Here is a 128171-nt window from a genome sequence, read left to right as displayed (position 1 = left end):
TGAAATGCTGACTGAGTAAATTCTAGGAGACTGTTTTTATTAGGGTTTTCTAGCGGTGTTAAATGCAAGAATGACTGATCACTTCATGCCAGACTGCTTCAGTTTATTTGGTGAAGCTACACTCAGCTGTGCCAAATCTAGAAATATCACAAGGGCATGTGTGTGTGTTTATGGAACTCTGCGTCATTAATACTCAAAGAACAGGTGTAGTGACAATGGGAGGTTTGTTATTAAAATAACCTAGAGGAAAAGGAAGACAGATAATGAAGAAGCAAAGTGAGCAGAAAAAAAGTCTAAACTGATAAGTGATAGTGATAAGCCGCGTTTCCACCGCAGGAACTTTACCCAGGAACTAGGGACTTTGGCCTGGTACTTGGTGTGTTTCCACCGCAGGAACAGGAACTAAATAAAGTTCCCGGGTAAAAAAATTCCCCTCAGAAGTCCCTGCTGGCGAGGTGGTACTTTTCAAAGTTCCGGTACTTTCGGGGGCGGGACTTGGCGCTAAACATTCTGATTGGTGATAGTCCCACGCAGCATTGGTTGAGTTCAACCACCATTTATTCGGATCAACATTTTCAAAATATTACTGTTATTGTGGTCATGAAATGTAATTTTAAAAGTATTTCAGGCGAGAATGTAGTTGTTTAAAACTCAAATCTGTGGTTTATTTATAAAGACAGCGCCTATTTAGAAATGTGTTTTCGCCGATCTCGGATCACAGTGAGCTTCCACTCGATCCAGCGGGAGCCATCAGTGATCAATCTACCCGACGAGAAGCAGCCTCCACCTCGGATAGACCTTCTGATATGTGCCGCTGGCTCTGATGTGTCTTTAAGTGGTTAAACATAAAATATAATTCAGCCTGGTCTGAAAGTCTGTTGGTGGAGATTGATAAGCCTTGGTAAAGTGTATTGAGGAGGTCAGTGTTTAGAGGACAGAATAACCACAAGGCATGTGAAATCCAATTTTGTAGTGCTTCCGTGCCCCTTTGAAACTAGAGTCAATCTACTGCAGTCACTGATTTGCAGTATCTTGCCGCGTTTCCACCGAAATTACCCGGAACATTTGTACCAGGAACTTTTTTTCCCAGGAACTTTTTTCCCCCCAGACCTGTTGCTTTTCTGCGTTTCCACCGTGGTATGAAGTACCGGGTAGATTAGGCAAATAGACTGGGTGACGTAGGTGTGCGCAGCGTTTCTCAATACAAAGTACTGCTGATAAAAAAAAATAATAAAATAAAAGTACGCTGATTTTGGACGTGCATCACCGGTAGTTAGTTCTGACTTCCTGCATATCGTCTTGGGAGTGTGATGTCCGCGACGACGGAAGTCCGGTTTAATCTATAAACAGCAGCGTACTTGATAACTTCAGTCTGCTGCGTCATGGCTACTGCAATTTTCCTTACTGTATAACAATAAAACGAAATATGATATCAAATACCACTGCCTCCTTTCGTTTTCATTTAAGCATAATAACAGCTGCAGAAATGTACTTAGTTCAGGGAAATGTGTATAGCAGCCATTACAATGGAAACAAAATATTATGTATAGACTTGCCTTTTTATTTTCATTTTAACATATAGATAAATTGAATACAGACCAAAGAAAACCTGTTAGATTTACCCCGCACTAGAATTATATGTTATGTTTAACCACTAAAGACAACATCAGAGCCAGCGGCACATTATCAGAAGGTCTAGCCCAGGAGAGGCTGCTCTCTGCGGATACATGAGGAACTGAGCTCCCGCTGATCGAGTGGAGCTCACCGTCTACGAGATCGGCGAAACACATTTTTTTAAATAGGCACTGTCTTTATAATAAACCATAGATTTGATATTTTAAACAACTACTTCTCGCATGAAAATACTTTTAAAATTACATTTTCCATGACACAATAACAGTAATATTTGAAAATGATCTGAAATAAATGGTGGTTTGAACCTCAACCAATGCTGCGTGAACTCAGATCGCTTTGGCCTACTGCAATTTTCCCCTCAGTATATTTACAATAACACGAAATAGGATATAAAATACCACTGCCTTCTTTCATTTTCATTTAAACATAATAACAGCTGCAGAAAATGTACTTAGTTCAGGGATATGTGTAACGTTATATACAGCCATTACAATGAAACGAAATATTATATAGACTTGCCTTTTTTTATTTTCATTTTAACATATAGATAAATTGAATACAGACCAAAGAAAACCTGTTAGATTACCCCGCAGCTGAATTATATTTTAATGTTTAACCACTAAAGAACATCAGAGCCAGCGGCACATATCAGAAGGTCTATCCGAGGTGAGGCTGCTTCTCGCGGTTAGATGATCACTGAGCTCCCGCTGATCGAGTGGAGCTCACCGTCTACGAGATCGGCGAAACACATTTTTAAATAGGCACTGTCTTTATAAATAAACCATAGATTTTGAGTTTTAAACAACTACTTCTCGCATGAAAATACTTTTAAAATTACATTTCATGACACAATAACAGTAATATTTGAAAATGATCTGAATAAATGGTGGTTGAACTCAACCAATGCTGCGTGAACTCAGATCGCTTTGGCTTACTGCAATTTTCCCCTCAGTATATTTACAATAACACGAAATAGGATATAAAATACCACTGCCTTCTTTCATTTTCATTTAAACATAATAACAGCTGCAGAAATGTACTTAGTTCAGGGATATGTGTAACGTTATATACAGCCATTACAATGAAACGAAATAATTATTAGACTTGCCTTTTTATTTTCATTTTAAACATATAGATAAATTGAATACAGACCAAAGAAAACCTGTTAGATTACCCCCGCAGCCTGAATTATATTTTATGTTTAACCACTAAAGACACATCAGAGCCAGCGGCACATATCAGAAGGTCTATCCGAGGTGAGGCTGCTTCTCGTCGGTTAGATGATCACTGAGCTCCCGCTGATCGAGTGGAGCTCACCATCTACGAGATCGGCGAAACACATTTTTTAATAGGCGCTGTCTTTATAAATAAAACAACAGATTTGAGTTTCAAACAACTACATTCTCGCCTGAAATACTTTTAAAATTACATTTCATGACACAATAACAGTAATATTTTGAAAATGTTGATCCGAATAAATGGTGGTTGAACTCAACCAATGCTGCGTGAACTCAACCAATCAGAATGTTTAGCGCCAAAGTCCCGCCCCCGAAAGTTCCGGAACTTTAAAAAAGTACCACCTCGCCAGCAGGGACTTTCTGGGGGGCATTTTTTTACCCGGAACTTTTATTTAGTTCCTGGTTCCTGCGGTGGAAACACACCAAGTACCGGACCAAGTCCCTAGTTCCTGGGTAAAGTTCCTGCGGTGGAAACGCGGCTTCTGTAATGTGTGGGGTGACTGGATGTATTTGAATGTGAGAGGATCTTCCTCAGTGGGTCTTATATTGTCTAGACTTAAATTAAAAAAGCTTTTTAAAGTCACTTAGATACATGGAGTGTAATGTCATATTTTAAGTTTGTGTGCAACAATATTTCACTTTTTGCACTATTTTTTTCACTGTTGTCCCATTTCACTGACACTGCTGCCTCTTATATCTTCTTTTTTACTGCAGCATTTTGTTGTCTATTATAGAAAAATCAGTGTCAGAATTTATTTGTTTTCCAATGAAATTCCAATATTATTTGTTTTATTTCTTGAGGCTATTTTTCCTAACGATGTAAAACAAAGGGTGTCCATATATTGTCACAAAGTTCAGAACTTACATGAAATTCTTAGCCTGAAACAACTGACTTTTGTATAAATTACATCAATACTTTATTCAAAACTACCTGTGATCAGTGCACAAGATGCCATAACACAATAAAGGCTATACTTTATAGACTGGAGTAATGGTTTGTTGAAAATTCAGCTTTGCCATGGCAGGAATATATTACATTTTAGAATATATTCAAATAAAAAACTGTTAATTGTAATAATATTTGTATTTTTGATCAAATAAATGCAGCTTTGTTGAGCATAAGCGGAAGAAGAAAAAAATCTTACAGACGCCTTTTGAAAAGTAGTGTATTAAAAACAGTCAACTTTGTGACTGCAGAAGGTCACTGTTATGTTGTCATTGTCATTAAACCCATAAATAGCCACATAAAGATATTTAATATTTGATTACATAGAACATTTTGTCATTTGTTTGCCCTCACATTTTGAATATCTGATACTTTGTAGTCATTCCAGTGGTATTTCTGTATTGAGACCTTGTTCATTTGTGACCATGCAAGAAAGCTGTGATAATATACAGCTTTTTGAATGAGAAATATTTATATGTGTGTCTCTGAATGTCAGTCTCGGCATCCGACACGACTTTATCCGAGTGGTGTCCATTCATACTGAATGCAACGCGAGACCGTCAGTGATGGCTGTGAGCCAGTAAAAACCACTCTCAGATCATCTGACAGCCTGTGCTTACTAGACTACTGTGCTTTGGCACACACACACACACACGCATCTTTAACTCGCTTGTTTACATAAATACTGTGATTAACTGCTTCTCACTGTTGCTTGTTCCTGCACAGAGGCAGTTGTACAGGAAACTAGCACTCTAATCTAAGCCAAGGGTCTCGAAATAGGTGTGAACCTATTTGCAGTATCTCACACTTTAAGATAAAGACAACTTTGGATTAACATACAACAGCTATAAAATATTATTTGGCTTCAGCTATTATTAATCCTCCAGATAGAGTCACAGGAAATAAGAAGAGCAGGGAATCAGCTGTGTTTGTTACTTAGCAACACAGCAGATAATGAACTTCCCTTTGAAATCTGTCTAATCTGTGGTGCTTAATTACTGCATTAATGCCTCCTATAAACATCACCCTTCTCTTCGCTCTTTCATGTAGTGCATGACACTAGTGACAATATGAGGTAGATGTCTGACACTACAGCCTTAGTAGTATTTTTATTAGAGATGCACCAATCGACTGGCTAGGGACCGGAATTAGCTGGTTTTCTGCACGATCGGCCCAGACCAGACCGGTGACCGGACAGTCTGTCTTCCGTTTTGAGCCGGGATTGATAATGTATTTGTGTCGTAACAGATGCAGCAGAGTGAATGTGTGAGAAAGACTTGTTCAGGAAACAAAACAAATGAGCGCAACAGCACTCGCAGAAACTTATAGATGCAGACAACAGTAGGGGAATCTATGGGTATCTCATGATTAGAACACGATTCGATTACGATGCATCGATGCATCACAATGTTGTCATACAAGTCTGAGGAGGACAGCAATACCTAGTTCAACCACTCTGTGTCAATCCTACATACAGCACCTTTAAGTTAAGTTGTCTAAATGTGTCTAAATGTGAAATTTTCGTCCAATCAAAATGTTTGGTCCGAGCAGACTTCCCTACCTACCTGTCAACATGTATTTGCGACAACTCGGTTCGCGCAGACATGATACGTCATCAGCATGTTCATGCACACTATGCAGACAGATGGAGAATGCCAGGCAAACATCAACAACCTGACCTTCCTTCCTGGTATTGTAGTACGGTTACTAACTGTACTATAAACCTTTCTCACCGGTTAATAACACATGATGCATTGTAGTAATGTTGTCTCTGGTCGTCTGGTCTGTGCGTGTTCATGTGTTCAGGACGTGTGGCTTTGGGCGGTGATTTGCAAGGAAGGGTGGGACATACGCTTTCAGTGCTATCAGGCTAAAGTTAGCATTTTCCAAGATCTCCTATTGCACCTTTAATGTACATTACTGTCAATACTGTCTGGAGATTGTAGATATTCATCTTGCAGACCATGATCATTGACCTCTGACATTTTTACAGGGAGTGGTGCTGTACCGAGTGCGATGGAAGAACTATTCTTCGGACGATGACACCTGGGAGCCTGAGGCACACTTGGACGACTGCAGGGAGGTGCTGCTTGCCTACAAGAAGGCCCTGGCTGAGATAAAGCCAAAGAAGGAAACTGGCATGGTGAGATTGTTTAGATGTGTGTTCACATGACAGTTTTTCTAAGAGCTTGTACAGACAATGCAACATCTGGTTTACTTGATTTAGTCTTTGTGAATATTGATTGTGCTCCATTGTGCCTAGAAGCTGCCCATGAAGAGTGATCTGTTCGATGCCGATTCTGAGAGCGACAGTGATAAAGAAAAACACAAAGAATCACCTATAAAGAAGAAAAAGAAGAAGAAAAAGAAGAAAGTGGAGGAATCAGATGATGAGATGCCTGTGAAGGAAAAGAAGAAGAAAAAGAAGGAAAAATGGTGGGAAGATAAGCCTCGGCCTGCCCCTGAGTCTGATGAGGAGGAGGTGGAGAGCAGGGATCCTTCCCCTGAACCTCCTAAAAAAGACACAAAGAAGAGGCTCATCGAATCTGATGAGGAGGATGCCCCAGTTACTCCTAAGAAACAAAAGAAACTTGACAAACATAAAGATAGAGGAAAGCAGAGGAAAGAGAGTGGAGAGGATGGCAAGAAAAAGAAAGTCAAGTCAAGAAAAGAGATCGATACTTCGGATGAAGAGGATGAGAAGAGCGACGTGCCCTCTGAGTCCCACACGGATGATACGACGAACACAGAAACAAATGATTCCTTTAAAACCACAACAGCAAAAACCACCGACAAATCTGTGAGGGGTGAGAGTGGAGGTGATCTCAAGCAGGCCAAGCAGAAAAAGGCCAAGTCTGACCTGAAGCTGCAAGGTTTCAAAGACCTGATTCAAGAGAAGAAGCCTAAAAAAGTAGAGGTTTCAACAGCTACGTCTAAAGAAAGTGGTGCAAGCAAGCACAAGAGCTTTACTAGTAGCAAGAGCACTAGCAAGTCTTCTCGCAGCGAGGAGGAGCCCGACTCCAGTGACACGGGGGCAGCTACGTCCATACCCAAGTCGAAGGTTAAAAGCAAAGGGCAGGAAGCAGCCCCATCTTCTCAGAAGCTCTCGTCTGCATTTTCCTCCTCCTCATCCTCCACAACATCAACAGCCCCATCAAGCCCAAAGAGGAGGAGCCGAAAGAAGAAGCTGGTGAGAAGGGAGGTGCCTCTAACTTGTTTGAGAAGTTCCTGTTGAACTGTGAAGCAAAAGATCGGGTACCAAGGAGACAAGCGGACCAGAACAAGAATGCAACTCCGAAGGTACAGGTCTAAAACTCTGATGTAACCCATTCTCTTCCTTTCCTTTTTTGCTGTTTTTGCAACTAGTACCAGATTAGTATTATGCTAATTCAAAGAAAAAAAAGTGAACGAAGTCTCTTATTCTCACCAAGTGTAATTTGACCAAAATACAGCGAAAAGTGTATAATTTTTTGTGTGAATCATTGTTACAGTTTAGTATTCTCACCTGTTTTCTATTTGAATATATTTTTTATGTATTTTATTCCATTCGTTGAATTTTCAACAGTTAACCAGTCTTCAGTGTCACATGCTCCTTCAGAAAAGACATTCTAATATGGTTTGATGCTCATTTCTTATCAATATTGAACACAGTTGTGCTCCTTAATATTTTTTTGTGGAAATAATTTTTCCTTCAATCTTTGTATTTACTGTCATTTTTGATCAATTTAATGTGTCCTCATTAAATAAGTTGTAATTTCTTTATATGTATTTCTGTAACCAATTAAGTGATTGTTTAAGAATTTAAAAAACTCTTACAGACATTTTTTGTGTTTGTGATTTGACTATTTCCCACTTGTTTTACAGGGTGCAGGGAAAAATGACAAGAAATCAAAATCGTCAAAGCAGTCTCCTGCACGGAGACCTGATTCAGACAAGACTGAGAAGGCAAAAGATGGTAAAATTAATTAGAAGCTCAATTAAAGTTTGAATGGTCTTGTGTTTTATTGTTTGATTAACCACTACATCCTTCTCCTACCAGTGCCTCGACCTGGTCAGAGTCCCGTCTCTATGGAGATCGATGAGAAACAGGAGAAGGGAGCGTCTGAGATGGAGAAAAGTGATAAATCAGATGAACCGCCCCCCAAGTCTAAGGAGGAATTACAACGAGAGCAGAGAGAGGAAGAGCAAAGGAAAAGGAAAGAAAAGTTGGAAGAAGAGGAGAGAAAGAGGAAAGAAAGGATTGAAGAAGAGGAGAGAAAGAAGAAAGAGAGAATAGAGGAAGCCCAACGGGAGAGAAAAGCACGCATGGAGGAGGCACAGAGGCTTGCAGAGGAGGCCCGGCAAGAGCGGCTGGAAAGAAAGTCCATGACTGAGCCAATAGCGTCTCCTGACTCAACAGAAGACTCCAGATGGAAGGACAAGAAGAGGAGAAAGAGGGATGACAGTGAATCACGGGTCTTCAGCACCTGCGATGACAATCAGGACTCCCAGGAGACCATGGAGCGCTCAGACAAAATTCCTGGTTTGTATTTGGCAAAAAGAGATTCAACTTTTGAAAACATGTCTTGAGACACCTTCATTCTGTTCCATTTGCACTAGTGATAAACGGTTAATTGATAAACAGTGATTATCGATTATTTTAGTGAGATGATCAAACTGAAAGGGTTGCGATTTAATTAAATATGCGCAGTGTTTTAGAGTGAAGGGTGGCATTGTGTTCTTTTACACGTGAGCAGCTCATGATCTGGTGTTTTCAGTGTCTCAGAGTAACTCTGTTTGAACCCATCTCTGCATCTGCTCTAGGTTCAGGGGTTGTTGACGGCACGCATTTCAAAACACGACAAGCTCCAACCCTCTTTACATACTTCTAATGAAACGTGCTTATCAAAATTTGAAAAGAAAACTTCAAATTAAAGCTTGATGGTTAAACATGGTTTAACATTTAATTATATTTTATTTTGTATTTGTAATATTGTAATATTTGTAATGTATGTAATATTTAAATTTACATTATTTAATACTTAAATACTCTTAAGATATTACAATAATAATTTCTCTTATGTTTTTTATGTATTTATTAAAAATACTAATATTTAATATGATCTCCATTTTTGGCCAATTTTCTAGCCTACAAACAAGCACAGCAAACTAGTTTTTTAATAACTATATTTTTAAGAAAAATTGCTAAAAATGAATTTTTTGCCCCGAATCAGTAGCTATTTTCGAATAGAAGAACACATCCTATTTGATCAAATGGCATTTTTCTATTAAATATGTATAATAGGCTATGCATGTAGTAGCTGATATAGTGGGGATGCTAACCACAGTGTTTCTGTGAGACAGACAGGGGACCACCATCTCTTAATCTTGGGGTGGAGCTCAAGCTGGACTGGATGACACTGGAGGACTTTCAGAAACACTTGAATGGAGAGGATGAGAATCTCTCTCCGCTGGCCTTAACTCCCGGTGAGTGATAACAGCACAGAAAAACAACAACACAAATCCCTCCTGAATGGCATATTTCAGGCCCATCTTTCATTTATTGTAAAATTTCAGTTTTCAGTTGATTTTAAGTTTTCTTCATCATTTTCCTCTCCTCTTCTCACTTGCTCTGCTTACCATGTAACTTTCAGCTGAGCTGCGCGAAGCAGTGAAGAATGGGAATTACCTGGCGGTAAAACGTGCACTTAGTTCCAAAGAGGACTACAATCTGGACCAGGAGGTATGTTACTTAATTCCTTTTCGCTCTTCCTCTCTTTTTTTTTTTTCGTCTCTGCCTGTCTTGAACCTTTATTAATCATCCATCAGAGACCTGGGTCATGCTGCTGCTTTTCATCAATCATGGGTTAACTATTACTGAGTCAGTGGTTTCAGTCAAACATACTTGTCTATTGTACCTGAGAAAGTTATCTGTTAATATTTGATAAAACATTTAATATAATGTAATTAAATATTTGTATTGAATCCATAAAGAAACTTTTTTTTTTATCAGGATGGTGTAATTAGAGCATCTACTAGCAGAGACTAACTGTACCTTCTGCAGAGCAGCCATACCTTGATCCCATGTTTTATTGCTATTTGGGAGGGTGCCATGTGTACATCTTTGAATGTTTTGTTTGTGCTGCCACCTGCAGGACTCCAGTGGCATGTCTTTAACACTGCTGGCTGCTGCAGGCGGTCAGGATGACGTCCTCAGGCTGCTCATTAAGAAAGGAGTGAAGGTCAATGCTAGACAGAAGAATGGCACCACTGCCCTGATGCACGCTGCTGAAAAGGTGCAGAACAGCACTGCTCTGTTCAGGAACCCTTTTGATGACTGTTTTCACTCCAATCACTAATACCAGAGAGTATTCGTATATTTCTTTAATTACTCCTTGTTCTCTTTGGTGCAGAACTTCTTGACAACAGTGGCCATTCTTCTAGAGGCGGGAGCATCCGTGAATGCCCAAACTGTGGCAGGAGAAACAGCTCTCATGAAGGTGAGAAGGGTGTTATATTGACCTGTACATTAGATCTCTACAAACAGAAACTGGTTTGCTAATGACCCTATGATTGATACTCTATCATTCAGATGTGTGGGTTCATTAGCATAATGTTACAAATGTTTTTGAAAGAAAAACCAACAACTTTTAAGCTCATCAAACTGGATTTCATCGAAAATACAGTAAAAATAGTAATAATATGAAATATTATTACAATTAAAAAATACTTTTAATTGTATCTTATTCCTGTGATGCAAAGCTGAATTTTCAGCAGTCATTACTCCAGTCTTCAGTGTCACATGATCCTTCAGAAGTCATTATAATATGCTGATTTGCTGCTCGAGAAACATTTATCAATGTTGAAAGCAGATTTGTCGCCTAATATTTTTTTGAAAACTGTGATGCTTTTTTTCAGGTTTCTTTGATAAATAGAATAAAAAAAAAATAGCATTTATTGAAGTTGAATATTTTTTGTAACATTATAAATGTAATTGCAGTGGTTCACTCTAGGCCTCTGGGCTCCGCTCACTCAAGGCCGTGGTGTGTGACCCTGTTTCGTTGAAAAAGTGAAACTACTTTGTTTGGCCTTCCAAAAGATGACACGACTAGAAATCATGTTTATATCACATTTATAATGGGTATTATGTTTATGTCTCGTCGCTCCGACTGGACGGGATTACAATATATTAATGCGTGTAACATTACTCTCACACGCTTGAGGTAATATATATATTTTAGTATATATTAAGTTAAGTTATGATTACGTTATTCTCTAGCTATCAGACAGTTTGCACTTTTAGGTTATAACATTTAATATGTACTGAGTTCTGATTGTTGAATTATTCTCTCTAAGGCTTGTAAGAGGGGTAATGCAGATGTGGTTCGCCTCCTGTTGGAATATGGAGCTGACTGCAACATCTTGTCTAAACACAAGAACACTGCCTTGCACAATGCCAAACTTAGCAACAATTTGATGGTGTATGATCTCATCAAAGACCATATGCAAACGTGAGTGTTTCAATGCTGAGTTATTCAAACACCTCCACATATATTTAAAGATATAGAACACGGGCAGGATAAAAAGTCTCACTATTAAAATAAAGGGCATATGTGAAATGCATCTTGTAGGTTATCAACTGTGGCGGAGGAGACAATCAGAGCTTATTTTGAAACGCGACTGGCCCTGCTGGAACCTGTATTCCCTTTGGCTTGCCACAGATTGTGTGAGGGACCAGATTTTTCACTGGAATTCAACTACAAACCCCCTCAACACACACCCGCAGAAGGTGAAATACTGGCTTCAAATTCTTCTGTTCTCAATCACTGGAGTTTTGTTTTTCGAATTAGTGTGCCATTATTGTGCTTTCTGTCTCAGGATCTGGCATCCTGCTTTTTATCTTCCATGCAAACTTCCTTACTGAGATCACAGCTAGACTCTGCGGGCCCTGTAGTGTCCATGCTGTGGTCCTGAATGATAAGTTTCAGCTGCCCATCTTCTTGGTAAGACACTGATGTCACAATCGGTCCTTATTCAGATTGTCTCTTTGCTTTGTTGAATGTCTGCGGTCTCTCACACTCTGTGTGCTGCTGCCCCTGCAGGACAGCCATTTCATATACTCTTTCAGTCCTGTTCAGGGAACCAACAAACTGTTCATCCGTCTGGCAGAGTCGCCTACAGCAAAGGTACCTAGAACTGGAGCACATTATTATTTATGTGAGATGGTTTAAATACTGCTGTATAAATGCTTGAACATGCACCAAAATAGGGTGTGCCATGTGTGCCATTGAAATGTCAGAAATGTTTACAAATCATATATCGCGATATGTATTAATATTGAATAATTGTTTAGCCCTACACAAAAGCAAGTGTGAATAATTGAGATATGGCTCTATAAAATAAGAGCTACTTGTCGCTAACTGGAATGTTAAAGTGAGCATAAAATGAACATTCTAGTTTTTAAATGCATATTATTGATCGTTTTGTGAACATTTAATCCTTGTATGTTTCTTTTTTGACCTGGAAATTGTTTATAAAAATATCGCAACTTGACCTTTAAGTGAAATAAGAATAAAGAAGCTAATTGCATTCAGATGTACCTCCATCCAAACAACAACTGACAGATAGAACCTGCCCTTCATTTTTTCCCTCAGTTGTACGTCAGTATGGAAGGAAATATCTTATGCTACTTCAATTAAAATGTTCAGTTTTATTTTTTTGCCTCAAAGTCATGAAAATATCTTATTTGTTAGAGAATCGTTGTGTGTGGTTCTTTTTAATGATCCATTCTGAATGATTATTTAATTTGATTGTTAAACATCCTTAATTAATTCAGACTGGAAAGGTCATGAAAAAGTGGAAACTAAGCTAAGCAAGCCTTATGGTAATTAAAATGTAGTAATTAGGATGTGTGTTTCACTTTTTCCACAGGTTAAATTGCTAATTTGTGCATACAGAGTCCAACTACAGTGATGCCACAGTGCTCCCCTCCAGGTCAAAGGTCACTGCAGAAGCTCGGCCTCCCCAAGAACTGAGACTTTTACAGTTTTACACTTGACACATGCTGAGCAGGAGAGAGTTTAGAAATGGTTATGTTTTACTTGGGGAAGAACTGTAGTACTGACAGCTCAGTAACAACAGTCAAAACTCAAATACGGTTGGTTAAGTGTTTATTGAGTTTTCGGAAGTCAGATTTTTGATAGCAACTGCATCACACATGAAGGTCAGCAAATGTGACAAACTGGATTTGTATCTGAAAGTCATTTTGTAAATCTTGTTTGTAAAGTGTTCCTTTTATTTTTTTTTCTCTCTTTTAAATAGAATAATTTATCACTCCAAATACACCTACTGTTTTGTTTTATGTTCCGTTCTGACCATACACTTATCTGATGTGCTTCGGTCTTCATTGCTTGTGCAGAGTGAGTGATGGAACAAAACTGGACCCAAATGTGACTTTGAACTCCTGCGTGTGTACTTTAAAATACAAGTTTTCATATTTTGTTTCCTGAGAATGCGATGATTTTTCAAAAGGCATGAACTATTGGCATGAATCCTAAATTTGACAAAATGAAGCCATTATAGTTGAAGAAATGTTTGAATGTATACATTTGGGTTGTGAGCTATTGTAAGGGCTAATTTGTTTTTGCATTGAGAGGAGGAAGATTTAAGTCATCCAAGTAGGAGTGATCAGTAGAACGAGTTCTTTTAATACTGACTAGTAGAGAATGTGACCCTTTTCATGTATGTTCCAATGTTTTGTAAGGCAGGTTGTACATCAGCTCAGTTCAATTTCTTATTAGAGTGTAGTTATGTAACTGTTCAACATGCAGCACATGAGCTCAGGTCATCTTCTGGTAGTGATCGTACAGATTACATGTGTAGTTTTCACAAGAATTATGTAAAGTTATTAATGACTGAACTAGGAGTCAGATCCGGAATGTACAGCTGGGCTCATCTTGAAAGAGCTTTGAAGCACAGTGACGTTCTTTTATTCTGTTGCCTACCTCTCTTTGTCCCGTCATTGTTTTATTTGTAAGTGAGAGAAAGACTGCTCATTGCTTCACGTCCTCTTCTGACTACAGTAAATAAACTGTACATATATTTCCATAACAATCAATATTTTGTCTTCTCTCCTATTTACTAAAGCAACAATAAATAAACATTTATTCTCTTAATTGGTGCAGCACTAGAGACTTCCATTCCACTAATTTAATTCATACACACATTCAGTGTAGCAAAGGAGACTGTTTCAGATGAGTGCATATTAGAATGTGATCAGATGGGAAAGATGGCTCATTGTCAACATGCTAGAGATGGATGTGCTAGAACTGTCTTCAGGAGGGGAGTCCAATCCTGCTCGTGGGTGGCCAAATGTGTATCTCCAACCAGCTCCAACACACTTGCCTGGAAGTTTCTAGTAAGTCTTAAACCTTGAATAGCTGCTTCAGGTTTGTTTAATTGTGTTTGGAGCTGAACTCTGCAGGACGGTGTTTGGAGACCCCTGGTATTCAGTATGCTTTAAAGCAGGTGTCTCCAGACTCAGTCCTGGAGGGTTTAGCTCCAACTTTGCTGCGTCCAAAAGCACTAAAAGGCAGTCTTCGGAGGCAGCATTCCAAGACAGTAAGGCATCAAGGCACATCCGAATCCAAATTCTATTTTACTTCCCATCTCCGGGGGTACCTTCTTCTGATCGAATTTTAAAGACAGCATAGATGTATGTTTTACTGACTTTGATATCCCACAATCCTGTGTGTTCCATTCTGTGATTGTTGAGCTAAAGATGGCATCTGAAAGTTGCGTTTGGTGGTCAGTTTGTGTGTAAATGTATATTTCTGACTTTTTGCACTTTTGATGTTCTTTCTAGCGAGAAATCAATATTATAGTAATTCAATATTTGTTTAGTTATCACCAAAACTTGATCTATTTTGTTGTAGATTATTAAACCATTACACTGCCTCAGAAGTCTGTTTGAAATCACTTTCACGAAGTGCCTTCATGAAAAATGCTGCCTGCAAAGACATTGCCTCATAAGACAGCAAGTCAGCTGCCTAGGCTTTCGGATGCAGCCCTTGTTTCTAGTATGTCTAGCAAGACCATAATTCATTTCTTACGGTGTGTTTACTTGGGGGTTGGAGATAAACTCTGCAGGACAGGACACCCCTGCTATAAGGGCAGCAGCAAAAAGACAATCTGGATTTTTGACATTTTCCAGTTCACTGGATGTCTTCAACCTAGTAAACACTGGATTACGACTGAAAATGGCCATGTTCAAAAGTTTATATAGGGAAATATAACAAACTTTTCTGAAAACACTAAGACACGCTGGGTTATTCTGATTAACCATATAATTCTGATAAATATGTACATGTTTCATATCCGGCACATGCATCACAATTTGTACACTTTCAATTCAAGTTTATTTGTATAGCGCTTTTTACAAAACAAATCGTTACAAAGCAACTTTACAGAAAATTATGTTTCTACAATATTTAGTAGTAGCTAGTAGTTTGTGCACATTTGACAGGATTTTAGAAAAAATAATAATAATAATACAAGACGTAGTCAGCTAGACGATGAACTATCAATATTATTAATTAAGTTATTATATGATGCAGTCACACATTTAGCAATAATTGTTAGTTCTGTTTGTTGATTCAGGGTTAGCATCATCTGAGCTAACACCTTAACATTAATACACCTTAACATTATTTTTGCTGTAGCCACATTGGTAGATTTCCCTTGGTCTAGAAGAAGCAGACTTGAAAGTGGGTCTTAAAAGAAGCTAAAAAGGGCACAGTTTTTCAACAGAATGGATAAAATGGTGCAGAGTGGATTCACCTAACTACTGATATCTTCAATAAAATAAAATACGTTGGACAAAATCAAATATGTTTATGTTGTATCTGTCATAAAGTTTTGAAATATAATTAATGTTAAACTCCCTATATCACCTCAAACTAAAACAGTGTTTTTTTTTGTTTTTTTTTAAGTCTGCACGAAAGATCTAATGGTCTTACCTAATGTTAATTTTAATACACACATAGTTTAATGTCGACTCTTAAACACGGTATTAGTACGGTAATAGTATTTCTGACCAATACTACTAATAATGAGTCTCAAAACGTGATTTCACGATTCACGATGACAAACCGGCTCACATCTTTCTTCGAGCCCATCTGTCAGCAGGGGTTCAGATAAAAAATCGGCAGCTGGCAGCAGGAAGTGGCTGCCATTGACAGCCGGAAGGCAGTAACTGACAGCCGGGAGGCAGTAACTGGCAGCCGGATGGTAGGCGGGACCTGCCATTCGGTGGGAGCCAATCAGTATCGACCAACGTGGGCGCAACCAATCAGATATAACTGCACCCAAACGCTTCAGTAATGGTTGCGATTGATCAAACGGTAAGTTCAGAAATTGGTCATCGGAGTAATTAATGTTTTTTTGCGTTGTAAGTTTGATTTTAATTGTTATCTTGGTGAACGACTTGGTAGACTTGGTGCCTACTTTGGTTTAATTGTTCAATGAAATCTAATTAGTGGTAGCAACGTTGTTTGTGTACCTTGTTAGGGGCCTACCATTAACTTCAAATTACGTTTGACGTACCATTAAATATTAACGTTTGTTAGCGTGTTAACAGTCTATTGAATAATATAAAAGAATGTTGTTTGACTGGAATGATGGAAGATAAATTTGCAACACTAACCATATATTTTTGCATGTTAAGTCTTTCAGGAGATTGTGTGATATACAATAACTTAAGAGTTTTTAAAAGAAGTGGGTTTTTTTTTTTTTTTGCACTATTGAGGTGTGTTTTCTCTAATACTATGCATGTGCAGAACTGTTCTGTGTACCAGTTGAAGTTGTAAGCATGTGAATGCAAAACAATTTTTTTCTTTTCTTTTTTTTTATTATCTATACAAAATATAATGGACCGGTTCATAATTCCTTATAACTTTTAGGTCTAGTTTCACAGACAAGGGCTTGGATTAAGCCAGGATTAGGCTGTAGTTAAATTTAGAACATTGAAATAGCTTTTGTAAACATGCATTTAGAAAAAAAGAAAAAAAAAACATTACTGATGTGCATCTTGAGACAAAACCATGGCACTGACACCTTTTTTTTTTTTTTTTTTTGTAATACCCAATAGTTGCCAGATGCTGTCCTGTTGGAAATTCTTCTTTACGTGATCCTGGAGGAGGGGTGATGCTACATTACTTAGTCCGTCTTTGGTTTGTTCCTAATTCAGAAGTCTGTTGTACTGTATACAGACTCCTTTTCGAAAGAGGGCACAATCCAGCTGGCTTGACTGAGTATCTTCTTTTACATATTTGATTAGAGGTTTAAAAAGGTGCCATAACATTACATTTCTCAGTTGCCATGTCTGAATGTTTATCTTTGTAATAATGCTGTTTTCATGCTCCTCATCTCAATATACAGGTGGAACAAAATGGAGAACAAGTCTAAGCCATGTCAGGAATTCAACAAAATGTACACCCTGCAGACACTGCGACGAGGTTTACATCAACTGCTTACCAGGTGTGCAAATTATGCATGAAAATGTAATCACTGCTCTGTACATGATGACAAGATGCAATGGGAATAATCATTAATATGGCTGTGCATGCATGTCTACTGTTAATAAAGCAATTTAGGTATTAAAGTCACCATTTTCTTATGAATAATAAAATGCAGCAGCTAGAGTTCTTCCTAGAATCAGGAAGTATGACCGGATTAGCCCAGTTCTGTAAACCCTGTACTGGCTCCCTATCAAACATCGTATAGATATTAACATCTTCAATTATATTAATCTGTTTCTTTCTTATTCGAAGGTCACTACAGTCACCCGGATCGAGTACGTATTCAGACCAGATGGTGGATCGCACCTAGAAAGGACCTCTACAGCCCTGAAAGACAGCGGAGACCAGGACAACTAGAGCCCCAGATACAGATCCCCTGTAAAGACCTTGTTTTTTCTCCATTTTGTCACCGGTGGAGTTTTGGTTCCTTGTCGCCTCTGGCTTGCTTCGTTGTGGTCACTTCATTTACAGTGATATCATTGACATGATTGCAAATAATTCCACAGATACTATTTAAACTGAACCGAGCTGAAGGATGACTTCACTGAATTCAATGATAAACTGCCTTTTAAACTGACTACAAACTGAGTTTACTACTGTCCTTCTGCATTATTGACTGACACACTATTTTCCTATTAAATACTGTAAAGTTGCTTTGCTTTGATCTGTATTATTAAAAGCACTATATAAATAAACGATGCTTGACTTGACCATGTTGCAAGAGGAAAATGAGGTAAGATGCACATCCACCCTGGGTTTTACAGTGATTGGTGCAAGATGCTGGAGAAGTAACTCCGTATACCTCATCAGTTCTGATCTAAGAGTCTTGAAAATACCTCCGGATTGTTGTTAGTGATTCTGATTGATATTTTAGTCTGCTTGTTTACTGAATATATTTTCTACGGTTTACATTGTAAAGCACTGACTTTGACAACTTACTAACCCAGTTACAAATTTAACAGCTAATTTATACTATATATATATATATATATAGTTGTTTCTTGAAATACTACAAATATAACCGCAAATTATGATTTTAAATAAAGGTCTCTGAGACTTCTCTCTTTTCAGTAATTTGTGTATATAGCCTATAATAAATAAACAACATACACCCAGTAAGTGCCACTCTCGTATATAAATATAAATGGTTTTATTTCACACAAACAATGATACATGCATGCATAAACATTCGGCTGGAAATTAACGTTTAGCAAAATGATCTTATTTCTTTGTTTATATTTTATCAATATTTTAAATCTAATAATATACAATACTGACCTTTATACTTATTTAAAAAAGTATTAAACATAATCCTAAATGTATATAATTATTTATTTGTCTTGTTGCCGCCGGCAGCATCCTCCAATTTCCGGGTATTAGCGACAGCTGCCATCTGGTTTTATTGGCAGCCTCTTCCTGCTGCCAGTGACAGCCACTTCCTGCTGACAGCTGCCGATTTTTCGCTGAACCCCCTCTCCCATCTGTGCCAACTTGTGTTGGACAAGAGACAAATTATTTTTGAGTAGGGCTTTAAGGACACTTGTTTTATTAAGCAGCTGAATAGTTTGTTTTTGTATGTTATGTTTCGTAAAAGGATTTCTTGCAGAAAGGATACCTGAAATGTATATTTGGCTCTTGCGCAATGCATTTCCGTCCCCATGTTTTCGTGCTGTAGTGTTACCGCACTCACTGCTTTGGTGTGTATAAATACAGTTAACTAAATTCAGTTGCATTTAGCAATTTTGATTTTCGCTCTGTATTGCTGGATACTACGATTTTTTTTTTTCGTATAACACAATTTACATATCCGTTATTTGTCAAAGCGTTAATTTATATTCCATTAGGATAAAATAGAATTTTCTTTCACCAAAACAACCTTAAAATATAATTTACAAATCTTGCATTTCTTAGATTATCAAATAATATAAAACATCATCAAGATATGTAAATTTGTGTCATCCTGTTCCTGTTAATAAGGTAAAATAATAATAATAATAACAACAACAATAAAAAACTTCTAAATGCTTGATTGGTTAATGTTCAAATGTTTTTCGCGTGCATGAGTCGATTCTTTTTAATGATTCAACTGAACACAAACCGGATATGAATGATTCGGTCAGATCTGTTCTCGAGTCAACAACTCACTCGTTAAACCGAGAACCGTGTCTATTGTACATTTCGAGGGAATTGAGGATTTGACCGATAAACCGTAAGTTGTTTTAATAGCAAGAAATAAAACGTACTTAAAAAGCCGTTCAAATGTGTTGTAAATGAACATTATTTAGCATACAAACGACAACATTTCAGGAACTGAATCGTAGCTATAATTTACGTAACTTGGACACGTGAAATCAGAATAAAAATACTTTTAACATTCAAAAACGTAACAGAAGCATAAGGTGCCTTATGAAACGTTTTGTCACGCTGGGCGTTTATGGACCACGTAGTGTCATGGCGTAAAAAGAATCACCGAATCGTGTTTTTGAACCGACACTTTGATCGGAACTGTTCGAAAGAAACGGTTCCTCTAAATGAGTCGGATTTCCCATAACCAGCGCGCGCACGGTCCCGTGTGAGTAGCGCGAAGAGCTCGTTTCTCCTCCCACGAGCCTGGAACGTCTGTACGTTTTCACGCATGCGCGGCAGGATTAATGTCAAGGCACAAAAGTGGCGCTCTATCGTATCCAGCTCTACTCCGGTAAGAATATATCTGGCGTTTTGATGCTGAACTGCGCGTAATTGGACAAAGTTTTCACAACTATGTCCGCGGCGGAGCTCAAGCTGAGGAAACCATCTGGGTCACCTGTGTTTGTACGAGAGGGTAATTTAACGTGCAATTTTACCCCGCCTGAGATTTCCCCCCTCCGCCGTGGCAGGGTGCTGTTGCCTATGCTCTCTTGCATTGTTTCGCTCGCTCTCTAATGGCGGACATGAGGCAGTGCTACCCGCTGACTGAAGGGGGCAAGTGTTTTACCAATTAGTAAATATCGCTTGTTTTTGATGCTGAATACTAAATGTGCTTTTAGCCTATAGTTAAATGGACAAGCTTAGAATATGCAGTGAAACATTTGTGGCTAGTCACCTATAGGCGTTATAGTTGATGTTTCTTAACAGTATAGCGCCCCAGCAGGGCACCACGTGTATTGCCTTTTGATTACCAGGGGTAAACGCTCTTGAGTAACTTCAATTAAACCTTCACTCAAGAGTAACACCAGCAAGAAAACTCGGTTCTCGTAGAAATCTTAAAGGGAGTCATAAATATAAGCAAAAACAGACGTATTTTCTGTATTAATGTGATAAAAGTGTTTTCTATGGCTGTGATCGCAAGATTCGCAATTGGTCGCAGTGTTCTATTTGTGTTGTTACTCACAAAATGCGTGCCCTTACGCATCTATTCGAATACGTGAAATTCAAATGTATTTTCCCTCCAATTTTCTCGCGGGGATTATTTGCCGATAACTACTTCTGACAATTTTTTTTTTCATTAAAATAACAATGGCGCAGTCTCGAAGGCTCTCCTCCCTCCAGTTCGCCGCTAATCCAATGGCTGCATGCGCCGGAGAGGCCAGGGGTGGGTGCACAAGCGGCACATGGGCCGGGGGTTTTGCGTGAAAAGAGACGGTTGGGGTAGATTGAGAGGCTCCTCCCGCTTGGGGGTCTCGCCTAGCAAGTTTGCGGCCCTGTTTGCCTTTGAGTTTCCTGAATATAATGAAAGCCTATGAAGCTTAGCGTGTTGACGTCGTCAGACGGTTGCCTTGACAGCGCACGGATCGCGGTAGGACGATTGTGTTTGGATACGGAGGGTCTGGAGTCAAGGGCACGGCCTAGGGGTGAATGGTAGGAATAGCCCCCCAAATGACTTGATTATGTTGATAATTTACACAATTAGTGCAAAAGAAGTGCAGCTTTATGGGGCCATGCAACTGCGATGCGTTTTAGTGGGGACCTTTGGAAAACAGTTGCGTTGTTGCTCAGAATGCAGACTTGGCACGGGCATGGCGCATATGCATGTGATTATATCTCGTCTGAGAGGTGGATCAGTAACACTTTCCTCTCTCCAGCATCACGATCATGACATCAGCCTGTGGGGAAAGCCCAGAGATTCAAAATGCTAACTTGTTTGTCACATCTATTTGAGCAGTGTTTTTGTATGTGCTGCTTGGCATTGCCTCTATAAGGAGTCTGTGCCGGCATTGCATCAACATTAGGATCTCAGCTGAAATGAGGCATTCAGTGACGAAGCCTGAGAATTTAGGGAGATACACTCCAAGCTCTGCATTGCAGTCAGATGTATTAAAGTTCAACCAAAAGTCTTTACAATGGATGGATTATCATAGCACATACATATTTCCAAATGCAAAATTGTAGCACATTGATTTTTGTGTTCTACTGTGCATTATGGAGACTAAACTGTTGCAATCTACATTTGTCATCACTTTCTTCAGAGAGACTGAAAGATTCGATGCCAATATGTTTATTTTTTTTTTTTTTTTATTGTACTTTAAAAGAAATGTTGATTGACATGTTGATTTTCATTTTTATCTGACAACAAAGATGGTCAAATGGTGTTTGTTGAGCTCTATGTGGAAAGCCTAAGCAGGACATGTGAGTTACTGTTCATTTACTGGCCTGTGAGTAATTTGGGTTGCTTAGTGATGATCATTTTATGATTATGATCATGGACACTTGGCTCAATAGGTAATTTGAAGTTTTAAAAAACATTAATACTATTAATAATGATAATAATGTGATAGTTCAAAATATTGTTCCATCTTGCATTTCAGAATTTAAAGTTCCAAATAATTTTTACTTTATTGTTTTTCCATAATTTGAAGTTCTTAAATCATTTATAATAATTTGCTATTCCAAATTGTTCACTTTCTAGCTTTTTGGAATTAAAAACTCCAAATCTACAGTTTCAAATAATTTTCACTTTATTGCATATATGAATTTGAAGTTCCACATTGTTTTCACATTCTTAAATTTAGAATTTAAACTTCACCACTTATTTTAGACATCCTTTGTTGTAATTTAATCTTGTTATAATAAAATGAGACTGACTTGTTCAATTTTGGCAGTCTGTAGCCGGATTGGTCATATTTTGTTTGATCTTTACGAAATAAAGGGATTATTAATCAGCAAGCCAATTTTTTTTTCTATTCATCATTCATGGCTCTTTTTTTGCTTCCTCGGCTAATTGTTGAACTCATTGTGTTTGTGACAACAGGTGGTTACCCAAGCAATGGATGGAGATTTGGAAGCCAGGGCAGATGTTGAGGAGGCAGGTACAGTCACTGGGGAGGAGGAGGAGGGGGAAGGACATATGGAAACCACACCCAGAACAGAGCAGACTCCATCTGCAGAAGAGCCACAGACAGTACCAGACCTGCCCAAGGCCTCAGAAGACAATGATGATGATGTAGTATTGGTGGAAGAGCCTCCTGCTCACTCTCAGGGCAGAGTCCAGCCCCCCAGTCCCACACCTGCAGAGACCCTCACTGCTGCCAAAGACTGTGCGGAGTCATCTACCACAGCAACCGCTTCCTCAAAGGCGCCCAGTCCTCCTGCCTCTGCAGCTACGGCCAAAAGCCAGAGCGAGCCAATTGTTATCGACGACGAGGAGGATTCGGAGCTCAAGGTTGCTGCTTCTTCCTCATTGCTGCCCCCAGAGGCCAAGAATGTCCTGAGCAGCACGGAGCCTGACTCTGAAATCAAAATCTCTAGCGTTACCACGCTGGGAACAGACTCTTCGGGGGTTGCCATGGCAACTTCAACACCTATGCCACTGGTGTTGTGTGCTCAAGAGGATATAAACCTCATGATCACGAACGTGACATCGCTGAAAGGCGAGGGCGGTCCAGCGGCCGCCGGGTTGGATGGTTTGGAGGGAGCTGAGAATGGTCTGCAGATCAGCAGTTCATTCAGCCTGAACCCAGAGGCCCAGCAGAACCAGGGTACAGCCAGCAGACCTTCACCCACTTTCAACCCGGGACGCATCGGTGCTGCAAGCCAGCCTGTGCAGAATGGAGAAACAGGGACACACCAAAGATCTGGTAATTCATCCTCATGTATCTGCTTTGTCATCCTTTACACAAAATACATGTACTGTGGCCCTATGAAATGTTATATTTTTTCCCCAAATTAATTTTTTTTTTGTTTAAATTTTTCTGCATTAATTTTTTTTTTAATGGTTTAATTAGATTTTATTAATCAAAAAACATGTCTAATTAATTAAAATCATGAAACTTACTATATTAAACAACAATTGATTAAAAGTTCAAGTAAAAATGAAGTTGTTTAAAATCACTGTGTTACATAAGCAGTGACTGATCTTTTCTTTCGTATTGTGTAAACCGTGTTACTGTATTTTGAATAAGGAAAAATATGGGACAGGTACTTGGTCCTATACATCAGTTGTTGATTGGTTTTTGAGATGGGTGTTGCACTTAAAAATGGATGCAGATGAGCACAAGCTTGTAGGCAAGCTCCTTTATACATGATCAGAAGAGAAGTGTATTTTCAAAGGTCCAGTTATGACATTTTGATTAAACAATTAGGTCAGAAAAAAAGAAATGAAACTTATACTGATGAATTTATAGATGAAATCTGTAATATGCATTTAGAAAATAAATCCATTCATGTGCTTATTTTACAGTAGTGTATGGTTGTATTTTTAGTTACCAAGATTCACAAACCAGAAGGTTTTGTGGTGGTCTTGTCATAACATGAGATTTAAATCCTTTTTTGCTTCTTTAGATTCATGGATCTCCCAGTCGGCCTCTTTTCCCCGTAACCAGAAGCAGCCTGGAGTGGATTCGCCATCTCATGCAGCTCCTCTTCCCAAACCACCCTGCCAGTCGTCCTCAGGATCCCAGCAGCCGCAACGCACCATGAAAGTCACATGCGCCAACTGTAAGAAGCCTTTGAAGAAAGGCCAGACTGCGTACCAGCGCAAGGGCTCGTCCCACCTGTTCTGTTCGACAACCTGCCTGTCTGCCTTCTCCCACAAGCCAGCTCCCAAGAAGAGCTGTACTATGTGCAAGAAGTACGACTTTTAAAATGAGTTTGAGAAAGTGCCAACTTAACCACTCTTGTTTGTACAAACTCAGTTTGATGTTTTTTTCTCTCTCTCTCTCATTCTCTTTTGTCTTTAATTTTTCTCCCAATCAGAGACATTACCAATATGAAAGGTGGCACCATAGTGGCCCAGGTGGACTCCAGTGAATCATTTCAGGAGTTCTGTAGCACAGGCTGCTTGGCAGCTTATGAAAACAAACAGAATCCTCAAAAGAACCAGCTCAAAACAAAGTGCACCGTCTGTGGAAAGCTCACTGAGGTCAGGCGATTTACATTCTGCTATACTTTTGATTTTATTTGAATATCTCATACAGTCATATTACCCAGCTGCAAACTATATGCCGTGTCTCCACCGAAATTACCCAGAACACCTGTACCAGGGACTTTTTTTCCCCGGGAACTATTTTCCCCCAGACCTGTTGCTTTCTGCATTTCCACCGCAGTCTAAAGTACCATGAAGATTAATCAACTAGTCTGGTGACGTAGGTCTGTGCGCGTTTCTAAATACAAAGTACACAAATTTCAACTTGCATCCTCGATAGTTCAAACTTTCCGCATTCGACTCGGGAGTGTGATGTGCGCGACAATGCAAATCTGGTAATTCTGCAAACATCAAGGTACTTGATAACATCAGTCAGCTCGCCTTGGCTACACCAATTTTCCTCAATGTACTTTTTACAAAAAAAATGAAATCAGGTATCAAATACCACTGCTTCCTTTCATTTTCATAATACAACTGCCTCCTTTCATTTTCATTTAAACAAAATAATAGTTGCAGAAATTTACTTATTTCAGGGAAATGTGTATATATACAGCATATAGATATATTTAACATAAAGATAAATTGAATCAGACCAAAGATTACCTGTTGGATTGACCCCCAAAAAATATATATTTTATGTTTAACCACTAAAGAGACATCAGAGCCAGCTGCACACATCAGAAGGTCTAGCAGAGGTGAGGCTGGTTCTCGGCGGATACATGAGGACTGAGCTCACGTCTCCGAAATCAGCGAAACACAACTTTATAAATAAACCACAGATTTGAGTTTTAAACAACTACATTACAACTACACCTGAAATACTTTTAAAACTAAATTTCATGACACAATAACAATAATATTTCATGCATGTTTAGCGCCCAAGTCCTGCCCCCGAAAGCTCCGGACCTTTGAAATTGTACTACCTCACAAACAGGGACCTTCTGAGGGGCAATTGTTTTTATCCGGAACTTTATTTAGTTCCTGGCTCCTGCGGTGGAAACACACAGAGTATCAGGCCAAAGTCCCTAGTTCCTGGGTAAAGTTCCTTCGGTGAAAACACGGCTTATGTCTGCAAAGTATTTCCCTTGATTTTGTCAAACATTTGTTTGACTTACAGATATCTTCTATAAGAAATATTGTTTAGCTTATAAGATGTTAAGCAGATTGCCAATTCAGAAATCCAGGGGCCTGTACCATGAAGCTGGCTAGCCAGGTATGTTTTAGTTTAGTTTGCACCAATCCTGGGTTTTAGGTACCATGAAAGTGGCTTGGATTTTAGTGGTGTTGGAGATCTCAAACTGAAATTCGACCAATCAGCTTAAAGCAAAGTGACACATCATTGACACAATAAAGCCACTCCCTCAGTTTCTCTTACTCCAAATTAAACCACTCTACATAATAAAACATTTTTAAAGATAGAATTGTTTGATTTTCAGAGGTGATTCTTTTTTTATCATTATTTGATGTGATTTATATATTTGTTATACCCTTAATCCATTACACAAGATAGATTAGTTTAATGGTAATTATTAAGCTTTTATTTTTAATTAATATAAACATAGATAATATGAAACATACGTAATTAAGTTTTAAAATCAATAGCCTTAAACATGACTACATATGAGTTTAGATTAAGTGTTTTATACCTATAAATATGATCAACTCTATAAACTAACTTCACCACTTTAACTTGCACTTATATGGCAAGATGTTTTCTTTAAGTTTCCCTCTTAAATGGAAAGATCATGTAAATGTGTTTAAATTCTTCATCTTGTTCAATCTTTAAATTTTTGGTAGTGAATCTCTCACAAGAAGTAAATCACAATTTCAAGGCATGTATATTGGCTGTTCATTACTGATGTTATACTTTCATTGACCGAGAAAGTTTATGTACCAACAAAGCCAAATTGGACTGGTTTGGTTTTGTCAACTCAACTGATCCTGTAACCCTGAGTTTGTTGAGCCACCATCATGGTACAGGCCCTAGGACTGCATTTTTGTTTAATATGCACAGACAAACATTTAGACACAGGTACAGAATGCTTGATTCATAACAAAGGTCAGAAGAACTTTTAATTGCACTGAGAAGAACATCTCTATCTATCTATCTATCTATCTATCTATCTATCTATCTATCTATCTATCTATAATGTGTGTGTGTGTGTGTATATATTTATTCTACTTTTAAATGTTGGGTCAGTAATATTATTTTTAAAGAAATTACAGTAAATTGATGGTAAGACAGGTAAATGTTTAATATTTAAAACATTTTTGTTTAACTTTCTTAAAATCCAACAACTGTTTTTAACATTGATGATAATAATAAATGTTTTTTGAGCTCCATATCTGCAATATTAGAGTAATTTCTGAAAGATCTTGTCACCTAAAGACTGGCATAATGATTCAGAAAATTCACTGGAATAAACATTTTTAAATGTATGGAAACCTTAAATTTGGGTTGCTCTCTTGTACAGTATGTGTACTTGCATGAACGTACAATGTACCTACCCAAGAAAGCACTGGATTATACTGTATATAATATAACTGCATGGGACTGTAAAATAGAGTGCTATCACAATTTCTATGCTAAATATACAAAATATTTTTGATCAAGTAAATGCAGCCTTAGTCAAGATCAAAATACTTCTTTGAAAAAACAAAGATCTACTGACCCCAAGCTTTCAAAGAGTAGTGTATGAATCATATTTCAAAACTGTTTGAATGTATTTATTTAGTGTCTAAATGAAGTAATGAAGTTGGCAGTGAATGAACATTTGTCTGTTTCCTAAATGTTACAGATTATTGTAAACAATCCATCTGCATGTTTTTTTTTATTTAATTTATTGTTTTGACCCTGTAATGTCATGACTGGACCTCCGTTTGAAAATGACAGATCATTATAATAACTTAAACCACGCTCTTACAATCATCTGAAATGCCCACATCTCCAAAAAACAACCGAGTGTTTGTGCACCCCTTTATTTTTGTATAATAGTAATGGTAATATGCCTGTACACTGTAATTTACAAATCCTACTAGGAAAGCTTTTATCATTAATAATTAATCTTGTTAAATGTAGTGGTTGTCTGATATTGTTTTTTTTTGACTGCCTATATCTTGGAAAGCAGGAGGTTGTGATAGCTGATATAATTATTTGTATTATTTTATATTTAAGAAATTTGAAATTATTTGACAATGGATTAAAAAATAAATGTGAAAAATAAACATACTTTAGATGACAACGTATTTTTCACAAATACATAAATATTTAATACAAGTATAATTAAAAAGAAAGTAAACATTGTAACCAACAGGGCACTCAGTATTTTGGGAAGTTTGTGTGCATTGGGAATCATATTTTTCAAATAAAGCCAGGGTAACTCTCATTTTACATACAGAGCACAGTGAAAATGACATGAATATTACAGTGGGCAGATGCATAAAGGGTAGCATAATTTTAATTCACGAGTTTAAAGTTTAAAACGTTCAATTCACATGGACCGAATCTCACGCAGAGAATACGTGATCATGCTGGATAAAAATGCACACTTCACAAGATCACACAGCTGGATTCGATTAAGTTTGCTGAGTTTGTAAAATTAAATATTCATTAGCAAAGATTTGTTTAAATTATATAAATGCTTATTTGCTGACGACAAACAACAAAGTATTATAATGTTTGCCTTTCCATTACTAATAATATAAAGGCAATCATTATAATACTTTTTGTATACATTAACTCCTTTGTTTAACCATTCTATCTGATTATTGGACTTCTATCTGTATTAGACAGAACTGTTAACTACGACAGTAAACGAGAGGGTGTGAGCACTGTGTGCGCTCAGGTGCTGCCTTTCTCAGTGCCGTCAAAATAAAGGTCTGGTACCACATTGGCCAAGTGGAAAAACTTATCGGCTCATGCCGATATTTGAAAAAGCCAAATATTGACCGATATATTGGCCTTGCCGATATGTGTTGACCGCTAGTTACATGGTGTTCGTCTAGTAGGCCTAACATAAGAGCTGCACCGGTGATGGCTGAATGGCAGACATTGTGAACTGGGTAATGATAGTGAATTAATGAATTCTATGGTGAAGGCTCACTTAAATATTTTTTATTGGAACATTAAATGACTGTGACATGATAGTGCTGGATTATTATAAAGTCAGCTAGGTTGTGTATGCTGCAAATGATGCAATCTGCTTTATCCTGATGGTATTATGTAGATAAATTTGTTGTTTATATTGCGTTAGAGCTTGTTCGCCTAAACAAGTTTTGATCACAGTAGAGCACTGGACTCTTGCATTTGGATATGCTTCCATTAAGGAAGGAAGCTCAGAATCAGTGCACATTCAGTGCATCTGTAATACGAGTTCATTGTGCCTGGATGAAAAACCCAAGTACTGTCATTTTCACCCACTTTTCATCGGTGTCCATTGTTGAATATCATTTTTAAACACTATAAAGCCTCCAGCCTTGTAGCCACGGATACTGCCATCATTGACTGTATTTATGGTGTATCCATGCTGATCACCTTGGTGAACACAGCAGTGAACAATACACCAATTTAGTAGTCAATGTGTTGATTTTATAATGTTATGCAAATCTATTACTTGAATACAATGCATTTTTTTATTTATCTTCTAAGATATTTTTTTTTAATGTATCTTTTTGTATCTTCTCCAGATTCGACATGAGGTGAGCTTTAAGAATGTGACCCACAAGATCTGCAGTGACGCGTGCTTTAATCGTTACCGTATGGCTAACGGGCTCATCATGAACTGCTGCGAACAGTGTGGGAACTACCTGCCTAGTCGTGCAACAGCAAACCACTTTTTACTCATCGATGGTCAGCAGAAACGCTTTTGCTGTCAAAATTGCATCAGGGACTATAAACAGGTCAGTGTTTGTGTTTAGTTCACATCTCACAGTGCTGTCAGTTAGCACGCTTTAGTAGTAAAAATCCAATTGCTACAATAACTCTATATATATATAATTTTTTTTTTTTTTTTTTTTTACTCAATACTGTAGTATTAATATTTATAGCAATCCGAATGTCTTCACTTTGTACTCAAATGCACGTTGTAAGTGAGCTAAACTCAGAGCAGAGATGCGTTTGTGTGGAGCAGCTCTGGGACGCTGGCTCATGAGCTGCACACATGTAAATGAACACAGTGGAGCGATTCACTCTGGAAAACGCAGCATCTTTTTAAATTAAATCCCAGGCTTTGTGACTTGATTATTTCACTAAGCCATTTTACCATTTCGATTTTATTTTGATCAATCGTACAGATCTAGTTTTGATGATGTGTTTTAGTGATTACTCTAAATTATTATTATAATTATTATTATTTTTTTTTTTTTTTACCACAGACTCATGGGAAGATAGTGCAGTGTAGTGGCTGTAAGGTGATGTGCAGATCATTTGATGCCACTCAGTGTATTGGGTCAAATGGAGCCATGGAGTCTTACTGCACCACAGCCTGTATGACAAAGAGCAAATTTGCAGCTGCTGCACAGAGTGAGTAGATAATCACAACCCAGAGCTAATGCTGTCACTCTCACTTCATGGGTGCCATACGGCCTTCTTTTGTGTTCTCCTAATGCCTACATTTGATGTGGTTTCATAACATGTTGAATATGCAAAATGTTGTCCTTATTTGTTGTGCAGTATGTATAGTGTACATAATGTCGATATTAGATCATTTCGCAGGGAATTTGATTCCTGCTTTAAGACTTGTACCTATTACAAACTCTGAGTCAGAGATTTGAGGTCAGGAGAACGGAGTATCTGTTATAAATGTCAGCTCATGTTTGATCTTATTTGTCTTTGTAGATTCTGAGCCCTCATGCCACTTCTGTAAGAGAAATGCATTACCTCAGTACCAGGCAACTCTACCTGAAGGGAAGGTTTTGAGTTTCTGCAGTTCACAGTGTGTCACCAAGTTCCAGGTACTTCAGTTGCCTTTATTTCTGTAGGACCTTGAGTAGAAGAACACAAGCTAGTAAATGCATTATTAAATCTGGGGAATGTCTAAGTACAAAATGGTAATGTTCTGCTGGTGGCTTTATTATCCAAATGTCCCCTGCAGAATGCCACAATCCAAACATCAGCCAATGGGCAACTTCCTGCTTCAGCTTCTGAGAACATCCAGCTGAAATGTAACTACTGTCGTGGTGCCTTCAACCTGAAGCCAGAGATTCTGGAGTGGGAGGTGAGATCTCACACATACATTTCAACTAGCCCATTTAGTTTTTTTAGATGTCAACCTTTAAATGAGTATTTCCCTCCAAATTAATTCAATATCACTTTACAGATCATACAACAACATGGGATCACCATAAAAGCGCAAAAAAAGCATAAAAGACTTGAAAGATTTGGATGCAGAGGACACAAATGTCCTATCTAAGCACTATTAAAGTAGTCCAAGTAAATGTAATTGATGTTGATAGATATTATGGTGTAATTAATTTTTGGACAAACTGTTCTTTTAAAGGATTTGAGTAGCCTAAGATTGAAGTGTGATTATATCTGATCCCTGCAGGATAAGGTGTATCAGTTCTGCAGTAAGACCTGTTGTGAGGACTACAAGAAGCTCCACTGCATAGTGACGCTCTGCGAATACTGCCAGGAAGAGAAGACTCTGCATGAGACTGTGAAGTTTTCGGGTGTGAAAAAACCTTTTTGTAGTGAAGGTCATTATTCTGTTCTGAATTTCTGTCAGAGTTTAACAGTACATTGTCCTGTGATTAAATCTACTGCTGTTCACATCATGACATGTTGTGATTTTATCTTTTGGGTATGACGGACAATATTCTAGTGAATTTGGTATATTAAACTTTACTACATTCATCCATCATGACAGGAGTGATATTTCAGGCAGTGTTTTTCTCGCTCTGCAGGTTGTAAGTTACTGTTCAAGCAGGATTTCGCCAGGCGTCTGGGCCTGAAGTGTGTCACTTGCAACCACTGCACCCAGATGTGTAAGAAATCTCTCACCAAACAAATAGACGGAGTCAGCAGGGACTTCTGCAGTGAGATGTGTGCTAAAAAGTTTCACGACTGGTACTACAAGGTACATTTATGTTCTTTTGAATATGTTCTTATACATTATGGTCTTTAGCAGAGATCCTGTTTATTTTTATTTATTTTTTTTTTTTTACTATTTCTTGTTATATTATTGGATCTAATCATCTGTGCTGCAGTACTTTGTAATCCCTGCATTTCCATGTCCACTAGGCGGCGCGCTGCGACTGCTGTAAGGTACAGGGGAACCTGACGGAGTCTGTGCAGTGGCGTGCAGAGATGAAGCATTTCTGTGACCAGCAGTGTCTTTTGCGCTTCTACTGCCAACAGAATGAGCCCAACATGGCCACGCAGAAAGGCCCAGAAAACACAGCTTTAGGTACAGTTTAAAACCCGCTGCAGATGTGCGTATCTGAATCATGCTGTCATGTTTACAATGAAATCCTTTGGTCCATTTACAGGGATTGGAGGAGCAACCCAAGCATCTAAGATGGTGAGGGTGCTGTCAGTTCTGACTGAATCATTGTTAAACACAAGAAGCTACAAATTGGCATGATGCGTAGTCGTTTAGATTAACTCTAGTCTGTTCTTATTGTGACTGTTGCAGTTGTTTACTCAGGGGCCTGTATCGTATGCTGGGGGAGGGATCCTGAAGGATGTGAAAAATAAAGCTGTGCTCTGTAAGCCCCTCACTATGACCAAGGCCACCTACTGCAAACCCCACATGCAGAGCAAACTACTGCAGACAGGTGAGCACCTTCTGCTCTGTGACAGTAAAACTGCACAAACTTTTTCTGGAGAAGATGGAGGTTTATGTGCTTCTGTCTTTGCTAATCTTCCTCAGATGAGGCAGGTGTGGAGGGCTCAGGAAAGGAGTACGTACCTGTTCCAGTCCCTGTTCCCGTTTACATCCCAGTTCCCATGAACCTCTATGCTCAGGCCACGCCCACTCCTATTGCAATACCTGTACCGGTAAGAGCTCGCTCACAGAATCAAAGTGTCACATTGTTTGTGATGGCAATATTTTTAGATTTATGTACATGTAGTTTCAGTAAGGTTTCTCTTTCAGTTGAAAACTACAATTCATATTCAGTCAATTCATGAAAATGGTTCATTATTAATTCATGTTTTTCTTTTTATTAGTTTAAATTTATTATAAATAAGTTTAATTATAACTTGTATTGCATTTTGTCTCTTTTTATACATTCATATTAATTTAATTGATGTGTTTTATTATTCTAATTATATATTTATTCTATTTTACTCAAACATGAGAATGAAAATACATAATGGCTACATGCCTTACCTCACAGAAATGACCTTCATTGCCTCAGTGTTTTGGTATTTTCAGGTGCCTGTGCCAGTGTTTCTACCAACCACGCTGCAGAACGCTGAGCAGATTTTGAAGACCATCAGTGAGCTCAAAGCCAAAGTCCCCTCTGACCCTCTGGAAGCTGATCTAATAGCGATGGCTGAAGTGATCGGTCAAGATGAGAAACCCAAATGCTCAAGTAAGAACATGTTAGGAGCTGTCTACCTCTGACAGACTGAAGATGGACTCTACTTGTGTTTGTAACATCACTGCCTTCATCTCAGCAATTACCTACTGTTGGTTGTCATTTCCCAGCTTTGTGACACTCTCTAGTGTCAGTTTTACCCTTCTACTCTCAGAAGCCTGTCGTTCCCCTCCATTCACACTGCAACATTTTGAAATGATACAACATTTGTAAATCCCAAAACCTCCTCTCTTTTTTTTAGATATCAAATGTGAAAAGAACAGTGGAGAAGTGAAGATGGAAAGTGTAAAACATGAAAATGGCAGTGGCAGCTCAGAAGAGGAGGAGGAAGAAGACAAGTATGAACCAGATTTGGATCTGGAGAAGGACCTGCCTCTTGGTACATTGACGCTAAAAGAACTCGCATTTTATTGCAAGAGATTAATGATCTTTTTATAATATTTTGCCTTTTGCAATCTTGACAATGCCTACGTTAGATAGTATAAGTATATTTCTCTGTTAAACTCTCTAAATATATAATCACTGTTTCCAAACATACATAGTAAAGAAGTGTTGCCGTGTGTGTTTCAGCATCAGAGCCCATCCTGGTTGAGAGTCTGGATACAGACACACTTTTCTCATTGCCTCCAGTCCTGTCTGAGGAGAAAGAGAAGACGCCTCGGCCCAGAACCAGGAGGAGGGTAATGAACACATCTACCCCATATCACTGCATCCAATGCTGTCCTGTGATTAGAAAACCATTTGCTGTTCACATGCTGATGTGTCATGATTGTTGAGGTTCTATATGAGGCTTGTGGCGTCACAGAGGGTGATTGTTAACAATGACTTGTGTGTATGCTGATGTTTCTGATTTACTGTTGCTGCAGGGCCAGAAGAGACGGGCAGTAGAGGAAGACTCTTCATCCTCATTATCCTCGTCACCAACCTCAGCTGCAGACAGCTCTTTCTCCTTGAGCACCAGATACGGCTTAAATGCTTGGAGGAGATGGGCCACATCTGAAGCCTCACCGTCCAGCCAGTCCAAAGGAAAGGAGAGGAAACAAGGTATCAATGATCTTAGAGTTAATTCAGTTTGATTTGTAAATTGTAATACCAGATGGACCCAGAGCTATTTTCAAGCTTGGATGGTTTGTTGAGAGACTTTTGTTTGGTTTGATTGTGCTCAATGATTATAACTTCACTGCTGTTCACATTCTGAAACAGTTTTGTTGATCTCTTTTGAGTTATGAGGGCACTTTTTTCCTTCTAAATTGAACAACAGACTTGTGTTGCAACAAATTGTATTATTTGGGATACACCCCTTGAGATGCATTATCTTGTTTGTCCTATAAGGGGGTCCTTTATCATGATTGTGTAAACAAGCGTTTAAAAAATCCTCAAGATAATCTTAAGTGTTTCTGTATGCTGTACTGGTGATGTTGTTTAAGGTGTTTTTTTTGTGTATGTTTGTTTCTGTTAAACAGTTAGTCTCCTGTCCCTGAGCCCAGCCGAGCTGAATCAGTCTTTATCTCACTTTGTCAAAGAAGTGCGTCGGCCCAATGGGGAGCGCTATACTCCAGACAGTCTCCTTTACCTCTGTCTCGGCATCCAGAAGGTGAAACTGTCTACAGCTTTTATTTACATGATTGTTGTCCATTAAAACTTTAAATGAGGATCCTTCGAGAGCAGATCCTCTTGATAAATGTATGGAGTAAACATTGAAATGTTGCACTTTTTAGTAAACCCCTGCATTTAAAATAAATGAATGCTTTGCTTATAAAAATCTAATATAAATCCGTAAATAGTCATATATGCAGGCTTTTCTCCAGAGTAGGGCTATACAATTTTTGTTGAAATAATACATTTAAAAATAAAACGCTAAAATCTACAATCTATCATTTTAAATTCTAAACTACTACTAAAACTAAAATAAATTTAAGAATTACAACATTACAGTGTACAGTATGAACATTTACATTAATTTTAAGGATTGCTCAAATTTAATTTATTAAATTAGTGATTTTAAAGACACAATTTTAGAAGTATTAGATGATAAAGAATGTAAATGTAAAAATAAGTGTGAGCACCAAACCAGATTTCCAGGTGCTCTCATAAGAACCAGACAAGAAAAGCTTTTGTGCACCTCTGCTAATATTCTACCAATATATTGGGTATCCCAACATCTTACTCCAGTTCAACATTAAAGTTCCTACCAATTGAAAAGGAGAACTAGAGATTCCATGATTAAGTACTTAAGCTGTATTTAAAAGTAAACTCTAATACAAACTAGGTCTTCGCTTGAGCTGTCCTGATCTAAGCAGTATCCAGTGATTATATCATTTGCTGTTCACATCCTGAAACATGCTGTTGATGCTTTTGCTATGAGGATACATCAGACTGCTTATTGGAGACTCACCAGTCACCTGTTATTAAAAGCATTTGTCTTGCAATCACAGTGTTGTATTGTTTGTGTTCGAATATTTTGTTTTGTAGCATTTACAAGATAAAGGAAGGACGGATGACCTCTTTGGTGACCCACAGTACCACATGTTTGGGGATGAACTGAACAAGCTCCTCAAAGACTGGCAACCCAGTGTCCTTCCTGATGGTAGAAGCACTAATATGTTTAAAAGTGTGAAGAGATTCAAGTAATGTGACTGACGTTTTGAAATGTCCAGTGATTATAACTTGCTGTTCACATTCTGAAGTGCTGTTGACTCAATCCAACTATGAGGACATTTCACATAAATTATCTGTCTTTAGCATGATTTTGAATGTTGTCTAACTTTGTTTCTGATTCTAAATACCAGTTTGTAACTGTGAGTGGTTTTCTGTTGAGGTTCTCGGTGGGGTCGTGTTGAAGAGCAGCATCTCTGGAGCAGTGGGCAGATTGGGGAGCAGACGCCCTCTGTCCTGCTGAGATCTCTTCTTTATCTCAACACCAAATATTTTGGTCTTCGCACCACTGAACAGCACTTACGCCTCTCGTTTGGAAATGTCTACGGCCCAAGCAGTTCCAAACCGCACAGCCACGAGACCACCGTCTGTATACGCATCCCCTCCATCTCACAGGAGCAGCACGGTGTGTTCATCTGAAGCATTATATATGGCATCATTCAGACATTATACATTAGTATTGCTTTTATTCTGCAACCTATTTTTATTGTCATGCTTTTGTGGATAGTAATACATTTCTGTTTGAGCTGTTTTGTATGTTCTGTACTCTGATGAACCTTGTCTCTTTTTCCATAGAGCAATCAGGAAGTAAGAGGAGGCGGAAAGACGACTGTGACTCAAACTTCAAGACGGACAGTGATTCAGGAGGATCTGTTCACTGTCCTGTTAAGAAACATGAGTGCAGACTGTATGAGCTTTACCTTTCGAAGTGGTGAGTACTATATGTAAAAATGTATTGTGAAGAACTTGCATTTGAAGAACTTGATGTAAAAGATGTTTGCAGAGCCCCTGGCCAAGCACCAGCACTATTTTGGTTGGAAAGCGCAACCCAAGACCAGGGATGGAAATGAACTTTTTTGGCCGGTGGATTTCAAAATCTACCAGCCACTCAAATGCTTTTACCAGCCACTTTCTTGTTTTTAACCAACAATATGTAACTGCATATGAAAATTAATACTATAAAATCTACAATACTTAAGCAGTTTATTTTATCTCAAGTCTCATGCAACCATTTTCGTACGCATTAATAATGTTGTATTTAATTCCAAAGGAAGGATTCACCAGTATATATATATATTTTTTTTTTTTTTTTTTTTTTTTTTTTTTTTTTGTGGTTGAGGGAACATGTGGGGAAAAGTCCCGTTCAACACTGTATCAATGAAATTTTACACTGTCGACAAACGAACGCATGGCGTTTTTAATACAGCGTTTTTACGTGTCTTGTCACGCCAGAGCTGTCAAACATGTGTAGCGATAAAATGTTGTTTCTACAAACAAAAATGAACAGTGTAACAACTTACTAGCCACAGAGCTAACTTCTGAAAAAGTTCCTGAGGACTGGAAATAAAACGCATCCCCCGGACAGCAGTTATTAGACACGCGACCGATAATACTGTTTGTTAGTTTGCTTATTATGCCATTAAAAACTAAGATAAACACAAACTGTCCATATAATCTAAAATGTTGCAGAATGCTGGAAGAGAATGAATTTACCGGGTTTTGACAGAGACGTGACAGTATGTGGAAACTTGTGAGCGATAACAAATTCAACTCTTCATGCAATCTTGTATATCAAGAGCGCGTGCTATAAAACGTACTGTAAATAACCAACAAATATTTCACTCCACCAGCGGCACTAACTTCAGCTGCAAACACTGTATTTGGAACAACGCCGCGGTTTTGAGCCCGGTTTACACTGCCTTTCTCCACTGAGATGCTTTGGATGATGTTACACTTTATTGCGTGTTGTACACACACGGGCTGGGTGAAACAGTAAGCTATTTTTATTTACCTGCCACGGTGGCCGCTAGGTGAAGCGAGTTTAACCACCACAACACAAAATCACCCGCATTTGGCTGGTGGCGGGTGCTAATTTCCATCCCTGCCCAAGACCATGATTAGCTAATTCAAATTGTTCTGAACTAAGCAGTGTCCAATGATTATAACATTTGCTGTTCACATCCTGAAACATGGTGTTGACACTTGTAGTATGAGGACACATAAAACTGACTAGAAGGAGCTGTGCCTGTAATAATATTACATAAATTACTGTTCTCACTTCATTTTGTTATTAAAACCTCTCAGCCAGCCTCTAAATATCATTTTGTTTGTTTGTTTTTTTGGTCTGTGTTTTAAATTAGTCTTTTTGTTATCAGCCAGGTTTCTAATATCACTGAATCTCTGTTCGTGTAAATGGACCCAATGGGATCTGACATAATCTCTCTTCATCTTTTCTCAGCCCGGAGTCCGTGAGACAGAGGACAGATTTTTTGTACATGAAGCCAGAGCTCTCTGCTTCCTCGGACAGTCCACTGTGGTTCAGCTCGACGCCTCTAGAGAAGAGCGCTCTGGCGAGGCTCCTGACTCGAGTGCTGCTGGTCAGAGATATCTATAAGGACAGCCAGCACGAAGAGGAGGGAGTCTAGAGGCCGATGCACTTAAGACTTCTTACTATGCTGTCATGAGCATCACAGACGAGCTGCTTTTCATGTCACCCTGTCATTCTCCCTTTAAACACACTGATCCCAAAACTGCTAAGAGAAGATGTCAGGATGGATTTTGATATTGGTTGGGATTATGCTGATTCGGATCAGTCTTCCCAAAGACCCTAACCCTGAGGAGTTGAGGTTTTCTTGAGAAACTTGACCTACAGGATGCTGCTTTCTTCTTCTTCTCTCCACTCCCCAAAACACACCCTTTTCTTCAATTTGTTGGAAACTTTGTTTCATGTAGCATTACATGTGAGGCCACTGTGGTCTGAAAATATTCAGATAGAAGACAGGAACTTTGGTCCTGTGAAGTAATGGATTCAAGGAGGCATTTTATTTTTTTATTTTTTTTCTTCCTGCCCAACCAAGCCTTCTAAAGATAACATTTATTTATTACTGTTGATTGACGTCTGTAGAAGAGAGAGTCAAAGATGTTCTAACGCCAGGGCAGGGTGTGTGTGTTGGATGCTGTGCCATGTGTGCAATTTCTCTGGCCTTCCATTAAGAGCATTAAATCCTGCTGCAGCCCTGGACCTTTTTGTGTGATTGGTATGAGTGTGTTTGTGAATGTACGTGTCTCTTTTTCCCTCCCCTTTCTTGTTGTTTTGGAGTGGATTGGACAGGAGTTAGTGCTGCGCAGCCAATACGTTACTGGCATTGAACCTTTAAGTGTGAACAATCAAGTATATGAAATTTGACTTTGAATTTCATCTGCAGCGTTATGCTGATTACACCGATAAGCAGAGACATGTTGTCAATGTTTAAACATTGTCTTAGAATTTGCTCTGTACCCTTCCTGGAGTCGAGAGTAATTTGAAGGATGTGCGTGTGCACAAAACTCATTAAACATTATGTTCAAAAAATGTAGCTTATGCAAGAGTAAAAGTGATTTATTTATAAGGCACAAAGTCGGTGGGGTTTGTTTTCATGGTTTTTACGATCATTTCCTTGACCTTTTTTTTACCAATAAATTACAAGCTAATTTCTTGGTTTCAAAATGGTTTACCTCAAGACCCTTTTAAAAATCTGATTAATTAGAACCATGAAATGTGATTTTTCAGCTTGCCTTCCATTGGACTGTAAGGGTTAGAAGTGTGTAACTTAAAAGATGTGAGTGAAGATGTTTTGTGCTTGTTAAGCCAAGCTCATCATTAGGTGTATGGGGTTTTGAAAGTGATTACACTTTGGCACCTAATGCATCCTGCATAATCATAATTTTTTTTTTTAATGTAATTATTTTTTTTTTATTATTATTTTTTTTTTTTTGCAGTGAACATCAACAATAACTTAAACCATGCAGCTTTAAGAAAAGGTTAATGGAGAGGTGAAAAGATCCACTAGAGTATTACATGGAATCATTTGTAATACCTTTCAATATTTTGAATATTCTTCACATTTTAATATAACGAATGTAAAGTTATAAAAAACAAGTTCTTCCAAAAGAATTTTCCCCCCTCCACAATTTGTTTTAGGTTTGTGAAGACATTCAGACAGGGGAACAAATAATATTTGCTTCAAAAAGAAAAAAAAACTTGATTTTGAAATTTAGTTTTTCCCATATCAAAATGCTCTTTCCTATGACAGCACAATATACAGTGAGCTGTATGTTGATTACCCTATCAAGCTGTTCAGAAGTTCATTAAAAGCCCATTCACACCAAGAGCGATAACTAGAACAATAACTCTATTAGCGTCTACACTGATGCATGGTAACATTCAGTTTATTATATACAAGCGCACATTGAAGTTTTTTCATCTGCCGCTTTAAATGCTGAAGCTCTAAAGCAGCAATGGATTCTGATTTGTTGTTACTGTTTTTATTGTTCATCAGCTGAAAAAAAAATTCTTCTGAAAGTGATTCCAGGGATATCGTTCCTCTCTGTCGTTATTCTTCTAGATGTGGTGTGATGAACCCTATTCTCATATAATCAATAATAATTAGAGGGAAACGCCACCCCAAACTGAAAATTTTGTCATTACTTACTTTACTTAAAAATGTATTCAACCTTATGAACTGTATGGCTTCCTTTTTTTTTCTGTAAAGGAGATATTTTGAATTTGAATTGAATTTTGGACTATCCTAACACAGCTGGCTCATGCAATGGCACATTGTTTTTTTTTTTTGAAAACCAAATTCAAAGAAGTGTGTAGTTTATATACTAACCAGCCGAGGCATGGACTCCACAAGAAACTGGTATCTGGCACCAAGACATTAGGAGCAGATCCTTTTAGTCCTGCGAGTTGTAAAATGGCAGCTCAGTGGATTGGATTTGTTGATCCAGCACATCCAGATGTTCAATTGGATTGAGAGCTTGGGAATTTGGAGGCCAAATCAGCATGTTAATCTCTATCATGTTCCTTAAATTGTTCCTAAACTTTTTTTTTTTTTTTTTTTGCAACGTGGCAGGGTGCATTATACTACTGAAAGAGGCCACTGCCATCAGAAAACACCTTTGCTTTGTAAAAAAGCATCTGTTTAATGATTAAATGTAAATGCAAATAAAGGAGTGAGCATGGTCTGCAACCATCTTTAATTAGGTGGTACATGTCAAAATAACATCCAGGACCCAATGTTTCAGCAAATTGAGCTACAGTAGCTCCTCTATGAGGTCAGATCTGACAGGCTAGCCTTCACTCCCCACTTGCTTCAGTGAGTCTTGGGCACCCATGACCCTGATGCCAGTTAGGTTTTTGTTAGGTACTAACTACTGCATACCAGGAACACACCACAAGACTTGGCGTTTTGGAGATGTTCTGTCGTCTAGCCATCCCTATTTGGCACTTGGCACCCAATTTAGAATGCCTCCCTAGTGAAGCCACATCGGCCAACATTTGTTTTAATATTGTCCCTGCTGTTGTAATGTTGACTATATTTATCTGGGTTGTATTGCATGAGCTCTTTCTGTCAGACGAGTGGCATGAGCTCACTTGGCACCAATGGTTGGTATCATCTCCTCCCAAACAAACACATGGTTCACAGACCAAGCCTCTTGATGGACTTTATACCAGTAGGTGTCCCATGTCAGTATCCATGCCGGGACATGGGGAAGCACAAGGTCATTGCAGTCGCTGGTCATGTGACAGGAAATGGCTTCCAGGAGGATGTATGATGTCCTGTTTTCACTAAGGCTGCCCGAGTTGTGACTGACAAGCAGCAGTGTTATTATGGGCAGTACAGCATTCTCCTTTTCAGTATAAATAAGAGTTATGCTACATACTTATCTATTAATACAGCAGTGGAGCTACTGTGGTGAAACTGGAAGGAGAGGATCTGCAGAAATGAGAGCTTTTGTGACATGACGTGTTTAGCTGACATTTGAAACAATGTTTTATAAGATAGTAAACCGCTTTTCTTGTAAAATAGGAATTTACCATAATGGTTGAGGCTATAAGGGATACAACTAAAGCTACTGGGCATGGACACATCAATATAACTAGATGTATATGTTTATAAAACACAATCTAATATGTCGAAATTTTTATTTATCGTTAGCTTCCGGTTTTTGCTGTATCCTTTCTTGCCACAACCGAAGATAAAAGTCTTTCACAAACACTAAATAAGTGGTGTGGTCTGATTAGCAAGTTTCCACAGTCAAAACAATCCATTGTCAATATCGCAGACAAAATCATTTTTAAACTAACCCTCTTTTCAGGTAAACACAAGTGAATCTGCAGAAATCCATGTGGAAAATATTTCACCCTCATGCAAAATTCTGATTCTGTGGATTCTTATTGAGCTTACCGGATTTTGTTCATGAAAATTAGATGAACAATAAATATGAGCATACTTTAAATTAGGTGAAATGAAACTGGATTTAGGGATTTTAACAAACCAAGTATTAAACTCCTCTTAACTTGAGATGCCTGCTACTACTTCTGTTCTATGCAAAATTCATTTGATAAAATATGAAATGGCTTTAAAAAAATGGCTGGCCTGTACAGTCCTAAAGTATCTCTGTGTAGTTCTCTGTTTTTTTGGGGACTTTAGAGCCCCTTAAGTCGGTTGAATTCATGTTAATATATCACTGTCATAGGCTTCATCCGAAAGCCTATGCAGCTGCCTCGCTGCTGTATGAGGGAATGACTTTGCAGGCAGCGTTTTTCACGAAGGCACCGCATGAAAGTGATTTCAGACTGACTTCTGAGGAAGCGTAACGGTTTAATGACCTACACCAAAACAGAACAAGTTTTGGTGATAACTAAACAGATATTGAATTACTATAATATTGATTTCTCGCTAGAAATAACATCAAAAGTTAGTAAGAAATATATACACACAAACTGAGCATCAAACGCTACTTTCAGATGGCACTTTTTTTTTTTTTTAGCTCAGTCATGGAATGTAACGCTCAGGATTGTGGGATATCAAAGGCAGCGAAGGATACAGCTATGCTGCCTTCAAAATTCTATCAGATGGTACCTCTGGAGACAGGTAGTAAAGCAGAATTTGGATTCAGACGTGCCTTGATGTCTTCATCCCTTGGAATGGTTTTTTAAAGCTTTCGGATGCAGTAATAATTACAGTGAATAGATATATACGGGATTGTTGCTATCATAAAGCAACCCGTCCTTTTCGCTGTATTTCATAGTCGTAGAAGAGAGGTTAGAGGGCAGCGTGGGAAAGACACAGAAGGCATCCACTCTTTTAGAAACCTATATTTCAAGAAAAGAAGAAAAAAAAAAGCTTAAGTACATTTGTTTAAAAGAGTACTTTATTTGAGGCCAGATTATTTATTTAGCAGTGTATGGGCCAGTAAACAACCAATCAGAACACCACAGCAGCAACATGCAAAAACCAGTTAGAGCCCCTTAGCAACCACATAACAATGTGCTATAAACCAATAAGAACATCCTAGCAAATGCATGGTGACATTAGTAAACAAAAGCCTCTCGCATTTCCACAACTTGTACCTGAGGTCTTACATGAGCTATTATTTTATGGGCAAGTTCTTCTAGGCAAAATCTCTTGACATTTGTTTGTTCAACCTGAGCTGGCAGCACTCTTTGATCAGATTTGTCATTAATGTTGACTAATGAGCCAGGAGAGTAGACACTATGGAGTGAGTTCAAACAGACACAGTGATCCATGAGGAAGCAAATCAGTTGAGAGGTACCATACTGTTGATTCACAGTTTATCTGTGGCACTGATTCATTTGGGGTGGAAAGTGTCATAGTGTTTTATTGCTTATTGAACTGAGACATCATCACAGTCACAGTGTGATCCGTTTTCTAATTTAATAGTTTTATTACAAATGATCGGCATAGAGTACGAGTCAAAATAACATGAATTTCATAGTTTCTTAGTATTTTGGAATGTTCTGATTCGCTTAAACGTCCAAGTTCCAAAGAGCAATGTCAAAATTTTCAATATTTGATACGTGACCTATTCCCTTTCATTGAAACATGCCAATTCCTAGATTGTTTATTTTACAGGTTTAAGATTTTCAGACTTTTAGACTTTAAAAATTGTTTTTTTTTATAAATGTTCAGTAAAAACATTTGAGCCCTTTTGATACCACAGCTGGTGTTTTCCATGACGTGTCCCTTGCTGGGCATCCAGTAGGGGGCGTCCTACATTGGGCATGTGTTGGAGCCAAAATTAAACCAGGGCGGGCTGGGGTGGAATGGAGACATTAAATTCTTTCACATTTGGGTGTGAGTTTTGTTTCCAGATAAATAGCCACCGCTCTCCATGAGGGCACGACTCTGATCCCTGCTTCAGGAGCGCTGGAATGTTGTCTCTGTGTTTTTTTTTTTCTGTTTGAGTGACGCAAAGCACGCTGAGGTTACCCCACCTTTTTGAGTGTGCTTGTGAACTTTGGCACCTCCCTGCGTTTGTGAGCTTTATGTGTGTGGATGTTTTCTCTGTACTGCATGGTGCACAAATCTGCTTAACATTTCAGTTAAAAAAAAATTCCAAATTATGTACACGAGAGATAAATCAGCGGAACGGGCTGTTTTGTAAAGGCACGTGCAGGTATGACAAACCCTCTTTTTTTTTTTTTGAAGAGGCAGCTTTTTTCTTTCTTTTCCATCAGTTAGAGTTGGCCAGACTCCAATAACTTGTCCCATTGATCTAAAGCGAAAACGACCCTGAGCGCACACACAGCAGGCCGAGCGAGAGGGCAGGCGGATGTAAAAACATTTTTTCACCCTCGTGGTTTTTTTGTTTGGGCTCAATCCCCAGTCCTTTCAGGGGACATAAAGAAAGCGCTGCTCTCAGCAGGGTCATCTGGGATAGAGCCGCGGCAGAGGCGAGAGACAGACTATAGGTGGCGATTAGGCCCTCTAATGTGTGATGAATCCTTTTAGAATCACATGATATGAACTAATGTCACCATTTAATTATAAAACAACAGCGAGCGAGCTGAGGGAGGAGGAGTTTGTGTTGGAGAGGGGATCACGGTGACCATCTGTACTAAAGTGAGAACCACCAGTATGGATGACCACCACAATTCTCACATTTTTATTTCTACATGAGCTTTAAAAAGCATGTTAAAATGGCCCTGCTCATGTAAGCTGTCAGTAGGAATTACACTCTTGGACACCTGTTGTCCCATCCAGCTCAACTTCAAGGGCTTATTTGTAGTGATGTTAAATTTAGGATGACCTATCTAGTAGAAAGCAGTGGGATTACCAGTGTGAGAGTATACAGAACAACAGTCACATGCACATTGTGAACGAAACATCGATTCACTGTCACTGCCATTTTCCTCTTAGATACTTCCTCTTGTTTAGTATGTAAGCGTGAGTCCAGACATTCTCTGTACTGAACTAGAATGGTGCTGGAGTGTGTTCACAGAGGGATCTGTGCGCCGTGCCTTTGTCTTCTGGGTCATTCTACAATCACGGTGGCAGATGCTCTTTCAGCTGGCAAAAGGTCAAACTGCAATGCACACAACTCCTATGCAATACCAGGCCCCACTTTATATTTGGTGTGTTTAAGTTTAGTTTAGTTTATTAATTTATAATAACATGGACAGTCTCCTTTCATAAAAAGGAGCCTCTACGGCTAATTTCCAGCTGTATCATAACTGTATTGCAACTAAGTATTATCTGCTTAATAATAAAATAATGAATTGTTAGGCACAAAGTACCTGTTGTGTTTATGTTTAATTTATAAACACTTTTTCTGCTATTGAGGTGGGATATGGGTAAAGTTAGGGGCAGGTTCGGCGATCTGGTTAGGTTTAAGGGGTAGAAGTGTCAACAGTGTAATTATATAATTACAGGATGCTATTTTCAAATAGAAGTACCGTGTAAAAATATGTATGTACACAATAAGTGCATTGTATCAAGTAATACTTTTAAATGTAAGTCCATAGTAGTTAAGGTCACTTAATATAAAGGGTCCTAATAGGATGCATGATTTTAAAAAAAAAAATTTAACTGTAACTTACAATATACTCAATCTATGATTTTTTTGTCACCTCTTCTTAAGTTACTGCTCTTTAGAAAAAATATTTGTACATTTACCTAAATATAAATATAGTGATTTGATATAAAGACATTTAATTTAAAAATGTAACTAATTGTAATTATTATGTTTTGTTGATTTTATTTAAAAGGTTTTAGTTTTTTTTTTAAATCAGTTATCACTAAATTAAAAAACACTTTAGAAGTTACCTTAGTGTTACTCTGCTATGCCTTAGATTATATTGCTAATAAAAAAAAAAATAATTAATTTATATTTTTTAATAACCATGGTCCTCTTTAAAACCTCGAAAAATCTACACAAAGATATTAATTAATTTTGTTTTAAACCCTGTTTGACTTTCTTTCATCTGTGAAATATTTAAGAAGTTATTTTGATAAATGTTGATATCCAAACTCTCTTGGTGAACTATGACAAAAATAAATAAATGAATAAATAAGCTCCGAGACATTTCTCAAAATATTTATTTTATGTTCCAGATGAGAAGGTGTGGCAACAGGTTTGGAACGTCATGAGGGTGAGTAAATAATGACAGAATTTTCACTTTTGGATGAACTATCCCTTTAAGCTGTCATTGAATTGTCAATGGTGTTACAACTTCCTGTCACAGTTAATTAGGAACAAAACCAAATAGCAAATGGCAAAACTAAATGGCAGCCAAGGAAAATTATACAGAAAATGATACCATTTTTAAATTGTACAATTATTTAGTGTAGCTCTGATTGCAATTAGATTATGTAAATGAAGTAACTGGCATCACAGTTACAGTATGATCTAATTACTGTGTTGTAATGTTGAACATCAACGGTCATTAACTGCACATGCACACCTTGGTGCAGACTGGGCCCCAAACATATTGAGTGGCTTTCCTGATATAAACAACACAGCACAGTGGTATTCCGGCAGAGAGGCTGCATGAATTTCCAAGGTGATTAAAGGCTATAAATAACTGCCTGTGTGTTTTTAGTTCTGGGATGATGAAGCCAAGTGCTCACACAGACACACAGACCCTGCCCTTCTTAGATAGCATTGCAACCTTCATCCCGCAGACAACCAATCGAATGACACCCCTCAAACACTGGACTTAACACCTACTGCATATCACCTCCTCTTCGATGACTGGCTCCATACTTTTTTTTCCCACAAACCAATACTAGCACTATCCATTTTTTAAGCCATCGTTTTGCTCTTCTCATAGCAATCATTGATTACTGTCCTTGTTCTTATGATAATATTTATTGATACTCCAAATAAGCTCTGTTTATTGAAACCATCACATGAGGTTTGCCAGTTTCAAATGTGCATTGTCTCTCTAATCCTTTGGCCCTAAAATAACCCAACACACTTGTCCTCTCATAGATATCTAGACACCGAGCACATGAAACAGCCAGTAGCGCTTTAACTGCTGTGTGTGTGTGTGTGTGTTGTCCCACAACACACAGCATGTGCTGACTAAATGCAATAAGTGTCAATTAACAAACCAGTATGGTGAGAATTAAAGTTCTCTAAACTTGAACTCCACTGTCAGATCTGATGGTTTAAAGCTGGAAGTGTTGAGATCCAGCTACTCTGAACATGCTTTCACTGTCTCCCATGAAATGAATCCATTTCACTTTTCTCCCGGTGCCGATTTATGGCTGAGAAAATTAAGATGTTTTATATATATATATATATATATATATATATATATATATATATATATATATATATATATATATATATATATATATTTTTTTTTTTTTTTTTCATTTGATGTTCATAGTTTATAATTTAATATAATTTACTGTCAAATTTGACTAGCCATATAATACAAGGATGATGATGGATCAAGTTGTTTTTCCTTATTCCTAATAGATTTCCCGCAGTCTTGGGTTTTTGCAGACAAGGTGCCTCTGATCCAGTGTTAAACCCTGTCACCAGAATAAACCCTCTTTTTTGAGAGATCCTGTCTTTTTTTTGTATTAAATGTGAAATGACCACAGACATGACATAGATCATCCTCTGGCCTGCACGGTTTTGCCGTTCCCTCACGGAGGGAAGACTGTGCTAATTGTGTGGGTGATGTGTCATTTCAGTGTCCCTCATGATTCAGTCTCATTCTCACTTCCCCTCTAGGAATCTGGATTCTGGAGTGGAGGACTGATAAGCATAAGGTCAGAGGTCAACGAGTGCAAGTTCTCGTTTGAGATGTGCTCAGGCTTCCCGCGAATTTGTTTCTCATTATGGTGTTGTTCTTGATGGTTTGGGCCTCGAACATATAAAATTGCATAATGCCTTGACAGGGGTTAGACTCATTAACTTCTAAAATTAAGTGGGGGTTGGTTAAAAATGACAAAATGTCTTAATTACCTTCTAACCTTTAGAAAGATCTCAAAGTTCTGTGAAAGTTTCAGTTTCTGAGCCTTTTTAGTGAACAGACCAGAACTTGACAGCATTTAATTGAAAAAGACAGAGGAGCCTACATTTATGGTACAAAAAGTTTATTTAGTAACAGCTTTGTAAACATTTGAGGTAAATGAACATTTACATCAACTTGTTCTTATAAAATTGAATACACAAGGCACTTCTCTTAAGACAGCATTGAAACAGGCTGCTGTTCTGAGCATATGTAGGTGGTTCATTTCCCTGATTGGTCAGAATAATCAGCTCTGCTAGAGAAAGTCAGTTCAAGAAGTTCAAGAAATGAGTGTTATCTGAGAATAATGGGCTGCAACTAAGTACACTACAAACGGATCGAGATAGGAAAGAGCTGGCTGGCTGGCCAATTCAAATTCAGAATGGATGAAATGCTATAATGCACAAAGTTCAAATTTTTTTTGCGGTCCTTTCAGGCCACCACAACAGTCCTAAAATAAAACATGGGAAACGTGTATATTTCTTATACTCTACAAGTGCTGTTTTATAAGTTACATTTGATGTTATTTAAGTGGAATAATACTGCCATCAACACAACGACTTTTACCATTAAGACATTTTCCTTTAAGGATCAAAAATATTTCCTCCTTTCTATCAATGTAAGAATTATTCAACAGTGTCTTTTGCCTAAATGTGCAAATCTTCAACTATTTACTAAAATGTAAACTTTAAGAGCCAAAAAATGACAAAAAAACACACTTTCGTTTTTGGATACATTAAAACGGCAGAAAATAAATAACATACATCTGTAAATACTGTGATCTGATAAAAGCAAGAGTAATACTGTCCTAAGCACAAACTCTGTGTGATGAAGCAATGCACTATTTCTATTTCAGGGCTGTCTGTCTCTTTAAATGGATTGCAGAAATATAGACCTGATAATAAAAGCAATGTACATTGTGTTTGAATGGGTCTCAACAACAGTTTTGTAAAGGTAAAAAAAAAAAGTTGTGCTGTCAAGTTGCTATGAGTTGTTATGTTTACAGAAGGCATGTTCTCTATACAACAGCAGTGAAAATGATGGCCTCACAATAACCTGAAACTGGACCAAAAAAAAGAGAGAACATCATGAGGGATAAACTCTATATCAGCATAAGACACTTGCAGCATCTTTTTATGTCAATTTTGAAGTAACTACGTTTTGGCAACCACGAACTGACTACAGAAAAGCAATGTTTTTGATAACTGTTTTTGTACTCATTCTCAACCAATTGCTATCATTTTTAGAAAATGCTCAACTTTTTTGAAATAAAAACCAATACGGGTTTCAAATGTCACATGTAATGAGAGTTAGTCCTCCCCTCATCTGATTAACTACTTCAGAAGTGATCATGTATTTCTGATGGCAAGATTGGACATGGTCATATATCAAAACTCTCAAATCCAAAAGAGTCGCAGGATGTGAACTTCACATCATGGGATTGAAAAAAAGAAAAAAGAAACTTGGTCCAGAGAAATACACAAGCTATATGAATTAAAACTCTGCACCATTCAGCAGTACAACAGTTATCTAAATATTTCACTTGCCTCAGTTATATTCTCATTTTTTCTGTGATGCATTAAAGTTTGACACTTTTATCAGGCAATGTGCTTTTTACTTTTTTCTTCCTCAAACTTTTGATTTCTCTTTACAGTGAGGAAATGTAGAGACAGATGCTGGAACAACATTTTTAAATTGGGTGTTCATGATTTGACAACCTCTTTCTTTGATTACTTCAATCTCTCTCTTTTTTCCTATTTGTCTCATATCCCATGACCCTGCCAGTGAAAACCTAACTAAAGTCTTTTTTTTTCTACATAAAATCATCCTTCATAAAGATGTAAAGAACATCCTGTGAAATAACCCTTGTCTTTATTATTGACTGAGTACGGCCATGTCAAAGATCGAAATCATTGTGAAATTAATTGTTGAAATCAAACTTTGATGCTTGTTATCTCATAATTCGATTTTGAGAATTTAGCCTGAATCTCACAGATGGGGTCACAAATACTTTTAAAAATAATAATACATGTCTACTCCGTCATTGTCTACTCAATACTCAGTGTATTTACATTGTACTTTAAGTGTATTTTTGCTTATTTGTAACTTGTATTGTACTGCAAACGTTTTATATTTGGTTACTTAATATATACTTAATAAATTGAACAGACTGAATGGAAATTTTTACATTAAGGCCTTGTCATAAGACTAATTTAAGTGACATTTATTTAATAAATCATTGAGATACTGTTGTAACATAATCTGCATTAGATGTGCTGCTCCATTCAGCTACTGCATAAAACTAACCAGCATTCAGAAGCCATAAGAGATGACTAAACTCTTTGTAATTTTACATTGTAAAATGGATTAAATAATGAATGGAATTAACGTTTTTTTTTTTTCTTATTCCAGCAATCTGCCTCTTTCTTCCTCTTTGTTTTTTGGTGTATTTTTTGTGTTTTTGTCCACAAAAACCTGCGCTTTGCAGTGGAGAGCCACTACACTGCCAAATCATTGGGCCTCGCTCTCGCGCTACTAGCTTTGCTAGCCCTGCTCAGTCGTCGAGCATCAGTGAAAATGACGGGCGGCTCGTGCATCTCCACCGTGGTGGTGACGTGCCCCTCCTCTGGCCCGGTGCTCGAACCACCGCCAGGGGAGGTGGGGGCGCCAGCCTGCCGACAGGCTTCTTTGGCTTGCCGCCCATTATTGGAGGAGCGAGATGAGGAGGAGGAAGGGGAGGGAGAGGCGGCGTTCATCTCCCGAGTCTGCTGCTCAGTGGCCAGGTTGGCCCAGTTCTGCTCGGCAGCCAGCCTGTGGTTGTTGTTGCTTATGTAGAACGGCGAGGACTCCTCCAGCTCCTCACGTAGAGGGTCCATCTTGAACTCGGCCGTCGAGGGCGCCGACACAGGCTGGAGGAACGCCCCGCCACCCACTGCCACCTCCGTGTAGTCTGGCGGGTAGCTGAGGGTGGCAGGCGCAGTTCTAAATGACTCGGCCTCCGCTTCGTCTGCGTCTGGCAGCGACTCGCGGTCGGGGGCAAACTCGTTGGTCATGCCCTGTTTGACCTTCTTCCATCCGAGGTGATAGATTTCTAACAAATTCAGCAAAAGGGACACGCAAGCCACCACAAGCATAAATATGATGAAGATGGTCTTTTCCGTGGGCCGGGAAATGAAGCAGTCCACCGTGTTGGGACAGGGCCACCGCGCACACTTATACAGGGGCCGCAACTTGAAACCATAGAGGAAATACTGACCTAAAATGAACCCCACTTCAAACAGGGTCTTGAAAATGATGTTGAACACGTAGGTGCGCAACAAGGCACCTCTAATACGAATTTTGCCATGCTCGTCTCTGATTGGCGGCTTCTCCTTTTTGCCGCCGCCGCCCCCACCCCGTCCACCAGACTCCCCTCCCCCTCCATTTCTATACAGGAGTTCTTTCTCATCCTGGAGCCGACTGGCCTTTCGCAGCTCCTCCTCACGCTCTTTGCGCTTCTCTTCCATTCGAACGATGTGCAGGACATGGCCCAGGTAGATGAGCGTCGGCGTGGACACGAAGATGATTTGGAGCACCCAGAAGCGGATGTGGGAAATGGGGAAGGCCTCGTCGTAGCAGACGTTCTCGCAACCGGGTTGCTGCGTGTTGCAAGTGAAGTCCGACTGCTCGTCACCCCAGACCTCCTCAGCCGCAGCTCCCAACACCAGAATCCTAAAAATGAAGAGTACTGTCAGCCAGACTTTGCCGATCACGGTCGAGTGTTCCTGTGCATTCTCCAAGAGCCGTCCAAGAAAGCTCCAGTCACCCATGCTTCACGATTTCTAGCCTAGAGAGAAAGTACAGTCTGAGGGCGTGAGAGAGTGGAGTCAGGAGAGAGAAAGGGTTAAAGGGGAACAGAGAGGATTCATCAGAACCAGTTAACAAAACAACGTTACATTGTACACCAGACCAGGATCATCTCTGGCCTGCACTGCCCATTTAGACAGGCACAGCTAAAGGTAAATTAACATTAAAAAAAACTCATGAACTCACACAGCATTTCACGGTTCTGCATAAGATCCGAATGGTCAGCCCTAATAAAGCACTCCCCTGCACAACTTTACCAAACGACGTTTAGGAAAACCAAGCAAATCACCCTTGTCATTGATCACTGTAAATATCACATTAAAAAAACTAAATGTTTGACATAAACTTATGGATTCCTTGACCCCTGGCTATTTAACTCTCTAACTGGCTGCTATGAACCTGGCATGCACAGTGTAAGCAAACTCTCTCTGGCTCGCTTTCTCTCCAGCCCTGACACACACACATACACTCATACACACGGTCTCTTTCTCTCCTGTTCGCTTCACTGCCCAGCTGGCATGTGCTGAGATCGACATTATAATGTTCAAAAACAGTTGAAAGCGTTGAATGGACAGTGATGCGTGGGACCCTGATAGAGCCAGTTTCAGGACATCAAGGTGAAAAATGCAGTGAAATATGGAGACAGGGCACTGCCAAAACCAGGCCACTTTATAGTTGTGAATCTACACCCAGATGATATCTACATCAGTATAGTTAATTGCCAGCTTAAAATGTACAATTCATTCATTCATTCACAAAAATTCATGAATCCAGAAATGAGTGTCATCTTATAACCAAAGGATTTTGATCAACACAGATTTCATCCTTATCATAATGAGCTCAAATTAACAAGAAAATTTAACTTGGTATAACAGAACAAGGTTGATATAGTATTGTCATTAGTAAACAAAGAACCCTAAAATAGCAAATATACAATAGCAAGAAAAGCAACATATTTACTTACTAAAATGATTTTGTATTGAGGGCGGCAAATCCATCGACTAAGGTTCTAAATCAAGTCTATGACCCTGAAAGAGAAAATGCAAGTTACATAATAATAATAGAAAACAGTTGTTTATTCATTTATTTTACATTTAACTAGGTTTATTTTACATGAATATATCTTTATACATAACTTTATATAACTAAAATAATTATTTATTTAGATGATTCTTTTTTAAATCCTTTAACTAGTTCAACAGATATTAGCAATTTTAGCCCTTTTATTTATTTTCAAATTCAAATTTATTTATTTTTTAATTCCACTTAATTAAGGTCTATTGTGGCTCGTTTCTCTCAAATTATCATCTTTTAGTTCCCAAGGCAGCTATCATTTTCATTACAGTTATTAAACTTGTTAGTTTGTAATTATTAAATATCAATAAGACTTAGCTTCTTTGATCTGTCAGCTAAGTATTTAATTACAAACTGCTTCTGTTTATATAATTAGCTGATGATAGTAATTGTCCACTGCTCTCATTGTACATCCAGGTCAAACTGTCAGAGAGAGGCAGATTTTCTATTCTTTGCAGTGATTGCTCATACCTGTCATCTCAATCAACAGCTCTTTCCTTGAAATGTGTCTAAATGCTGTTGCTAGTAGAAACCATCCAAAACTGAAGTCTTTAGTTCATGGCCTTCCATTTAGCAAAAAGTCTTAATTAATTAATGTGGGATATAAAAGGATAAAAGATTCGTAGACCTAACTTAAAGCATACCTTGACGGAAGTAGGCAAACTTATCTAAAGAAAGCAATATCCAGCGGCCACTGGTGCCACAGTTTGAGTGCGTTGAAAGCATACAGACCTCCCAAAGGTAGCAGGAGCCCTCCCCGCTCTCCCCGCTCCCCCCGTTCCCAAATCCTGGCAGCACTGCCAGCTTACCAAACTCTTTTGAAAGTGGCCGGCCAACTTATTCATTCATAAAAGTTCTTCACACATAGACCCGAGGTCAAACTCTCGAAGAAAACCTAGTTTTTCATGGCAAACCGAGTGTGGAGACGGGGTCTCACCAAGCGCAGCTGTCTCCGGTTCCCAGCCATCGCTACTGTCACTTTGAGTGGTCATGCAGGAGTGCTGCTTTCAGAAAGTCATCGGCCAGTCAGCGCGCACGCCACGCCCCTGTCAACTGGGCACACTCATAGCACGAATTTAACTATAGTACTCCGACCTATAATTTTACATGAATTTACATGCTTTATTTGACTTTATACCACGAAATATTCTTATAATAATAGTTTAATAATAATTGTTATATTAATGATAGTAATGATAATGTTGTTAATGATTGTGATGATTAGAATTATTTGAAATAATAATAATGATTATTATATGCTTGTACAGGCGGTGTTCCAAGAGTGCTGATATTTCTTGTTATAGAATTTGGACGTTTCACCGATTGTATCACTCCGCGTTCCATTCAAGCAGTCAGTCATGCGTTGTTTGGCACTTGATTCTGTTTTGGAAATATTAAAAAAATATATATAATAATAATTGGCCATATTGTGTCTAAAATATAATTTTCTTATTGTTAAATTCTTGTTTGCAAACCCGTTTTATAATTACATAACCTAATAATAAATTCACCTGCCGCCAAATTAGGCTAAACTTGTGAAGATGCTCAGTCGCAATAGGTAACTTTAGAATTTAAAATATTAGTTTAAAGTAATCTAAGCAATTACTAAAAGTTGGTTTGTGGCAGTAAACTGGCAAAAATACAAAAATGGGTCTAGTCAAAAACTTTGGAATTTTTGTAGTGCATGGCAAGGTATCCGTCATTACAGCAGGCCTTTCCTAAGATAGAATAGATTCCATTGGTTTTGCACACGGAAATTACAATACTGACAAACAGCAAACATTTAATACGTTTTTTATTAACATATTCATATTAAAAAGAAGTTGTTAGCCAAAATGTCAAAGAAATGTATAGCTACTTTTACAAACAGGTGTATATCGAAAAATTATCACAGCTCACTTTAGGAAACAGCAGAAGATTCCATCAATGCCATGTGGAAACTTTGGAAACAATAATTTCCGCGGTTTAAACACAGCCTTAAATTCAAAACTGGTCTTGGCTGACTTGTAGGGCCTCTCAGAGAGGAGAAAAACAAAGCAGAAGATAACGGACAGCTGACGAAGCGCGAGACCACAAGCGCTCACCTGTCAACAGGTGGACTGACTGACTGACTGACTCGGGGTCACTGAGTTCGCGCAACGATCATCTCACTCCACTCAGCCTTGTTTGTTGTCAACCTCATAAGGCACTGCGGCATAGGCTACTGAAATAAAATCCCCGGTATGGGTCAATGCAACAGATCCTTGTGAAATTACTTCAAACTAAACACAGGAGTGCAGTTGCTGAAGACATTTAAAATATGTGGTAAAATAAGCACATATAAACACATACAAAAACACAAATCCAGCACAGCTCTGTAAAATATATATCGCTAGTCAAAACGGTTGATGGGTAACAGAAAGAGCATGCGAGGAATTGCGTTTAAAAAGAAGTAAACAAAGCAAAACGAAGTCTTAAAAAGAAGCATTTATATACACAATACAACTTCGTGTAAATTGATCCCTCAAAAAGAACACTCAATTTTGTGCTAAGAGGGTCTCTGAACGTGACCAGCAGGAGTCACTCTTGAGCTTTTCTAATGCCACGAGAGAGTAGGACTGTCTGTGAGGCTATTAAGTAATTTAGAAAATTAAATTTAACACAGAACGTACGTACAGTGCCGTATGTACACCCTAATCGTCTTCTGGCTTGGAGGAGGATGTCGGTGAGCGTGATTTGACCAAGTACAACATGTTCCAGAATCAACATCTTTGTTCATCCAGGTACATCATTCCAATCAACCAATCAGAATTGAGAGATAACTTTTCAGGAAAGGTCAGTTTTAGGCTTACAAACAGGATGAGGTGCTTATTCACCCTTTTTAATCAGCTATCATTTCCCTCTGATTTTAAGAATAAATTGTGGGTTAATCTTAGGCGTAGAGATTTTGTCAAATCTGTATTTTTGGACAGTAATGGTGATCCAGGAACATGTCTTATTGGGCAAAATCACTGTCACCAGGAATGTCAACTCTTGAATGAAGCATGCTTGAAACCTGCTGTCAGGTTAGGCTTTGTTGTTTTCTCAGGGCAGGGTGTCAAAAACAAGGTACAAAACACACCAATTCTAATGTTCTAATAGCATTAGAGAAGTTAAAAGGGAGGTCTAATGCTGTTTCAGGCATTCAGAGTTATTTACACTGTTAAAGAGTTGGATTCTCATGCTAAGCATGGCCAAAGTATCAAAAAACACACTTCTGTGTTTTTTGTTTTGTTTTTTTGATCGTGGCTCTTCATTACATAATGAAGGGTGGAACTCCTTATGTGGGCATTTCTCCCTTCTAGCTTCTCTTGTCTAGCTTCCCGAAGAACAAAGTGTTCAGTGGATGCAGTTGTTTTTTTCGGGGCAGCAATGGAGTTTCGCAAGTCTGTTTGCTGATGAAAGTTTTATAAACAAGTCCCAGTTCGACGATGGATTTGCACATCATTTGATACTGAAAGATGAAGTGGTCCAAGCTATGAAAGATCCCGGTCACGATTCGTAAGTGAAACTGCATCAAATGTCTCAGTTTTGTTGGCAATCAGCGCTTAAGTGCTCCTCACTCTTTAGAGAATCGGAAAGGTGTATCTTTCTTGTATAAAAATTATAAAACTTAAGACTTTTTGGAGATATGAAGAATGCAATACTACTTTATAGATCGTCAAGATTAACATGAGATTGGGTGAAACTGTGTGTGTTTGGTCACCTTTAAAACACTGTCATCACAAGCCTATAACCATGTTGGTAGAATCAGTCACTGGATGTAAGGATAATCTTAAACAGTCTTATCGCTCAAGGAGTCCGAAGCAGATGACAGCAACCTTGCGTTCTTTTCATTCTGCAAGTTTGCTTTTTCTGTGGACATTTTATCTTGGTGAACAAAAGCGTGCCTTCCTTTGGCTCTGGCTGAGCACCTCAGCAATGCTTTGACAATCAGGTAGGCCAGTTCAGCCACATTGAGCACAATGCAGATTGAAGAAGATCCCACCATGAAGATGGTGAAGACTGTCTTCTCTGTTGGTCGTGAGATAAAGCAGTCAACTTTATTGGGACAGGGCCACTGCTCACACTTCACAAGACGGGCCATCTGAAACCCATCATAGACATAATACAGAGCGTACATGAATCCGGCCTCGAAAAGGAGCCTGAAGAACAGGCTGGAGGTGTAGGTCCACCACAGCGGCCCAGTGATGGGTAGACGCCTATTCTTCAGACTCTCCAGGTCTTCCCCTTTGGCACCGCCACCTCGGTTGGCCAAAAGTCTTTTCTTTACATTATGTTTGCGATATGCCACATGCATAGCCACCATCAAAGCCGGTGTAGACACAAAGATGAGCTGCAGGCACCAGAGACGGATGTGTGAGACTGGAAAGAAGTGGTCGTAGCAGACGTTTTTGCAGCCGGGCTGCTGTGTGTTACAGGTGAAGTCGGACTGCTCATCCCCCCAGACTGTTTCGGCGGCTATTACAAGGATGCTAATGCGAAAGATGAAGAGGACAGACAGCCAGATCTTTCCCAGGCTAGTGGAGTGTTTATTTACTCCTCCCAGCTGGGCATAAAGTGCTCCCCAACTCATCCTGTCTGCTGTTGCTCTCACCTCCTAATAATCGAAAAGAAAGTGGTGAATTTGAGCAACTACATATAATTTTGAACAAAAAAAAATTTTGAAAATATTTTAGTTCAAATTTAAACAGCATGTAAAGTTCACACACTTTATATATATTTAAATGTAAATTTGAACTAAAAAAAAAGTCAATAACATTATGGTCACCTTACAGTTGATTTAAATTTCAGATAACTAAAAAATATACAGAAAAATAGAATAGAATGTTTTTGAAAGACGTCTCTTATGCTCGCCAAGGCTGATCACAAAATACATTAAAATAGATACAGTATATTACAATAAAAGATAATTTTATCATTGTAAAAAAGAAAAGAAAAAAAAGATCGTCACTAAAAACTGGAGTAATGACTTTTTAAATTACAATTACAAAATTATTTTTTTTTTAATTGTAACATTATTTCACAATATTTTGTACAGATTGTACAATATTGCACTCATTTACTGTATTTTTGGTCAAATTAATGCAGCTTGGAAAGCATAAGAGACTTATTTAAAAAGCATATATATTATTCCAAACTACCAGTAGGGTAAGCCTACATTTTCATTCATCGATCCTAATAAAACAAACAATAAGTCTATGTCTTCAAATGACTCGAAATATTGAATTGAAAATACCTTCATTAATATATAGGCTATAAATAAATCCATTAATAACATTATTAAATTCCTATTAATTATACCCTTCACTCCCACTCATTTTGGTAACTTTGGTCATATTTGGTCGAAATTAACACGGAAGAATTATCACATACTATTGTCACTTAAAAAATAGTGAAATGTCTGGCGGTTTTACAAAAGGAAGTTACCTGTTAGCCTACAAAACGATTCAGATCAAATCCATGATATATATCCGCCCAGGTGAGTTCAAATCAGCACGTTAACTTGCGGAGTTTCTTTGTGGTCTCGAGAGTGAGATGAAGTGATTTGACCGAGGACAGTGGGGGTAAGTCTAGTGCACCTGACTTCGGGCGGAGTCACGGCGTTCATTGGGTGGTTCTTGAGCTCGAAGGCGTCACAACTGGAATGTTCCTGGAATGCGATCTCGCTGTCGCGTCGCTAGCGTGTAGATGTGGTATTGTATTCAAACCTACAACATCTCTTAACTCTGACACAGTATAGTTCTTAATATTTCACGTCATGAGTAAATAACCTGTAGTCGAATAGAAAGTGTTTTTTAGTCTAAACCGTTCAGGTGCCATGAAACGTATCTATTAGGCCTACTTACATTAGATGAATATTGCAATTAGGTAAAGTTTAGGCCCACTAAAAATCTGTCTCTGCATTATTTCACAAAATATCAGGCCAAACACTAGGCTAATAGCCTGCACCAGCAAAACATAACATATTTATTTATTAGTGGGCCTAAACTTTACTGAACTATTCACATTTAAGTTCCAGTATTAATCTAATACTAGTAGCCTAATACATACCTTAGACTAAAAATCACTTTCTATGTGATTGTAGGTTATTTACTCATGACTTGAAATATTCAAAACTATACTGTGTCAAAGTTAAGATATGTTGTATGTTTTTAATTTCATTTTCTTTTTAATGTGATGTACTACACCAGTTTTTTCTCTGCTAGAACACCTGTGTGAACTGACGTCATACTGTACCCTAAAAATCACCACCTTGTTACCAGTCAGTTAAGTCATTGTTAGTTCTGAGAAAAGCATTATTTACTTGCATCTGACACTTGGTTTGAAATGTTATGACATTAATACATCTCAAGTTAAGTGTACACATAATCATTGGGCTTGGCTTAGGTATAAAGAGATTAATTAATCAATGTCCATTGAGGAAGTTAGGAAAATTCCATTCACTTTCAACTACCCATATTTTCCTTTTGATTGAGAATTACACATTAAAGTGCTCTTCAGTCAATATTCTGTTCCATGGAAGGGAAATTTTTAACACCAAGGACAACAATGGCTCAGATGATCCATAACCACTTCCATTTAGGTAGTATCTTCATTCCTTCAGTTTAGCAAGTCCCATCAGCAGCTGATCTCTTCTCTCTCTTCTGGCTGTAAGGTGCTCCTGTTCAGCAGGGATCAGCTCACCGATCTCCTAAAGTAGATGGTAAAATCTTTCAGTTTATAATGAGTACAATAATTATATATTTAAAATATATATGTGACTATTTAGGAAATCCAATTTAAGATTTCAAAAGCAACTTTTTCAAGAAATTTTCCAATTCTTAATAATATCAATGATATTGCATACTTTTATAATTCTAGCTGCTGGCTCTCCGGAAAAGTCTGGAACAGGTCCAAAAGTGTTAAGAACCCTCTTCATTCCTTCGCTGTAGCGCTGGAGATAATCTTCCATACCTGGACAGACAAAACAAAGAATGAGGATCAAATCAAAACCTGCTTTTGCGTTTCTACAATACAGTAGTATTACGGTTCACCATAAAAGGTCTGATACTTTTCATGACTTTAATAACAACATATTACAGAAATGGTTTTGATTCATTTTACTAAATTTAGAATATGTTTTTAAAACGAGCGACAAAATTCTGATTTTGTATAACAAACTCTGCCTAGTCCTTATGAATAACTGTGACACAAAAAGTATAATCAGTTTGGAACGGAGTCTAAAATGACTCAGCAAATAAAGTTACTGGCTTTTTGTTTTGTAACAGATTTTTCAAGCATGAATTGAGTAGCTCTCCATCTGAAGGGCATGAGTTCTTTTAGAAGGGCTCTCAGCAGATAAGATGTGCACCAATGAAAGTTCAGCCACAGTTCTTCGCTTACAGTTTCCAAGAACTTGTGCCAATACAGCAATGGAGGAAACCAGGACGGAACTCTAAAGTTTACAGGGGGGCTTTATCACCACAGTGAGAGCACTGTAGCACCTCACTCACAGTGCAAGGAGGCAGGGCTGAGAATAATAAGTCATCTGTCATCAAAGGTTAGTACCGGTGTCACATGGCAAAGCACGTTTCATAGGGGGATCATCCTATAGATTTCACACTGCCTTCTGATTTTCACCGTGAACATGAGATCTCTTCAAAACACATGCACACACTTAAGGTCATGTGGGGTGGATGTAATCTAAACAATAAGAGGTTTTCACACACTGCTTTTTCGCTGCCCCAAGCACCGCACCAATGTATTTACATGCATAATGAAAACAAAACCTTCTCAGTGCTTAAATACAAAGTTTCATTATCCCATTTTTTTTAAATTGCATGGGTTAATAGGTAGCTTGCCTTCTGGTGCGTTGAGATGCATGGTTTCAATGGGACCTATAAAAGCGTAGCGCATGCCCAAGCCCTCAGACATCACCAGATCAATGTCCTTCACTGAGATCACTCCGTCCTGGATGAAAAGAAAGAGAAGTTCATTTGGCAACTCGCACGGTGTTATATGCTTGCATGAAAGACAATGTTTCTAAAAGTGGTTTACTGATGTTCTGATATTCTGATCCTGAAATTACAGCTTCCTGCTTAGTAGTTTGTCCAGCCAACAAGGTTTGGTCCCCCTTATTGAGAGGAAATCAGAAGGTCCCCCCCAACCTTTTTAAAGCTGCTCCCACTGTATTGGGTTTCTCTTATCATTTAACTCAGTGTCCTCTGAACAATGGGATGGCATGGCAGGGGGAGGAAAGTGTGGTTGTGCCAGGCCTTAAGCCCACTTTGCACTCAGATTACCTGTGGCTACAGATACCTGTTGCCTGACTGTGCTGAAATCAAAGCTTGGATACAGAACAAGCAGTGGGGGACGAGTATAGGAGGGGCACAGGGTGGTCTTTGTTCATTTCCTGCATGCAACAACGAGGCTGTTATCTCGGTGTCGCCAGGCGGCGGACTGGCTGGGGAAACCGTGAAAAGAAGCCTTTCCTCTACGGTAATCACCAGGGGCAGCCATTAGCTTTCCCAGCTGCTCTACTTTCCAGTGCTGGCTCTCTCTCAAAGAGCCGCCTGAACTCTGAGAGGAAGCATGAGTGGATTTGAGCTGCAAATCTGGCATGTGGGGCACCATCCAAACTTTAAATGTTCCTCAAAAAAAAAAAAAAAAAAAAAAAAAAAACTATTTTCTAAAACAACTCCTTTAAAATGCACAAACACAAAAAAGATGCAAGTCAATGAAGTAAGGAGGAACAAAAGAAAAGTAAGAGGTAAGTCCATGAAGTAAGAAAAAAATAAATAAAGGGCAAGTCCATGAAAACATAAGTCTGTAAGTCTAAAATCTACAGAACTCAGCTTTAAAAACTGTATGAGAGGCTTACAGAAATCTTAAGGCATCTTTACCCCACTGATTTCAAGCTGCTCTGTGCATGTTGAAAGTTCAGCATATAGACTCAATTAAGCCTCCCGAGCAGCATTAGAGTTGTAAAGACTTCTAAATGCCACTTCAGAAGTGCTTCTGTGACAACTTCACAGTGTAAACGAAAGGGATAGTTCATCCAAGATTATGTCATCATTTACTCACCCTCAATTAGTAACAAACCTGTATGAGTTTCTTTCTTCTGCTGAACACAAATGAAGATATTTTGAAGAATGTAGATAATCAAACAGTTGCTGTCCCCACTGTGGAAGTCAATGAGGAGCAGCAAATGTTTGATGATGGAATTCTCATTTTTGCTTGAACTATCCCATTATTGGTGTTGTGAATATCAGAACAGTTTGAATTTTCATCTGCTCTAGAATATTCAAATGTCCGTGGGCACTGTTTTAAACTTTGATGCAAGGGTAAGGTATTTAGACCCGATGATAACAACATGAACAGCTCACACATCTCATTATTCAAAGGAGTGATACATGAATAAACTCAAATAATATAATGTGAAGACTTTTCAAATTGAACAAAAGAGATGCAACAACACCAATTAACTAGTCTTTGAACAATATGTAACCTATGTAAAACCAGCTTATGTAATTACTTTTAATTATCTAAACAAAAACAGTACGCAATAACCAGTTTGCGTGCTGGTTTAACTGGTTCATCAACTGTCTTTTGAAATGTTTGGAGAAGTATTTGCCTTCAACAAAAAAAAAGAGGAGAGGTATTTCAGTCATTTAGAAGCTGACCCAAAACATTACATACATATATATAAAACCCCACTCCTCCATCCTGTGTGATGAATAAGATTAATACAAATAACATTTACAGCTAATGTGATATTTTGTGTTCACACTCATAAGATTTCCTTTAGTTCAGCCTCAGTTCAGTGGTTATAAATCTCTTAAATGAGCAGAAACGTCAAGTCAGTCAAAAAGGTTAAGAATAGCATATAATTTTCAGTGTTGTGAAATTGTCTCTAAACATAAAAGCAGAATGGACAGCATACTTTATTGGACATATGGTGTACTTTATGTACATCTGGAACCAGCTTAAAAAAAGGAAATTGACACTTACAAGTGGTTCAACATTTATCCACTAAAATGTCAGAAACTGTGATTAAGTCACAGAATGTTCTTAGGTAACAACACCACAAGGGCTTTTACTTTTGTAAGGAACCTTTCTTTTAGTTTAACTTAATTGAGAGCATTCCTCTAGGGTTTTCCTCTCAAAACGTAAATCAAAATATTGTCCTTTAGTGGATGTATCTAAATTGATATATAAAAAACAAATACTCGAAAACAAAAATTCTGTCATCATTTGCCCAATTGTTTTTCTGCTTCTCACTGTGATAATACGGAAAGAGTGTGGTCTGAACATTGTGCTAAATATCTTCTTTTGTGAAAGAAATCATGCAAGTTTGAAGTTGCATAAGGGTGAGTAAATGATGATATTAAGTGATGGTGGTGAAAACATTTTGGTTAATCTGCATTATTTATGTAGGATAAGGGTATTTTCCAAAGATTAGACAGTATTCATGAACACTACATGAAAACAACTTTAAAAATGGGTAATGATTTTACAAATACGATTGGCTACAACTACAGTTAGGAAAAGATTTTACATAGTTGATAATGCATTTTAAACACAATTTCACCACACCTCTGTTACACAGTAGATTGCCCATATAATGCCTGTGTATATAACATCATTTAGTGTCACCATGAATCACCTACACAGTTTTATGATGATGTCTCCATAATACACCCTGCCTTGAAAGAATGTGCAGTTTTGTGTTTTATCTTGACTTGTCCATTACTTGACTGAATAATGAACAGACACTCTAAAAAGAAGTTCAAAGAGAAGTGTGCATTGTTTGTGGAGGTGCTTTCTTGACTCTGCTTTTTGTTCATGCTTGTGGGCAGTGCTGAATAAAGGGTTTGGTTTTTAAAGTGGATTACCTAACTCTACCCTATGTTCATTTGATACACTGTAAAACAGGTGTACTGTAGAACCAGGACAAATCCACCAGTGTGAGGAAAGATAAGCTGGCTGTTCTAAAAGTTTCTCAAGAGAACCAAAGAAAAGAGATAGTTGTTTTTCCCTTTCTCTAAATCAATCATTTGTAAACTGTGAGATAAGACTCAGAATACTAATTTTTTTTCTATTTTTACAAAATACAAAAGTCTCTGTTCATTCATTCCTTCCACTAATTTCACATTCCATTCTTCATAAAAACAGGGTGTTACGGAAACATGCATCAAAATCATAGTATTTTCCTGTTCAAAGATATGCAAGTAATAAGATTTGTCTACAATATATTTTCTCCATGCATTAACAAATAAAGGGTCTGTTATATATAAACTAACAACATTCATCCTGTAATGTGGTCAACATATTAAAGCAGCAAACCATGAGAAGCTGTGCGTTACACAGATTTGACCTTGGGTAATGGTGGTCTTTACCATGTGATTTGTGGTAAGTTCACTGTAATGCAGGCCTTAAAGAGAAAGTTCACCCAAAAATGAAATACGGAAATCAAAAGGGAACAGAAACTGTTTGCTTTCCCACATTCTTCAAAATATCTTCTCATATGTTCTGCAGAAGAAAGAAACTTGAGGGTGAGGGGCATTTTCATTTAAGGTTGAACTATCCCTTTTAAGGGGGGGGGGGGGGGGTGAAATGCTCGTTTTCACTCAATATCCTGTTAATCTTGAGTACCTATAGAGTAGTACTGCATCCGTCATAACTCCAAAAAGTCTTTAGTTTTATTATATTCATAAGAGAAAGATAGTCTGTACCGATTTTTCCCGGAAAAACAAGACCGGCTGGAGGCGTGACGTGTGGGCGGAGCTAAAGAATCACGAGCGCGAGTAAGCTTTTGCGTTGAGAGCGTTTGGAAGCTGTGACATTACCGTGAGGAAAAAAACATCCAAAACAAACCATGGCTAACAGTCAGATTCAGCGTATATTTATGATCCAGAATCAGATCTAGAGGCTGAAATTTAACAAGAGCAGCATCAGCAACGACGTCTCTATGTGGTATGTGTTGAAACTGTATATATTTGCTTAGCGGTTTTGGAAAATGACTAAGTTCCACTTTGTCGTCTTTTTTTTTTTTTTTTTTTTTTTTTAAGCTGTACATGTGGAAAGTGCAGTTTGATGACAACATCGCATGTTGTTTACTTGATGTGCTTACGCGCCGATAGCTAAGTTAACAACACAGAGATATTTGAAGCAGTTTTACTCACCGCATGCGGTTCCAACAAACAATCGTGACCCTTTTTCATTGGGACTGCATTATCCTTTAGAAATAAACGATGTGCAAATCCGGCGTCAAACTGGGCCTTGTTTGTAAAACAAGCATCTTCAAAATGCAGGGAACAAACACAAACACTTGCACAACTCCGTTGATGCTCTGTAAAAATAAACTCCGTCCACTGGTCCCTTAATGCTGTTCCTCTTTTGGTAATCTGTACAGGGTTGTCTTGCCCTGGCAACCAAAAACACACTTCTTTTGTGACTTTTCGCGACGCTCTCGCTCTGATCAGTGAATGTCTGTTGTGCTCTCATTGCTCTGCTATACGGGAGCGCGCGCTCTTCCGGCAGAAGTGCCTTAGGACCCATATAAGGAAATTCCGCTCCCTCTAACGTCAAACAGAGCCATACTCGAAAAAAACTTTCCGAAACTTGTGACAAACTGGAAGGAGTATTTTTGGAACAGAAATACTCCTTCAAACGTACAACTTAATTTTTGAAACTTTGTCCATGTTTAGCATGGGAATCCAACTCTTTAACAGTGTAAAAAACTCAGTATGCATGAAATAGCATTTCACCCCCCCTTTAAGTGGCGCATTGCTTTTATAAAATTGCAGCAACAATAATAAAAAATAATAATAATAACAAAAAAAAATGGCTACATATGGTAAATAAAACAGTTTGAATTTTATTTTTCATAATTGAGAGGACACAACTATCTTATTTTACACTACCATGCAAAATTTGGAGGTTATAAATTGATTATGTATTATAATTTTTTTAAACTGTGATAAATTTTTAAGGATTCTTTGAAGAATAGACAGTTCAACAGAACCTGGAATGCCCATAAGCACAACATCTCCTTACATATCCTGTCCATTTCACTACCTCTGTGTCAATGTCAATAAATGTTTACCTGGTGCCTTATGAATTTCACCAGAGAATGGGTAGGTAGTCGAAATATTATTGAATATATTCATGACTCTAACTGATTTGTGGTTTTGTTCCATGGCTCAACTAACCTGAACCAGCCTCCATGACTCGGCTATGATGGCATACTGAACACGGTTCAATGCGAAACCATCGATCTCCTTCCTGAGTCGCACAGGTGCTTGCCCGACATCCGTCATCAGTGAGTAAGCAGCATCCATTACAGCAGGCAGTGTTTCAGGGTGTGGCACCAGCTCCACCAGACGCACATAGTAGGGCGGGTTTACCTGTGAAGTTCAAAACAAGAAGGAAATGACACTGTTTACCCCTGGACACAGATAAAGCACTATACCAATTTGTTTACTAGAGCTGGAGATAATGGCCTTGTATTGAACTTCTTTCCCACTATGAAGGTCTCTCTGTCTAAATGTCAGACTACAAATGCTTGGCATTCATGATTAAACATTCACTTAATGCAGGTGAAGGTGAACTATTTGCCTCACATTGCTTTGAAGGACAACACGACCAGCAAGACCTTGCAGCTCATGAGATCAGAGTGGAATTTCCGTTAAGCACGGAAGGATTCAAAGTCCAGTAAAGCCCTCTAGGCCTAAAGCACTTATCTCCATTCTTCACTACAGGCTGCTAAATCAGGACTGAAAACCTGACACGTCCATGTAAATAATACTTTCATCAAATAAACATAAATAGTAGCACTAAAACTAAAAGATGTAAAATAAAAGTGTAGAACACTGAACTGAAGTATATGCATATCAAATGAACTGTGAAATGTACTGCCAATCCTTTTTTTTTATTATCATTTTCATTATTTCTTTTTACACTATAATTTCTTTCAAAAACATTTTAAAGGCCTAAAAATTTGATTTTAGACTCACCTTTTCAATATGGCCTCAAACTTGTGCATCCCCACAAGTGTATATATAATATAATATAATCTCTCACTGACTGTAATCATAGCTAACCGGATGAGAAATGATGCAGCGAGTTCGGTTCTGGACACGAGAGAACACGTTGCTTGGCATCAGGCAGGAAGTGGAGCTGCTGAGAATCACGCTTTCTGTGACAAGATCCTCCACCTCATGGAAGACAGTCTGCTTTGCTTCCAGGTCCTCAAACACACACTCCTATTGACAGAAAACACAGAGGACAAGAGCAGATGATTGTCAACATCATAGCAAAGGGACTGTATGAAATGTACTATAATTTAAGCTATAGCAACATCTTTTCCATATGAGCACAAAAAAGGAACAAGAAGAAAACAAGAGAGGAAAAAATTTATGACAGTGGAATGGGCTTAAAAATATGACGTGAATAATTATAAAAGGGTGATAAAACAGACAGGAATATTCACTCATGCTTCTTTAATCATTCAGCAGGAAAACTTTTTAGTTGTTATGAAACTGAAGTAAGGACTGATAATTACTTCCATATTGAGACATACATATGAAATGATTGGAGAAACCCAGAACAGAGAGAAGATCCAGTTTTTTTTTTAAATGTAACGTATACATTAATAAATCATTTACTATAAGATCTAACATACATTAAAAAAATAAAATTAAATAAGTTATATAACATTAATGGTATAGTATCGCCAATACAGAAATATGCAAATACAGCACTATCAGCACATAACAGGACTATATGGCGTCATTAAATGTTGATGTAAACATAACTGGGGGATGCATTTCCAATAGCAAACAGAAGTTTGGCTCCAAATTGTTCAATACCTTTTAGTCATTAAACACGGGTGTAATTTCAATAGTTAATCACATGTGGAATGTTCAAACCACTTCAGATGTAAAACCACAGACATTTCTTCTGGTTTCAAGCGCTTTTTTTGTGCACATTAAAACATATAAAAGTAAAATAATAAGTTTGGTACTTGTCATTAGTGAATACACTTTCTCATCTTCACATGAAATACTTGTTGCTTTAGTTCCATACATATCAGGGAGATATTTATCTGGCCCAGTCACATTTTTGGGTCAACGGGAAGTCATCTACGTTTAGGGGAAAACTGTACCTGGACAAAGAAAGCCCCTTCCAGGGCCTGCTGGAGGTCATCATGACTGCTGAGTAGACTCAACTGCTCTGCAGCCGTGAGATTTCCTCTCAGCATTTTGGCTTGCTGAAGCTCCTCAATCTGTTTCCTGCTCACACACGAAAAAACATTATTCATCTTAAATTCCACAAAATGTGTACAAAATCTGACAGCTGATCTGTCCAAATACAGTGTTTTAATCATGGTTTATGACTGACAAGACATCTGTTTCAGATGTAAATTATGTCTTTATAAAACACTTTTACTTTAACTAAAGCAACTCTGCATGCATCACAGAAGATTACTGTTTTTGTGTCCTAATCTATCATTGCTGCATTCTAACCAGGGCACCTACACTGTATAAAAAATAAAATAAAAAAAGATTTAGAAAAGAATTTGTAAATAAAAGAAAAATGATTGTAGAGCGTTTTACAAGAAAGTACTATTTCAGTTTATTCTAACTGAACATTTCTGAGTGAAATCTGTTTCTACACATATTTTACAGTGTAAATGAATATCGAGGAAAGAGAAAGCCCTGCATCTCCCCCTGGTGACAGAAGAGGTGAATCACAGGAACAGGGTTATTTACACAACATAAACAGATATGGACAGAGAGTACTAATATGTTCTAGAAAACTTCAGTTGGTGCATATTTTTTCTTTGCATATTATGCCCTCTCTTTTATTCTGTTGATGTCCTCTGATCATTGCTTTCTGTAAGGTTGTGCAATAAAAATGGGTCACAAACCTGCCCTGACAAAAGTTGAGCAGTGATGCTAAAGGCAGAGAATTTGACTGAGGGGTCAAGAGGTCTTTTTTTGTCTGTTTAAAACTGACCTGATCTCTGTGATGGCCCCTGATGCTAGTCCTGGTTTGTTGTCATAGATTTTGACCATGTATCCTCCACTCAAAAACACCATGGCCCAGGAGCGGCCAATCAGCCCACTTTTATTATGCCACATACATGCAATTAAAAAAAAAAGAAAAAAAAAGAGAGAGAGAGACAGCACAGTAAATAAATCAGATAAAAATGCAGTTTAAGGAGTCTGTTAACATTAGTGAAAATCAATGCATTATCTATATACCAAAATTAAGAACATGTTAGACTACTTAAACAGGAACTTTAATATGACATGACAAATAAAAATAATATGACTTTGATGATCATGCATGAAAAAAACCCTGTAAAATAGAATGATACCCGTATTTGTACAAGCCATACCTACCCAAAATATGTCAAATAAGCACAAATACAGAGTCATGTGATCATATCATTTTGGTCATAAACCACTGCACTGTTCGTTTTTCACATGCACTTTTCTAATATGGAGTAACATGTATTCATAAAAACAATCACAGTAACGTTGAAAGACCACTCAGCTATTCTGTCAGACAATCTCAGGAACACGACTGCTAAACAGACTGATTAAAGTAACTCTCACCTCCCGACAACAGTAATGATCTTCCCTTTTAATAAACTCATCGCAAACCCTTCACAAATGTCAATCAGTCAGCTACCGGACTTCAGCTTGTCATGTGCACGAAAGAGAGGCGGAGCTACGGCGTCTCACACGCGCCTAAATACATCTGGACTTCTACAGAAGGATAATGATAATTCCTTGGACTGCAGCGAAGAATGAATACGTCCATTCAGATATGTAATGTTAAAAATAAATAACAAACATAGACACAAATATAATTAATGCTTCAACCAATAGCGAAACACATAATTTTCGGTAGCATAAATCGACAAAAGGCAGTCTCTTTTCCACAAAAAAAACAAAAAGTATTTAAAAATAGATAAATAAATAAATAATACATTTACAACCTCCAGATTTTGTACGGTAGTGTAAAATAAAATAGTTGTGTCAGTTATGTACTGTCAATTAAAAAAAATGTTTAATTTAACATATGTAGTTGTTTATTTTTAGGGCCTGAGCACAGATGTGCGAGGATATTCTTCATCTATAGCTGGAGATGCTTTCACAAGTGAAACCCACTTGCACATGTGCTGTTCTGACACACTTTACTTGAAATATACTTAACTGTCTCATAATGATATCTGATTCATACATTTTTACTCCTGAGTTGGTGAAAAATATTACAATTTCCTTCATTTTAATTGTTTGAATTTCCAGTGTCATTAGAGACAAAGAATGAAGACACGTATGCATCCCTCTGCTTTCATAATGCTTGAGAAGCCATTGACAACTCAAAAATAATTTGGTCCAGTTATTTTCTTGTTTAGTCCAGAGGAGAAGGTAAAGATCCTCGAAAAGAAGGTGAATGATTTGATAGAGGAGAGCTGTCTTGGGGATTTTAAAGAATTGTCATTTGTATGCTTAATTTGTCTTTAGAGAAAGCCAAGGAGGCTGGAAGGAAGGAGAAGGCTTTGCTGAGACAGAGAGAGCAAACAGGCAATGCAGACCAGATCAATTTGGACCTGACCTACTCTGTGAGTGCATTGCTCTAGTGCATGTATGCCTTGACTGAAAACTGAAAATACAAAACTTTTTCTTGCTTTGTTCAGGTGCTGTTTAATTTAGCAAACCGATATGCCAATAATGACATGTACACAGAGGCCTTGAACATTTACCAAGTCATTGTGAAGAACAAAATGTTTAATAATGCCGGTGAGTGAATTTCAGATGTGTTTTAAAATATCTCAAATTCACTCCTCTTTGATACAAGTGTGGTTCTATTATCAGGTTTTGTGTTACAGCGTACCCTACTATAGGAAGACTGAAAGTGAACAAATATCTATTTCAAGCAAAAGAACTACACAAAGCCAATCAATTTTTACAGCATGGCTTTGGATCAGATCTCAAATGCCCACAATGCAATGAGGTCAGCACGTGTAGTTGCATGTGTTGTGTGAACTGCACAATTGTTTTGCACCATCCAGTTTACACGGGTCTTGTTTTACGTGTTGAAAAATATTTTGATGTGATTTTTCAACACGTAAAGTTCTCTTATTGTATAGGATCAAGATCATGCAGAACATTGAAGTTGTGTTCATTCATATGGGTCAGTACTCAGATGCCATCACATCCTTTGAGTACATCATGACCGAGATCCCCAACATAAAGACAGGCTTCAACCTCATCCTGTGTTACTATGCCATCGGAGACCAGGAGAGGATAAAGAAACCTTTTAAGAAACTCATTTGTGTGCCTCTCGGTATTGATGATGATGACAACAAGTATATCCCTCCAAATGTGAGTGCATCATTTAAATCCTTGTTAGTCATATATTTGAACTGAATTATGTCTTATTCTTCATGGATTCTTTTATTTTTTTATTGTTAGGATGACCCTCATACAAACATGGGGATTGAGGCTATACAAAATGCTATGCTTCACTAAATGGAAAGGGAGGGATATTATAATGTATTAACATTATGTTGGATCTATAATTCTTAAGCTTTGCATTTATTATTCTATTTTCAGTATTTTTGTTTTGCTTTTATTTCTTGGAAAGCACTAGAAGAAAAACACATTATGACCTCAGCCATGCTTTTTGCTCCAGTCATTGAGTTGTCATTTGCTGCTGATTTTGACCGGTGAGTTATACTGCTTTTCATAAGTATGGGATTCAGTAATTATTTTATTTTTTTAACTTATTCAGCAATGATGCATTCAATTGGTCAATGCAATGACAAAATGCTACAAAATATCAATATAAAAGATCTTTAGAATTTTTCATCAGAGAATCGTGCTGCAGAAACAGTTTTTAACATTGACAACAATATAAAATTTTTCTTGAGCAGCAAATGTGCATATTTAAAATGATTTTTTGGCTGCTGTATATTCAGTTTTGCCATCATAAGAATAAATGACATTTTTTAAATGTTTAAAATAGAAAATGTTTTGTTTTTCATTGTAATAATATTTTACAATATTACAGTTTTATTGTTGCCAATCCCGAGCCAGCACTGATCAACATCCCACCCCTTCTGTGACCCATGGCTTTTCTGTATGTGAACTTAGAAACAGTAAGAGGGGCTTTAATAATTATATTATTAATAATAATAATAATAATATAATAACAAATTGCGTTAATGCGCGGATAAGTGTCTGCGTTTGGTTGTACCTCAACCAAACTTTTATTCCACAAGAAGGCGTTAAAGCGCAAGACTTGTCCATGCCATTCCATTAACAATATGTACGTACTGCTTATGTTGAACAATTAATTATAGTTCATTATTATTAGTTAATACCATTTCTAATAGACTAAAGTAAACCATCCATAGAGTTTTTCATAAAGCTTAATTTGGTACTTTTTCAGGTGTGTGGACATGGTGAAGGGTTCACAATACATTCACATTGTGATAAATAAGGTAAATAAGGTTCTCACAGACATGCTCTTGTTTTTTTTCTTTTCTTCCATCTGCCCATTTCTGTGTCTTCTCCAGGAAAAAGATTTTGACCAGGCTGACCACTATTACTGAGCTGGCCATGAGAACCAGCCGCTATGTTTCAGCTGAGACCAAGACTGTATCTTATTAATGTAAGCAATTTCAAAGCAGAAATCTCTGTATCCTCCTGCAGGTTTGACCTATAAGAAGCTGGGTAGACTTGACGAAGCCCTGGACTGCTTCCTTAAACTGCACGCTATCCTTAGAAACAGTGCTCCGGTCATGTACCAGCAGGCTAATCTATATCCTTCCTTAATATGTCAGTAAGCAAAATTTTGATTAAATAAAATTGTGCTCTGTGATGGTTTTCGTAATTTCAGATGCCAGGCAATACAACGGATACAGTAAGTATGATAAGTTAAAGTTAATTTGCTTGCTAAGAGTCATATTCCTTAAGCGGCTTTAGATATGAGATGTTGGAGGAGCCTGATCAGGCCATTGAATGGCTGATGAAGCTCACCAGTGTGACCCCCACAGATGCAGAATATTTAACAGCATGCTGTTATTGACACACAGAGGGTGAGATCTGGGAGGGACAGCAGTGCTCGAGGCCGCAGGGAAGGCAGCACTGGCAGTGGTGAGTGGACAGTTGTAACTTAAGCTTATCGATAAAGTTTCAGATGAACCACTAGTCATTAACTGAATACATGCTTCTACTTTACTTTTTCCATCGACCTCAATCTGTATTCTGCCTCTGTTGGTGAACAGGAAATACTTCAAACCTTACACGCACTCTCCCTAAGAAACCCAGTGGTATGACTGCAATTCCCCTAATATAGTGAATCCAGGTGGACGAACTTAGTGGAGACTTTTGTTCTTGATTTTTCTTCTGGGACATCAGATGTGGATCTCTTGTCAGGTGATGTCCAGTTATCAGCTTCAGGCGGTGCTGGGTTCAGAGGTAATGCAGCACATTCATTTTCAAACAAGTGACTGTTATCAGCCTCTTTCTGCATCTCACTGCTCTCCTCAGCCAACACTTTCTTTTCACATCTCCTAACTCATTAGGAAGCAGCTCAAACCCCAAGAAGCCCAGTGGTATGATCATTCCTTGCCCCAATAGAATAGAGCAGATATTAAAGCAATCTACAGGTGCATCTCAATAAATTAGAATGTTGTGGAAAAGCTCATTTCAGTAATTTGACAAAAATTTTGAAACTCGTGTATTAAATAAATTCAGTGCACACAGACTGAAGTAGTTTAAGTCTTTTAATTGTGATGATTTTGGCTCACATTTAACAAAAACTTAAATTTGGTGAATATGGTGACATGCCAATCAGCTAATCAACTCAATACACCTGCAAAGGTTTCCTGAGGCTTCAAAATGGTCTCTCAGTTTGGTTCACTACACAATCATTGGGACGACTGCTGATCTGACAGTTGTCTAGAAGACAATCATTGACACCCTTCACAAGGAGTCACAAACATTCATTGTCAAAGAAGCTGGTTGTTCACAGAGTGCTGTATCCAAGCATGTTAACAGAAAGTTGAGTGGAAGGAAAAAGTGTGGAAGAAAAAGATGCACAACCAACTGAGAGAACCGCAGCCTTATGAGGACTCTCGAGCAAAATCGATTCAAGAATTTGAGTGAACTTTACAAGGAATGGACTGAGGCTGGGGTCAAGGCACACAGACGTGTCAAGGAATTTGGTTACAGTTGTCGTATTCCTCTTGTTAAGCCACTCCCGAACCACAGACAACATCAGAGGCATCTTACCTGGGCTAAGGAGGAGAAGAGGTCCAAAAGTGGTCCAAAGTCCTCTTTTCAAATTAGAGTAAGTTTTGTATTTTTTTGTATTTGCATTTAGAAGTTTGGGGTCAGTAAGAATTTTTCATGGTTTTGAAAGAAGTGTCTTTAAGTTCACCATGGCTGCATGACCATATATATATATATATATATAAAATCAAAAGTAAACCAGTAAAAACTGTTTTATTTTGAAATATATAAAAAAATATATATTTTTTTTGATTCAGGTTTATCAAAAACAGTTGTGCTGCTTAATATTTTTGAGGAAAAACGTGATAGATTTTTTTTCCCCCAGGATTCTTTGATGAATAGAAAGTTTAATAAAACCACATTTAAACGTTAATTGTTATAATGTTAATGTAAAATTATAAATATTGTCTCTTTTGTTTAATTTTTATGAATCATTGCTGAATAAAAAAAAAAACATTCTGACCTCAAACTACTCAAGAGTTGTATAATTTTTGTACAGTCATTCAGACACAGCATATAATCACAATCATGAAATCACTCATATTAGGGACAGTAATGGGACAGAACTAAATTTATCTTTCCCAGAAAGTATTTTAATTTTCTAATCTGTATTCTCTTTCACTTTGTAATGTAAGTTTCATCTTCATTTTGTTAGTAATCTGTTATACTCTTTTAATGTTTCTCTCTATTATTCTGTTCATGGCTGTGCACCTGAAAGGGAGCCGCTCAAGCCCCATCAGTACCCCTCCTCTGAGAGCCAGTGGTGTGACTACACACACTACAGAAATACAAGAGAGGAAGAGCTCACACACTCCTCCTGGATAACTATAAAACAAACATGCCATTGCATTCTGCTAAAGAATAAACTCGGTCGTTAGTCAGATTTGTTACAGATGCCATTCATTCCTCACATTCTGCCCGGCAGTCTTAACTAAACTTGACACATAATACTAATAAGTTTACCATTTTATTCACAAATAACACAACCTAATTCTTAGTTTTGTGCTGGAGCAGGGCATAGGTATGTTCTGTATTACACTGTGCAGTTTAGATGATCAGTCCTCTGGATGATTAAACACATAAAATCATAGCTGCAAGCTACATGGAAAACTTCAAACCCAGTTGCCCAGTCCATATGTCAAGATGTTGTTTTTAATGCTTGTAGTTCCCTGTAATGAAGCAGCATCCAAAGGACATAAATTCAAACACCGTGCAATAGAGAGCAAACATGTGCTGTGAAAGCCCTATCTGCCAAAACCACTGTTTCCAGGGAATATCCTGCTCTCACCGTCTGACAGAGTGTTTCCAGCACCTTCTTTCTGTTTGCAAAGCACTGAGTGCAAATAAACCAGTGAAATATTTCACAAGCACACTCCTGAACAACAGTATCGCGGTATCAGAGCACTTGCACTCTCATTACTGTTACTTGAACAGGCATATAGAATCTCCGGATTACAACAAGATTACAATAAGATTCTGAATTTAAAATATGAATATAATTCATTTTTTGGCAAAAGAATTGAGAATCTTTTACTTAAATTGAAACAAAAGATACAAGTAAGACATTATGGTAAAAACGGTTATCCCACAATTTACTGACAAACCTGAGATTAATACATTTGAACACATTTTTTTGATAAATCCAAGCTCTAAACATCTGATCTCACAATGCGTTAATTTATTCAAACTGCCTGTGAACATAACACCAATCATATAAAAGAAGCCTGCGCTAAGGATTTTGAGGAACAAGTGTCTGATGAAACCTGGAATGACAGTCTCAGTAAGATCCAAGATTGCTCAATAAATGTGGGGCACAGGTTGATTCAATTTAAAGTGATACATACTGTATTATTCCAAAACGAAATTGAGTAAGATATATAATTCTATCTCTCCAATTTGCTACATATGTAAATCAGAGAAGGGTTCTTTGAAAACACATGTTTGGTTTTGTCACAAACTGTTTAATTTTTGGACTGCTATATTTGATTTTTTTTTTTTTTTTCAAAAGTTTTTCAAAAAGAGGTTAAACCAGACCATAGTCTTGCAATTCTCGGATCCTCTGAGTCATTGAATGGTCTTCCAAGATCTCAGCAACGACCTCTGGGCATGAAACTGGAAATCTCCGGACTCTCCATCGTTCAAAGTGTGGTGAAGTGAATTGTTTCACGTCATACAACTGGAAAGGATACGGTCCTTGGACTCACCGCCAATTTCAATTTATATGGCAGCCCTTTGTGGATTTCTTCAAAGTCTGAATAATGTATAATTATTGTTCTCTTTGTAACAATTCATGTATGATTAGGTCTTGTTTATATTAGTCCATCCCCCATTGTTTTTGTTTTATTTCGTTTTTTTTTTTTTTTTGTATGGTTGTATTGTTTGATTTCCTTTGTTTTCATTTGTCCACCATGTAAAAAGTTGAAAATAAAATAGATAAAAAAGAAAAGGAAAAAGAAAACACCGATGAAGATGAGTTTGCTGATGAAGGGCTGGGAGATTTCTTGCTTGAGTGATGTGTGCAATGGATATCAGTTCAGTGGAATTTCTGATATATGTCATTGTCAAGACACTAAATTTGTCTGTATTTTGTCGTAGTACTGTATATTTTAGTAGTCCTAAAATACTAATTCATTTCCAGGCAACTTATTTCTAATTTCATTATGCTTTACTATATTTTGTAATAATACAGTTTATTCCAAATTATTTATTTTATTCATTTTGCGCATTGTGAAGGCATCAAATTTTGTTCTTCATCTTCATACAATGATGTAAAGATGTAAAGATATAAAATGCACTTAGCCTTTTCTTTGGCATGTAATAATTAAATCTCTTAAATATCTAAAAGGAATACGGAGCATTAAAAACAAAACAAAACAAACAAAAAAATCATAAAAGTGATTTTTTTTCCCGCATCAGCTCAAGCAGAGCATGAGCATTATTCAGTATCAAACAGTCCGCCCAATATCTGGAGTCAAGTATCCTGAGCGCATTTACGGGACAGACGGATGAACTGCTTTACGCAAGAACTGGTTTTGCTTCTGTAGGTCGGTTTATGAGCTTTTCCAGAGATTTACTTTATTGTCTTTTCCAGCGATCCCTTCCTGACAGTAAAGCGCGCTTGGACACGGTGAAATCTGAAATGCGCGGTCGGTTTGCGTCAGCGCTTGTGCTGGTGTTGCTGTGGTGTTGCGGCAGCGCGCCGGGTGAACGGGGACAGAAGGTGTCCAGGAGAACAACGAGGACTCGCTCCTGTCTGGACTTACCGGAGGAGATTTTGGAGCAGATGTTCGGGAGGCTCTCGGTCGGGGTTCTCAGCGCGTTTCATCACACGCTGCAGCTCGCGCCTCCAGAGCGACAGAATCTGACCTGTCAATCAGCGTCTCGCCTAGCGCGCGACAAACCGCGCACCCCTGTCAACTTCCTCAGCCTCTCGCCCTGGGCGTACAGGTAGGACCCCAAAACCGAGAAGACTAGGACGGGAATACTAAGTAGTTTAACCATTTATTGCTTATGAAGAAAGAATATCTAGAAAGATTTTGGGCACTTGGACTAGGTGGGATGAATTCAATGCAGTAACTGGACCCTAATAATACAAACAAAATTGTAAATAGGTCATATGTTATCAACAAAATATCATAAAATATAGGCTATTCGTGTGTACGTTAAATAAATAAATAATCATAACACTTATGTCTTCAATTTACGGTTCAGAAAATCAGATTAATTCAATAAACCTAACGCCTGAATCTCACACATGTTTTGATGCACCCAATAATAAGAATCATTCAATCGGTAATCATGAAAATGATTCAGTTATAAAGAAGAACCAGTTCGATTGGTCGAGTGGTCACGACTCCAGTTCTATAAGATTTGATGTCTTGCCTATTTGTCTGCGCGAAAAATAACTTTTTTCGTTATAATTCATCCTAGAATCTCCCATGATCCAGCGAGGTACCCTCGATATCTCCCGGAGGCGTACTGTTTGTGTAAGGGATGCTTGAGCGGACCGAACGGGGAGGAAAGTGAGCGCCTCCGCAGCACTCCGGTGTTCATGCCGACCGTCATACTGCGCCGGACCGGCTCGTGCGTCGGGGGACGTCGTTCCTACACGGAGAGCTACGTGTCCATCGCCGTGGGTTGTACCTGTGTGCCATTGTTGGAAAAAGACAGGAAAACACATAAGGCCAAGCCAAGCGTGAAAAGAGTATCGTCTACAAATTCCACTACCTTTAAAAAGAATGGACTGAACTGATCCATTTGAGATTTTTTTCTCTGTCAGTTTTCTTATTTCCTTGATCTTTTCTTTTAGTTGGTGAAAGGAAAAACTTGACAGAACTTGCTGTCGCAGCTGCAGATTCTAGTCTGCAGTGCCAAGCTAAAGGAAAACTTTCTGTGCCAAAATACAAACATTTTCTAATCCAAGGTACTTTGAGAGAGCCATCATGGTGTTAGATAACCAAACACTGTTCAGATGTATTCAAGAGTACAGAAAATCACTAGAAATGGTTCTGTTAAAGGCAAACAATGATATCATTTACAAGAAGACATATTTAGCATGATTTTGGGTCAGTCCTCCTATTATTACTTTATTAAAACAACAAGAACACTGATATCGCACAATTCTATAGTGTATAGTTCTTTATATACAAATGCATTTCAAACATTCACTTCAAGCCCATTTTATGCACTGAAACAAAGTAAAACGTTCTGAGATTGTTTGCTTCAATTTTGTGCCGGAAATCTGGGTGTGCAATTGACAATGCAAGTCAGCCAAAGTATAATCAAAGCCTGATCACAGATCTCTGATGAAGGGCCAAATCCTCCGCTGTATTATCTGGATCCTGCTATGCACCTCTTGGAGTTAGAGTATTTATCCTTTGAAATAATCATCTGCTGATGTCTGATAGGAAAAGACTATGTTCAAATGTTGTCAGATTGAAAGCCTTTTTCATGAGAGAAGACTTGATTCATAGTTAACATAGCAGCGGAACTCATTGGCCAGATTGTGATTGTGTTTTGGTAAAAAACTGCACATCTTCAAATCCATAAGTTTCCCAGCAAGTTTCTCCATAATAGCTCCTATAAGAATAAACCAAAGGTGAATATGAACAAGACATAAAACAAGTAAAAAAAAAACATATATACATACACACACACACACATCTCCACTTGCCTGTGCAGAGCAAGATTTTGCCCTTAGTAAGGTATTTAACGGTGAGTGCCACCTTGCTCAGACACTCTTCAGACAGATACGGAGGGTCTGCGATGACGATGTCAAAGCTCTGAGGAAGCAGATCCTCAGGCAGACACAGAGGGTTGTTGTAATCATAAAAGACAAACTCATCTCCATATGCTGCGAAGCGTCGGTCAAACTCCAGCAAAACAGCAGACACACTGTCTGACCTCGTAGAGTCCATCTGTTTCAGCTTCTGATACACGCTTGGTGCACTTATACAAGCTATCCTACAAATCAAGAAAAAACATTGGAGTGAGAGGGACAGACGAGAGCAGTAATATAGACTGGGGTCAGTAAGTTTTTTTTTTTTCAAATAGTATATTCTACTAAAAAAGAATGAACTTATTCAGAAAGGATATAAGGATATGGATAAAATTGAAAAAAAAAATCTTTTGAAACTGTAAGTGTTTACCATTTCAAATAAATGCCTTTCTTTTGAATGTTATGTTAATCAAAAATGTGTTGTGGTTTGATGATAAATGTTTCTTGAGCACCAAATCAGCATATTAGAATTATTTCTGAAGGATCATGCAAAAGGGTGAGGTCAAGCTGTCAAATTTCACAATAATGTTTATACAAGCTATTCTACAAGCCAGGAAAAAATATTTGAATGAGAGGGGAAACATAATGGAGTAGTAATTTATACTGGGGTCAGTAATTTTTCCTTCTTTCCAAAAAATAATTAAATGAGTAGTGTTACCCACTCAATGAGATATAAGAACAATTACAAGTAAATATTAATTACAAATAAATTATTTTTTTCCATGCCAATGAACGACGTTAAGTGAATGTTTTCGCTCACAGCACAATAATAATAAAATAAAACACAGTCAGTTGTCGCCTCCTACTTGTGTATTGACCTCTGATTGGAGGGCCATTAAACGAATCAACGATAGTTAACACCCATCAGTACTGACCTTGTTCTACACGAACCAAAACAACTGTACAAGTGTAAAATCTCCAGACAAACCTCCCATGTTCTCCGGCCTGCTGCATGACTTCCTCTGCTAACCGTACAGCTGTTTCTTCACTGTACCAGAACTGACTCATGCGCTGAACACAAACACACGAGCTAGTTAACTTACTGATCTCAGATACATAACCTACTTGTGTTTAACGAAGTCAATATGACAGTCAACACAATGAACAAATCACCACGCAAGACACTTCTAATGTATGTACTGTACCCAGTCTTCTTCCACAGCACCGAACTGATCGGTCTTGACGGAGTTTTGTTCCAGTGCCGTCCTTCCACTCTCGGCGTAAAACTCGTGCAGCGCTGCGAGCGTCGCGTCGGAGAGCTGAGGCACATCATCGTCGCTGTCACTCATGATGACAGATCTTCAAGGGAACGCCAAACTTGCAGCGTTATAACGCTCATTCAAACATGAAGCTAACGGTCACAAAACATACTTTACACAAACATAACATACCTAACGTTACCTAACCAATGTACGACTGCAGCTCACGTGTTTGCAGTACGGTGGCCGAGCGAGTACAATCGAAGTAACGCGAACACGCGCATATTTCCAGAACAGATATTTCATTAAAACTGACAACATATTGAAAATAGACCAAGAAAGACCACTCACTTTTTAGAACAAGTTTATATACACTTTACAGATCATTTCAGGCATTCCAAAATAACAATTAGTGCTTTGAAAAATGGAAATAAAGACCATCAAATGCCCTGAATAAAACAGCTGACATCTCTATCATCATTTTTGGTATTTTTTGCTACAGCAACGTCGACTTTTCCACTATTCTGAGTTTGTGTGTGTGCGTGCGTGTGTGTGTGCGCGCGCTAGTGAAAGTGGAACACTGCAAGATATTTTTGAAAAACCAAACCTCATTGGGAACATCAGGCCATCATAATTCAACAGACCTGTGTTTTTGTTGAGAAGGCTTTCAGTGATGCTGCTGCAATCAGGGAGAAATGTCAATGGCAAAACTACAATCATTCAAATCAATCAGAAAGAAAAATTCAAACTAGCCCCTTGTCCTCCTGGTGAACTCATATAACAATAAAAAATAATAATAGTTCCATCAGCTATAATCTTATAAAAAACCTTTCAGTCCTTTTAAACACTTTCATTTTTTGTCTTTTTTGAAAATATATATACAACCTTAAACACAAAAGTGATTTGGTTTTCCGAAAGGGCCTTCCTGCAATTCAAGTTTCATTGGGAAAGGCTTTTTTTGTCATCAAGGCAACCACAGCTCACAATCCTAGTTACCATGATAGCAGTATGACACGGTTCTATTCGTCGCTGTAGACACAGCTGGATCCGAGCCGTGAGAAACCACATACAAAGGCACTCGAGGAGAAGCGTCTGCAAAATACATGTGTGTTTGTGTCTAAAAGGGGAAGGAAGGGGTCAGTTTTCAGAAAGATCTCCCCTCTGCATTTCATAAACGTTCATCTGAGGAGCTCTCGGTGGCAAAGTAAACAACGGACAGATCAGACTGAGACGATCACGACCGGCCATCCCCTCACGGCCTTCGCCAGCCTCTCCCAGAGACGTCTCAGCATCTCCATGGTTTGGCATTGTGAAAGGCTTCTCTGAGTGGTAGAGGGGGTGGAGAGGGAACTCTGTTGTGGACAGTTGCTGGAGGAAGTGGCTTATTTGACACACAGAAGCCCCCCCACATTGGCAACAAACTCCTCCAGGCTCTTCAGGAAGGCCACCTTCTGCTTGCGGTCCATGGTTGGAGGCGTGCTGCTGGCAGTGAGGCTGTTAAACGCGTCCGCCAGCCGCTGGTAGATCACAGCGTCCCTCTGATTGGAGAGCAGTGTCTCCACCAGCTCTGAATACTCCGCCTGAGACAAACACCTTCACTTATCAAACACCACATCGACTGCTAATGCATTACAAGATCATGCATTTCGTTCAGTTCAAATTCATATTGTAAGCATAAAACATACCTGGTGAAGGCACACTAGTGTATAGAGCGCTTCTCCAGCTGCCACAGTCATCTCAGTGTTGTGCTTCTGGAGCACCAGCATGTCAAACACCAGCTATTGCAGGAAGACATAGTGACAGAGAGATGCACATTATTAAATCAACATTTTATACATGTGTATTAATCCCAGACATTTACATATTACAGGGAAGGTTAGTGACATTAGCACATTTGACCATTCTGAGATCACAGACACCAGCCAATAGCTCAATTAATACTGACAAGACAATAATACTGAAATATTTGTCATCCCTTTTACGGAGTCCATATCTACTGACTATGGATGCCCGTTTCTGCCACTTAAGAAATAAAAAAAAGGTAATTGCGACATTTAATTCGCACAATTCTGTGTTTTTTCCTTTGTATTATCATAATTGCGATACTCATTCTGAGAAAAAAAAAAAGTCAGAACTATGTGAAGTCGCAATTACCTTTTTCTTTTTTTTTCAGTGGCAGAATTTTTTTGTGAATTTCAGTAAATATGATGTAAAACGTGTTTATTTTTCATTCTGAGATACATTCAGATGTTCTCTTTTGTCTTTGTATTATGTACTCTGTTCAAAAGTTTGGGGTCAGTAAGATTTTTGTTTTTGAAAAATTATTTTTATTCAACAATGATTCATTTAATTGATCAAAAGTGACAGTAAAAGACATTTTACATTTTTCAAAAAATGCTGAACTTTCTATTAATCAAAGAATCCTGAGAATACATCACTGTTTCCACAAAAATATTAAGCAGCATTTTCAGGACTGATAAAATCTAAATGTTTCTTGAGTGCCAAATCAGCATATTATAATGGTTCCTGAGTTATGACTGATAAATGTCTATTTGAAATATAATACATTAAAATAGAAAATCATGTTTTTAAAATTGTAACAATATTTGCAAATATAAAAATTTTTGACCAAAATAAATGCAGCCTTGGAAAAGCTGAAGTGACTTCTTTCAAGCATAACCTTACCAGGCCCAAAACTGTGAACTTGTGAATGGCAACACACGTCGCCTGTAAAAAGCCCACAGCAGTTGACCACTGGTTTAAACATCATGTGACTCACTTTAAGGAAATGTCGTGTGGCAATAAATAAAGGTGTGTCTTTTTCCTGTGTCTTGGCGCACTGCTCAGCCAATGGGGATAGAGCCTCCAGACAGAGCTGACTGATCTCGGAGCTCATCCTGCAGTGTGTGTTAAGGAGAAACACTAGGCCATATCCACCATTATTCAACAACAAAAAGCTCTTAACAAGGAAATTAAACACGATATGCTTAGCAGGCACAGACTTTAAATAATGTAACACTCTAACGAGAGAGGATACGAGGTCATGCCAAGCTCCAGGGAGCACATGAGACTTTTGAAGAGCTCTTCAGGCAGCTGAGGGATCTTCTCTGGGAAAATCTCACAGATGAAGGTGATGAGCTTATAATACTGGTTACACAGAGAAGGGAACTGGGTACAAGAGAAAGAAAGAGTGTTTCAATACTGCACCACACCTTTTACTTTAAGAATCAGAGCTTGCAGAGTAAGATCTTCAATGAATCAATTTCAAAATCCAGCTCAAATTTTACCTTAAGCAAGTCCTGAGACATGAGGGGCAACACAATATTCACCCCATACAGCACAACATCAGCTGCTGAGACGGCCCGTCCAGCACCAGAGCTCTGCTCCTGCCCGCGGAACACCTCATCTGCAAAAAAACACAGTTCCTCCTAACCATCTCTCATGTAAACGCACACAAGCTATGATGCAAAGAGGTGAATATACCAGTGTCACTGAAGTCAATGAACTCTTTGGAGAGCAGGTTGGTGAGGAGCTCCATAATGAGCAGAAGGTCCTGGTACTGGTCCTCCTCTGCGGCTACATCGAGTCTCTTGCGACCCAGATTGTTCTTGGAGTAAACCTGCAGCAGCGTCAAGCACACCTCGTACAGTTTCATAGACTTGGTCTGTGGAGAGACAGAGACGCGGTGCGTTGAAAAACATATTTAGGATGTGTGATCACATCGGATTCAATGCAAGCGCTAGTGTCTCACTTCGCCCAAGTAGCAGATTTGTTTGTGGGCCACTTCCACAAACACCTCGATGATGAGGTTGACCGTTTCTGGTGAGTTTCTGTAGACCTCCATGAGGCCGATGCAGCTGGACAGGAAGTCCATGAGGAAGCTGAAGAGAGAAGCCACATTGTCGATCTGCGTAGCTTCTGCTATGCCGCATAGAGCTTCCAGAGTGGCAACGATCTCCTGCTTCACAGCTTCCTCTTGACAGATCTGGGCAAAGTTCTCTTGGTTAATGAGGTTGAGGAAGCGCTGCTGGAGTGGATGCAGTACCTGCAGTGCACAGACAGAAGGAGAGAAAGACAGAGTTACAGGGCCATGCTTCATAAACCATTTTTTTTAACCTCATTTTAATGCTTGATCTTTCAAATATATGTCTATATTAATTTTCTGCTCACCTCGGCCCAGTATTGCTGTTTGGTATCAGAATCCATATGAGCAAAGCCGCCCAGGACCAGGGCTTTCATTAGAGTCCGCTGGACTGAGCTGGACAGCATGTGTAAGGGAGGGCTGCGACTGGCAAACTGCTTGGCCAAATTCCACCAGTTCTCACACTGCACAACAATATTGGCCCTGAACCGTCACAGGAAAGAGTAGAGAAACACAAATGAACAAGCCTTATATCAGAAGGGTACATTTTACTGAAAGGTTACTGGAATCTTTCACTCACGAATGACATTTCAGACCTGCATAACATTCAAAATGTGTTGCATCACTATTATTTTTGAGAGATGCAAGAGTTTGATTTTACCAAGTTTAACATGCACATAAACTACAGTCTAAAAGTTTGGGGTCAGTAAGATTTTTGTTTTAAACATACTGTTATTTTATCAAATATGGCAGACAAGAAAATTAAACCTTGCAAAGGATTTATATTTCAAATAAATTATTTTGAACTGCTGCAGGAATCCTAAAATAATGTCTTTTTTTTCACAAAAAATACTAAGAGGAACAACGGTTTTCAACCTTGATAATAAATGTTTCCTGAGCATCAAATTATCATATTAAAATGATTTCTGAATGATCATGTGACACTGAAGACTGGAGTAACGATGCTGAAGATTCAGCTTTGTCATCACGGAATAAATGTGTGACCCGGGACCAAAAAAAACTTTAAAGTCGTAAATTGCTGGGATATATTTTTAGCAATAGCCAAAAAAAAACATTGCATGGGCCAATTTTTCTTTCATGTCAAAAATCATTAGGATATTAAGTAAAGATCATGTTCCATTAAGATATTTTGTAAAATTGTTGCTGTAAGTATATCAAAACTTAATTTTTGATTAGTAATATGCATTGCTAAGAATACATTTGGACAACATTAAAGATGATTTTCTCAATATTTAGATAATTTTTTTTTGCACCCTCAGATTCCAGATTTTCAAATAGTTGTATCTCGGCCGGATATTGTCCTGTCTTAAACCATACATCAAAGGAAATCTTATTCAGATTATGTATAAATCTCAATTTCGAAAAACAATTACACTTAAGAAGTTTTAGGAGGTTTTGTGGTCCAGGGTCACATATATTTAAAATATATTAAAATAGAAAACACTGTAATCATTTTAAATTGTACAAATATTTAACAATATAAAATTTTTTACTGTAAATTGCGTTTTTATGTTTATATTTATTTACTGTGCTTTTTCAAAAACATAAAAAAATGGTTCTACTGCCCCAAACTTTTGATTTGTAGTGTATGTGAGAGTTACAGTGGAGGAAATGATTGATTTTCAGAAAATGAAATAGTTTCTTGTTGCTTTACCTATATACCTCAAAATAATACAGGTTTGGTACAAATTGAAGAGGAGTAAAAAATGATTGAATTAAAATTTTTAGTTGACCTATCCCTTTAAATATCAGTCTATTCCTTTACAAAAAGCAATCACACAACTGTAGAAGAATCTGAAGTAGTTGTGTCATAACCATCACTTTCATGGTGCTTTTTTGTGCTTGACATTGCCTAATCATTATTTGCTTTGATTTTATGGAACACACACCACTCTTTATTATTTCTTTATTATTATAAAAAAGAAAAACTTGCAAATGTCAGAAACTACTCAATCCAATATTTATTTCTAAAAAGATTTGCATTGATGCACAGTGCCATTTACTGTTCATTTAAATGTATTAATGTAGCATTATGCAATCTTAAATTGAGAAATCACTTTGCAATGCAATAGCACAACTCCACCAGCAGGCGGGGCACATTAAAAGCATTTGGTCTTGCATCAACTGACAGTATATGAAGACATCAGCACAGACCTCTGGCCTCTTTGTGCCTGTCAGTGAGCAGCTGTCCTGCAGGGCGTTAAGCTCAATACTTAGCCCTCACTGATGCCCACAGATGCATTACTCCAGCAAGCAGACACAAACCTCTCTCTCTTCTCCACTAGAGTCACCAGCAGCTCCACAGTGTCATTAGCCAGCTCTGGCTCAGAGCTCCACACCGACAGATTATTGATCACTTTCTCCAACAGATATCCCACAATCCACTGTGCTCCCTCCGTGTCCGCTCCAAATGCTGTGCTGAGAGGCATACTGATCTGAGGGAGAGAAGTAAAAGACAAAAGACAAACATTCAGAGGAAGATTCGGAGGTAATAAAGCGTCACATAGGTCTAGGTTCAGTTCTAGGAATGTGTGTGTGATTTTTGAATAGAGCCAAAACGGAAACAAACTGAAGGCTTCATTCGGACTCATGCCTGCTGCTTCCACACAATGATTGTAATCTCATTTTGTTAACTCACTTGGCTGTAGAGCTTCTCGTCCACCAACAGGTATGTCTTGGCCCAGCGCCGGAGAAACCAGACAATGTCTTTGCCCATCTGAGGACTCAGGAGCTCAGTCAGACTCGCTCGTGTAGCCCGAGACTCCACCTCTGAGGTTCTTAGCACCGCTGATAACAACCTGTGAAAGAGAGATACAGAGACATGGGAGAGCAATCCAGCTGCATTTATATGAGGCAATGTCCTGCCAGCAGAACAATCTGAAATAGAATTTGGCAGTCTGTTGTTTACAGGAAAATGGAGAGAGAAGAAAAACAAGGGTGAGAAATGGCAGAAGGGATGGAAGAGAGTTCATGGCGGTTCTGTCCAGATGCACAGAGACTCAACAAAGGCCCACAATAACAAACGCTATCATTCCTTCACACCTCTACTGGTAAAGAGAGAGGACACAAGAAAGGGATCACAGCAGCTTACGATCCTGGAAGAGCGATATCCCACACGCACCGCGGAGTGCAGCACCATTTAAAGTATCACATTGTTTGTAAAGATAAAACCTCACTGACATTTGGGAGCTGCGGGGTCGGTGACTGTTATTGGGAAACACAATCCCTTGGCCCACTGTCTTTCCAAATCCTCTACAGTCCGCCCGCTTTTCCCCATCCATCACCAGCCTACTGTCTTTCCAACATCGCCCCAATTCACATTCTTCATCCCTCCCCTACTCATCATCTCAGCGTCCTTCCAGTCCTCACTTCTATCCAATTCCACAGTTTTGGAATAACACCATCCATTAAACCCAAATCAGATTACAGGCAGATTTTTGCAGACAATACAACTACCACAACAACAAGACAACATGTATTTATTTATACATGTATTATTCATATTAATATTTATTATAATATAAAATCTTATTAATATACAACTACAAATATTATTAGCAGTAATGTTACTACTATTATTTTCTATAATAAAAATAACAAGTACTTTAACATTTTAAATACACATTTTATTTGCTATATAAAATAATTTATTTTATTAATGTATTATTACGGTTTAAATTATATTATTATTAATTATAATATAATAATAATTTAATATTAATATTATAATATAAAAAGTATTAATATATTACTACTATTATTAGCAGCAAAAGTATGTTACTACTACTACTACTTCTAATAATAACAACAACAACATGTACTTTAAAAATTAAAATAATATATGAATATAATTTTTGTGATATAAAACATTTATTGGTTATCTTTATTGTAGTTCTTTTTATTTATAATTATTATTTGTTAATATTTATCTAAAAATAAAAACTACAACAATGTTGCATGTAGACCTTTATATATAGGTTTATCTTATATATATATATATATATACACATATATATACATATATACACACACACATATATTTATATATATATATATATATATACACATACATACATACATACATACATATATATATATACATACATACATATATATATATATATATATATATAGAGAGAGAGAGAGAGAGAGAGAGAGAGAGAGAGAGAAAACCTTTAAAAATAGAAACTAAAAAATCAATCTGCTTGGAAATAGCTTCTGAACACATGCACGACTCCGGGCCCCTAGTGCTCCCCTCTGACCCTGGGCTCTGAGCGGCACCTGGCCTGGCTCTAATTGAATAATGCTTGGGGAGTGGTGCTGCAGCATTGGCTGGCGCCGGGGCTGGGGCCACTTGAGGGCTGCTGTTCGCGTGGCAGGCCTAGCTGGGCGCGTGCCAGGGCATTCCCCACTGGGCAAACGAACTGCAGACCACGTTACACCACGCCTGCTCTCCCCAGCAGCAATTCGGAGTGATACATTTTAAACAAGTCATTGTTCCTGTAGGCAGATTGATCAGCACCTGGCCACTTACCACTACATCTGGAAAAAGTTATTTATCAGACAAACCAGATGTTAAAAAGATACACTAGCAATCAAATTCTTACAATCAGCAGGATTTATGAGCTTTTGATCATGAATTCTGCATTTATTGGATTAAAAATTCAGTGAAAACTGTAATATTGATAAATAATTATTTGAATAACACTTTTTAAGATTTATTAAAATAGAAATTGAATTTATTCCTATGATGACAAAGCTGAATTTTAAGTCTCTCAAACAATGAAGTGCCCCCATCACATTTCATGTCTGTTTCCTTTAAAAGTTATTCTCAGAAATGTTAATTATATTTAGCCAAATTCAACACCCAACTATATTTTCCACTATTTTCAGTTGTGTGGAAAACATCCTTTCACAAACTCCTCCTACATCTTTGTGGTTTGTGGATGCCGATATCCTAGCACAATGCCCTGAATGCACAACAATCAGCTTGAAAGCATCTGGTCTACGAGTTAAAGTGTTGTAAAAAGGACAAAAATAAAATTATAACAATAATGCATGAAAAATGTATATGGAACAGTAAATTACAGAGTAATGACACACAGTCGCATGTATACTGAGAGGTCTCTCTACCTGATCACGGAGTCAGTCCTGTTGCATCCAGGGATGGAGGTGGCCTTCTCTCCAGGAGAGCCCAGCAGCTGCAGTGTAGTGTTGATATCCACCTCCGTCGAGTGTTTGATAGAGTACTCCATCACTTCTGAAGGTATCAATGGTGTTTCACCCTGAGGGTCATCAGCCAAGAGGTAACCTGTTAAAACACCAAATACTTCAATACAACGACAAAAAGGAGCTTGACTGAGTGGAGAAGTGCCTCCAAATAGTCAAAAATAAAGTCCAGTTGCATATGACTTACAGATAACAATGATCTTGATGAATTGGAAATCTCCACAGACATATGAGGTTAAACATGCTACTCGCTTTTGTGAGTGAAAAGGAATGACATGAGGTCTGTAAATATGACAGAATGTCCCTTTAAGAAAGACACAGACCTGACACTAATATGAGCCAATGAATGTCTTCATAAAGGTCATCTAGAACTTTCCGGTCCACCGTGCCCGGGTCTGCAGAGGCCATGAGGTGCTGTTGGTGTCTCTGGAGTTGCCCGTGAAGCCGTGTGACTCGTTCCTCCAGCAAACTGAAAACAGAGGAGAAATGTAAGGCTCACAGTGGTTGTTTATTACAGCGGCTTCTCTGAAGTGCTTTGTGTTTCTGTACCCTGTGAGCAGAGGTATACAGTGGTCTGCAGCGATGCGGCCCAACATGCCGATACTGGCCAGCTGATCTGAGAACAGTTCTCGGTCGTCCTCCTGTAATTCGTTTATTTCTTCCTCGTCATGAGATGCGACACCATTAGCAGTCTAAAAAGTCAAAAAAAGAATTTGATTGAATCCTCTGGAACGACTGTTAATTTGGCAGACGATTCTTTGAAAGGAAACTGTTTCATTTGCTGTGCTTCATGCTTTTCCATTTTAATTATGATGAAAAGCAAACCGCAAAGTCAACAAATTTTTTTCAAGAAAAGCAACAAATTACCAACAAATTGGTAAGCCAGCAACATTATGACAATGTTAACATATCAGATTTAACATGGTTAGAAATATGCGTTTGGATGTGAAGGTAGATCCTGACCAGGTTTCTTGTGCCGTCGGGAGCTGCGAGGTGACACTGGATGTAGGAGTTGAAGACTTGCACGGCCGGCTGGACAAAGCAGCCCCGGGGGAAGTGCTCGTCCTCCTGCACCAGCGTCAGCCAGGACTCCAGCAGCTTATCATATGCCTCCATGTACACCATGTCATCCTTATCCAACTACAGGAAAAGAGACATGCGTGACTATCCTGATCATGTCACATGCACCTACACACATCCCTTCTTTTAATATTCCATGCTGTTAGCTCCCCCCAGTATATATTACAATGTTATCCTGATGTTAAATAATTAATATAGGGTAAATAACATTTTAATAGTACTTAAACTATAATAATTATAATTTAATAATGCACTGACATTAGCTATGTTTCCATCCACCTACAGTATATTATATATGCTTATTTTGGGATGTCGCATTAAAAAATTCTGGATGGATTCTAAAACGGGTACTTTTAATTCGGTAAGAAAACATGCACATAAACTACGATTGAAACACTTTAACTGAATTCCTTAATGTGCATCAAAAAAGACATATGACTTTGCGATGGGATAGCATAAAACTGGACCAACCAACGGACCGATCTCATTTTCATTGTTATAATTAACTCTTAGAACTGCGTTCCCAAACAACAAGCTCCCGAAAATAAGATATGACCAAGTTTTGTATGCGCAGTCTGAAGCTCGTAATTTACTGCATGCAAAAAAATATTATATATAGCACCTTCTACTATACTGCAAAAATGTTTCATTTATCCTCACGATATTTAGAGCAAATTTGTCAGGAAGTGACGGTTTTGTTCTCTTCAACTCAATGGAAATGGTGCTTTGTTCGCAAATGTTTTATTCGATATTCCAATTTTGTACAATAAGTTGAATATGTAACTTTGGATGGGAACAAAGCCATTTATAAAGAACAAACATCAGACTCTCCAATTTTAGTGTGTCAATCATACACCTATATTAAAAAGTTAAGGGTTCCGTAAATTAGTTTGAAAACTTATAATTAGTTTTTTTATTTAGAATTTAGAGTTTTCTAATATACACTACTATTCATAAGTATGAAGGAAATTAATAATTTTATTCCTTAAAGAATGCAATAAATTGATCAAACATGACAAATACTTGTAAGATTATAAATGTTTTGATATTTCAAATAAGTGTTCTGTTCTTTTAAATGTTCTATACTTTTTTGTTTAAAAAAAAAAAAAAGCATCACGGATTATGCGAAGGCTGGAGTAAACGCTGCTGAAAATCCGATTTGCTATCACAGGAATACATTGAGTTTAAAATAGAATTTCCCACAATATCATTTATTACCCTATTTTTATAGAGCATAAGTGACTTCATTCAAAAACAATAAAAACTTCAACCCCAAATAAATAACTTTATGGAATTAAATTAGTGCCAATACCGTGTTTTAATGGTTTTATTTTTCTATTAAACACAATAAAATGTCTGCTGCAACAAAGCAGATCTCCCTATATATACATATAAAAAGAATAATGAGTTTGATATTCATAGACCTCAGCTACTCTGTTAAGTGTGGTTGTGGTCTGCTGTGGTACAAATGCAGTACTAACCACCTCCTCCAGGGCGGCGCTGCGACCAAACGAGCACGTGAGCAGTGTGAGGCAGTTAATGAAAGAGGCAAAGAGCTCATTTGGGAGAGCCGTCAGAACGCTTCGAGGAAATGTGCTGATGAGGTTACTGATGATGCTGGAGATGCCTACAGCCTCTGAGTCTTCAATCTCAATCCTGTAACAGGGTAAAAGACAGTTAAGAACAAATGATAACAGTGGCAGGCCAGTCCCTTAAAGGATCATCCAACAACTAACGTCCATCATCTGGGTCTATATCGTAGCATGAGATACTGTGTAAACCTGCAATGGCCCAGAGTGCACGTATGGTATGGACTAAATGTTTATCGAATTCAATCTTCACGGTCTAGTTCTCCTGGAAATAATTGTCTAGAAGCACAAATACCTCAGTTGCTGTAAAGGGAGACTTAAAGATCTCAACCCCGACACAAAACTGTTGTTGTGTCGGCTCTCTACCTGGTTTCTGGGAACACAGGTTTTTTTTTCCTTCTTTAGTTTTGGAAGAGCACTCGAGGTCTGCCTTTCTTTATGCTCCCAACTGCGTCTCTAACCCATATCAGATGGACTTAAATTGTAAGCAGAAGAGTTCAATCACGGCAGATTGGCGGACCTGCCACATGGTTTTCCGATGATGCAACTGGAAAAATGCTCCAGGAATAGGTGATTACAGAATGGCAGAGACCGAGAGAGGGAGGAGTGGGGAGAGAGACCCCGACTCACTACGCCTACTTGTTCTCAAATTCCAAACAGCAGTGTATGAGAGAATGTGTGTGTTATTTAAAGCTGCAGATACATCATTCCATCTTTATAGACATTACAGAGCATTTACAATGCAAGTCCTAACACACAACTCCGCCAATACATGCAGTAAAATAAAAGGCTGTTTATTTTTAATAAAAACAGTATTTCTTAATTTTCATTTAATTAATTGATTCTATAAAAAACATGGAGAAAATAAAGAAATACCACTACAAATATTAGTAGTAGTTTTTATTTAGTGTCCCCATCCTGCATTTTTGTCCCCTTATTTTAAAAGTAAACGAGGCAGTAGTTTTGTGGTTTGAGATTGTCAAAATCTCACCGTCAAGAACACGTCTGAGCCATATTTAACTAAAAAATAACCCCATAAATATAATTAAATTAATAAAATTTGACTTCAAGAGAATTAATCCTGTGTTTAAGATCATAAAAATGTTTACACAGCTGTAAAATTTCATTACTGGTCCTAAAATAATAATGCAAAATGTAAATCATTTTATTAACTGCAATGATTTTGGGGTGAAATGTGACCTAGATATGTTGTCATTAGTTCCACCTTTGTTAGACAACTACTATGCTGTTATTTAAACACGAAATAACACATTTGTGAATGACAAGTTTATGAGTGCAGTACGTGATGGAGGGTTTCAGAGAAACGCACCCATTGATCATGTTGAGCAATCCCTCCACCAGGTGGGCTAGGTAGGTCACCTGAGCGCTCTCATCGGGGAAGATGGGGCCATGCATGGAGGCCAACTGGGCCAGGCACTGAAGCGAATCCTGCGCCATGTCTGAGTCCTCTCTGATCTTCCTGTGCACCTATAAGACAGAGACAAAAACTCTTCAACTCATTACATTGGTGTAAACAGATCCCATTTCTAAAAGCATAATACAAGACGCAAGCCTGATACCAGATCATTGACTTTCTGAACTCAGACTAGATTTTAATGCCAAAACGTATACCTTTAATGACTAACCGCCATCAACAATAACCACACAAAGATCAAGATATCCTAAAATGGACCTAATGATCAACAATCAAAACGGACATCATCGCAGCTCACCAACAGACTGAAATCCTTCTTCTCAGGAGACATGATATCATATGAGCGCATGAGAGAAAACAAGCAGCAGAGGTTCTAGAGACTGTAAATGTGACCGTAGGTTTACTCTACAGTGTTAATACCAGACAGGCTCCCTCAAAGAGTCCAGGAGGAACTGCAGACCGGCCCATGGGCAGCTGACAAAACACACAGGCTGGGGAGCACACAGTCTCCCTGAATCACAGAGAAAAGCCTCTCTCATTGACATACAAAAACATACTTTCCCTCTCCGCCTCCTCTTTTTCTTCTGCTCTCTCTTATGCACAGATACACAGGTCTGTCTTCGATTTCTCATCTCACGCAAGTCTCTGAAACCTTCTGCTCAGTGGAATAACGAACGGAGGAAAATTGTGGAATACCCCTCACCTTTGCCAATAGCAAAACTACAGAGTCTTGCCACCTGGCCGCCACAACCCAAGCCAATCAATCAGATCGGCTTCTCAATTACCAATCCAGTCTGAGGCGTTCGGCAGCTAAAAGAGAGCTACATAGCTGAAGAGACGGCTAAACGTTTCTGAGCGAACCGACTCGAGTCTCCAGCACATGTGGCTGTTTGGCACACCCCTTTGCTCTTTTTCTTTCCTAAATCCTTGGAATCTTACTCTTGCTCGTCTGTTTGCCAGACGTTCTGGTGCAGATGCTGTGCGAAGGGGTGCACAGAGTTGGACGGAGCCCTCTGAACGATCTGGGAGAATGTGGACGAACCTAAAGCGGCATTTCCCTAACACATACACGGATAAACATCAGCCACTGGGAAAAGTGCTAACGCTAACACACTATAGCACAGCCCTGTCTGCAAGAGCGGTGTGAAATCATCTTCTGAGCTGAAGAAGAACGGGAGGGAGAAAGAGAAGGGGAAAGAGAGAGGAGGGGTGTGAGGGGCAGATGAGAGAGAGAACTGGATAGGGAAAGAGAAGAAAGAAAGAGTACAAGGCCAACGCTCTGTGAGCACCATGCTCTATACAAACAGCTGCGCTAAAGAACATCCACGCCATGCAAACTATGCCAATCGCCTTGAGTCCGACTATAGTTAGAGTCTGGCAGGGGGCGAAGAGGGGCATCTAAATCAAAACAAGACAAGGTAGCTCTCCGAATTGAATTCTAGAGAGAGAAGCGACAGGGAGACCTATTAATAGAGAAAAGACAAAGGCTTGTGTCAGTCCACGGGGAGGATTTGATCCTCTCCTGTTTTAAGTCACATTCAGTATGTTCAGCTCCTGTTACAAAATCAGAGGCCACAATCAATCACCTCACGACAGCGTTATTCTCAAAGTGCCATAACAATCCCTGATTGTGTTTATACCATAAACAAACCATGCACATGCTCCGAGTCCGAATCTGATCTCAGCTTCTAAAACTTTACTTAGCGCTACACACGTGTAGACACAAAATACGAAATTATAAAAGAATGAGTACAGACTAAAAAAAGAAATTTAAAGAAAAGAAAAAAATATTTAATTGACACCTCATTCTAAAATAAACAAATAGATAAATACAAATCATATTATCACTGCAATGCACAAAATACTGAAACTGAAAAAAAATTTGTCTGTTTAAAGTATTTTTTTATAATAACATAACAGTAATGACAATTAGAATCACTATCATACTGCACCCCGAAATACAAAATTATAAAACAACAGAATATAAAATAAAAAAAGTAATGAATACACAAATAAATAGATGTTCTGAATTGATTATATCACTCTCATTGATGCAAAGCAGAGATATAAATATTAAGTTACAATAAAATAAAATAAAAACATTAAAAAGAATCACTACTAAATTAGAATGAAAAAAAGGAAAGAAGTGAAATGTCTAGACACACTGTAATACGAATTTGAAGGGAAATGTGCTTGAGTGTCGTGAAAATAAATGTCACAATCCAAATCTTAAGGGTCCTAAATTAGAATCTATTTTCGGTTAAGCAAAATATATATATTTTTTCTCTAGCTTTTTTATGTGTTTTATATTGAATTGTAACCCAGAGATGTTTTTCAGATTTTCACCATTTTATGGATGTATAAAAATGTGACTGTTTGTTACTAAATGGGTGAGTATGTGAAGACGGAGGGTGTAAGAACCAACCTAAACTAAAACCACAAACAAAAACACCCTTTAGTCGGTTTGGTTTGTAGGAAAATGTTAGCGCAGTCATGGCTTTATTAGGTGCGAAGAGAATATGGGATTTATTTTAAGCCATGCTTCATTTTCTTCATGTTTCCAAACCTCTGAAAAGCAATCAAAGAAGCCAAGAGACCGCTGCTCTTTAGATGGATGGCTTGACCCCTCCTCAGACCACCTGAGGGTGGACTGGAGGCTGTTAACAGGGGCTTCGAATCCAGGGTTCAGAGTCTAATCCTGCAGCTCATCTCTAGTCACCTCTGACCCCGGCAGCGCGTGTCTGGACGCCCCCTCGTCTGTTCAGGGCACAGCTGAGAAGTGAGGACTAACAGCTGACGAGCCAACATACACACACAGACACCGCTGACAGGCCGACACACGCACACTCACCCTCACTCAATAACTCACCCCTACACACACAGATCCCCCTGGCATGGGCGTAGAAAAACAACCAGTGCACCACACACAGCTACAAGGAGACTCGTAAAGACACAGAGGGTGTAACAGCTGACCACTCCTCACCCCTTAACAAAAACACTGGAAATACCACTAAACATCACATGGCCCAAACAATTCCCCGAGAGACTGGTACAAAACCGCTGAACATCAGCATCAAAGAGACTTAACCGTACTTTCAAACTATCCTAAATTCATTTTTACATTTTGAAATTGGGATTTATACATCATATGAAATAAATAAACTTTCCCATTGATGTATGGTTTGTTAGCATTGGACAATATTTGGCCGAGATACAACTGTTTGAAAATCTGGAATCTAAGGATGTAAGAAATCTTAATATTGAGAAAATTGTCGTTAAAGTTGTCCAAATGACATTCTTAGCATTGCATATTATTAATCAAAAAATAAGTATATATATTTACGGTAGGAAATTTACAAAATATCTTCATGGAACAATCTGTACCGAATATCCTAATGATTTTTAACAAAAGAAAAATCTATAATTTTTACCTATTGAATGTTTTTTTTTTTTTTTTTTGGTTATTGCTAAATAAGACTGGTTTTGTGGTCCAGGGTCACAAATGTTTCTGAAAGAAGTTTTTTTTATTAATTTGTTACCAACAGTAGTATTGTAAAATAAAATGGTGTAAAATATTAATGGCAATGATAATAATAATAACTGTTTGCATTCTCTTTTTTTAAATGCAATAATGTGTGCTAAACTTTTTTACGGAAACCCTGTTTTTTTATAGGATTCTTTCATAAATGTAAAGTTCAAATGAACACCATTTATTTGAAATAGGAATCTTTTGTAGCATTACAAATGTCTTTTATGTTAGTTTTGATTAATTTAATATGCCCTTAATGAATTTTTTTTTTTTTTTTCTACTGAACCTGAACTTTTTAAGACTACATATAAATGTACCATCATGGATGCTTTCATGTTTCACATCATTGTACCACAGATGATTTAATTTGGCTTTTAAACAATGGGAAAATTAGTTCCCACACACAGTCCTTGATTAAATATATATATAATATGATTAATGTGCATCTTGTCAGCATCCTAACTAAATCTACTACTGTTAACTCAAACTACTGTCAAATGTCCATTTCTAAGAGACAAAAATATGTAATAATATTAATATTGCAGCCTAAACTGCAAACTGTACTGAAGATATTCATCAAAGTCAGGCAACACCAACCTGTTTTATGATTTGAAACAATATCACTATTTAAAAGATGCAGAAACTAAGAATTTTTTTTTCCTTTTGTTAAGGAAATATCACTGGAAAAGTGTAAAGAATTAAAAAAAGTAAGGTGTTTGTCATGTTTGACCATAGAGAGTAGTTTACGATCACAATTAACAGTCTGGTTTAAAAAAAACATTCACTTGGGAGCACAAATCTGCTTTTAAACTTGAAATTTGAAATTAATCATGATAAATTATTGACATCGACTGAGATTTTTGGCCATAGACAACATATCTATCATAGCCATTTCTGTCTGCTTAAAAACCCCTAACAGCAAGTCCCAGAAAAGACAAATTAGACACTTATGTTTGTACAGCCCTTGACCTCCAGGTCAGCAGACTGACCCTTGTTAAGAGGGCTGTGCAGTTTGTCGCCAGTTTAGAGATCGCAGCCTCCTCTCAGAAGAGCGAATGAAAGATGAAGCAGCATATTGGCACCTTGTGGGGTCATTCCTGAGCAACAGAAGTGAAGGAAATTAACGTCTAATCTGGCCGTAGAAACCACCCAAGACTGATGGTGGAAAGTAGAGCATTATTTGGCAGCAGAAGCCTCAGGGAGACCGTGTAATGGTAATGGAGAAAGAGCGATTTGGCATGTCCATCACTGATGCCGAGGGTAACCTGACAGAAATGTTCCACACATCGCAACTTAAGGCTCGCAGACATTAGTTCTGTGAGACATAACGAGCCATTAGTCTGAATTTCTAATGATTGGAAGGTGTACTATGCAGAATGCATGCACAATGCATGATTTTCAGGGGAAAACCGAATAAAAAAATTATACTGCTTTAATATAAAGCACATGGAACGAAATGATTTTGTTCAGCCTGGCCCTTACTAGATCAAACTGGGAACTGCATTAGTGAATACTAATCAAACAATACTGAAAAGAAAATTATTCACTACTCTTGAATCTTAAGCTTTATCCATCTAAAACTTAACATCAAAAAAACTTTGCATAATTAATGTAATATAATTCTCATGATAGATTTGCTTCTTTGTACAATTCAGACAGCACTAATTATCATTCAGGGACGAAATACAATTATTTATTACCTTATTACCTAATATTTTTCCTTGTAATGTTGTCATTATTGCCGTGAGCAACAACAGACAAACTTCACAGTTGGAAAATGGTTTGCTCTGGGACAGTTGTCACCCACAGATCTGCTTTCAGATGAAAAGTACAAATGTATACATGAGTGCTGAAAGCATGATATACTATTTCATATACTACCCCTTCACTGCAGTTCAAAAGTTTTGGGTCAAAAGCTAAAATAAAAAAAATAATAATTATATATATATACACATAAATACACACACACACACACCAGAATTTTATTCATTAATGCTTTAAGCTGATTAAAAGTGACCGTAAAAGGCATTTAAAATGTTACAGAAGATTTATTTTTCAAATACTGTTCTAGTAAATTTCTATTCAAATTCTTGAAAAAAAAATAACTCTTTGTGAAAACCACTTTTTGTAATAATGTAAGAAAAACAATGTGTCATAATACTTACTGTTTTTCTGTCGAGCACAAGAGAATTTTCAAAAAGTAAAAAAAAATAAAATTCTTACTTGACCCCAAATATTTTTTATATCACACCTATATACAAAAATATTTTTTTCTTAAATCATCACATAGGCCAGAGTCCTCCATCTTTGACCACTGCTTCGAAGGCAACATATAATAATCTGCTGTAGCTCACTCCTTCTAAACATGCCTTTTATTTCGAACTGCTAAATATTTATGCATAACGTATAGTTTGATGCAGTGTTATTGAACTTTTTTTTTTTTTTTGAAGAATAAAAGCAGGAAGAAATAACATGAGAGGAATAAACAGAGGACTAGGGGACGCAGGTATCAAAGGAACAATGTCTTAAGAAATGAGGTAAAAAGCAGAAAAGAGCCATTTCCAAGCAGGAGGTTGATAGAACAAATGTATAAGTTGGTACTCACAGTGAAGAAAAGGTCCATGACTCTGTGGTCTAGAAGAGATTCCCTCCAGGACTCAGTTGGCTTAAGCATGACATTCTGAGTCGCTTCAAACATGGCAATGTAGTGCCTCCCCAGTGACACCTCAGTTAAGGGCAATAGCAAAAGCAGAAAGGATAAGGTAAGATTTTTCTAACCTCCTTTTCTTTCTGTCACTTCTCTCTGGCCGTGCAGTCCTGGACTAAAGAGTGTGGAAAATGCTGCAGTGAATTCCCAGCGTCTGTTTTCTGCAGCTCCTTCTCTATCACTCTTCTTCAAAGGCACCGTTACTACTATACAATCGCACTGTCTCCTCCCACTAAATGTTTACCTCAAAATCTCCTCCTTTCCATATGTAGCAAACTGGGAAAAGAGATGGAGGTAAAAAAAAAAAAGGAACGACAAAAAGGAGGAGAGGCAGAGAGTGAGAGAGAGAGAGAGAGAGAAAAGCCTCCCACAGGAATGTTTGATCAAAGCCAGTTACCGGCAAAGGCCACGCATTCCTCTGGGCCGGACCCACAGTCACTCCCAGCAGACAAATGCAAGCGCTCTCTCATTCACACACACACACACACACACCATTACAGTATCTGCTCACGTCTACCATATACAGCCGCATATGTCAAAGAAAATCATGTGGCGACTCACCTACGCATTCACTAAGCAGACACCAGAGAGAGCCAGATGCCAAACTGGAATGAGTGCGCTGGAGTGTTACACACCTCTGCCTGTGTCCGTCCTGAGCAGACCTGACTTTACGGCCTCTTAAAAATAGCAAGGGGCCGGCAGAACTCTGAGTGACCCGTGTTGAGGAGAAAATGGGCCTTGAGGGAGAGTCGCCGGAGCTTGTGCGGGCTGATAGCAGCCTGCCACATGAGCGCAGCAGGGAGAGACTGACTGACGGATGGACGGGGCGCAGGGGATAAACTAGCCGGTCACTTAATGTCACTTGGAGCCATTGCTGGAAAAGTGTGCGAGCGTATGAAAAACTGGGAGGGTGACTAAAGATATGAGCTACTGAAACCCAACCCGGGCTTACTCACAGTCACAAACGCACATGCCTCGTTTCCACCAGCCCTCGCCCCAGCTGCTGAAGACACCAAACACATGACCAACTCAGAAATCGACTAGGGCTGACGTAGGGTTACGTTCACCTGATGTGTTCACAACTAGGGTCGGGTCGATAGACGATGTCATCGTACAATAGACATCACGATGTTTTACATGCATACATTATACATGGTCTGGTTTTCACAGAGTCTCGGTTCACAGTAAATGTTGCAATTTGAACTGATTACAGTATTTCAATTAATTTGTAATGAGAAGCTTTTTTAAAAAAAAAAACATTATTGTTACAGAAACTTAAAGATCTTGCAATTTTCTGACAAAATCTAGGGTTTAACACTTGCCAGTGAAATTAAGACCTTATAATATAAAATATATATATTTTTACACTGCATTTGTATTACAATTACAATATATTTCACTACTGATAATAATAATAATAATAATAATAATAATTAGTATTATTTTACTCAAAATGTTTGGCTTCCTAAAACACCAGTGTGAAGTCTCACAGAATTGGTAACACTGTCACTAGAAAGTTATATAATCTAACTACTAGACGTTTTTGGGGACCCTCAAGACCACGTATGCAAATAAAGACAACGAAAAGCTATATCAATGAAATAATTTGAATGTGTACCACAACAAAAAGTTTCCAGTTTCAACACAAAGAAACAATTTCAGTGATAGCCACTGCAACAAGCTGGCAACTGCACAATTCAGAGGCATAATTCGGATGGAACTGCAATCTGCAAAATACACTTTCCTTCACCGAAATCACTGAATACATGTATATTTGCAACTCTGTAGAAATTAATGGTTGATATATTGGCAGGGCAGATTAATCAAAAGTGGACACTGAAGTGAAAGAAGTGAATGGAGTGTTGTAAGTAGTAGCTGAATGTGAGCAAAAGATATAGTGTGTGTTGAGCTCAAGACTGCAGACTGAATCAATCAGGAGGCATTCAGTGAACATAATGATTATGAGAGTGCTGAGAGCTGCCTGGAGCCAAAGAACAGAGAAGAGATCCAAGTCTATTAGGAAGTCTGAGTGTCACATCCTCCCTCTTAAGATTCCCCTCACACCCCAGGAATGCCCTCCTCTCCGTTGTCAGGCCCGGGACAGTGGTCTTACAAAGCTCTGCTCCACTTCTGCATGCGGGTTAGAAATAAGCAGTGGCACACAGACGTCTGTCATCTCGCTCTATCATTCAGAGCACCTGACCGGCTCAAAGCCCGGCCAAAACCCCCCCCACGGGGTCACTAGGGCCATGGACATGCAGTCCAGCAGACATTAAGGGAATCACATGTTTAGGATTCACACAAATGACATGTACATGCGTCAAGTGGGAGTGTGTCATGGACAAATGACACGCATGCCATGGCCTTGGCTACTGAGAGATGGCGGCACTTTGAAGAAAGAGTGTAAGCTGCTGTCAGGAATGGAAACTAAAACACACACACACACACTAGAGATGGGTCATGACTGCAGTTACTATATATCAAATACATAATTATTTAAAATATATTAAAATGTAATAAACTATTTTATATACCGGTACACAACCATTCAAAAGTTTGCAGTCAATGAGATTTTTTTTTTTTAAAGAAATTAATCATTTTAATCTGCAAGGACGTATTAAATTAATCAAAAAAGTGACAGTTAAAATATTACGAAAGATTTATATTTGAAATTAATGCTGTTCCTTTTTAACCTTTTATGAAACGTTCTAAAAAAAATGCATCACAACACGCTAAAATTTGATAATTTTACACAAATCTTAAGTTAACTGTTTTCAACATAATATGACTAACATAATAATAAGTGAAGTGAAGTGACATACAGCCTAGTATGGTTACCCATACTCAGAATTTGTGCTCTGCATTTAACCCATCCAAAGTGCACACGAACAGGTCAACACACACACGGTGAACACACACCCGGAGCAGTGGGCAGCCATTTATGCTGCGGTGCCTGGGGAGCAATAATAATAATAATAATAATAATAATAATAATAATAATAATAATAATAATAATAATAATATAAATGTAATTTTTCCCTTTGCACCAATTCAGCTTGGCCATAAAAAGAATAAATTACATTGAATAACTAATTAAAATAGAAAACTTTACATTATAAAATTTAATAATATTAAAATAAGAATATTTAATTATTTTTTTAATAATACGTAATTTATTATTTATGCTTAATGTATTGATCAAACAAATGTATAAATACAGTCATGGTGAGCCTAATATGTTTTCAAAAAGAATCTTTCATCTTAGTTATATATAATTGTAATTATATATAATCTTAGTATAATCTAATATCTAATCTTAGTTAAAATAATCACATTTTGGTGACCGGTAGCGTGTCTATATTTATAACATTAAATAAACAATTATAATAATACATAAGTTTAACAAGATTGACCAGTTCATCTACACATTTATCGTGTGAGTGTATATATATAATTATTTATTCTATTGCATTTAAAGTGTGCTTTGATTAGAGTGATGTGAATGCAAGTCTTGTATTGACTAACACATTAAAGAACAGATTAATTGACTACTCATTCATGCAACTTATTAAACAGTCAATTTTAAAATTTAACACAAACACACTCTGTCCTTTCTCTGTCCTTAACAAATGTGTTCTTGGTATCAAAGAACTATCTTCCTCCAGCACCCAGAGGGTAATTAATATGACTTGAAACTATGCAAACACATCAATGCACAAATGGCCGGCCGACATTCCAGCCCAGCACTCAATGAGCTGTGTGTTTTAAGGCACATTGATTGAGCACGATAAGGGCTTGGCACAGGCCTCCTTTGTAAGTGATATGTGACCCTGGTTGGCACAGACGCCAGCTCAGATCTCTTTAAAGAGACACAGAGACACAAAGTCAGCCTGAGTGGGATTAACGCCTTACAGAGCTAAAACACACACAGAAGCACACGCACCATCAATCACAGCTCATGATTTAGTACTAACACTAGCACACGTGAGCACAAAACTGCTGAAGAGCTTCAAATTTTGAGGCTTCAAGCAGGTAAAAAAAAAAAAGTGCTCCGAAAATTTACGTGCAAGATCTTTTTTTTTTTTTCTACGAGCAACAAGAAATGTGCCTGGATCTGGTTCTGTGTTCACGGTTATTTTGCAAAGAAATGTTAAGAAGGTTAAGAATGATTATCACATTATAGCTTGTCTATTATTAATCCAAAAATAAGTCACAGTTAATTGTCTTTCCCAACCCTTGTGCCTCTAAAACATTCCTGGCTGCAGTCCAGGTCTAGTGTTTCCTAGTGCTCACAGGAAGTCCTGCCTGCATCACCTCTCTCAACTTTCCTCTAAATTTACATGTAAAAAAGGCAAGGATACAAACATACACACAAATATAAAAAGTCACCAAAATGTTTTCATGAAAGGATATGATTGGGTGGAAGGAAGTTCCAGCTGAGCACTTGATTGGCCAGCGCAAGGTAGCGCTGGAAAACACAGGACATCTGAGCGTTGAGGTTCTCCCTCCGACTGAACTCCTGCAGGACCTCCATAGTGAGCATGAAGATCTGCCTGAGATCATCCTCCTGCAACACACACACACACACACACTCATCATAAAAGGCACAAGCAGTTAAGTTAACACAGGGTACTGGTACTAATTTCAAGAGTCAATTCCACAAGATAAAATTCAAATAAATTCAGATTACATTTGAGAATACTTCAGTTATAATGTAACGTAAACATAATTCTGCATATGGTATGAGTACAACATTTCAGATTTTGGTTGTTTTTTACCTAAAACTAAGCCATAATATAAAAGTAGAATTTATTTATTTTTTCTGATAGTTGCAACATTTGTCATTTTCATTTATTGTTTAGTACTAAAATACATTAAAAAAAAAAAAACTAAATAAAAATAAAAATGCAAAAATTATATCAACACAAAATACCACCCAAAAAAACTTTACATAAAAATAAAATTAAAAATTATAAAAAAAAGGTTTAAAAGTATAAAATTAAAACAGAATATATAATCTATTTCTAAATATTAACAAAAAATAAAACATTGTCAGTGATTTAATATCAATGAAACATTCTTATAACATGAAGATTTCTAAATGTTTTTGGCTATAGCAGGTTAACATACAAATAAAAACACCCAGCACAGGGACCATACACCTAACAAAGGATACACTCCGAATGATTGGGACAGAAGGACAGACCTGAAAGATGCGTTTGCAGCTTCCGTGAAACTCCATACTGAGACCAATGTTACTGGTCTTATTGGAGCTGGAGAACTCACTCAACAGAGCTGTTAGGATGGAGCAGGCCAGTGTTTGCTAGCAGGACAGACACAGTGATAAACATTACTTTCCATCCAGGCACAAGACAAATTGTTTAACATCTCAAGAAATATGTCTAAGACACTGATTCAGCTATTTAAATGACCTATTTTAATTCAATACTGGTACAAAATATTAAATAAGGACAGTAGTTTTCCAAAGGCTTCATTTTTGCTGTATAAAGTATTATCACAAAAAGACTTTTAAATTTGAGCACAGATTAAATCTTTAACTTTACATTGAACAAATTCAAAACATAAAACCTGAGCGCCCTCTGCAGGACACAATATTTTTTTCCCAGAGCACTTTTTACAATTTTGTTCAGAAATACTAGTGTCCATAAATAATTTTTAGGAGAATGGTCGAAATTCAGGGACACATTGGCACTTAAACATATAAGAAAATCACATATGTCACAGTACAACACATAAGAGTGTCCCATCATATTCTGACAAATAGATTTTCATGTTTTCACATTAAAAAAATGTTTTTTTAAATTTCTTTAAGATTACTGATAAGGTTTAAATTTGTTTAGTGATTTTTTTTTTTACATTTCCATATAAACCACATTTATGAGAAGAAAAAATATAATAATCAATTAAACTAATTCCCAATACCTTTGCCAGATTTCAGTAAAAAACATACCTGTTATACAAAATATATCAATGAACATTACATGATATTCATAACTATTTGAACATTGTGATGTTTGCCCAGCCCTGCTTTTCAAATAGCAGGCTACCAATAATATTACTAACCAAAATAATCGCTTATTTACGGAAGGGCGTTTAATAGGCCTTGAATGCTGAATTATAGTTAACTCTCACAGCTTGGATCCATGTGATCCAGAAGTCTTACCACTGTGGGATTGCCGCTGCTGATGAGCTGGCTGACCTCATGGAAGATGCTCTTACAGTTGATAGATTTGTCAAGAGAGCCTCTCTTCACTATTACTGCTACCGCTAACAGGATCTGCTCTCGAACATACTTTTGCAGACTGCAGGAAACAGAGAGAAATTTACACAAGGTCAGGTAAGAGATGGAAATGGCTTCTACAAGCACATGTTGTCAACATGTTTTAGATGTTCTTTCACACACTTACTTGGGTCTCTGTAAGACGTAGGTGAGGAGGAATGTTCTGAGGGACTCGATGCTGTTCTTTTCCAGAAGGATCCATTCTCGAACCACGGCCTCCATGATGGCTGTGGCGGCCTGGAACAACACATAGTCCACTTTACTCGTCTCTGTGGAAAGAGAAAGACAACATTGATTTATTATTCTTTATTCACTTATTGTTGATCTTAAAATATTTTACAAATCAAGCAAAATGGAAAAAAAGAGATGGTGTGAACCTGTTCATCAGGCCTAAGCAAAATTCATTTTCCGAAAGAGTTAACACTGTTGGAAACACTGACATGTTTTTCATGTTTAATGCTGTAAATCATTACCATGTGATCAGATACTTTCCTAACTGCGGTTTTCTGACAATTGATTAATTATTTCATTATAGTTGATCAATTAACCTTTGGCAGACCTACAAATTTGAAATGTACAGTGTGTGCTTTCTGAGAAAGACTAGCAAGTCACTGGTGACCTGTAAGAGGTTTAAACATGGAGAGGAAGAAGTTATGGGAAGAACCAAGACTCACTCAGCACAGTAGAGTCAGTACTTGTTCAAGTGTCTGTGAGAACAGAGCTCTGAGACTCACCGAGGATGTGTTTGCAGATGGCAAAGGGGGATTTTGACTTCCTGAAGGAGAGGAATATGTGCTCTGCATGCTGCCTCTGTTCTGTGCTTACCATGGACGGCGGTGCCTGTCAACACATTCATAAGAGGGGTTAAACGTTTGGGTTTTTGAACACGCTGCACTGGTCAACATTAAATATCCTATATGCAGACCAAAACAATCAAACCAAACATGAGTTTGTATTCATTTAAACCAATCTTTATTCAATTATTACACACACTACAGTTTAAAAACATCAGTAGGATTTTTGCAAGAAGTCTCTTATGCTCATCAAGCCTGCATTTATTTGATTAAAAACACAATTTAATCAAAAACCGCAATATTGTGAAATAATATTAGTTTAAAATAATTCATCTCCAGTCTTCAGGCATCCTTCTAATATTCTAATAAGCTGATCTGGTGTTCAAGAACATGTCTAAAACTGTAAAAGAGCTTTCAAAAGTTATGACCAATAAAGCGGTTTCTAATGTGTCATGACCCACAGGTGAACACATGAACACACCCAAGCCTGTGCCCACTGAACACGTCACACACTTGAGTCATAACATTCAACATCACATTCCATTCTTAATTACAGCACAGCAGTCATCCAACTCACAGGAACCAGACTAAAGAGATGGTATCATTTCATACACACACACACAGTGTTGGGGGTAAAGAGTTAAAGTAACGGATTACAGTAACTATATTACTTTTTTGGGTAACGAAGTAAAGTAACGCATTACACTAATAATATTGGTAACTACACTACTAGATTATAGGAATGCACTTTCCTGCGTTACACATGCCGTGTTTGCCTGTGTGTAAAGTTCTGGGCCGGGTTTCCCGATAATGACAATCTTAGCACTTAAGGGTGTTTTCTATGAGTCATTTTACGATCGTTCGTTATTGTTTGACGTGCGTTTCCCAACATTGCAAGTAAAGCAATCGCACAGCTGTGCTTCAAGTGCTATGTAGGAGTCGCTCTCTGTTTGTCAAGTGCTGAAATGTCATCTTATAGACGGTTTCATCGGGCGCACGCGCCTGGCCCCAAGTTAACTTCCGGTCTGTACTGTACCGGTCTGTACTGGCTAGCGATGCCGTCTACAAACGCAGTTAAAGTTAAGGTAATGAGTAGACTGAAGTTGGGCTCAGGTGGTTGTGATGTGGGATGTGTTTCTCATACATTTATTTATTTTTGGAGACTCGCCACGATTTTAAAACTTTAATGATTTTCCAAAAGGCTTTGTTGAATAAACATGAGTACGTACTGCACGTTTAATAATTTATAATAATTCCTTACATTTATGTGTTTAAATATCAAAACGAGGCACAGGTGTTTTAATATCACTGTATTTCTGAAGGAAGACTTGCATGTTATATGCCTGATAAAGCAGCATTTGTTAGTGTAGCTCTGCTTCGTTTACAGCTGTTACTGGGGAAACCTCTATTTCTCGCGCTTTAAAGCAGATCTTGCTTAACATTTCTTCCATGTTTTATTTTTAATAGTAAATCTCATTTGTTTACCAAAAAATAAAGTTTGCTTAATTTTCAATATTAAAAAGAAAATCTAAATGAATGTTTTATATGGGATTATAATCCAAAGTTTTATGCCTTCATTTGATAACCAGAAAAACGTAAATACACAACAATTTCTGAGGAGAAAAAAAAAAGTCATAATTTATTAAATTTTTCTTAAAATAGCCTTAAGTTGTTTTTATGCATTTAAATGATTACACCAAAAAAAATCAAAAAAATAAAGAAAAAATGGAGAAAAAATAAAACATTTCATAGGGCCCTAAACATGTAATTTTCTTTTTACTTTTAATAAATTGCTGTGAAAATGTGTTATGATTTAAATTAATTAGACATGCTTTTTGATTAATACAATTAACTTTAACCATTAAAAATAAAACAGAAAAAAATGGAATCCAGAAAAATTAAAACGGAATTTGGAACAATTGAAAAAAAAAAGTAGTAATAAGCAGTGAAGTTACTTTTCAAATGCAGTAACTAGTAAAGCAATCTCATTACAATTTACAGAAGTAACTAATTAAATTTTTTTAGTAACTACCCCAACACTGTACACACATCACCTGACATGTTAAACTAGGCATATAAAACCAATAGGAAGATGCAGAAGAAACATTTTCCAGGAGACACTGGACAAATGTGCTACTATGTACACACAAATATGAAATGCCACCTGCTGGTTGAAGAATATTAGCAAAACTAAATTACACACGGTCAACTTTTCTGAATCCTGCAGACTTCTGCTTCATTTGCTCAACAGTCTCAATCCTGTCTGATGCCATGGAAATCTCAACATGACCATTCTTACAAATAAAGCTTCTTTGCTGGCATCAATAGTTCCATGAAGAATGTTTAACATTTCCATTCCACAAAAGGTTCTTTATAGCGAAAAACAGTTCTTAAGATTTTTTTAAACATTCTTCACACTAAAAAGAGGTTCCTGCTTCATGAAACTGTTCCATGAAAGCTTCTTAGATTCAAAATGATTCTTCTATGGCACTGCTGTGAAAACACACTTTTGGAGCCTTTTTTTTTAAGAGTGAACAAGAATATTGTGCAGTGGTCTACAAATGTAATGCAGGGACCGCCAACTACTATTTGATCATAAATGTTTGAGAAAAAAAACTAATCCGTATTAAACAGAAAAAAGACAACTAAAACAAACAATCTACTAAGCTAAAGGTAAGAACCTAAAGTTGCTAAATGTTTCAACATCGTCCCTCCCATGTTAAAATATTAAGTATCACTCTGTACATCACCTATGAATATTCTAGTTACTTTTCAATGTTTTGTTTCTGGATTTTTTAACAACATGTTAGCGCTACAAAATATTCCACTTAAACATGTTTCTGAATAAGTGTTTTCTAGCAGTATTATGATTACAGCCCAACAGGATACGCTTAACAGTCACATTAATTCGGCATGAGATAGCCTTCATAAAGAAGTAGCTTCAGTAGAAACCCATGTGTAAGTGACCCATTCGGCACCTGGTGTAGATAACTTGGTCATGTCTTGACCTTAAATAATGGAAGCCTGTTAAACTGTTCTTTTAAAGCTGTTCAACATGGCAGATACAGCAGCTCCTGTACCTCTCCTTGTATTCTAAGCTCCATTTAATGCTTCGGTTTACTCAAAGACTATGTCTCATGTGGATATTGTTTGCTTAGCTCTTGATCATAGATTCAGCAGAATCAAGATCAGGCTCAATCCATGCATGCCCAAGCTTCACAAAGAGCAGTGTAGAGATCTTTATTGATATGAAATATTACCAATTGTACAAAACATTAGCAGATTAGCTTGTTACAGCCTTAATATCATTTTGTTTATCAGTATGACATTCACTTTAAACCAAGATGACGCAAAAGTCACGGTCAGATTATGCCTGTGTGATGTTGTGCCCAACTGGTACAAACACAATGGGTATGTTTGTTTTTCAAATAACATTCTCTTCTGCATTTAATTTAGGGTTATAACACATTCAGCTTCACACAGATACTGAAGGTACTTTTTTTTTATAAAGGTGGTTTGACCCCTGGTAGACAAAAGACAACAGCACAGCCATCCCTAAAAGTGCTGACATGCACATGTGTGCTTTTTATTATTTAACATCTCCCAGTGTTATCAGCACAAGGTCAGTTAGTTACGTTATTATGTTCAATATGGTCATGAAGAGCTATGGAACCCTTAAAAAAACATGAAGCAAAAGTATGTTTATATGAATGTCACTTTTCCCGTAAATGGGATTATTATTAGCAGACTAAAATCAATTCATCCATCTATTGATTCTATATCTTGATAATGACGGTAGTGATACTTTCATTACTTTTGATACATTTTCAAAATCCAACCACAGCCTTGTTGAGATATAACGTACTTCCTATTTAATATCAACAATTTATGCCATACGCTTAAATTCAATTGGCCAACCTTCTCCATAAATATCAATATCTCCAATTAAAACACAGCTTAAATCAGCTAAATCCAGTTGCAATACGACCAATTTTTTTTATTTGTGAAATTAAAATAAAAACACTGGACTAAAAGCTTAAAGAGTAAAAAAAAAAAAAAAAAGATTAATTTTCACTCTTTAAGTGGAAAAATTTATGAATAGTGCCATGAGATTTTACCATTGCAGTATTGTTACACAAGCACACACACCATTCAATTCATATCATTCTGTCCATTTGATGCTCAGAAATGCTGTCTAGACAGGTTCTGAGACAATACTAGCAAACGGCACAGGCCATCATCTAACTGCACATGTCCTGCTCTCAACTTTAAACGAGCCCACTATGTAGCTAGTCAGCTCTTATAACGGAATAAATGCAAGGATTGGGTGTTATTATGAGATAAACAAGAAGCTAAAAGTTTCTCTTTTGTCTCTGGTCTGCTTAAGTCTTACTAAACATGTGCTTGAGCAAACATGCGGCTGAATCAACAGCGTGTGTAACTCCAGCAGCTGATGGAGAAACTCCAACAGACAAACTTCAACTCATCCTGCGCGCTTTCACGAGGCTGGAGGATCAAACTAGGCCTCTGAGATACAACACCTGAGCTCACAGCGACCATTACAAACACTAACTGTGTCACCGGAGCTGTGCTGTTCGGCGGAGCTGATGAAGAGGCTGATGAAGGTGATGGTGGCTGCGCTGAGTTTAGCGGGATGGAGAGAGTCGAGCACTGCGCCACGCACCGCTCCGCGTTTATCGAGTCTTTCCCCGCTAACCGACGAGCCGCGAGACTCCCTCAGAGTGAACCCCCCACACAGAGCTAACAGCACACTGACAGAGATGTGAAAACGGCGGCGATATGCTCACCATTAAAACTTTGGCAGCGCTTTCCAGCTGTGAAATCACTTCTGGTGCACCGACCGCCGCCATCATGGTCGTTCTTCAATGACGCGCCATGCACTGCATTGTGGGATTAAGCAGCACTTCGGTCCTGGGAGTTCACAGGCGGGCACATTGTGCCACTAGTAAAGGTTATGTAACAGCCTGCATGGCAATGTGCTATACCTTTTAATCATTTTGTTTTATGGTAAAATCTGACTTGTAGTTTTTAACTGAATACATATGTGCTTGTTTACATTTTAAGCATTACATTTGATGTAGACACAATTGATTTTTTAGACAGCACTGTCAATTTCTGCTAGCGTTTAACTTATTAGTATTTATCTCCATTACCAATTTATTCCCCCAAAAATTCAGTTATGTGTGCAGGTGCATTTTTATTCACAACTGTAACTGGTGGAATATTACAAAGTAAAAAGTGATTATAAAATAAATGTATAATATTTTTTATTTTTAGGTGGTTGTGGATAGGGAATGATAATGCATCATTTATTTGCACTATTTGTACTTAATGTAATAATACCTCAAAACATGCAGTTTTATCATCAAAAAAGGTTTTGATACTAATCACAAGTAATCTGTTTTCATTCTTATGGTGACAACAGTGGTATTCACATTATGATTCACAATCATAATAATAGACCATTTCAATTGTTATATGCACAAAGTATCTGTATTTTGATGTTTTTGATATAGACCTCATCAAGACTTAAAATCAGCCTTGTAAAATATTCATCCTGTAATCATGACTGTAATTTGACTGCCTTCAAACCTAAAAGTTATTTAAAAAGTTAATTTTGATGAAGTTATTGCTGGAAATAAATGGGTTAATAACAAAGATATTCATGCTCTGATGTGTTACATCAGCTAAAAATATCTAGGGTGTAGCCCAGACACCTCTACAGCCACACACACACACACACACACACACACACACACACAAAACACTCAAAACAAGAGGATGATTTGTTTAATTTAATTTAGACATATACAATTACAAATGAGGACAGCGAAAGCATTTCTTAAACATTCTCAGTTCATACACACATGTAAAAAATGAGATATATATCCAAATGCATACTTTCTGTAATACTGTAGACAAGGGGGGTTCAAAAGTTAGCTCAGAAAAGAGAAAAATAAGAATAAAGGGATACAAAAAATATGTATATCTGTATAAATATATGTTCAATAGTAACAGTATTATATAATACAGTTAAAAGATTACAAACGTCAAAAAGTCCCAACCCATTCATCCATTAAAATACAAAAACATACATTAGAGAAAAAGTCCCATCATCACACAATTCTAAATACAGTCAAAGATTGTCAGTCAACATTTTCCAAAGACACAGAACACAGAATCCATCCTAAGCACAGCACACACATTACATTCAAACCTAAACCTGACTCTCTGAGAGATTCATAGAAAGCTCATGCTTTTTCACTGAGTGGTCCGTTCTGACGAATATGGGGTAGCAAACATCTGCCAAACTTGCTTTCACACTCCATGGAGCTCAATCAACTTGTCTGATTGGACCAAAGGCATGATACCAGTTTGACTTGGTATATACATTCACATTAAAATATGTTTGTTAAGGTTTCACTTAACTTTTAGGAGTGATCGTACTGACACAATATATATTTTAAAAAAAAATGTTTTTTTTTTTTTTTAAAGCTCTTTCAGTCAGCGGTCATACAAGTTTTTTGACAATATTGACTGCAAGCAATTAACCACATGATTGTCAGTCAGCTTGAGAGATAACTAATACAAAGAACATTTTGTGCAGTGACACATTACCACCACAGATGATTAGATCTCAGAAAGACAATATTAAATGGACTTCATACAGAAATTCAAAACGAACCTTATCACTGATCAAATGCATACAATGTGTTTCCTCATTCATCCTGCTATGACATGCATATACATCTCCTTCAGAGTCCCATTGACAATCATCTATTCTTGCTTCCTCTTTGTCTTTCTCAAGCTATCTCACCAAAAGCACCCTCTCTCTTCCACTCAGGACCGGCCTGAGAGCAAGAAGCGAAGGCCTTTTCCATCTTCTCCTGAAATACTGAACAGCACATGGTACACACACCCACACATTCATTAGAAGGCACACAGTTCGTCTTACACCAGGTCAATCACACTGACAATCAAAACCACACTTTGTACAAAGAGAGAGAGAGAAAGTATAAATGAAAATTTGATGATAATGATACTTTATAGTGTAATATTAATAACAATAAGCAGCATTGGGTCATGAAACTATACTGAAAATATATAAATCAATATAATATATACTTTGAGATAGCATAATTCAGTTTTAAAGTTATAAAGGCTATTTGTTGTATTTAGAAAACTATATAATGTATTTTCTGTATTGCACATAGCCATACCATCAGATATATTTGTCTTTTCTTTAGCCACTTTTTAACCATTTCTAAAAGGTATCTGCCTCCGAGTATTCTTTACATTTTTATAATACTGTGCTGTGAGATCAATTTAAAATGGTGCAGCAGCAACCTTGATGACAAAACATTTTTGCATTTGTTCTAATGATTCTGTTTCAAAGTTCACTGATGGCGACAGACAAGATCATTTCCAGTGGATCTGGATGAGCATGAACACACACACAACAAAAACCACCCGTCTGACTTTTTAAGATCTTCTTATGAAACTAAATGCAATTAAGAATTCTGGGAAACAGGAAGAAGATAAAGCAGACAGAGTTACACAATGAAAAGCATATGAAGTATTCTTCATAACAAGAAAAGGAAATAGCTGTAGACCCAGCTCTTGTAATTTTGTAAAGTTGAAAACTGTTATGTTGCAGATTTATTCTGGATGGCCAGTTGCATGTCTGTAGCACACCTCTAAAAACAATGTGTTATGCACATCTTAGATACACTTAAAGCAACAGATGAATGTAAAGCAACTATTGGGAGCAGGTTTAGTAAGCCTTTAAACAAACAAACAAAAAAGCAATCCAGATAAGATATTTGTTATTAAATGATTAAAACAGTACTTCGGCAACTAAACTAACACACAATGCAAAATAAAAATGGCAATATTGCAATGTTTTTTGTGGTATTTAATTTGAATGAACGAATGCTACCATGCATATTTCTGACAAGCAAAGGAGACGTATGTTCAGGTCTTTTTAATTTTCTATTAAGAGTCTTAATTTTCCAAATTGTGATTTTTTTTTGTGACATTATTTCCACACATTATGTATGACCTAATAATATATCTCTAACTTAATGGGTTGATTAACATTTAAAAGATGTTGAAATAAAACCTTTAAAAATAATGGGAGTTTTAAGATCCCATGTTCTTGAAGTGCTGACTGTACGTAAAATATTTTGTCTCAATATGTCATCTGAGAGCACCGTTTGACCTGATAAGGCATGAAACATGTGTAACTGCATAATATTTACAAAAAGGCTGCAATTAGTGTTTTAACTGCAAAATACTGCATAATTTTTGGACAGACTTTGCATGAAGAAGTGACCTAATACTGTAAATGTAGAATAATAGACCTAATAATGTAGAAGTTAAATCTTTAAAAGAATCCGCATGACTGTTTACAATGTCACTTTGAACCACTTGGTGGCGCCACAAAATTTTCTAAAACACTTTTTGTTTTAGATAAATGTAGTGAAAATGACTGGGAACATACGGTAGAACATTAGCAAATCTGACTTCCATACTTAAGAAAATGTTCCTGAAATTCGCTATAAAAGTCAGTTTAGTGTTATAAAAAATACAATAATAAAAAAAAAAACTCCACAGTTGTAACTGACAGCATGTTGCATGTATATGCATTTATATTTTTATGGGATTGAATTATGAAGGAGAATTGTGATGTTTCTCTCTGCGCTTAGCATATGTCCTTATCGCAACCTGACCATATAGCCACCATCCTAAGCCCAGCTCTCTTCTGATCCCTCACCATGAACTCTGGTGTTTGGAATGGCTGTGTTAGCATCACCAGGTTAAGAGAGGTGAAGGAAATGTTAAAATATGATGTAAGACTGGGATATTTTCCCCCAGTGGAATAAAGGAATGGGGCACAGTCGACGCAGACCACACTAACCATAAGAGTAGAGTGGTTTGACTGACAAACCACAGAGCAGCAGCTACACACATCTGTTTTTGTGCTCTCATAGGAGAGTAGCCAACTTTATCAGTCACACCAACATCCCCATGAACTAAGCTGCGTGTATTTCCTTGGTCCCAGGTCAGAGTTTGAATCATTTTTGAACAGGCAAAGGATACAGCATAATGCTTTTGGAGGAATAAACACGTTTCACATGGAACTCTCTGCACTCCATTTCTGATGTTCTTCCATGCATTTAACCTGTACAAAACACTCTGAAGAAAAAGTTGGGTTAAAAGGAAGTGTAGGAGATGCAGCGTGTTAACTGGCGAGGTCCTCTATGGGTAAAGGCAGAGCAGCATGAACACCTTATCCAACATTCTCACACATAAACCGGCTCACACCCTTCCCCTTGCTCTTCCTCCTCATGAACCTCTTCCTCTTCTAGCTCAGGCTTCAGGCCCCCAGCCACACTACTGTTGGACAGGTCTTGCTTTGCTTCCGGGGGCTTGGGATAACGGAATGGACAGCCATTATCATCAAAAAACCTTCGGAAGGTGAACTCATAAAAGGCATGCTCAGGGTGTTTGCCGTGAGGAGAACAAAGCATGTCCCAAGTGCGGGTGCTGTCACCACTGTCACTCCAGGCTCCTGGACCCCCCTCTTCTTCCACAGGGTCAAAGTTGGATGTATCCATGGGGTGGGCAATCTTCGGTCTGTATGGAGCAGGTTGTGTACGAAGATTGCTGGAGAAATCCATCTCAGCAAAGAATGGGTGAGCCTTTATCTCTCCAGCCCCGTTTCCTCCCAGACGCTCTTCTGCTGAACAGCAGAGTTGACCAATAATGTCAACTGCCTCTGGGCTCAGTTTTACTTGTGGAGGCACCTGCAGGGTGTTCTCCCAGTTTATCACCTATGGAGGCATTGGGAACAAAGTTATTCGATAATTTTTACCATTCCATATATCCCAAACATGTAAAAAATTTACAGAAGACAAGCTGTCCACTTTACTTCAACTCAATAAAAAAGGAACCCATGAAGGTGATGACATCGACGTTAGCAGTGCCTCATCCCTATTGTCACAATTCCATAAAACCTAAAAAGTTATAACTCCAAAGACAACATGTCTAGTCTGATTACATCAGTGTTGTCCAATCCTTCTCCTGGAGAGCCACTATCTTGTGTTGGAGTTCAGCTCCAACCCTTATTAAACACATGAACTGGCTAATCAAGGTCTTTAGGATTACTAGAAACTTTCAAGTGTGTTAGGGCAATTTAGACCTAAACTTTGCTGGACATTGGCCCTCCAGGAGAAGGACTGGACATACTGGTTTACATTAACCGTGAGACCTAATAAAATGCAAACAGAGCTCTTACCTTAAGCTGTGTCTCCGTTGGGGTTGGAGCAAGGAACGGTGGCTGGCCAACCAGCATCTCAAACAGGATTACTCCAACACTCCACCAGTCACACAGCTGTGTGTATCCTGCACATTAGAAAGTATCACACTTAAGAGGAGAAGAGATCTATAAACACTGGCACTTCCTAGTGACTAGCTTGTACTTCCGGTTGACTCTGTGCACTCCGTACCTTTGCGCAAAAGCACTTCAGGGGCAATGTAGTTAGGAGTGCCCACCAGAGAGTGTGCCAGGCAGCGCTGGTGTTGTCGAGTTGCCCGTTGTTCCAAAGTCATCAGCCGATCACCACAACGGCAGTTAGACACATCATCCCAAAAGTCACTTGGCTCCATACTATCTTGCCGGATATGGTTCCCTATTCATGCAGTGCAAAGAGAGAAAGTAAAGACAACCAATTATTTTAATTTGAAGAACACTGCAACAGTATTTAGGCCACTTTCAAACAGCTAAAAGTTATGAGTATAACCTTTTCTTGAAGTCCCTTACCTTTTTGGTAATACTTGGAGTTGTGAGTCCAACGGAATCCAGTACACAGACCAAAATCAGTCAGCTTGATGTGTCCGTCCAGGTCAATTAGGATGTTGTCTGGCTTGATATCCCTGTGGATGAAGCCCATCTTATGCACACTCTCGATGGCCAGTGTTAGTTCTGCCACGTAGAACCTGGCTAAGGGCTCTGGAAAAACCCCCATACGGATCAGCAAGCTCATCATATCTCCTCCAGGAATGTAATCCATGACGAAGTACAGGCTGTCTCTGTCCTGAAATGAGTAGTACAACCTGACTACCCACTCATTGTCAGCCTCTGCCAAGATATCTCGTTCTGCTTTCACATGGGCTACTTGGTTTCGGTTCAGAACATCTTTCTTTCGTAGAGTCTTCATAGCATACAGGGCCCCCGTGTCTACTTTGCGTGTAAGACACACCTCACCAAAGGCCCCGATGCCGAGTGTCTTGATTTTGACAAACATCGATTTGTCCATCTTGGCACGTCGTAGTCGGTTGTAATTGGATTCCTTCTGATAAAGCATCTTTCTCATCTGTTCCTGCTCTGCCTCTGAAAGGCCAGCCTTGTGGAGTGGAAGAGATAGAAAAGGGTGGCTTGATTAATGACAATAATGTAATAACATTTAGAATCAATATCGAACACTCATTTAACACAACAATTGTCTGGAATGCAAATCAACCATCTACGTATTTTTTGTTTAATAGAGTTCTAGCACTGGTTACCTTGGACATCTCTTGCTCCAGCTGCATCCTGCGATTGAGTTTCTGCTGATAGGTCTTCATCACATTTTCCACATGCTGCTCCATGTAGAACTTAAAGGCGAAGGGAGAATAACTCTTAATGCGAGACTCCCGCTTCTCTTCATCACGGGCGTTCTTTCGCACAGGCACAGGTGAGGTTTGAATCTGCTTCTTATCCTTCACTGCCTTCTCTCCTTTGCCAGTTTTCACTTTGTCTTTGGAGACTGGTTCCTCTTGCTTTCCTACTGAGGCACTCTGGACTGTTCTACTTGTAGTATTGACATCTTGAAATCCACCCATGGCTCCAGTCTCCAGGGATACAGGCTCAGTTCCAGGTCCAGATCCAGGCATGAGCAGTGTTTTGGGGTAGGGTGGAGGCGGACAGCGGTGTTCTTGATTGGGCTCCAGGGCAAAAGTCTCATCTGGCATGTATCCATGAGACTCTGGTGCATCCTGGGCTTGTGCACTCAGCCACCCTGGATGGCATGGTCCCACAGCTGTCTTCGGCTCAGGCCTCATGACCCGTATACTCTTAACAGGTGGCTGGATTGGTGGAGAGCTCACTGCAGTTATTGTATTTGGCGGACCCAAAGATGCATCCTGCTTTCCAGCAACACTAGCTGCAGGAGGCAATGCCTGCCTCACAGTCACCTTCTGGTGGGTGTTGAAAGAATTGGTCCTACTGGGGACACGTACCTCACCTCTAAAGGGCCCCTGTGGCTGCCTAGCTGAAGGAGTCCCCTCAGGACTTTGGGCTCCTGGCCAGTGATGCTCATAGAGGTCGAGGTTTAGACTTGCCCTGGAAGGAGTGAGAAGGCCTTGAGGAACATCAGAAAACTCACCACCCATAGCTCCAGGTGAGCGCTGCATCATGTGAACCTGGTGTGAGGTGGGACTGGCTTGGCGTGGGTGCGAATGTGGTGGAAGATATAAGTTAGGAGGGTAGCCACCAGAGTTTTGGCCCATTGCTCCTTTGCCTGGCATATTAACATAGTTTTCGGATGTTAGCGGGGTCATCTTATTCTGGAAAGAAGCACTTCGTTTTACCCCATAGCCAGAGGCTTCTATCATATGAGGCCTGTAGTCATAATGAGTGCCAGGACCTCCCGAGGGCTGAGGCTGGATTTGCATGGGTGGTCCAGGCACACTGTAGCCCATCATGGCCTGTTCTATCCCACCAGGGTAGCCTTTTTGCTGGGCTGGACCAGGGGTGTACATAGGGTTCCCAGGGTTATTTTGGGGAGCCATGCTTGTGGAGTAGGCACCCATACTTGCAGGACGACCCATTGGGTTTCCCATGGTAGGACCCTGTGAATTGTTGGCAGGCGGTGGCATGTAGTTCATGACAGGTGGTCCACCCATGTATGCACGAGCCATCTCACCCTCAGCCCCATAACCAGCTCCCTCATACAGTGGTGCTCCCATTTGGTGATAAGGTGGCATTGCCCCATCCCCAGTGCCCTCCATTGCCACCCTGTGGTCCATTAAATTTGGCATGCCAGTTTTTCCTGTAGTGAATTTAAAAAGGGTAATTTTGAGTTTAAAGGCAGTGCATCATTCATAAAATGAATATAGTAATATATGCTTATAGTCTGCACATACCTGGGGAAGTTTGTTTGATGACACGTACAATCTGTTCATTGTGAGGGTCCAGGTAACCCATTTTGCTAATGTATTCCAATGCTGCCTCAATGTTACGGCTGCCAGTCTGTTTTAGGGCACGGACTGCCATTTCCTGTTTCAGAAATGTGAAGCAGAGAACTATTAAAAAAAAATAAGCAATGCTTACAATTTTTTCTTTTTGGTTTTCACAATACATTTCCTGTCATTATTTACAAATGAGGCACAACTTCACTTATATGAGGTTTTTAAATGCTACTTAAGATTCAATACTACTAGTACTTTTAAAGATGAGATTACAACTAGGCTACCTGTAGGCATGATACTCTTTATTATAAATCACAGAGATCAGTTTGAATTAAATCACTTGAAGCAAAGCAAAGCTGCTGAGGCCATGACTGTCAATAAATTCCCCCAAATATCCCACATCAGATGTAGGACAACCAGAAAGTGTAGATTTTGTTCTTTAATTTGCAGATAAATTCATTTCTGGAGAGACTTTAATAGAGCCAAAATTATATATATTTTCTTTTCTTTTACATTTAAGGCAAAGTCAGATTTCCTTCACTTAAAAGGCAATGCTCTAGTTTAATTTAGTTAACATTCTTCAGCAAAAAAGGAATGCATGTTCTTGAGCAAAAGGAATGTATGTAGCTTGACAAATACTTTAACCAAAATGGTATCGTACAGTTTTAGAATTTGTACTAGTTATGGAAAATTACCTCAATGCACTTAGATAAACACATATGTCCACATGAACACGCACGTAAATATACATTAACCCTTAGCACATACACACACAACAGATAATTGTTAAAACAACATTCCCTGCAGCTGCTTCCTCTGTAAGTTAGCACAAGGGTCTTCCGGTGCCAGCCCACAAGTGCACTATGACCAGAGCTGGGCACATCTGACCACACATCGCACTGTGGGACCCTTGAAATGATTCATAGATTTGATGGTTATACTTAAGGAACATTCATTTTAATTTGAAACTTTGATTTTTATTAATTTTTTATAATTATACTGAATTTAAAGTATATATATATTTTATTTATTTATTTATTTATTTTTAGTTCTTCTCAACAGTATTACCCACCATGCAACAACTCTGTTTGTCTGTAAGGAAACTAAAGACCTTTAGTCTTAGTCCCTTGTCACATTTTGTGACAGGGCAATTTAAAATAAAACATCTCAGACATGTACAATCTTCTGTGAGCAGACCCACACCTATATGAGGAAATCCCCTTGAATGGCATATGACCTCATTCAGAAGACATTCTGCCCAAACCCAATTCTACAGCACCACAACAAGCTGTTATATACTGCCTCTGGTGGTCAAACATAATGCTGCACCAAGCATGCCATGGAAAATTGGTGGGGTAAGTGCCTAATTCCGCACATACTTCTGTTTATGCATTCAAAGTAGATTCATATTATGAAACTATGACAAATTTAGAGTGATAAAGACTATTACAGAGTTTTGGTTAGATGGCACTGACAGAGTAAAAATCAATGGCCATACACAAGCAGCTATAAAACCTTGGGCACACTCAGTACGCAGTGCCACATCCACACGCATTCTACACATTCCCTGGGTAGTTTAGATTACTCTGTGTATTGCCATCAGTTTGTCTACATGCTTACTTACAAAGTCAGAACTGTACAAAACATGCAGGAAATACTCTGAGCACACGCTGTCTGTGATTGCTGCTCTCAGAAGTGCCATGGCTTTCTGTTGCATTCCATCACTGTCCGCTCCAAGGGTGTGTGCCTTCTCGTCCCCCTTGGTTATTTAAAGGCGCCACTCTCTCGTTCCCTCTTTAAAACTCACACACACGCACACACACACACACACACACACACACACACAACAATCCAACATGGACTTCAGTCTGGTTTCGGGAAGGGCTAGGTCTGGTCTGGCCCCAGGTCAGAGTTTCAGCTCTGACCTCCACTGTCATGGCGACAGATGATCAGGATATTCCACGGGCCAGCAAGCAGAAGTTCCATCCATGTATAAATCTATGTTTCAGTCTCATTTTAAATTGTCCCCTCCTCCTCTCTTTATTTTTGAAAACTTTCTGGTCCAATGTGCTCCAAGCGTTCATTTGGCTGGTCCCAAAATATCTCGTTTGTATTTACACCCTTGTCATGACCACAAGCCTCAATGCTACACTAGACATTCAATTACTGACTGTGGCGTCGGTCGGTAAGTACCCACACAGAAACACAAACACTTCTTTCTCCTTTTTTCCCAAACTCATACTTTAAAAAGTAAACAGTCTATAGTCTTGAATAAAGTGACATAAATATATTCCATCACTATTCATTTTTAAGAGCTTCCACTTTGACCCAAATTCTGAAACACATTCCACCACTGAACATGGTAACGAAAGCCATATGGAGGACTCCAAGATAAGGACCGGATGGGCATCATCATCAGTGGATGGAGAGGTGAAACATCATCCTTAAAATAGCAAAATAGCTAAAACAGCAGCTAAAACAGGTCATGGGTTCAAATCCTTGGGCATGCATGAACTAAAAAAAAAATGTCCTCAAGCAGGGATTCGAACTCGGGACGCCCACAATACAATCACGTTGTAAGTCAGCGCACTGCCCAAAAGAATGTCGACAATGACAAATGTCATTGTAATCTTTTATATACAATAACTTACTCTGCTCTTCTTTTTGGATGACATCCCCGATACCTCTTACTTTTCAGCCCCTTCCCACCAACCACTGATATTTAGTGATGAAGAAAAAATTGAGCCCTGTCCTACATTAGTTCTTGTTAAATATTCTGTTCCACTCACATAACAAAAGTCTAATAGTGTTTCAGATTGACTTTCAATGTAAAAATGCACTCAACTGACCAGTTCAACATCCTGGACAAACTGCGTTGTGCAAGATGGCTAATATAAACATTTAGATCATGTGCAAACACGATATGTCAACGCCGCACTAGACATTTATCATATCACGTATATTCCGCCAGTACACAAGCATCACATGCATGATGTATGCAGACAGCTTTTCATATCCTAAGCTCCAAACCACAAATCCACAACACATGTCATACTCATCTTCTTCCTACACCCCACCCCCTTCATTCCCCAACTAAAACATTTCCTCCTTCAGAGGTGGTTATGTAACCGTCAGCCACATTGCTGTGTAATTTGTGAGGCGAAATCCAACTATATCAACCAAACTAAAGCAGCTCAGGGAAGGACCAGAGGCAGCCATTTACCTTCCTGGAATGTACAGAGAGTCTGGGAGGAACACAGGCCCCAGTCAGAAGACGACGATGACGAACTAAAAATAACTAGTCACACACCACAACCGAGTCATTTCACAATAATGACTAAATTACTACTAATAAAAACATGCCGAAATGTATGCCCAGATCTTATGGGAGGTCTAGGCGCATGTGGTCCACAACAGAGGGACAAGATTCAAACTCAGTGAATATTTGGCCAGGCTAAATCTGAAAACGAGGAGACATGAAGTCAGACAGACTAAGCCACAAAACACAAATTTCATGTTTTTGTAACAACTGAATAAAAACCTTTAACCCACATATAAAATCAAAAAATTTCAAAGGACCAGAAAAGGGACATCCCTGCTTACTGTATTCCTGCTGGGGAAACTGTACCACCCATCTACGAATGAACGGAGCACTTCCTCTGTGTGTACTGCTGTCGTTCATGCGTCCCATGAATGCAGGGCAAAGAAAAATCAACCGTATGATTGTGAAATTCACATATGCCTGTGAAATAGTATGCTGTCAGTTCTGAATTCAATAAATATAAATGGTGGAAATCATGTTTAAAGTAGCTGTCCTCAAATGGAGGGTTAATCTTACTTTAATTATAGTATTAATGAACTGTTACTACATAAACTCATACTAGTACATAAAATGATCATTCATGCATATCATAATCAGCCAGCATCAGGACCGACAGCAAAAGATAAGCCTGTCAGGAATGTATTCAGACATCATGATCCAAATCAAGTCTGACTCCATACTATACTTCATCTGATAGCATGTTTCAGCTTCCAGAGACCTAAAAAAGTCCCGTTCCAGTCTCTATTTAGCCATGTCATAAAGGCAGTTTGGCTCCCTTCAGCTAGGCCTCGTAATTCCACTGGGCCGTGGTGGATTTCTCGCTGGTGTTGTGCATGGGCTTGAGCACAGCATTCCTCACATGCCTAATGCAATCACAGGGCTGCTCTCAGAGCTGTATCTGAACATTAGCAGCAAAGCTCCAACACATATTCATCAATGATCTGACAATGAGTCCGCTTTAGAGAGACCGAAACAAACTATAGGACCTTTGGTCTCCTGCATGTTTGACACAAATGAATGAACATGTTTTTTATTTTATTTTTTATTCTGCCATCAATTTATCCCCCTTATGTCGTTTCAAACTTGTATGGATTTATTTTTTTTCAGTGGTAGGTTGTTTAATATTATTTATATACTATTAGAGTATTTATAAAGGTTTTCAATTGTTTCAACACTTTAAATCTAATTCAGTAAGTTGTTCAATTATGTTCTATGAAATTTTCATTTCAGCTTAATATCAAGGTTAAGGTTTTAAATTTAGTATTATAACAACACTGCTCTGTGAATGTAAAATATCTCAGTTGTTTCTTTTTTGGTCAGTGGTCACCACAACTTTTCAATTATCAACATTCTTCAAAGTATCTTCTTCTGTGTTCTACAAAAGAAGGAAATGCATACATGTTTGGAACGGCATGAGGGTGAGTAGATGATAACAGAGATTTTGGGTGAACTATCCCTTTAATATTCAGCCACTAGATTTCAATACAGGGACCAGAACACATGTAACACATTTAACTAAATAGTGATTGCACAACAACCACTATTGCACAGCAACACAGATACACTGAAACAATCAGTTACAAATACTACAGTATAATGTTCCAGCATTTAGTTATATATTAACTGGACCATTATCAGCTAACACTAATACTGGCATGTACAACTGAAACACAAGTCTGTATAAATGTTTGTATTTTGAGTGTTAAAGGTAAGGATTAGGAAGGGCTGATTTGGCTTCTGCCACTTCCTTTGGGGCGGAGATGTTCCACTGAGCTCATCAAAGAAAACAACTAAAAAACCAAATAAGTTGTGAAAAACTGCCATTTCCAACATTACATTCTATATTATGTAATGATTTCAGACTTGGCAAAGACTTAATTTCTACTGTACAATGTTCAAAGTTCAATCTTTGATATTTAAGCTCAAAAAGATTTTTTTTTTCAGAAACATTTCTGAATGCAAGTTTATACAACTGCATTTGTCTATGTATCCGTATGTGTGTGTGTGTGTGTGTGTGTGTGTGTGTATGCATGCATGTATGTATCCGTATACATGTGTGTGTGTATATAAAATTAAAAAATATATATCTTTCAATCAATTTAACATGTCCTTGCTGAAAAAAGAAATGGTTAAAAATTTGTTTTTGTGTAAATAAGATTTCTTTTTTTAGCAAGGACATGTTAAATTGATTGAAATATATTTTTTTAAAATATTACAAACCAGAAATAAATATACACTCACATACAGGCCTACATAAATCTTTTTAAAAAACATTCTTATATATTTTGTATTATTTATATTACTATCTGAAATTTGAAATACCTACACATACAGTATACATCCAGTATATTTATATTATCCAACAGAGACATTACTTACCTGATCACAACCAGCATTGACGAGATCCTGCAACATCTGGTCTGTTGACTTCACCAGGATGTCCCGAGCTGGATCCCGGCCCTGATTCATTGGCAAAGGGCAATAGAGACTTGCGGATCTCTCGCAGCGCATTTTGGTAGTTGTTGAACTTCTGAGGCTGCCGGAGCTGTTGTTGCCTTCCAGCTTGGTCTTTCCCCTTAGAGTCCCCACCTCTGCCCCCCTCCCCTCGAGAGCTCCCTCCATGAAGCGCCTGGCTCACCAGCTTCGCAGGTTGTTTCAGTCCTTCCTTGATTTCCTGCAGGCGCTGGCGCGTGTTGCCCACGTACGGGGCGGCAGGGAAGGTCTTAGGCCTCATGAGGTGAACGTGGCCTGTACACACAAATGCTTCACCCTTGAAAAACACAGAAAGATTTAGCCAGTTACTAAAAACACACAATGGAAGTGCAATCATACACTAAGACACAGAATTGTACACACCCAGGCTCAGTCTGACCTGAATAGATAACAGGCTGCAATGGGAAAGATGCTAGGGAAGATTAGGATTCCTGTTTTCACTCGTCTTTGTTGATGCTGCCTCTTTGGCTCTGGCTCGTGCTGGATGCTGGCCTACTCACATCCCAGCACCCCTTTCAGGGCTCACACTCCCCCTCCTCCAAGACATGTGAGGGGTTATGTCTGCATTTTTGTTCCATCCCAGTCTGGTATGCATCTTTGCCTGTGGAGACAGTGTTAGACAGAAGGGTCAGGGTGCGGTCCAGGCACGTCCAAGACCCTGCATCACTTCTCTATGTCAAATGCCTGACAGTCTGAGTCTGATCAGACATTAGCACCTCTGTCAACAGATAGGTTTATCCCTAAACACGTGCACATCTGTGCTGTTACTTCCTTGATGCAGAATATGCAGTCAGAAGAATAGCAGCATGTTATTTATGCAGCAGCTCACATGGTTATATGGCAAACCTTATTGTAGATGCAAAATCAAACTTCTACACACACAAACAGTGTCATAACTTATAAAATATACTTTGGAATCTTATGACAACAAATGAAAAGTTTTTTTTAACCAATGAATTATTTTATTCAGGATGCATTGAATTGATGTCAAAGCAAAACATATGTGCCAGTAAAGGCATTTATACAAAGATTTATATTTCTATTTTATTATTTATTTATATACATACATACTGTATATATACAGTATATATATATAATATAATACAGTATATATTAATATATATATAAAGAAAAAATTACTTATTACCTTAATTCTTAATTTGGTTGCTGAAAATTCAGCTTTTGGTACAAACGATTAAATTCACAATATTGCTATTTTACTATATTTTGGTGTGCATAACTTATCTACCAACCCTGAAATGTTGAAAATAAAAATGTAGAGTGTTCTGTTCTGGAGAAACAGACTAAAAAAGCTACTGACCATGGTTCATGACTGTGACTTGAACTAAAAGCAAGCCCCTTCAATATATCCTGCTCAAACTTCCTGTTTTCTAAAGGAAATACCTCAATTCATAACAGGAGTGAAAATGCCTCACATCATTATATCCGTGGGGTCTAAAAATACCAAAACGTTTCACAACATTTATTTTTACATTTCTTGTCTTCTGGTCAAACAAAGAGAAAGGACCTTCAGAAGAAACATATTTCTGGAATGTGGGTGCTCAATACTGGAAATGCATTGCTCAGTCTAGAACAAATATAGTAT

The 128171-nt window shown here is 38.1% G+C and overlaps 8 protein-coding genes, 1 long non-coding RNA gene and 2 pseudogenes across 17 annotated transcripts; 5 read left to right on the top strand and 6 right to left on the bottom strand.

Moving 5' to 3' along the window:
- The first annotated feature begins 5454 nt into the window (after positions 1-5454).
- On the top strand, positions 5455-12908 carry LOC113071892 (M-phase phosphoprotein 8-like; annotated as a pseudogene).
- A 3075-nt stretch (positions 12909-15983) lies between these two features.
- Positions 15984-18021, top strand: LOC113071891 (uncharacterized). Of its 3 annotated transcripts, XR_003280257.1 has the most exons (4): positions 15984-16199; positions 16946-17016; positions 17236-17334; positions 17628-18021. It is a non-coding gene; the product is annotated as an uncharacterized LOC113071891 (long non-coding RNA). The 3 variants fall into 3 exon arrangements; XR_003280259.1 differs by lacking the exons at positions 15984-16199; positions 16946-17016 and adding an exon at positions 17073-17108; XR_003280258.1 differs by lacking the exons at positions 15984-16199; positions 16946-17016 and adding an exon at positions 17085-17146.
- Positions 18022-19487: 1466 nt separating this feature from the next.
- LOC113071901 (zinc finger MYM-type protein 2-like) lies at positions 19488-38579 on the top strand. Of its 4 annotated transcripts, none has more exons than XM_026245188.1 (23): positions 19488-19584; positions 22603-23428; positions 24132-24420; positions 24546-24711; positions 29401-29613; positions 30088-30235; positions 30551-30666; positions 30807-30929; positions 31260-31410; positions 31618-31790; positions 31955-32120; positions 32203-32234; positions 32349-32490; positions 32586-32713; positions 33093-33252; positions 33500-33637; positions 33829-33938; positions 34125-34302; positions 34722-34852; positions 35731-35845; positions 36077-36319; positions 36490-36625; positions 38153-38579. In XM_026245188.1, the coding sequence occupies exons 2-23, from the start codon at positions 22618-22620 to the stop codon at positions 38337-38339; spliced, it is 4056 nt and encodes a 1351-aa protein (XP_026100973.1). In that variant the 5' UTR covers positions 19488-19584; positions 22603-22617; the 3' UTR covers positions 38340-38579. The 4 variants fall into 4 exon arrangements, with proteins under 4 accessions (XP_026100973.1, XP_026100971.1, XP_026100972.1 ...); XM_026245186.1 differs by lacking the exon at positions 19488-19584 and adding an exon at positions 20033-20073; XM_026245187.1 differs by lacking the exon at positions 19488-19584 and adding an exon at positions 20103-20196.
- An 11810-nt stretch (positions 38580-50389) lies between these two features.
- LOC113071900 (gap junction alpha-3 protein-like) lies at positions 50390-54143 on the bottom strand. Of its 3 annotated transcripts, XM_026245182.1 has the most exons (3): positions 54090-54143; positions 53043-53106; positions 50390-52076 (listed from the first exon to the last, which is right to left on the bottom strand). In XM_026245182.1, the coding sequence occupies exon 3, from the start codon at positions 52039-52041 to the stop codon at positions 50731-50733; it is 1311 nt and encodes a 436-aa protein (XP_026100967.1). In that variant the 5' UTR covers positions 52042-52076; positions 53043-53106; positions 54090-54143; the 3' UTR covers positions 50390-50730. The 3 variants fall into 3 exon arrangements, with proteins under 3 accessions (XP_026100967.1, XP_026100968.1, XP_026100969.1); XM_026245183.1 differs by lacking the exon at positions 53043-53106; XM_026245184.1 differs by lacking the exons at positions 53043-53106; positions 54090-54143 and adding an exon at positions 52265-52465.
- A 2507-nt stretch (positions 54144-56650) lies between these two features.
- LOC113071899 (gap junction beta-2 protein-like) lies at positions 56651-58920 on the bottom strand. Its single transcript, XM_026245181.1, has 2 exons — positions 58601-58920; positions 56651-57770 (listed from the first exon to the last, which is right to left on the bottom strand). Exon 2 carries the CDS (start codon positions 57744-57746, stop codon positions 56946-56948), a length of 801 nt encoding a protein of 266 aa, XP_026100966.1. The 5' UTR covers positions 57747-57770; positions 58601-58920; the 3' UTR covers positions 56651-56945.
- A 535-nt stretch (positions 58921-59455) lies between these two features.
- On the bottom strand, positions 59456-69831 carry LOC113071898 (lambda-crystallin-like). 2 transcript variants are annotated; one of them, XM_026245179.1, is made up of 8 exons: positions 69781-69831; positions 69176-69283; positions 68322-68448; positions 67258-67419; positions 66367-66561; positions 61015-61123; positions 60021-60127; positions 59456-59864 (listed from the first exon to the last, which is right to left on the bottom strand). In XM_026245179.1, exons 1-8 carry the CDS (start codon positions 69819-69821, stop codon positions 59766-59768), a joined length of 948 nt encoding a protein of 315 aa, XP_026100964.1. In that variant the 5' UTR covers positions 69822-69831; the 3' UTR covers positions 59456-59765. The 2 variants fall into 2 exon arrangements, with proteins under 2 accessions (XP_026100964.1, XP_026100965.1); XM_026245180.1 differs by lacking the exon at positions 69781-69831 and adding an exon at positions 69565-69589.
- Positions 69832-69974: 143 nt separating this feature from the next.
- LOC113071903 (intraflagellar transport protein 88 homolog) lies at positions 69975-72846 on the top strand (annotated as a pseudogene).
- A 4661-nt stretch (positions 72847-77507) lies between these two features.
- LOC113071895 (interleukin-17D-like) lies at positions 77508-78904 on the top strand. The gene is made up of 2 exons (XM_026245175.1): positions 77508-77919; positions 78403-78904. The coding sequence occupies exons 1-2, from the start codon at positions 77525-77527 to the stop codon at positions 78722-78724; spliced, it is 717 nt and encodes a 238-aa protein (XP_026100960.1). The 5' UTR covers positions 77508-77524; the 3' UTR covers positions 78725-78904.
- A 127-nt stretch (positions 78905-79031) lies between these two features.
- LOC113071896 (EEF1A lysine methyltransferase 1) lies at positions 79032-81165 on the bottom strand. The gene is made up of 5 exons (XM_026245176.1): positions 81152-81165; positions 80896-81049; positions 80679-80761; positions 79646-79935; positions 79032-79551 (listed from the first exon to the last, which is right to left on the bottom strand). The coding sequence occupies exons 2-5, from the start codon at positions 81037-81039 to the stop codon at positions 79421-79423; spliced, it is 648 nt and encodes a 215-aa protein (XP_026100961.1). The 5' UTR covers positions 81040-81049; positions 81152-81165; the 3' UTR covers positions 79032-79420.
- Positions 81166-81802: 637 nt separating this feature from the next.
- Positions 81803-112394, bottom strand: LOC113071897 (exportin-4-like). The gene is given in 23 exon segments (XM_026245178.1): positions 81803-82529; positions 82635-82727; positions 83729-83846; positions 83987-84117; positions 84237-84355; positions 84433-84613; positions 84701-84994; positions 85120-85294; positions 87098-87267; positions 87471-87630; positions 89966-90143; positions 90385-90530; positions 90611-90753; positions 91025-91201; positions 92623-92797; positions 94061-94218; positions 100300-100412; positions 104815-104968; positions 105608-105724; positions 106586-106724; positions 106830-106971; positions 107437-107542; positions 112305-112394. Coding segments are annotated over 23 exon segments (3477 nt in total). The 3' UTR covers positions 81803-82331.
- Positions 112395-116633: 4239 nt separating this feature from the next.
- LOC113071894 (serine/threonine-protein kinase LATS2-like) lies at positions 116634-126806 on the bottom strand. The gene is given in 8 exon segments (XM_026245174.1): positions 116634-117353; positions 117818-117924; positions 118029-118211; positions 118343-118925; positions 119086-120611; positions 120706-120838; positions 126452-126490; positions 126492-126806. Coding segments are annotated over 8 exon segments (3417 nt in total). The 3' UTR covers positions 116634-116822.
- Positions 126807-128171: the final 1365 nt, after the last annotated feature.

This window comes from Carassius auratus, unplaced genomic scaffold (assembly GCF_003368295.1).
Source record: "Carassius auratus strain Wakin unplaced genomic scaffold, ASM336829v1 scaf_tig00008402, whole genome shotgun sequence".
NCBI lineage: Eukaryota > Metazoa > Chordata > Actinopteri > Cypriniformes > Cyprinidae > Carassius > Carassius auratus.
Note: the sequence above shows the minus strand (reverse complement) of the source record. Positions and strands in the feature narration are given on the sequence as shown.

What these genes read in the sequence shown, in the direction of transcription:
- LOC113071899 (XM_026245181.1), bottom strand. Translation starts at nt 57,746, where the DNA reads ATGAGTTGGGGAGCACTTTATGCCCAGCTGGGAGGAGTAAATAAACAC.
- LOC113071900 (XM_026245182.1), bottom strand. Translation starts at nt 52,041, where the DNA reads ATGGGTGACTGGAGCTTTCTTGGACGGCTCTTGGAGAATGCACAGGAA.
- LOC113071898 (XM_026245179.1), bottom strand. Translation starts at nt 69,821, where the DNA reads ATGAGTTTATTAAAAGGGAAGATCATTACTGTTGTCGGGAG. An exon ending in GCTGCATCATTTCTCATCCG is followed by an intron (nt 66,562 to 67,257) that starts GTTAGCTATGAT and finishes TGAACTTCACAG; the next exon opens with GTAAACCCGCCCTACTATGT. An exon ending in AGTCATGGAGGCTGGTTCAG is followed by an intron (nt 61,124 to 66,366) that starts GTTAGTTGAGCC and finishes CTTTTCATCCAG; the next exon opens with GACGGAGTGATCTCAGTGAA.
- LOC113071896 (XM_026245176.1), bottom strand. Translation starts at nt 81,039, where the DNA reads ATGAGTGACAGCGACGATGATGTGCCTCAGCTCTCCGACGCGACGCTC. An exon ending in CAGGCCGGAGAACATGGGAG is followed by an intron (nt 79,936 to 80,678) that starts GTTTGTCTGGAG and finishes CTTGATTTGTAG; the next exon opens with GATAGCTTGTATAAGTGCAC. An exon ending in CAAAATCTTGCTCTGCACAG is followed by an intron (nt 79,552 to 79,645) that starts GCAAGTGGAGAT and finishes TTATTCTTATAG; the next exon opens with GAGCTATTATGGAGAAACTT.
- LOC113071895 (XM_026245175.1), top strand. Translation starts at nt 77,525, where the DNA reads ATGAGCTTTTCCAGAGATTTACTTTATTGTCTTTTCCAGCGATCCCTT. An exon ending in CTCTCGCCCTGGGCGTACAG is followed by an intron (nt 77,920 to 78,402) that starts GTAGGACCCCAA and finishes AATTCATCCTAG; the next exon opens with AATCTCCCATGATCCAGCGA.
- LOC113071901 (XM_026245185.1), top strand. Translation starts at nt 20,136, where the DNA reads ATGTCCGCGGCGGAGCTCAAGCTGAGGAAACCATCTGGGTCACCTGTG. An exon ending in AGGGACACACCAAAGATCTG is followed by an intron (nt 23,429 to 24,131) that starts GTAATTCATCCT and finishes TTGCTTCTTTAG; the next exon opens with ATTCATGGATCTCCCAGTCG. An exon ending in TCTGTGGAAAGCTCACTGAG is followed by an intron (nt 24,712 to 29,400) that starts GTCAGGCGATTT and finishes TATCTTCTCCAG; the next exon opens with ATTCGACATGAGGTGAGCTT.